Raw genomic sequence first — 144179 nt, 5'->3', positions numbered from 1 at the left:
TTTCTTGTCATTGAATATAAAAGTACTAAAAGATTCCTCTCAAAATAACTGCGTACATTCATGCTTCTCTCTATATGCTGCCTACACATGTCATGAGAAAATAAATCAAACATCATCTGATTAAAAAAAAACCAAGATAAATATCTTCAGGAACAATCTCATGAAATGGATATCACCTGAATGTGGTGAACAAAGCGAACACCATGAGCCTACCAAGCTCTGGATTGTAGTTAGAAGTTTGGCTTCTATAAGGATAAGGAGGACAAAAAGAAGTTATGGGAGAGTTTATTAAAATAAAAAGGAGGAGTAGGTTTTTGCATGAGTGAAAGGAGATTGAAACTGCTGCCAGATGCTATGTTTAAACAAAGCTTTGGAACTAGGGAAAAATTTGCCAGTGTAAGCCTATGAACTAAGCTATCCTTTTGTCAGTTGGAGGAAGCTTAAGACCTTGCAAAAACCATGCTTGCCTGTGATCACTGATTTACCAGATTCTGTGCAAGGATGGTGGCAGTTGATGGAGGAAACTACAAAACTACTAATAGGGAATGTTATTCAGAGGAGACAGAGAGAGACAAAAATACCCTCAAACCTCATATATATATATATATACATATATGTACATATGCATATATATGCATATACATATACACACATATATACATATATATTTCATACCAGAACTCCCAAATACATGCTGAAGAAGATATCCAATAAAATCAATGATTGGAATAAAAACTTGTTAAAATAAAATTAAGGATCCTGAAGAGACTCAAATTTCTCTCAGAATTACACACACATATATACATACATACAATCTGAAAGAAATGTGTTAAGAGTAGAAATTATGAAAGTGCTGGGTGCTGATCGATCATATCTATAATTATAGCTACTTGGCCTGAGATTAAGAGGATCCCAGTTCAAGATCAACTTGGGCATAAAAGTCCCTTCTTAAGAACGAGGTGGAGGGGTGGTATGTACCTGTTCTCTTAGTTAGTGGACATCATCAAAACACAAACAACAAGTGCTGGTAAGGATGCAGAAATAAAAGAACTCAATATACTGATGCAGGAATGTAAGGGAATGCAACTACTATATATACAAATCAGTATGGAGGTTCCTAAAAGGACTAAAAATAGAGCTTCCTATGATCCAGTGATACCACTCTTGGGCACTTACGCACCCATTTAAATTGTAGCACTATTCAAAATAATTAAGCTGTGTAAGTAGCTCAAATACCCTAAAACTGGCTAATTAATCTTTTAAAATGTGGCTTATATATACAATGTTGTATTATTCCACCTTAAAGAAGAATGCTGTTTGAAGGATAAATAAATAAATAAATCTGGAGCTTGTGATGGTCAGGGAAATAAACCAGGTTCAGAAGGAAAAAGAACACCTGATTTCTTTCCAATGTAGATGGTAGACAGAAAATATAGCCTATAATTAGACATATACAAAGCCATATAGACATATAGAGTGAAAACATGTTTGTAATGGTGGAACTGTTTTGTAGTAGGTGCAAAGAGAGAAGAAAAAAGACTATAAGGGAATGAACAATATTGAAATATATCTACGTATCAAGATGGGATAAGGCAACTCACTGAAAATGTGAATAATAGTAAGTATGGGGGAAGAGAAAAGAGTTAATCTGATTTAAAATAATATATGAATATGTGCAATACTATAAGAATGCCTTTTTGAATAATTAACATAAACCTGTAAAAATGAATGACAGAAAGGTCAAACAGATCTTGTGTGAGGGAGAAAGGGAAGGGAAACATAGTTCATGCTCTTTTCTAAACGTGTGAAAATGGGACAATTAAATCTGTTGAATATCGTTTGTTTGTTTTTTTAATTTGGTGGTACTAGGATTTGAACTCAGGACTTTGCATTTGCTAGGCCAGTGTTCTGCCGCAGAGCCATACCTCCAGTTCTTTTTACTAGTTATTTTTAAAATAGGGCTTTACTTCCTGCCCGAGATCATGCCAAAACCTCAATCCACCTACTTAGGCTTCCTGATGTTTCTGGAATCATAGGTGCACATGGCCGTGTTGTGAGGCCCTCTGTAAAGACAGAGTCTCATGAATTTTTCTGCCTGTGCTGGTCTAGAACCCCAATCATCCCAAAGGAATGGAAAAAAGACACATTAGGGATTTTTGGAAAGTAATACTTATGTGCTCCCATTTTAAAATTGCGTTTCTAATTGATGTAGCAATTGTACACATTTTGGAGTATAGTGTGACCATTTAATTTGTGTATATAACATGTAATTGTTATATAATTTCTATCTCTTTAAAATGTATTTGTTTGTGCTGGGTGCTGGTGGTTCATGCTTGTAATCCCAGCTACTCTGGAGGCTGAGGTCTGAGGATTAGGGTTCAAAGCTAGCTCAGTCAGGAAAGTCTGTGAGACTCTTATCTCTAATTAGCCACCAGAAAACTGGAAGTTGCACTGTGGCTCAAAGTGGTAGAGTGCTAGCCTTGAGTGAAAAAGCTCAGGGACAGTTCAAGACCCACAACTGTCCAAAAAATTATTTATTTGGGTTTAGGGCCCATAAATTCTTTTTTTATATTTTTATAGAACATACAAGTTGTAAACTATGGTAGCCCTATTGAACTGCAGAAGATTAAAACATTCCTATCATCTAATGGTGTATTTTATGTATTTTGTATTATTTTAAAAGTTAAATGTGATAATGAAAGTGTTCCTGCTGCCAGTGTAGTCCTGTTAGCAACCTAAGACTGAATGGCTTAAAAGCTATTTCAGGAGCAATAGGAAGAACATCTTCATTCTTTATATGTAAATGAACTAAAGAACATGTTATTCTATATATAAGACCATCATTGATGATCTAAGGAGAAGGGATTGTAGAGGTATTTTCATGATCACATTTAACTTCTTTCTTTTACCATCTAGTGTGTTTACTTGTAGATTTACAGGCACATTCTAGTTACCACAAATGAAGGAAACCATGCAACCTACTTTTCTTTGAGTCTGGTTTACTTTGCTTTATAACGGGTTTTTCCCCCCAAGTCTTTCCATTTCCTTACGAATGGGGCAATGTCATTCTTTCTGATGGAGGCATAGAATGCCATTGTGTTATCTATACCACATTTTCTTGATACATTCATCCACTGAGGGGCATCTGGGTTGATTCCATATCTTAGCTATGGTAAACAATGCAACAATGAACACGGTTGTGCACAATCACAGACATCTTGGGGATGGTTATAGACTTGTGCAGGTTGGGAAGTTTAGGGGTTCTAGTATCTTCCCACTCTTGGAAAGCTGATACTTTTGGATCCTTTTCTTTAGGTTACAAGAAGGAAGCAAAACACCCTGTCACTTAACTATGCCAATCGTTCTTCTTCTTTTATGATCACCATTTCAATCTCATTTGTTGATGACTTAGATTCCTGGCTCTCAGGTCACCTGTTTTATTGTCATCCTGTGATGCGTTAGAACCACAGAAACAACCGTCCAATGCTAAGGCTTCTCAATTCTACAACCGCTTCTTTCTTCCTCTTGACCAGTAAATTCCCAATCTTCCTTGGAAGATAACCACTAATAACTTTCTTTTTGATCTCCAAAAACAGATAATTAGCTCTCTGACTGCAGCCTGCTCCATTTTCAATGTATCTAATGACTCATACCATTACTACATATGAAAAACCCTATTGGAATCGTCAGTCCCAAATCCATGTGTCCACTTCCTTCCTTGTTCATCTGGGATTTCATGGTTCATCAATTGAAAACAAAACAATTATTGCCAATCCTCAAACTTATGTTCTTTTTTCTTCTTCATTCATCTGATGAAACCTTGATATACAAGCATCCTATTGAATGCCTTCCTCACTACTCATGAGAAATCAGCTCCTATCTGAGCTCTTCACATTCAAAGACCCGTGTAGTGTCAGCTTTAACTGCCAGAGTATTGAGAATAGAATCACATAATTGTATAATCTATAGATGTTTATCCCCAATCTACCTTAGCCCTCAAATACACCCAAGCCTACCTCTTCCTATACACTCATTTCTCATATTCTCCATGAATTTATTTTTACTACTTTCTCTCCTATATCTCCATGTAAAATTAGTTATCAAATTTTGATCTTATGTCTAAAATCACTCAACTCTGTGCTTTTCTTCACTGCCACTGCTTTGGTTCAGTTTCTTCCATGTCTGATATGGACTGTGGAAGCAGCCCACTCGCTGGTTTGATTGCTCTCACCTGGAGTCTTTCCACTCACTCTTCATTTGTACAAAACACCTATCAGATGATTTTTTTTTTTTTACCAGCAACCAAAGTCCCCAGTGAGTTGCCAGCATCCACAGACTTCTTAGCAAAACTTAAAAATGATTTTTACCATTAGTTTCCTTTCCAGATCTATTCTTACTCCTTTCATCACACTCCCCCCCTCCCCCGCCCCAATACTTGCCACAGTACTCACTGCTGTGTTCCTGGAGGGCATTTTGCTTTACTGCTTTCCTGTCATTGCTCTTGTTGTTTTCTTTCCTAATGAACTTCATCTATTCTTACCCAACTAAACCTCAAAACACTGAAATATACAGATACATAGGTATATGCATAGATACATATATAGACCCATGCATATACCTCAATACATACACACACACACACACACACACACACACACACACACACACAATTAGTGTGCTCAAATAAATATCTAATAATCAGCTATGTGTATAAAGACCTTTCATTAGCCTAGCCAACATCTAAATGTTGCTCACACCTAAATGGTTGCAAAAACTAAGGTTGGCTGTTTCTAGTGTGCTTTTCAATTTTGTGTACATATTTGAAGTTTCCTTTAAAAGAAGTGTGAAAAAATTGAGCACATACGCTATAATCCATGAATCAAACTGAAAGCAAAGGTCTGCAATTACCAGGTTTACTTTTTCTATTTCTTATTCTGGATGAATGGTGACTTCATTTAGCCTGTTAAGGCATGAACATGTTTTGATTTCCTAAGCCTTGCAAATACCATCAGGAAACTGGATATAAATAAATGATGCTTTTATGAATTCAAATATATTATTAAGCTAGACACCCTATAAACAATTAGTTTTGTAAATAGGGGATTAAACAAAAGTCCAGTGCATAATGACATCTTTTCCCTGTAGACATCTACTGCTTTGTAGAACGTTGACAGGTAACCCACCCGGAAGTTCTGGTGCTGGGACATCCTTGTTCCAAAAGCCTCCCTTGCCCCCATTGCTCAGAAGAGAGATTCTGTTTCATCTCCACGTGTCTAGGTATGCTCACATAAGGTTCCTCCAGCCTGTGGTCTCCAGTCAAAGGCCTCTGCATGGACAAAATGCTGTAGTGGGAAAGGAGAGACCTTCTGACAAGGCCCCAGGGTCTAAGCTCTACATGGTAATTGTTGCCTTTACAACCTTGTCCATGTCCTTCCCTCCTAGAGTGACCTCTGATGCTTCTCTCACACACAGTTCTTTTTAAATTCCTAGACGCCCCCCTCTCATCTCCTGGTACTCTTCCCTTTGTCCGCCATGTTTTTCCTCTTCCTGTTTCATCTACTGAGTAGGCCCTTTCCCTATTTGCACTACAGATCTTATGATCTTTAAACAAAAAAACAAAACCAAAGCTAATGCCACCTCCTCCACAAAGCCATCAGAGATTTCCCAGCCTGGAGCACTCTCTCTTTCCTGTGTTTCATTAGAAGATTGCTCATTACCTCCAAGGGTGACATTCTGCCTTGGGTAATAATAGTTACTTGTAGTTTTTTTTTCCTTTTGCTTAAGGCTGGCACTCTTTTGAGCTCAACTTCCATAGAACTTGTTTTTTTCTGTCTTCACTTGTAGACTGAAAATGGCTCTCGAACAGAAACCATTTCTTTTTCACATCTGTTTCTACCCCAGAGCTAGGGGAACTGAACATTCAGTCAATGCTTATTAACTAGATTGAATCTGCAAATACAAGAGGGAGAAGATTGACATGTTCATTGCACATCTACCATGTGCTGAGCATTGTGCGGCTCTTTGAATGGTATAATGCATGTAATATTCACAATATGAGTGAGATAATCTCATGTATGCTTAGGCCAGCCTGGACTGAACACCTCCTCTCTATATTTTCCACATAGCTAGAAAATACCCCACACCACCTCCTCCATACTGACTGGGATGAGGCCCCATGTTTAAGCCTAGGCTGGTCTTAAATCATAATCCTTCCAATATCTACCTCCTGAGTAGCTAGGATGGCAGGTATAAATTACTGGAGCCTGACAACTGTTTTGTTGTTTCTCAGTTTTTACTTCGTGGTTCTGTTTTAATTTCAGAGTTTGGCTTTCCTTTTGGTTTTGGGGTTTGAACTCAGAGCCTTGCATTTGCTAGGTAGGCTCACTACCACTTGAGCAATGCCTCTAACCCTTTTTGCTTGTGTTATTTTTTTGAGTAGAGTCTCACTCGCACATTATGCCTACATCAGCCTGGACCACAATTCTAGTTGTTTCCTGTGTAGCTGGGGTGATGGGTATGTACTACTATACCCAGTGTATTATTGGTTGAAATGGGATATTGTAACCTTTCTTTTTTTTTTTTTTAACTTAGGCTGTCCTCTTACCATGATCTGCATAATCTCTGACTCCTAAGTAGCTAGCATTACAGGCATGGGTCAACATACCTAGCCTGGACCTTTTACTATTTATTAACATATATATATATATATTAATTTTGATTTCTTGTTGTATTACCTATCTATTCTTCCTCAGTAAAATCTTGGCAAGAATGCCAATCACATACTTGAAAATTCACCATTCATTCCTCAACAGGGAACTCCCTCTCTCTAGAACCAGATCAAGGTGTTTAGGTACAGAAGAGATTGAACAAAGCTACTTTTCTCTTTGGGAAAATTTTTTTCTAGTAAAGCTTGAATGGAAAACCAGAACTAAATGACTATATATTCTTTTAACGTTACCCCTGCAAACATCTTTTTTTAATAGCATGATTTATTTTGTTATGTTTATATTTTACATTACTTCCTATTGAATACACTTTAGAAAACAATACTCATAATTTCAATAATTAGATGACATTTACATTAGTTTCTTTAAAAAAAAACCCGAACTCAACTCAAACTTCCATTGTTCAGTGTGCAGTGCTCAGTTGCTCTGACTGACCAAAAATTGTGCTGCTTTGGACAAGCATTTTGATGTTGATTTCCCCTTTATCTCTAAAACAAGGTAAAGAAGATGGATAGAGCATTGTTACCCCCTCCTTTGTTTTTCTCCTACTATCCCTTTCCTCCTTCACATCCCCCACTCACTCCACAAGAAATGTACTCATTACCTTACTCATATAACTGTAACCCCTCTGTACAGCATCCTTACAATAAAATAAAATTGAAAAAAAGTAGAAAAAAAAGAAGATGGACAGAGCATCCTTGACAATGAGCTGACATGTTCGATTTCCACACACTGGGAAGAAACAGCGAGTCAGTTTCTCCTCCCTGGGACTCTCAAGTCCTGTGGGCTTCAGAGCCTCACATATGGCCAAGAATATAAATTACCCGCCTTTGTGTTATGTCCTATAACTCACGTAGTGCTGTCAACCTCTATCTTCCTGTTAAGCTTTCGTGGGAACTGGTGGACTAGGTATTCTTATGGCAGCCTACATTTAAATATTAGACAGGTTGTTAGTGACTACTAACTTGGATAAGACAGTTCTAGAAACTTATTGATTAAAGTCCAATTTCAGCTTATGTTTTATATAATATTGGTGGAGAAGAGAGGGCTTATAAAAACAGCCGTTATTTCCCAAATATGTTTGAGAATAAAGTATCTTGTTCCTCAGGTGAGAAGTGTAACTCAGTGGTAGAGTTCTTGCCTAGCATGTTAAGCCTGGGGTTTGATTCCAGTACCACCAAATAAATAATGCATCAAGAAAAATCTCATTTCTCACTAGAGATATGACTTAGTGGTAGAAAACTTGTTTAGCAAACATCAGACCTAAACTTCAAACTCCAGTACTGCCAAAAACAAAAACCAAGTACAATTTAAAAATCAAATTTCTCAATTAGAATTGGACATTGAAAATCACAATGCATGTCTATTTAGACAGACTAAATAGAAAGACTAAAAAAGCTTGAATACTTTTCCTATTTTTCCAAGGTCTTAAAAGATTTAATTTAGAAATTAAGTACTATAGCTCACTGATGTAGCTGGCAAGAAACTTTAGGCTCATGTGAGTTCCAATCAATATAGTTACTTAGCAGATGAATACTCACCCCTTGGATTTCTGTAGTTCTGTTCATATAAATCATATATAGCGTATCAATAAGTCTGTTATACTTATTACATTCTTGTCTTAGCTCTGTACATCATTTGTATAATAACAATTTTTTTTTGTTTTAAGAATGGCTGTTTCAGGGGGTGAAATTTCTCCTACATAACGTAATGCATGTTTGCTGAGATAGTTATCTGAAGTGTGTGGGAAAACTGGTAGAACAAATGAATGATAACCAATTGTCTGTATACACAATTCCACAGTCTCTGATGAAAACATATTTGTGAGGTCCCCTGAAGAGATCCCATGACTGTGATAATTGTCACGTGCCTGTTTATTTTCCTCTTGAGGAACCGATGAGTTAAAAAAAAAAGATCACCACTAAACAAAAGCATATCAATAACAGGAAACGGTTGGTGAGAAATACCCTGATGTTCCTGTAAATTCACGTCACTGGATTCCCCAGGGACAAAGGTGCATGAACTGCAGGGGTAAATAATTATGATTTAATACGGAGACCTTGCAATGTTGTTTACAGTGAAACAACAAAAAAGAATTGTTTCTAGAGGCACAAATAAGCAAATAATAGAAACACATATCAATATAATCAGGAAGTAGTGATGTTATGTCTAGGTCAGCTACGGAAAACAATTTGTAATCTATCAAAGTATCTCCTTGGCCATTGCAAATGGTATGAGGTGGGTTTCCGGGAGAAAGAGAATCCCTTATCCCCAGGGAGATGAGAAGTGGGGGAGAAAATGAAATCTTCATCTTGTTGCATCACAACACCTGTCAGCCTATAAGGTTTTATTCCTGTCGATAAGAGAGAAAATGAGCTTTTCCTTCCTATTTTTAAAGGATTTAATGGGAAGGCTATGTCATCCTTGGAAATGCATGCCTCTGGGTATATATACTCTTCTTGCTAAGAACACAAACGAGTAGCTGGGTTCAACATAGTAAACCCCCCCCTCACTGTCTGTCTCTCATAATTGATGTTCTACTTGATAAAACCACATTCCCTATTTCCCTTCAAATGAACTTACCATAAGAAGCATTAAGGCCTTTGTCAGGTAGCCTGTAAAGAACCATCCTATTTTCATTGGGATGGGAAGCTTGGAGAAGTTCCACAGGATGTATCAGAGGAGATCAACATAGATTTCTTACTTGAAGTCCCTCTATCTCCCCCACCCCCCATCGGGGTAATAGGTTAAAACTTTCAAGGCTTCCTTCTTAGGGTCTAAGTAGTTTTGTAAAATTTTCCCATATATGCAGCTCAAAGTGATTTAATTTTGATTATCAGTACTATCACTTCTATTGTTCTTAAAAGATCCTGTGGTAGGAAGAATAATAGATCCTCCAAATGTCCAGATCCTAATCCCCAGAACCTGTCAACCTTTTACCTTTCATGACAAATGGGACTTGGCAAGTGTGTTCTGCCATTCATTTCAGTAGTAGTCCTCTCACTGTTCTAGGCATGGTTGGAGGCAATGTCACATACTGATGATTTTTCATGAGTCAAAACGCCTTACATAGATGCATTTTAGGCTTAGAGAAGTTAGGAAAATTAAGTTAGAGACACACAAATAGAAAGTGATCCTGTGAAGTTAGGTCTCTGTAATCTCATGGCTGTCCTCTCAGAAAATGGAAGTGGGTGGTGGAGTGCTATGTTGGTGCAATTCTGTACAATCTACTTTCCCCTTTGGAACCCCATTTCCCACCTAGGTAACTCTAGAAGCTTGTAAAATACACACAATGTTATCCTAACCTCTCTAGCTTGGACATTCCAGAAATCCTTATGGTCAGACCTGGCTATGCAGGCACTTTCCCTTCCTCCTCAGGATGGAGAGGGAAGCCCTTCTAGGGGCAGAATCTCAGGGTCCTGCCATGCATGGTAAGGTAAACGTCATGGTTTCTTTGTGTGAGTGTGCAGTCCTGAAGGAAAGTCTTTTGGGTACAAGCCCTCAGGAAGGCTGACTTAGGAGACTTATAACTCAACTACATGCTGTGACAACAAAGCTGGGGCGTTAGCTCCTGGACAGGTTACTCAGACAGACAAAGCCAGAGCCAGAGGCAAACATGGTGTTTATGCACATTGTAATCACATGAAACTGAGCTGTGAATGTGAGGACGCTGCTCACAAGCACAGGGGAAGGACATTAGATTCCTACCTCCAACCCCCAAAGTAGCAAGTGGAACAACATACAATAAAGTGGGGGTGGGTTTGTTTTTTGCATTTGGATGTAATTTGCATTTTTGGTAAAATCTCCATTTGCACTTCACCAACAATAAAAATGATTCCTTTAGGTATAGAATGTGTCTATAAATCTATACGTAAACACATGGTAGTATGCAACTGGTCACAAATGAACTAACTGAAATATAGCAGACTCTATGGAGAGTTCAAATAGTGTAATTTTTTTTTTTAGAAAGACAGTTAAAAACGCAACAAAATAAGCACCAGGAAATGCATACTTGCAAGGGGAGTGGGGCCAAGGAGAGAGGGGTCAAAAAATGAAGGAGGGGGGAAGAATGCAATCAGGAATCCATTGTATAAGTTGAGGGGGTGGGAGGGAAAGGATGGTAGGGGAAAGACAAAGGAGGGGTAACAATGCTGGATAAGAACCTTGCTCATGTAACTGTAACCCCTCTGTACAGTATTTTCACAATAAAAAACTTATTAAAAAAAGAATCCATTGTATATACCACAAAATTAAGGAAAGTAAGGTAAGAGGTAGGTTGAAGGGGGCTAAAGATGTTGAAGGGGGAGACGCTGATCTCATTGCATTCATAAACCACTTTGGCAAATGGTACCTCATTTGTACAACTACTTAAAGGTAACAGAAAAAAAAGTAGTAGCGGTAATAATTTAAGATCCATAATGACAAAGGAAGAGCTCAAATCTTTTGGGAAGCTCCATTCCCACGACAGAATGTTAACATTTAAAGGTCTTTTTGTGAGGTAATGTCTGACCACTCCTAGCAAGTACAACAAGAATGGAAGATTTCCCCGTGTGTCGGTCTTTTTAAATTTGTAACAAAGATTTTACAGACATATCAAAAATAAGTAAGTCCTCTTTTGAAACCCAGAACTCATTGTTCAGTATGAGGCTTGAAACATGTAGGAAGAAATAGTATAATTCCTATGATTCCTTGCAGTGATGGTTTTGATATCCATTCAGGTTGACTCCAAGAATATAGCTGATCATTTAAAAGCAAAAAAATATTTTTTTGACACGTTTTAGTGATGTTTTGTGATGTTTGTTTAATGTAACTGAAATGCCCAAGTTTTCCTCAAGAGATAACTGGCGCACAGTTGGTATTTCTGGGTAGGCCCTTGTGGCAGAGACTACAGGGGCTCATCTTTTTTTGCCTTCTGTGGTATTTTTAGGCCTGACTCCAGAGAGGCATGTATTAGACCACTTGCCCTAATACACCAAGATAAGGATAGAAGGAGTTGTAAAGAGTTCAAGCCAGGCCATGGGAAGAGGAAAAGCAAGAATTTCAGCCCATCTTTGCAGTACAGTCATGATCTTCAGGTTTAAATGGAGGGAGAATTGGAGCCTGGAGGAGAGAGAGGTATGCATAATTAAATAGCTTCGGTCAGAGTGTAGCCTGGTTGATCTCTATGTCTGGCTAGATACCAAAAAGACAGCACTATTGAGGTGACCTAAAGCTTTCAGTCTATGGTCAATGACAGTACCAGTTCCCAGGACAGGGAAGGTCACAGCAGAAAACTCTTCAGGAAAAGGAATGTGTGATGGTCTGACACATTGACCATTTTCTTAGTTTTCCTGTGCTTAAGTTATGGTTTTTTAGACTCCAGGCTTGATCTTGCTAGCTCTGGCTTGTACTGCTCTTCAGCTTCCCATCTGGCAACTGAAAGATAAGTCCAAAGATGCAGCATATTTTAGAAAGAGCTGAATGATAGAAAGAGCTGAATATTCTGTAAGCAGACAGTGATGGCTGCTACTGACGATCAGCAGAATTCCTAGGGTCCTCTGGCTAATGGCTGTTGTCAGTATCTCCTAGGCTAGGTAAGAAGACCGGGGATAAGGAGATGGGCCCCAACCTGTAGAGGAGTAGTTCTTCAATGAATCATGTCCTGAAAACATACGACCATGAGCTCAGGAGGAAATGAAAGGGCTGGCTAAGGCCCATCTTGTTTTCACAGGAACATCTAGTTCTGGGACTTCCTGCATACTTCTGGTGCATTCCTCTTCTCCCTCTGCCCTTCAGCCACCCACTGTCTGAAGGATCTGGATGGGATCTTATTTCCTAACTCTGTAAGTAGTTGTTTTGGCCTAAATTGTGTTTTCTCAACATTCAAATAAAAGCCCTAACACCTGGTAACTCAGAAATTGGCCATATTTGGAGACAGGGTATTTAGAGAGGTACTTAAAGTAAAGCCTGATAGTGGGTCTAACTCAGTCCGACCAGTTTACTCATTAAAAGGGGAAACTTGGGAGCACACACAGATACCAGGGATGTGCACATTGAAGAAAGACCTGTGAGGACACAAAGAGCAGGTGCCCATCCACAAGTTAAGAAGAAATCAGACTTGCCTATACCTTGGTCGTGGACATCCAATATCCAGAGCTGTGGAAATACGGTTTTATGCTTTAAGCCATTTCACTTGTGGTTCCTTGTTACAGAAACCTTAACATCCTAATGTAGCCCTCCCCTAATCCCTTAGAGTACACACAACCTAAGTGCAAACTACCCAGTGTAAACTACAGTAGCTTTCCCAGAGCAGGCAGTAAGTTGTTGATTATTAACAATCCAGAAAACTTCTGGGCAATAAGAGTCTCTTGGGCCCAATGTTGTCAGCAACTCCTTTAATTTTTTTTTAAACTTATTTTTTAATTATCTTTAAGTCATTGTACAAAGGGATTTCAATTCAACATGTCAGTTTAGCAGTATAATGCATCATTTCCCCTCATCACCCATCCCTTCAAATTACCTGGTTCTATTTTCACATATGTACATGGAATATTATAATTGCACTTGCCCACTTTTCTTCTCTCTGTCTGTCCCCTCCCCCATCACCCCCTATAATGTAAATAACTCTTTAAGTAGGTTATGATTAGATTTGACAGACTGAATTAAAGAAAGTGAGAAATCTGAATCCAATTTACCAAGGATTTCTCTCTGGAAGGGCAAGAGATGCACAGAGCAAAGCATGAACATGAATCATCTAATCACTTGTTACATGTCTAGTATAATCCATGGAATCATGAAGACTCAGATAGGTCAACCAAGCAAAGTAACCAATGCCTTTTCTTTGTGTAACATTTGATCCTTCCTGCTAAATAGGACCTGGGTTGAGTTTAGCGGACAAATTGAGACTCTGGTTGTTTTAATATTCACTTCCTGAGAACATTGTTCACAATTTCATGGCTCACTGCCCTCTCCCGTTAAAACAATTCAGGCTTTTCATCATCTCTATTTTTAGAAATCACTTTATGTTAAAATATGATTATTTGTCTACTAGATTTCTAAGAACTTGGAGTGGGAGGATAGAATTCACTTTTTTCCCTCTTATTTCCTATGGCTCATGGACTTTGCAAACACATCATTTTTCCCTCATCACTATCTATCAGTGCCATCATTTACATGTAACCAGTAAGGAAAACAATAGCAAAGTTAATAAGTTGAATGAAGTAATTATATAGTAAATGATAATACTAAGATTTGTATACAGACATTATTTTGGTCCAAAGTATGTTACAGTAGGTAAGTGGCCATCTCAATTTATGAATGGTGCATTTTGGTTCATAAAATTCTTTTCAATACTATTTGCTTTAAAAGTGATTTCTTAGCCAGGCACCAGTGGCTCACACCTATAATCCCAGCTATCAGGAGCCTGAGATCTGAGGATCGCGGTTCAAAGCCAGCCCAGGCAAGAAGATCCATGAGACAAGGGACATTGGAATATTATAGAAATGTATTATTAAAGCATTAAGAGTAACATCGGCCAGTATTTTTACAATAAAAACATATATATATATATATATATATAAAGAGCATATGTATATACATATATACATATATACATATATGTATATACATATAGTAACATATAGTAACATAGTAACATAGGCCCGGTGCTGGTGGCTCATGCCTGTAATCCTAGCTACTCAGGAGGCTGAGATCTGAGGATTGCGGTTCAAAGCCAGCCCGAGCAAGAAAGTCCGTGAGATTCTTATCTCCAATAAACCACTAGAAAATGAGAAATGGCACTGTGGCTCAAGTGGTAGAGCACTCATCTTGAGCTGAAGAGCTGAGGGACAATACCCAGGCCCAGGGTTCAAGCCCCAGGACCAACAACAACAATAACAACAAAAAAAGTAACATAGAAGAGGCAGATTTCATCAAAGTATCTTGAAGTATGTTGTATACATGTAAGTAAATATCACAGTGAAACCCCTGTATATACTTATTTTATGCTAATGAACATTTTAATAATGACATATATATAAATGATGAACTTGCCAATACTTTGGCCATTTCTGTACTACCACTCTTTTTAGTCTGGGTCTGATGTTTGTTAAGGATAAATGGGGGCTGTCTGAACAATAAATTTCATATCTTTCTTTAAGAACAAGGAAGAGCAAGTTTGTCCATTTACATTCAATCACAAGGCTCCTAGACTTAAATGATGTAACTATTTTGGTTCATAGCTAGTCATCAATCAATGGTTGTACCTAATGGGATCAATTTTGGCTTTCTGTGGCCTTCATCACATTCAGCACTGGCAGTTCCAATTGATCCCTATGGAGAAAAAGTAGTTTATATTTTTCCCTAATGAATAAATTGCATTTCCAGGCATGGAATCTTAGTTTACGTTTGTTCCATTGTGGTTATCAGTGTAAGTATGTCAGAACATATTGTCATTTTCAGACATTTTCAAACACTCGTTGTAGGCTTTGCGTAAAGGTTATTTATGGAGGTTATATGTCTGAAAATATTTCCTTTATTGGTCTATAATTATGTCCCAAATCATCTCTACTTTACACTAAAAGGCACCTCCCTCCCCTGCCCTGCAAGGGTATCTGTGAACACTCAAGTCCAACCCTTAGACGAGTACTTTGATGGTGGTTTATTTATTTATTTTTTTGGAAGTGATTTCAGGAAGGTGGGAAGAGGGAGAGGAGGAAAACAGTAAAGGAAAAAAATCCAACAACAATAACAACAATCCCCCCACCCTAGAATCATTGCTGTTGGCAACTGGGCCTTCCTCCTGCTGAAGACCCTCCAAAGAAATCAAAGAAAATGCACACATCAAGACAATTCCTTTGAAAACTTTTTATTTATCCTCTGCATCCATTCCCTTATTGTTTGATGTTTCTCCAGGAGGAGCAGGTTGCAAACCCTACACCATGCACAGAATGACATACACCTGGGCTGAGCAACTTCCTATGGTACATGAGAAAGTCCTCAGACAGAAGAGAGAAGGATGGAGTATCTGATGTGTTCATGGTATAGGACTAGCCACTGCAGCTCTGGTGAGCTTGAGGTGGGTTGAGAGAATACAGGTTGGAGAATGACCAGTGTCTGTGTCTGATCACTGTGATTTTTGAGCCAAAGTATGAAAAGAACAGGGTAGAGTTTGGGTACAAGTTGATTTAGAGAGAGAAGACTGGATGAAGGAGAAAAGAAACATAAGTAGGGATGATATTCCTGCAACGTAGTTGAAGGAAAGCTTCCGGGGTTGGATCTGATGACCCTGGATGATAGAAGGCTCCTGCAGAGAACATGCCTCTAGGCTGGACTCTGCCTTGACCTTTTTGGTCTTTCTGAAATCCAGAGATTTCATCAAGACAATGATGGGCCGGGGGACTGAAGACAACTCAGGCTTTTATGGAGATCCCTCCTCAGTCTTACCTCTTCCTTGGTTGCTCTTGGTTAGACCTGACTCACTCATCTCTCATCATTAGTGTGCTTGATTTTTTCCTATTTTGGGCCATCTGTGTATGTGGGGCCCACCTTTCCACACCACTAGGGACCATCCTGCACCCGTAGATGTGGGAAGAGATGCGTGAATAAGAAAGCCAAGGCTCTGCTTCCTTTGTGCTCAAGCACAAGAGCTTAGCTCAGGTAATAATAATCAAAAAGGCAATCTAATTCTGTCTCTGACACATCATTATCATCAAAGTATTTCCTGAGGAAAAATATGAGGCAAGGTCAACATTCATTGACTGTTCCGAATACCAAACAATTAATTTTTTTCTCCTCTATTTTCACATGAAATGGACCAAGATTGAATTTTTTTGCCAATATTCAGTGCTGACTCATTTCTTAGCAATTCATGCTATTTATTCCTTGTTATTCTTTGGCTGCAGCTTATCTACCTTCTCCTCTGACTTCCTGAAGTCTAGATTTTCCCTACCAGGTGACTGACTCAATGCAGAATGGCACAGTTACCTCCTACATGGCTTGTTTCAAGGGCTCAACTTTGAAATGTTGGCTCTATCAATAAAACTTTTGACTCCTATGAAAATGTGACTCACTCTGTCCACTCAGGGCTCGGGCTTCATCCCTTTCTTTCCTTCATTCCTTTAGCCTCATACATTGTGAACTGGCATCATGAAGAATTTCTATTGGGTGACAGATAGCACGGCTAATGATCATCTTGAGACACTTTTGAGAGTGAAAGAAAGCATAAAGCACCGCAAATAGGTAACAGGCACTAATTGAGCTGGAACAGAGGTAAACTAGGACTTCCCTGGGGATTGCAAGTGTAAGTTCAGATGATTATTGTGTGTCCTTTGGCATTCTGTGGCCACAGGCACCCTGACAAGGTCAGCCAAGGCTGTGTCAGGACCAGCAAGCAAGGCCAGTCCGACTGTCATCAGTCAGATCTATAGATGTTTGTTTGTATGTATGTATGTATCCATGTATCTATGTATCTATCTATGTATCTCTCTCTCGAAATAGAATCCATCCTGCTTTAAATATAATTTAAGCTTGAAAAAAAGAATCAAAAGTCGGCTTCTTTTTTTTTTTTTTTTTTTTGGTTGGTCATGGAGCTTGAACTCTGTCTGGGCCTGGGCCCTTTCCCTCAGCTCTTCAGCTTAAGGTTAGCGCTCTACCACTTGAGCAGCACTTTCGGTTTTCTGAGTAGCTTATTTGAGATAAGAGTCTCATGGATTTTCTTGCCTAGGCTGGCTTTGAACCATGATCCTTAGATCTCAGCCTCTGGAGTAGCAAGAATTACAGGTGTGAGCCACCAGCACCCAGCAAAATGCAGCTTCTTAGTACTAATAATTTACATGCAGAATAGAGAGTTCTTAGATCAGATCAGTGTAATTAAAAGTTAGAGGCAAGAACTTGGACTTTATTGTCTTACTCAGGTCTTTTCTGTGGTTTTGTTTCAACTTTTGTCTTTTGAGCACCAGATTGGTTTTCCATCAGGACTATGTTTGTCAGCTTTCCATGAATATCATAGAATGCATGAGACAATAAACTTATAAAGACAAAAAGTTTATTTTGGGGGGCTGGGAAGGTGGCTCAGTGGTAGAGAGCTTGCCTTGCATGCCTGAGGCCCTGAGTTGGACTCCTCAGCACCACATAAGCAAAAAGAAAAAAGCCGGAAGTGGCGCTTTGGCTCAAGTGGTAGAGTGCTAGCCTTGAGCTGAAGAGCTGAGGGACAGTGCCCAGGCCCAGAGTTCAGGCCCTATCACCAGACTCCCCCCCAAAAAATAAATAAAATAAAAGTTTATTTTGGCTCATAATTTTAGTGGTTTCAGTCCAGGGCTGGTCAGACTTATTGATTTGGACCTGCAGTAAGACAGTATATCATATCTGAAGCTGTTCATGGTAGAGAAAAAAAAAAGAGAGAACAAGGTCCCACAGTCTCCTCAGAGAGCACACAGTGACTGAATGTACTGTCTCTAGGCCTCACCTCTTAAAGCAACCTCCCAGTAATAATTGGGTGGGGATGGAGTCTTTAAAACATGGTTTTCAGTGGGTATTCTAGTCCAAATGATAGCAAGGCTATACAAAGGCAAGTGCAACAAAACACTTAGATTCAATCTTACGTTTAAGGAGAAGTAGAGAATACTTAGTTGTAGAGATTTTCTTATTGCTGCATGACAGTGTAGAGTGTGGTGGGCTATGCTGTAGTGTACATCTACAGCAACCATTGCTCCCTTCTTTCCTGAGTTCTCTATGATGTTTCATCCATCAGGAAAGCTTGATCCCCTTGACCTTGGGATTCCCTTGTAACTTACTTTGAATAGTAGAAGTGGTAGGAATTTACCAGTTGAAGGTCTGCTCTTAAGGAGCTTGGGCAGCATTGACTTTGCCTATTGCCCTTTATAGCCAGACTCCATGCTGTGAAAAAGCCAAGGCTGGACCATGGCTGGAGTAATCAGAGGAGTGGAAAGAAGGAGGACACATAAAAGGATGCTGAGGTGCCAGACACGTGAACAGTGCAGACCTTGGAGCTTCAACAGATTGCTGACAACTGAATCAATAACCCCAGCAATGCCTTGTGGAAGAGAATTGCTCAAGTCCTTTTTTTGAATTCTTTTTTTTTTTTTTTTTGGTCAATCATGGGGCTTGAACTCTGGGCCTGGGCACTGTTCCTCAGCTCTGCAGCTCAAGGCAAGTGCTCTACCACTTGAGCCACAGCGCCACTTCTAAGAATTGCTCAAGTCCTAAGTCAATAGTTGCCTCTACTAAATGATGAGACAGTATCTAATATTGTTTATTTTAGCCTCTCATTTTGAAGTGGTTTCCTACTGAGTAAGGAAGTTTCCTTATCCCTCAGTAGCCTCTGAAGAAAAGCCAGCCTGATTTATATTCTTGATATTAACTCCCACGCTTTTCCCCTCCACACCGTAATGAGGACAAAGTTTACCAAAGCCAAGCAAAGCTGCAAGGAAGTAGTTTTCAAAATGGAACCCTTGGCACTATAGACCTATTCCATTTTACTCTTTTCAACTAGAAGACTTTGATGACACCATTTGCTGAGTGCATTCGAGTGAATTCAATTGGAAAAAAATCCTTTCTGGGGCTGGGAATATGGCTTAGTGGTAAAGTGCTTGCCTAACATGCATGAAGCCCTGGGTTCGATTCTTCAGTACCACATAAACAGAAAAAGCCAGAAGTGACACTGTGGCTCAAGTGGTAGAGTGGCTAGCCTTGAGCAAAAGAAGCTCAAGGATAGTGCCCAGGCCCTGAGTTCAAGGCCCACGACTGGCAAAAACGTCCTTTCTTTGCACCAGGATCTCCAAAGCAGTCTCAGCCCTGAGCGCGGGAATGTGCGAATGGATCATAAACTCTAGTGAAAGCCAGAGAGGAAATTAAACTAGGATGAATGTTGTAAATGAGGATGTTCAGGGAGCAAATACTGGGAAAGTATCTCTGAAGAAGCAAACTTTAGGTTGAGACTAGATGAGGAATAGAACTCAGCCAGGATAAAGGAGGGTGGAGACAGCCAGGCAGAGATTGTATGTCTAAGAGAGTGAGCCCAGCTGTGCAGATCTGGGTCATCTGTTGTTACACTATCTTTCATAGTGCCACATACTCCTTGTTTTCACTCTCCTTCCAGAACCAAGGCCTATTCAATGGCTGTGGGGGTGTTTCCTTTCTTTCTAGTGCAGTTCTCTTTTCTTCCCAAATCTAGCATCTGTTTACTTGAGTTTACTGCGTTTCCTTTACTTCTTTACATATGAGAGTCGTTGCATGGCAGTGCTGTTGTAGATGGCGAGGGTTAAGCCTTTTTCTCTTATGGGAGGTCATCTTATGGGTAGATACACTGGTGAGAGGGCAATTATATCCCATCCATTTGATTCTACCACTACTGGCTTTCCAATTTGCAAAGCCAATGCATAGGCATTAGCAATGAAACCTGGCTGGCTACTTAGACACTGAGTCTGACAGCTGAATTTGGAGTGCCCTGGGCAGTTTACCACATAGCTCTCTTTCGATGAATAAGTTTTCCAGGGACTCAATGGTGGGCTAGCCGAAATAATCTTGTGGGTTTGGATAGAGGGCAATGAACCACATTTTAGATTCAAGACACATGGCCACCTTGACTATGTAGTCAAATTTCTAGGCAAATAACTAGAATGGTCTTAGGGGAAAGCCAGGTGAAACAAGAGAGTCACTGCTCCATCAAGTAACATGAACATGCAGTCTGCTGCTCAGCTCTGGGGCAGCTGGCACTCCTGGAGAAAGAACACTGAGCTTTTGATGGCACCAAGTTACAGTTTACTAATCTCTTAACATGGTCCAATGAATTAACTCATGTTCTGGTTACAGTTCATATCTGGAGAGCAATCTGATGCCTGCTTTATTTTATTGGAATCTGTTTCACCAGGTGGTGCAATCGGCTATTATTGTAAAACAGTAATCTCAGATTTTGCTTTCACAAGCAAAACTACCAGATCCTCAGCAATACCCATTGCCACAAGATTGAAAACTAAATGTCTAGTTTTTCCAGGGTATCTAGGAGTTACTCTCTCTCCATAATAGTTAATCAACTGTCCTTCAGCTCCATCACCATGGATGAGGCTTCCTATCACTGGGTTACAAGGCTGCTTGGTGTCTGAGTCAAAGATGGGTTGACAAGTCAGAAGATAAGTTTATTCTCCAGCTCAGCTGTGTGCTGCCAAACCTCTGTGTGCTCAAGATAGAATCATGGCCCTTTCTCTTCTCTGTGTTTGTAACCTGGGCAATCACACAGTTACTCTCCTGAATAGGGTTAGTAATTCAATATTTACTAGTTGATCCCTACACACACACACACACACACACACACACACACACACACACACACACACACACACACACACACACACACACACACACACCACACACACACACACCCCTGTCTTCACTGAGTTGATACGGCTGGTGTAGGCTATTCACAACTGAACCAAATGTTGAGGGCTAAAAAGAAAAGCTAAGGAGGGAGAAGTAGAGATAGACTACTATCATCTTAAAGAGAAGGGTTAGAGAAGATCTCTAGGGAAAAGGAGGTTGAGCAAAGTCCCTAAGAAAGGAAGGAAGTCTTGAATCTTAATTGAAGGCAGGAATGTTCCAGGCAGAGGATACAGTGAGGGTAAAGCCCTGCGTTGGGGTGAGCCCCGCAGCATTTTGGCCCAGCCAGGAAGCTGCTGTTTTTCTCCACTCTGTTCTATCTTCATTCAACACTAGGTTCAAGTCTTCAACTATTATCTTGTCTGCATGGTAAGTTACCACTGAAAAGCCTTGGTATAGCAAAGTGGGACATGAATGTGTTAGTAAATATTAACCCACACCTTTTCAAATCCTTGATAGCTGTTAAGCCTTTTCAAAAATACAATTAATTTTTTTTCTGAGCATAGTGATGCATGCTTGTAGTCCTAACACTTGGAAGGCTGAGACAGGATGATTTTGCATTCAAGGTCAGCCTGAGCTACATAATGAGACCTTATCTCAAAAAAAAAAAAAAAAAAAAAAAAAAGAAAGAAAGAAAGAAAAAGAAAAAGTAAAAAAGAGAAAAATCATCTACCCCCTCCTTTAAGGACAATCAAATAGGATTTATTTTTTTGCTTTTCTTATTCCTTTAAAAGAGACCAGTAAATTTCAAAGTATTTATTATATATACAACATATCTCTGGGCTGGAAAATTGGAGATACAGCTAAGATATAGCATTGATCTCTGTGTTAAGGGCCTTAGAATGGGGTGAGAGAGACTGAATTTGTATGTGAAACAATTAGAGCATTATAACTGCAAGAGAGAACCTAAGAAACACTCATTTTCCAAATGATCATTGGGAATAAGAAGAAGATCACAGAACTTGTGCTGAACACCCAAGACTGAACAGTGAGGCATGGGTGGGAAGCAGGACAGAAAGCTCCGGTCTCTTTCCTTTCTCTGTTACAGTCTTGTTTCTCACTGAGCATCTCATTTGTCAAGTGCTGTACTGTTTGTGATGGTTTCGTGTCATCAAATAATGGATTGAACATATCTCGAATCTTCTTTGGAAGCTGAGATCTGAAGACTGAGCTTTTAAGTCAAGTAGGGCAGGAAAGTCTGAGACTCAGTACTCTAATGAACCAGCAAAATCTGGAAGTGGAAGAGTGGCTCAAGTGGTAGAGCATGCCAGCCTTCAGGGGAAAAATTTAGGGACAGCACCTAGGCCCTGGGCTTAGGAGTGTGCGTGCATGCGCGTGCATGTGCATGCACGCGCACACACGCGCACACACTCACACACACAGACACACACATACACACTTCGTTTTAGAACCTCCTTAATCCCTCTACAGAAGCCCTCTGCAGTACTTGGGAGTCTCCCTCTCATTTTCTACTACCCCTTGTCAAAAGTAGGATCTGTGTGCACTATCAAAATCTAATCAATAAGTGAAGGTCATCTATCTTCTTTCCCCTCTGGGAGTTTCAAATGACCGACTAAAGCTAAAATTTCTCCCAAGTAAACCTAACAGCTCAGGTTTCCACTTTCAAGCCAGGAGATTCCGATTATGCAATTCATTCCCACTATTTTTCTCATCTCCCATTGGAATGTTCATCTTAAGCAATCCTCTCTTCTGCAAAAATATACAAGGCATTTTGAACACAATATCTCTTTTTATTTCATTTGGCTGGGTAAAGGGAGCTTTGTACAAGAGAACTGAGAGTTTATCAATTAAATCTTGGTTAATCCCACTTGAGCTTAAGGAGACTAGATTATTATTTCCCTTTCTTTCCCTAGAAGTGAGATCAAAATTCAGTTTTGGTCAGTAGAGCTTGCTTTTCATAGGATTAGGCCCAAAGACGCTTCTCAGTAGCAGAAAGCTATTTTCATAAAACCTAATAGTGCCCTCAAGTGGTCACCCCACTTCAACCTCCAAAATCTAATGGTAACTTTCTCTAGGTGGTTTCTTGGATGCTGGAGATATTTTGCAAAGATATGGTGATTAGGAAGTTTATTGTTATCATTGTTTCTTTTATTGTTATTATTGTTGTTGTTTTTGTTGTTGGGGATTGAACTCGTGACCTTGAGCATGGTGAATATGTGCTCTAACACTGGCAACACCTCTACCCTTTAAAGTTTATTATTCTTTTAAGTTTTCAGTTGGCTTGCAATTCCTGGATCACAGAAGATGGTTCCAGCTGTATGTTGCCATATGAGACTAAGATGTTATGAGCTGAATGAATGATTTTTCATTCATGAATGAATGTTATGAGCTGAATGGATGATTTCTCAGAGCCCTCATGAGACAGGGAGGCCACTTAGAATCAATGATTTCAGCTGAGTCGATGTTTGAACAAGGGAAGGGATTTGTAACAAGTAGATGCTTTGAAACTGTGTGTCCTGGCCTTCTCCCTCTTACACATGCATTTTTAAGAAGGCACAGTGATTTATATTTTACAAGATAATAAATGGTGCTGGATTTTTAAAGTTTGCTGTAAAGTGTCAGTGCTTGAATTACTAGTGGGATAAATGGACCACTTTGGGTATTATTTCTCAGGATTGACATTGAATATTAAATCTTTCAAACATCACAGGTAGATGGACTCATAGCTTCTCACAGGCTGGCAAACCATTTAGCAGACTTCACATTCCCTTACACAGTAGGAGAAAGGCAGCTGATGGCAGAAACAGGGTAGCCAAGGGCTGTGGCTGGATAGTCCAATATCTCTGTGTGTGTGTGTGTGTGGGGGTAATGTGCTTTCATGTGCACGTATTGGTCCTGGGGCCTGAACTCAAGGTCTGTCCCTGAGTTTTTTTTGCTCAAGGATAGCATTCTACCACTTGAGGCATAGCTGTACCTCTGGATTTTTGGTGGTTAACTGGAGATAACAGTCTCATAGACTTCCTGCCAGGATTGGCTTTGAACTAGGATCCTCAGATCTCAACCTCCTGAGTAGTTAGGATTCTAGGCATGAACCACTGGCACCTAGCAGGATAGTCCAATATCTTTTGCATGGTTGTTTTATTAATCATTGACTCAAAGAATCAGATCCCTTGGAGACCAGGAAGTGTTCATAGAACCAACTAGGCCCATGCACAGACATTTTGGGGTCTGGGAGATAAATTGTTCCACACAGTGTCAATCAGGAGAATCACCTGGAATGAATCTCATGCTTAGTATGGGAACAATGTACCTTCTCCTTTTTATTCTTCTCTTGTCACATAAATTGATTCTGTAAAGATAAAAACGGGCTAGAAGATTGGAGGAATCCTATCATGAAGGACAAAGTCTTCCATGGGGCTGCTATGAATATGTGCTGAGTAGGGGGTGAAGGGACAACTCTCAGGAAAGGCAGGACATGCCTGCTATCTTTCCAGACTGTGTGAAGACACCTGGGGACAGGATTTATTGAGACTCATGACTCATGCTGGCCACTGGAGGGCGCCCCTCTACAGTCATCACTGTCCAAAAGCCCAGAGCAAATTCTAACCTTGTAGGTAGATGGCAGCTTTGTATGTATAGTATGGCAAGGGTTCTCAACCACTACAAGGTTGGTACTTTGGGCTAGATAATCTTTGTGGCAAAGCTGCTGTCTTCAGTATTGCAGAGCGTTACAGTATATCTGGCAATGGTCATTGGATTCTAGTACTTGGTAACTCTGTGACTGTGACAACAAATATCTTGACATTGCTTAGTGACCTCTATGGAGGCAAAGTTGCCCTTGATTGACAACTGCTGGTATGTAGTATGTAGGCTTTAGCCTCAGTCATTCTAGTGTTAAAAGGTTCAAAGGCCTTTTCCCAAAAGATTCTTGTGTAAGATCAATGGACCAAAGCATTAAAAGACAACATTTCCCAGTCATTTCTCAGTTAAGTCTCAGATACAGGGTTCTCCCCAACACAGACTATCAGGGCCCAGTCAGGCCCTCTTCAGAGCATTCTGCAAGTGTGCAGACCACAGGAGGCAGGACATTTTTGTAATCTTATTTACACAGAGGTTTGAATTATCTGGGTGACTGAATACATCACCATGCTGAAGTCCATGCATATTTAAATGAAGGAACATGCAATAAGAGACAGTGCTTTATATTTAGCAACTGAGCCTCTAAGGGCAGAATAATAGGCATTATGGAGTTTGTTAATAGGGGTGTTAATTAACAGGGGTGTAATAGCATTTATTGACTGAGGAAACTGAGAGAAAACTTCTTATCACACTATCCTTGACATTAGCCTTTAACCTTCACACCTCTGTCCAGATCCCTGCAACAAAGCCTGAGCTCACTGCTAAAAAGCGAATCCATCTTACAATCTGCCTTCTTCAAATTCACCCTTAAATAGTCTACTGTGAGTCCAAAAGTCATTGAATAAACAATTGCATGGAGGAGTATAGGCGAAACAGAAATGAATATTTGTGAAGCATCTATACTTTGCAAGGTACCATGAGGTTGTCTAGATTATTAGACATAATTTTACAAGTAACAAAACAACTGTCCAGCAGGATATGAGGAGAGCTGAAGGGAGCGCAGGTGGATGGGAGGGAGTGGGGGCGGGGGAGAGATGACCTCCACAACACAGTTGGAGGACAGTCACTGGGGGACTAAGGAGAGGAAGGGCATTCCTGGCCAGTTTTTCTCCTGGGTCCTTACCAGGAAGCTGCTGTGGCTCGGCTACAGAGCCGAGACTGTGCGCCAGACTTTCATGTCTCTCTGGAGCATGCAAAACCTCCAGCTTGCCCTGAAACCACATTTCAGCTTCTGGTCACACTGCTTGCCTTCACATTCTCCGTGGTTTCTGAGAACTGCTTCGTGGAGTGCAAATGAACCAAGTTAGAGATGGGGGGAGGGGCTCCAGGAAGTACACAGATGTTGCCTAGTTTTCTTAATCTCTCCCAATAGTGTCTGTGGGTGTGTGTGTGCATGTATGAAAGAGAGAGAGACAGACAGAGACAGAGATAGTGACAGAGACAGAGAAACAGACAGAAACAGAAATAGAGAAAAGGGAAGAAGATGAGAACCCCCATTTGAACTGCAGAGATTTAGTGGTATATTATCTATGCATTAACTTACTTAAAGTATGATTTGCACACAGGCATAAATGTTAGCTATTCTGGTGGTGAAAACAAAAGGAAAGTGAGCATATAGGATAATGGGTATGTTATCTTGTTTGACTGTAGTCATCCTTTGCCTGAGAGTATGATTATCAAAATAAGTATAATCAAAGCTTCGTTTCGAATGCCTTAAATACATACATTAACACCTCTGCCCATAATTTGTGTAAACGGTGTGATTTTGTTGGGCAAATCAACTCTAATTTTCATCCTAGGGGGTGCTGAACAATCTTGGAAATTCATGGTGCTATTAACCAGCTATGCAGAATCTTAAACCATGACTTAAACCTCAAAATTTTTTGCTACTTGTCAATTTCTAGGCACTAATTGAAATAAGATCTAAGATAGATTTTGACAAATGCAAGAGATGGCTGGTATAATTTTAAGTGGTGAAATTCATGGAATGAGGGAGGGCTTCAGAGTTCAGTACTGTTCTTTAATGCATATGAATTGTGAACAAGGCATACATATTCCAGAAAGCCCAAGAGTATAGCAGCTTGAAATCCCCTGGGGCTGCTGTCACTGGCTCCATGGAAGTTTTTGTCCCCTAACTTGTCTACCATGATGGGAACTCACTTACCCTGGAATGGGTGTTTTGGTAGTTGTGAGGCCAAGGAGAGGGGGACCTCTTCTGTTAGCCAAGACCATGAGGCTGAATTGTGACTCTGGTAGAACTGATAATGCTTTGCATTTGGCAGTGAGATTGCAGTGAAAGAAATGTCTGGCCTCGGCCCCTTAGGACTGCTAGAGAATCAGACCCTGATATTACCTTGAGTCTGAAAGTCACTGAATTGTCAAATGGAAGCAAAGCCCTTTGCTGAAACAGTGTAAGAAACCCTTTGGTGGTAGCACTAGAGATGTGATAATGAAGAGAGTTTGTTCAAGAATCTCATTGGAGAATTCAGGCTTCCTGAAGGGGGAGGGGATTCCCCCACATTCTGGGAGACATCTAGGTGATAGAGTAACCTATGTTTAGGGAGGATCTCTTGAATCCTAAGAAAGAAAGGTTGGATGAGGAAGCCCAAACATTGGTTTTCCTAGACGTTGTAGATATGCCACAGCTGTACCTTGGCTACCGCTTCATCTAAGGACATTTTCCAAGCATCTGATATGGCAGATGCCTTGTGGATGGAGTAGGGCAGAATGGCCAAGGGCTGAAGTGTCAGACAGACCTGCCTTGATCCTGACTTGGAAAGGAAATCACTCACAGGTTCTTGAGTCAGAACCTATCCTTTCTATTTTGTAAAACTACCACCCAATTCTGAACTAAGAGAGAGAGATGACGATGAGAGAGAGAGGGTAATGATAATGATATAACAAATTAGACAATGGGACCTTTAATGGTGTCACCCAAAATGCCACATTCTATAGTTTAGGTAACTGTTTCTGTAATTGTGACCTATAGACTTCTGTGTGGACTGTGCTGATTGGCTAATCTTGACTGAGATGACCTTTAGAAGAAACAGAAGAATTCCCTCTGGCTCCTGAAAGTCCACTGATCTGTCTTAACTTTCTTCCTTTATCTTAAGGTCTTGCTGGCAAATGCTCAGGGGAATGACCATTGAAGATGCTATCATGGATTTATATTTCTGTGTGTGGAATTTCAGGTCTTTTTGTTAGAGGAGTTTTTATTAAGAGAAATTATATAAAAAACAAGGGATAAGATGGTCCAAGAAGCAAAGGTAGGACAGGCATTTTGGGGCACTAGGATGGACATTTTATTGACTTCTTTCCCTTGAGGTCTCTGCATTCTGTAAGAAGAGCTCTTAATATTCAATGACTGTTGAATGAAACCAATAACCTAATAACTTCAAACACAAAAAAGGGTCAGATCTATTTCTTTCTTTTCATTCTTTCTTCTTCTTCTTCTTTTTCTTTTCTTTTTTTTTTTTTTTTGTCGGTCATGGAGCTTGAACTCTGGGCCTGGGCGCTGTCCCTAAGTTCTTCAGCTCAAAGTGAGTACTCTACCACTTGAGTCACAGTACTGCTTCTGGTTTTCTGGTGGTTAATTGGAGATAAAACTCTCATGGACTTTCCTGCTTGGGTTGGCTTTGAACCACGATCCTCAGATCCTCAGCTCTCAGCCTCCTGATTACAGTGCTTAGCTCAGATCCATTTTTTGATCAAATATTTATTGCATACTTGTTATGTATTAGCTATTGTACCCTGCGTACACAAGCCAGTGATGACTATGATGATTTAGAAGAGTTGAAGAGAAGCAGATTGATTTGGGTTTATTTAGGTGTAGAGCTGACAGAATTCTGGGCATAGGGGAAATAGGATTGAGTGTCAATTCTCAACCTTTGAACCTGAACCACTGCATGGAGATGAAGTACTATTACAAAGATGAAGGAAATGAGAGAAAAACCAGGCTTCAATTTTTGTCGTGTTAATTTTGACATCCAAGAGAAGATAGCTTATCTTAGTCTGGCCTGCCATAAAATGATGGCATAGATTGGGTGACTTAAATAACAAACATTCATTTCTTATACATCTGAAAACTGGGAATCTAATATCTCGATATCTGCACATCCAATGTCAGGTGGGGACTTGCTTCCTGATAAACTACTGGTCCCCTGGCAAAACAAGCTTCCTGGTCTTTTTATCTTTTTTTTCTTCCCTTCTGTCTGTCGTGACTCTTGAACTCGGGGCTGGGGCTGTGTACCTGAACACTTTTTCTGTTTAAAGCTAGAGCTCTACCACTTTGAGCCAAAGCACCACTTCCGGTTTTTGTAGCTAATTGGAGATAAAAGTCTCACAGCCTTTCCTGCCCTGGCCGGCTTCAAACCACGATCCTCAGATTTCAGCCTTGTGAATAGTTAGGATTACAGGCACAAGCCACCAGCACCTGGTTCTTTCTGATCTTCTCAAAAGGCCATCGACCTTACTTGACTTATTTATCCTCCAAAGGGTCTCACACTTATGAATTAGGAAAAGGGGAACAAAATTTAATTTGTAACAAGTAAGGCTTAGACCAGGGAGAATGTCAGAACTAGAGGTATGAATTTAGGTGCACTTCATACTATGAGGTGCAAAAGCATTTTCAGATGGGGAGAAAAGAGCTGGCAGATCTGAGCTCTAGGACACAGAAACATGTGGAAGTCATTTAGAGGACTGGAACCAGCAAAGCAGAACAGACCAGTGCAATTCTGGGGGTGGTTGGCTCACCAGAAACTTGCACTTTGTGGAAGCCAAGACAGAAAAGGATTTCAAGGAAGAAGCTTGAATACTACTGAAGGTAGAGTAAAAGAGGAATAGACATGCCATGGAATCTGGTGACCTTAACAAAAACAGGTGCAGAGAAACGGGGGTAAGGAGACACAAGAAGGTTGGTGGATTGCAGTGTGAGAGACAGGGAGAAGATATAGGAGATGACTCCTTGCAAACATGTTCTGGTAGAAAAGGTGGTTAGTTGGGCTTGGGGGAAAGATGGGATTTGGAGCAAAGACTTGGGTTCTAGGATTAGTGTCAGTTGCAATGATTGAGCAACTAGAGTTCTCGATCTCATTTTTATTTTCTTCAGTTGCAAAAGGGGGTTGATGGACAGTCTACTCCACAAAATTCTTTGTTCTTATTTTGGTCTTCGTATATTTGTGTTTCTTTTCTGTTATTTATCTCAGAGAACCGAGTGTAGTTTGTCTTCCCAACAGATTGTCTTGAGGGGAAAAGAGGTAATTCACCTATTTATAAAGTAAGAGATGAGATAGTTATTTTCTTAGAGTATCTTCCCCATGTGTATGAAGACTGGTCAAAATTCGAAAACAGACACTGGATTGATATTCTTAGCATTCACATATTCATCTAGCAATGTCCTTCTACAAGACCCCTGCACTCCTCTTTATGTGAGAAGCAATTCTTAGGTGATCGTAAGAGGTGGTGTCTTGGGTTGCATCAGTACATGAAAGTCTGTAACTCTCATGTGTTAAGATTCTAGGATGTGGGGAGGAGGGAGGCTGGGAAGGGATGTGAAGGGTAAACCAAAGGAGGAGGCTGCAATGCTTGGTAAGAAATGTACGCATTATCCTGCCCATGTAATTGTAACCCCTCTGTATAGTATGTTCACAAATAAAATAAAATTAAATTAAAAAAAGATTCTAGGGTGTTGCTAGATATTGGTGGCTCCTGTCTATAATCCTAGCTACTCAGGAGGTGAGCTATGAGAACTGTGGTTTAAAGCCAGCCCTAGCAGGGAAGGTTGTGAGACTCTTAACTCCAGTTAATACCAAAAAGCTGCAAGTGGAGCTGTGGCTCAAATAATAGATCACTGTGGGTTTTTTTCCCCTCAAGGACAGTGTCCAGGCCTAGAACTGGCACCAAATAACAACCAACCAGAACGAATCCAGGGTGTTCATTGACATTGGAGGCATTTTTCATCTACCCCTTCCCAAGTGTAGTCTTTAGTGTAGGTTCTCAGCCATGTTTTTCTTTGCTGTGGAGGAATGAATGAGAAGGAAGTGATAGAAAGTCACAGGGAGCTGCAGGTCACACAAGGCCACCAAGGCCACTGTGAGGTCTTTGGCTTTTCCTCGGGGAAATGCCTAAAATCACAAGCTCGTCTGGTTTTCTTACTTGTGTGAACAAAAAGCAGCATGAAGCGATACCAGTTTATTATGTTATTTAGTTACCACTACTTTAAAAATACAAATTTCAACCAGTTGTGATGGTACATACTTTTAATCCCAGCACTCAGGAGGCTGAGGTAGGAAGATCACAAGCTCTGGGTCACCTTGGTCTACAAAGCAAGACCCTGTCCTCTCCCCCCCCCCAAAAAAATCTTGACTTTCTAGCCTTTTACTTCAGTTGCTTATAAAAGCACCTCTCTCTTTTTCCTCTCCCTATCTCTTCTACCTTTCTCTCTTTATTTTTTCTCAGCACTCAAACATGCTCTAATCCTAAATATACTTTTCCTGATCATTTGTTTTTTTCACTTGACGATCTAACTTTACTTGTCAAACCCCAAGGTTTTTTTGTTTTTGTGAGTCGTGGAAGCTGAGCTCTGGGCCTGGGCACTGTCCCTCAGCTCTTCTGCTCAAAGCTTGAGCCCTACCACTTTTGCCACAGCGCCACTTCCAGCTTTTTTTTTTTTAATCCCCGCGCCCCCTCCCCCGCCCCATCCCAACTTCCAGTTTGTTTTCTGCTTATGTGGTGATGAGGAATCCAACCCAGGGCCTCATGCATGTGAGGCAAGCACTCTACCACTGAGCCAACTTCCTAGCCCCAAACCCAAAGCACCTGTGGAGCTTGTGTGCTTGTGCTTCGCTTTTTTTTTTTAATAACTTATGGCTGTTACTCTATTATTGAGCCAGACCTCCATTTCCAGCTTTTTGCCAGTTAATTGGGGATAGTATTTCATATGCATCTGCCTGAGCTGACTTTGAACCTTGATTCTCAGATCTCGGTTTCCTGAGTAGCTAGGATATAGGCATGATGCACAGGTGCCCGGCTCTGTTGAGCAATCTTAATGGACACTCTTGTCTTTATCATCCTCCTTGTATCTGGACAACCCTATTTTCCTGTTGCTGAATGAGAAGTACAAGTTGTCATGTCGAAAACAAACTTTACAACTTTGGTGGGGAGGGGGGAGGATTGGGTGGGAGTCAGGGGGAGGCTGGGAAAGAATGGGAAGGGGAAACAAAGGAGGAGGCTACAATGCTTGATAAGAAATGTACTCACTATCTTGCACATGTAATTGTAACCCCTCTGTACAGTATGTTCACACACACAAAAAAAACACATGAGAATTTATGTGAACAACTCCCCCACAAAAATATACAATGTGTGGCTGTTTCTGCCTCCTGCAGATGGCACCAGAGGGACAAGTGATGATAAATAGGTGGGCTATGGAGGGAGCTAAGCCAAAGGACCCTTCCTATTTCTGAAGGGAACCCTACTGCATTGTTGGTGGAAGTGTACACTTGTTCAACCACTCTGGAAAGCAGTATGGAGGTTCCTCAAAAGACTACACATAGAGCTCCCTATGACCCAGCAATCCCACTTTGGGCATTTACCCAAACGATCACAAACAAGGTCATACCAAAGCTACCAGCACAACCATGTTTATCACAGCATTATTCACCATAGATATGGAGCCAACCCAGATGCCCCTCAATAGATGAATGGATCAAGAAAATGTGATATATATATATATATATATGTGTATACATATATATATATATATATATGTACACACACACACACACACACACACACACACACACACACACACTGGAATTCTATGCCTCATCAGAAAGAATGACATTGCTTCATTTGTTAGGAAATGGAAAGACTTAAAAAATTATATACTAAATGAAGTAAGCCAGGCCCAAAGCAACATAGATCCCATGGTTTCCTTTGTTTGCAATGACTAGTACATGTCTAGGACAAGCAGAGAAGGTCCAAGAATATGTACATATGACCACATGAGATAATGTCAAGAAAAATGTACCCCAAGACAGGGATATAAGTGGTTTTTTCCTTTCTTGCTAGTGTTTTTAATGTACTTACAATGCACTATGTGATTCTTTTGTTTCTTTTGTATGTTCTTCCCCCACAGTATAACTCCTGTTCTCACTGGATTTGATGCTGGTGTTCTGCACCTTGTATATACATTTTTGAAATTTGGGGAGGGGAAAGGATATTGGGGAATGCTTAAATGGGGATGTAGGCTGACCCATTGTGATGACGAGATGTACAGGACACTATGTTTAACATGAACTTTACAATGTCGGTGGTGGGGGTGGGAGAAGTTGGGGAGGTGGGGAGGGAAGTAATGGTAGGGGGAAAACAAAGGAGGTAACAATGCACACTATGAAATGTACTCATTACCCTACTCATGTAACTGTAACCTCTCTGTACAATATTATATATATATAATATATATAGATTATATATATAAGTATATATATATATATATATATATCTTGAGTGGCCACCTGTCTCAGGGGTCTTGGTAGTGTACATTTCTGCTGAAATCTCACTCATTTGTGGGGTGAGGGTAGGACTGTGTAAATTGCACAGGAGGAAAGCAAAACAGTAGTAAATGGTCCTTGGGAAAGCAGAATTCAATAATTTTGTAGTTCCAAGAGAGTCTCAAATAGTTTCCTGTGGCTTCTTGCATTTCTTTAACTAGAAGGCGGCTTTGTGTTAGACTTGCAAGTTCAGCAGAACTGTTTCTTCCCCTAATGAAGCCTGGTGCCTGCTGCTATTCTGTCTGAGCCCCGGGTTCAGTGGGGAAAATGGTGGAGGAGGTGCCCCTCCTGGGAAGTTCACATATTAAATGGTTCTAAACTCCCTTGGAGCACTGGGGCTGGGCACAGGGCTTCCATGTGGGGCCATATAAATAGTGTGGATGAATTTGTGGGGAGCAGTTTCCCACTCAGAGCTGCCTTTGTGGGTCCCCCTCATTGCTTGGTGGGTGGCTTCACACCACAGCCTGGTGGAGGGATGGGGTGGGATGGGTGGGGGATGGGTTAGTAAGAAGCTGAGGATTCGCCAATTGCCATTCTAAGAATTCCTATGGTGGCTAAGACTTACAAGCTATCCTTGTATGTTCTGTGTTATGGAGAGGGTTCTGTAACAGTTCAGTTGTGATAGCCAAAATGGGCAAGGCATCGTGAAATAATAGAGAGCAACTAACACCATTGTCTTTTGTTGAATCAAGTTTTTGAAATTCTGATGGTGGTGTGGCCCTCTGAATCTCACCAAGTCATATGATATCAAAATTGTTCACATTCCATCAGTGGCAGGCGATTCATCACTGACAGTAAAGCAAGAAGCCATAACCAGGTAAGACATGAAGGTTTTTGAAGTTGAATTCCTTACATGTGTAACATACCATCAACTGCCAGCAATCTTGCACTCCCTTATTCACCCTTTGTCAATTGACTTCTGTCCTTATCCTCTCAAGAAACACTTCTCAAGGCATGAGAGTGACCAGAGATCTCTCATCTCCTTAAAAGCCCCCGGTTCTTCTCATGTCTCTGGCTATATTCCAGCCTTTTGATGAGAGGAATCCCCTGATCTAGTTCCTGGGTGTTCTGAAGTCCAAGTTCAGCTTGCTTCTAAATAATAAATTGTTATTCTGAACTCTGGATTCTGGAAGTGGCTGAAGGGAAAATCTGTTAGCTGTCCCCACAACATTGTTCAGTAAGCAGAAAGGGCTGAATAATAGTTTGTGGTCTTTCTCTTTGTGATACTCCTTCACTTACCATTCACACAAGTAGTTATATTTATGCTTGGGAATCTCATTTCCACAAAGGTCTCCACCTTTTGGAACCCAAAAACTACAATATGCTGATAACACAGTGTATTTCTTCCCACTGCATCCTTTCCTGAGAAAAGGCAGGTAGAAAGCAGAGGGGAAAGAGTAGATTCTGCTCCAGATCAAAAGAGATTAGGAGTGTGTGTGTGTGTGTGTGTGTGTGTGTGTGTGTGTGTGTGTGTGTGTGTGTGTGTGTGTGTGTGTGTGTGTTTGGGTTACAGGGTGAAAGGAAGGAGGTTTTGAAACTCTTTAAGAGCTGTCCCTTAGGAGGTTGATAAACACCTTACTGCCAGGTGAGTAGACCTGGCCAAAGGTGTTGGGGTAATCTTTGGGGCTAACCCACAGTCACATCAGAGAGAACCTTCCCCTGCCTGTGATCTGGGACAAAACTCATGATTCCTTCTGGGTTGCCAATGAGGACTTGGCTCTTACTGAGCACTCACCAGTGAGGCGATGAAAGAAGATCCTAGGCTGATCCTCAGAGCATTTTATGTTTGTATAAATGTCTCTTACAGTGCTTAGTGGACTCAGAAGCTCAAGAATAGGCAGATAGCTGGACACATAATGAAGTGTTGCTAATGTTAGAGAACCCCCATGTGGTGTAGATGGGGGTGAACTCAATAAACTTGAGAAGTGACACATGGTTCTGATGTCCTGAGATGCTACCCTTCTTCTCAGAACTCACTGTTCTTGTTGTTCCTAGAAGGACAGCTAGCAGCACCAGACCTTCCAGGCCTCTTGACTCTGGACCCTCTTACACCTGCCCTGGTACACTCTTTACAGTCCAGCTAAATACACTAAATACAAACAATGTGCTTGTTTCCTTCCTGTTTGTCATTTATGCCTTTAGCTCTAGGTGAAGCCCTTTGAGTGAGATTCTGTTCCTGTCAAGCAAAGTGGAAGAATATTTTTTTTTAATTTTATTTTTTTATATTTTATTTGAGAACATACTGTACAGAGGGGTTACAATTACATGGGCAAGATAATGCATACATTTCTTACCAAGCATTGCAGCCTCCTCCTTTGTTTACCATTCACCTCCCTTCCCAGCCTCCCCCCTCCCCCCCACCCAATCATACCCCCCTCCCCCCCCCACTGACATTGTAAAGCTGGTTTTGACATGACATTTTGTACTTCTCATTGTTGCAACAGGTCCACCTGAATCCTTAAACGACTTGTTTGTCCCCATCTCCTCCACATGTTATACTGACATCAAATATAGTGAAAGCGGGGGTTACACTGTGGGGGAGGGACATACAAAGCAACAAAGAAACAATCTTATAAATGCGTTAGAAACACATGCATGAAAGAAATGAAAACATTAAAATACATATTTAAGGGTTCGTTTTCCTAACATCACATTATCTGACCTTTTCCGCTTGACTCATACCTATACTAGATATTGCAAATAAGGGAAACCATGGGACCTATGTTTCTTTGGGTCTGGCTTACTTCACTTAATATAATTTTTTCCAAGCCTTTCCATTTCCTAACAAATGGGGAAATGTCATTCTTTCTGATGGAGGCATAGAATTCCATTGTGTATATATACCACATTTTCTTGATCCATTCATCTACTGAGGGGCATCTGGGTTGGTTCCATATCTTAGCTATAGTAAATAATGCTGCAATAAACATAGTTGTGCTGGTAGCTTTAGTGTGATCTTTTTTGTAAACATTAGGGTAAATGCCCAAAAGTGGGATTGCTGGGTCATAGGGGAGTTCTATGTGAAGTCTTTTGAGGAACCTCCATACTGCTTTCCAAAGTGGTTGACCAAGTTTACATTCCCACCAACAATGAAGTAAGGTTCCTTTCTGTCCACATCCCCTCCAGCATCTGTTGTTGTTAGAGTTCTTGATTTTTGCTGTTCTAACTGGAGTGAGGTGATATCTCAATGTTGTTTTGATTTGCATTTCTTTTATGGCTAGGGATGTTGAACATTTCTTCATGTGTCTATTGGCCATCCTTCTTTTGGAAGAATATTTTTAAATGAAATAAATCTGTACATTTCCTCACACCCAGCTATTTCTTTTTCCAGTTGTTCTTTTTTGAATATATATTTTTTTATTGTAAAGATACTATACAGAGGGGTTACAATCACAGGAGCAAGGTAATGAGTCTATTTCCTATAGAGCATTGTTCCACCCACTTTTGTTTTTCCCTACTATGCCTTCCTTCTCCACCTCCCCAACTCCTCCCTCCCCTACCCACTCCGCCCCAAAGTTGTAGAGTTCAACATACTGTTTCAATATACTGTCTTGTACATCTCATTAATACAATGGGTCATCCTGTATCCTTCTTTCAGCATTTTGTTATTTCCCTTCCCCTCCCCAAATTAGAAAAATGCATATACAAGATGCAGAACACCAGAATTACAGTGACATCAGGGGTTGTACCATGGGGGAGGAACATACAAAAGAAACAAAAAAATCACATAGTACATTATCAGTACACTAAAAAGAACAGCAACAAATATAAAACCTCTGTGTCCCTATCTTGGGGTTCATTTCATTTTGCATCAGGTTATACGGTCATATATACATAGTTTTTGACCTCTTCTGCTTGTCCCAGACATATACTAGTTATTGCAGGTAAGAGAAACCATGGGACCTATGTTTCTTTGAGACTGGCTTGCTTCACTTTATATATATATATATATATTTCTAAGTCTTTCCATTTCCTAACAAATGAGGCATGTTCATTCTTTCTGACGGAGGCATAGAATTGCATTGAATATATATATCACATTTTCTTGATCCATTCATCTACTGAGGGGCATCTGGGTTAGTTCCATGTCTTAGCTATGGTGAATAATGCTGCGATAAACATAGTTGTGCTGGTAGCCTTAGTATGGCCTTGTTTGTGACTGTTTGCCTAAAAGTGAGATTTCTGGGTCATAGGGGAGCTCTATGTGGAGTCTTTTGAGGGACCTCCATACTACTTTCCAAAGTGGTTGAACAAGTTTACACTCCCACCAACAATGCAGTAGGGTTCCCTTTTGGCTTCCAGTTGTTTTTGCATGTCTTTGAACATTATTCTTCAAGGAAGGCACTGGGAGTAGCTGACCATCTAAATGTTGGTTGCTGTCATGGGTCAAGATAATGTGGATGATCTTGTTCAACAATACAACATCCCAATGCAGGGTGGTACTACATTGTGCCCATTTTGGAGTTGGTGAAATTGCTTCACAAATATGAGTGGTGAAGTTGAGATTTGAGCCTGATAAGACTCATACAATCAGAGCTAACAGAGCCCATGTGAAAAGCTGCCCACATTGAACTAATGAGGCTATTCCCCAAGCTGCTCTTCAGTTCCATTATCTGCTCCACCACGCAGACCCCGCCCCCCGCCCCCCCCCCCCGGGGGTCCCACACCTCTTTGTAGTTGGCCTTGGGTATCCCAGAGTTTGACCTTGGGTTCCTGAAGTGAGAAGGACTCCTTTGACCGTCCTGTGGTTTTCCAAGCTCCCTTCCCCTCCAGAGTGCCTCAGCTTCCACATTATTAGTCCTCCGCTCTTTTTGGGGGATCCAATCTCCCCAAAAGTGTTTATCTTAGTCCCTTAGTGTTCTATTTTGGGATTCAAATTCCTCAAAAGTGTGTATCTTTCCACGTGTCATGGAAGATCAGGAAATATTTATACTTTCCTATTTGGAGAACGTTTCTCTGTTTCAAACAGAAAAGCAGTCTCGAAATACTTCTTCTGGGACTGGGCAAAGCTCTCCTTCTAGCCCCTTCCTTCATGGTCTCTACGTTACCTCATTTATATTAGGTTAAGTGAGTGTTTTTTTTTTAAAGGAGGCAAAAGGTGTGTTTTGCAGTGCACCACAGAGCTTTCTGGTTGCTGGAGGTAGTTGGCAGAGCAGGCATTGTGTCTTTTCCTGAGGAGAGCGGAGTTCTCAGATCCTTGAGATAGATTCTCATGAAATCCTTGCTTTTCCTTTGAGCAGCTTTCTAGAACACTAAGAATTTAACTTTAGCAGAAAACTCTAAGAAGGCTTCCACAGCCCTTTCATCCTTCCTTCTATGGAGTTTGCAGGAGACTGAAAACACAGAAATTCTCTGCACTTGGTATTTCTGAACCAGCAGTGACTTCTGAGAAGCCACTTGATTTCTACACATTGGCTTTCACTGGGGTCACAGCCATTGCCTCAGAGATGTTGGCTCCAACTCAAATATTTGTTAGTCAGTCTGGGAGTAGGGTTGGCTCCATAAGAATGCCAAGCATTCCTGGACAGGCCTCTTCATGTGGCAAATACAACTCCCAATCTACAACTCAGAACTGCATGCAAGACCATGTTGATTTTCAATAATCAAACTCCCATCTTCATACTTTGTTTTGCTGACAGCCTATTCAATGTTAGCCCATGTCACTATTTAGCAGGTCTAACAAAAAAAAAACATTTCCAGGGTTGGGGGACAGGATAGTCAGAGGAAGCAACTAGAGTGCGGACATCAGTGAGTTCTAAAGAAGAGCATAAAAGCTACCCAATCCTCACATCTAGACTTTTGGGCATTAGGAAAACAATAAGATGCCAGGAAAGAAAATGCCTGTGTGGGAAGTTTTGGCAGCTACTATCATGGTGAGGCTTATAGAGAGCTCCCACACAGGGTGACATTCAAAGAGTTAAGGGAATATTCAAAATGGCTTGGGGAAAATGGAAAAGGTTAGTAATAGCTTGGAATGAAGCTGTTTGTGTGGACTCTGCCCAGACTAATACCCAAGACCCTATAGTGTGGACTCTGCCCAGACTAATATCCAAGACCCTATAGTGTGGTCTCTGTGTACACTTGCAGAAAAGTCTGGAAGCTGGAAACTGACACCTCTCTTTTCCAATTCCTCTATTCTAACACTGCCTAGAACAATGGGAACTTTAATATCACTTGGTTGTGGTGGAGCATGCAAAAGAGAAACTCTCAGGCAAGCAAGAAACTCCTGAGATGTAATTTTGTATACATAGCCCATTGGGAGATCAATAATTAGAGAAATAAAGTCATAATGCATACACACTTGAACCTATGGAGCTAGAGTCATATATCAGCTCTAGTAAAGCATGTATTTGAAAGCCCTCAGGAAAAATCTCATGGAAACAAAATTCAGGAAAGTACACTGAGTTTCTTGGGGATAACAAAGCCAGAGGTAACTATTGTCTATACTCTGTGCCTTATAATCACTATTTCTCTGGTGTTTGGTATGCATCTTCTCTTAGCAAAGAGAAGGTCTTTGATTGCCATCTTGATTACCATTTTGATTGGTTTGAGATAAGTCTAGGAGATTTAGATAAGTACACCCCTTGGTGTGTCTGTGTGGAATTTCCAGATATGATTAACTAAGGAGGGAAGGTCTGTAAATCTGGGCAGCACCATCCAATAGGCGGGGGCACATATGGAATAAAAGGAGAATGAGGAAATCTTAGTTTAGGCATATTAGGCTTCTCTGTTTCCCAGCTGCCTGGAGGAAATGAGCCTTTGGTATATTCTTCTGCCACTATGATATTCTGCCATGTCTCAGGCCCACAGCAGCAGATCCATCCAACCCTAGAATGAAACCACTGAGCAAAAATTAATTCTCCTTTTTAAAGTTGTTTTCTTGGGTATATGTCACAGTGATGAAATGTCTGACTGAAACAGGAAGCTCAAGACATTCTCTGCTGGTTGCTGGTTGATGTTCCTGCACAAGCTGGGTGGATGTGGGTCTCTGGTGCTGATAACGAACACATCTTCTCCACATAACTTACAAGTCCTTGGATTGCCACCAAGTCCTTGCATTGTTTTTGTTTCTAGGTCGAAAGTTTTGAAAAGAATTAGCTTTGACACATTCTCCATGATCATGGTGGGTTACTCTAGGAATCCACCCTGGTCCAGTCATATTGAGTCATGCAAATCTGACATGACTGAGCAAGGCAATCACATCATCATTGATCTGTGGCTTGGGCAGTTCTTTTTAAACCATTATTATATAGGTAAAGAGTACATTTCTTTTTGGACAATGTCACCACTTCCCTTGCTCTCTCCTGTTTTTTTTCCTCCCAGGCTCCACCCACAAGTTGTATAGATCATTTTCAACATAGTGTCCAGTGACTGCCATTGCTGTAGTTTTTTTCACCCTTTGTACCTCCATTACTGTACCTCCTTTTTCATTGGCTTGGACAGTTCTAAAGAAATCTTGGGATGTGGAGGCTTGATCTGATTTCGAATTCACCTTTATTGAAATGATTCCATTACATTTCTTATACCTCTCTCAATATTGCAGCTTTCTTGACGGCAGAGGATCTAACTGATCTTTGCATGTACCATGGCATGTTTTGCATACCTTTTGCATGTAGAAGAGTTTGCTGATTATTTGCTGAATAAATACACATCCCTAGATTATTCTCTGATCTCTCTACCTTCATTGAACAATAATCAGGACAATACCTGAATAGAGTAATTCCTGTAGTTGGTGCTACTCAAGAGAATCCCATTAGAATGTGACTCTGATGGGGGTAGATTTCCTGACTTAACACTAGAAAGAACAGTCTTAAATCTGCCACCATAGCCAATGGATTTCCCCTAAAAATGGAGCATGTTAATGTCTCATTATTTCACAGTTATCTTAACTTCCATGGCAATTGGCTGGAGACCACATTCAATCTTTGAGCATTTTAGTGATAAATTAGGAGTAATTTTTAGAAAAGGAGCAAGTAGCACTCTACAGGGGATATAATTCCTAGTTGTTTTATTTTTGGACACTTTGAATGATTTTTCTAAATTAAAAGCTCCAAATTTATTAGCAGTCATTGCCTTGGCTTGTGGAAAGAAATCTAAACATGTCAAGCTTCCTTGTGTGCTAATTAAAAGGGCTCATTTTAAATGGAGGAGCTGTCCCAGTACCAACGGTAACTAATTAGAATCCTGAAATGTTGAGCCAGAAGGGATTTTATAGATCATTTAATCAATTGTTTTCATTTTGTAGGGGAAGAAATGGACTGGTGAAGCAAATGAAACTTGTCACATACCTAGGCCCAGAGTTATGGTTCATACCTACCTGCTCCAGGGTTCTTCAACCCTAAGAAAGTCAGTACTACTGTGGGGAGTTGGAGGATGCTAGAGATTGTTAATATGGATAACACATAGGAAAGTGGGACCATCCTCTATCCTCCAGGAAAAATAAGAGATGGCTTATTCTTAGGAGAGTGTGCCCAGCCAGCAGTACTTGGAGGCTGGTAGGGGAGCATCATGGCATGGTTTGGTTCCCAGGAACAACTGCATGTGGTGAATCGTTATCATGAACCAGGTGTCATGCTCGATACTTAACCATCATGAATTTGTTAAGCCCTACAGCAGGCTTTATGGGATCAGTGTTATTCTCTTCATCTTACTGATGAGAAAATCGGTACCATCAAGTGATTTTAGCAAAGATCAAGACCAAAAACAACTTAAAATGACAATGTACTAATGTTGATACTAGTACCTGAGTAAGGATTTGCATTAGGTCTTTCAAAACACCACACACCTGTGTTCTTAGTCAGAGATGATATTTGAATAAAAGCCTCTTTGGCCTTTATTGTCTGTTGGCACAGAAAGGGTGGGACAAAGGGTGATACAGCAGCGATACTCACTAGATATTATGTTAAAAATGAACTGAACAACTTGTGGGTGGGGACAGGAGGGAGAAATTGGGAGAGAGCATAGGAAGGGGTGATACTATTCAAAAAGAAAGATATCCATTACCTGACATGTATCTGTAACTCCTCTGTATATCACCTTTACAAAACCAACATATATAGTATAATATATAATTATATATATTGCATAATATATTTAATGTATCTATATTGTATATTATATATATTAAAAAGAAAAAAAGATTCAGGGTGCTCTCCATATATTAAGAAGAAAGAAACAGGTCCAGTTTGTGTTTGGTTTCTGTCAAGGTGTTAAAGAGTAGAAAACCACAGAAGCTGAGAGTAAAAGTTTTGAATGATGCCTGAAATAAAACCTAATTCTTTTTGGCTAGTCCTCCATCCTTACCTCTATGACTATCCTGTGACCCAAAGAGGAAGAAGGAATTGCATAAAATGAGGAAGTTGAACCCATTTATATTAGGCACAAAACCAAGATCTCTGTCTCCTCCTGGATCTAGTTTTAGGACTTCAAACAATCTTAACTGACCTTAACACCTACTTTACGAACTCTGAACTATCACTATGTTCATTTTACAAGAAAGAAGCCATGGGATAGGCATGTTATTCAAGATACTGAGGGACATACATTTAGGCACTGAGGTAAGACTGGGATGCAACACGTGACTCGATTCTTAGTTCACAACACTGCTTCTTTGATCAGTTTAAAAAATTATTTTATTTTATTCTATGTTGTCAGTTGTAAAGCTTGAGTCCTGAGTGCTGTCCCTGAGCTCTTTTTCTCAATTATACCACTCTACTACTCTGAACCACAGTGCCACTTCTGGTTTTCTGGTGGTTAATTGGTGATGAGACTCATGGACTTACCTGCCCAGGCTGGCTTTGAAACATCATCAGATCCTCAGATCTCACACTCCTTGGTAGCTAGGATTACAGGCATGAGCCACCAGCACCTGGCTTTTATTGTTATTTTAAAGGTGTTAAACAGAGGTGTTACCATTTCATAAGTCAGGAAATGGGTCTATTTCTTTTTTTGCTTTCCCCCAGCTTCCCCTCCCATTCCTGCCCACAAGTTACTAATTCATTTTCCACAAAGTATATACTAAATAGTGTGATTTCTCTGTTCACCTTCCTCTCTTTCTGTGCTCTCTTTGCCCCTCCCCCATTAAAGATCTCTAAAGCAAAAACAAACACCAGTACCACCACTAACAATAACAACAACAACAATAACCACAACAAAACTCATGTTTCCATTTCCTAGAATTCATTTCAGAAGCTTTTTCTAAACTCCACATCTTTTGGGTTTTGTCACCGAGTGTGATGAAGACCTCATGGCTCACACAAACAGGTTATTGCTGTGAGCAGCTGGTGCTTAAGCATCTGAAGACCTATTAGATACCACTTTAGAGTTGTTCCATTCCATGCGAGGATGGACATTAATCCATCAGCTCCTTCCATCAGCAGTTGAGGACTGCTGATGCATCTATGCTGAGCATCTACTCTAGTCTGTCTTGGGCGCATGGGGCCAAGCATGTTCTGCACTCATGCAAAGAGCTACAGGTACTGGTAGGAAAAAGTCAACCATGTGTAAATGCTACAGGAATCCCAACTGAGGACAAGAATGTGCTTGACACTTCTGTTAGAGTTCCTTGTCAGCCAGCTGGATATCTGCTGCTGGTCTTCAGGCTTGCAAATGTGTAGCCTGCTGTTATGGTTTGCATATGTCCCTGCTTAGACTCATATGGTAAAGACTTCCATTGCTGCCATCCTCTGCTGGTGGTGCTACTGAGAGAAGATTGGATCATGAGGGTTCAGGCTTTATGAATCAATTTGTTCATGAATCCATATCTGAATAGAATCTTAGGGGGTGGGATCTAGTTGGAAGAAGTACTTCATTGGGAGGTGTACCTCCCAAAGGCAAATCTGTTCTGGGACCCTTCTTCTCAGATGCTGTTACCTGGCTGCCATGAGGAGATCGGCTTTCTTCTATCCTGTTCTTCAATCAGCCATAATTTTTTTTTGTCATGAAATGAAGAACCATGGACTTAAATCTTTTGCCATCAGCCAAATAAACCTTTCTTCCTTTAAGTTGTATTTCTTAGGTATTTTATCATGGTGACAGCAATCTGATGAACATACCTGCAGAATGCAAACCAAAGTCTGTTACATCATACTTAGACAAGAAGTTTAGAGAGTTCTTTTGCTTATTATAAGGCTGAAATTCAACTTGAGCTATCTTAGGTTAAAAGAAGACTCTAATAAGTCATGTGAAGAAATTTCAGAGGAAATTAAGGTAGAGGAGGTCTTGGGGATGAGTGAAGATGACAGATCGCAGGATGGTGCTACAAGCCTTCCTTATATCTACTGTCTGCTTTGAAAAGGTAGAGAGTCTGGCTTCCAAAATCTCCCCTACTTCCCTTCCACAGAGAAGATCCTCTTCCTTTGGAAGCTTTCTCTGGAATTCTTCACATTGGAACTGACTGGCTCTGCTTGGATCAGGTGTGGGATCCCTTCCCTCTTCCCTATCACACTCATCCAACACATATTTATAAACGTTTATGCAAGAAGTGCCCACTGGGGATTCAGAAAAGTATTCCCTCCACCCATGCTTCCTGAAAGACCAGAATGGTCGTAAAAGTAGATGGGCCACTCCCATTTCCCAGACATGGTAGGGACAGGGAGTAGAGAGAGAGATCCCCTAAGGAAGGAGGGGGGGGTTAGTAGGAGAATGGAGGGCTGCTGGATAGACAAAATATGCCTTCTCAGAAGTAAAACAGTAGCCTCACAAGAGTATCAGCTGAAGAAAAGCAAAATGGGACTTCACGCTTGACAAAGAGACTTTTTTATAAAACTAAATAGGAAGCCAAGGGGAGATGAAGTCATCATTAATTTTTATTAGGAACACAGTACCACTAGCCTCGATTATCCTTGGTAGTGCATGAATTGGCCTTGTGCCAAAGGAAGAAAGGAAGCCCAGGGAAGCTGGTTCTAGAACGTGCTGGGCTCTGCTCTGCTAAACCATCTCTTCAGGCCCTGCTTAAGTCTTTTTTTTTTTAACCAGAAGCAACTTCAGACCTGGGTGGTTTTTGCTCTCCAGGACTCACGATCACGTGTCGCCAGGCAGCAATGACAACCCCCCCCCCCCAACCCCCATTCACTCCTGGACTTGAATTGTTCTGACAAGTAGTGGCTCCAAAAAAGAAAAAAATAAGGTGCACTTTTGAGAGGGAATGATTAGGCCTCACGGATCCTCAAACCAAGGGCCAGGTACCTTCTGCCCCCACCTCCCTTCCCCCCCCCCCGCCCCCGGCCCCCCTCCTGCTTTTCCCAACCCCTTACACCAGTGCCGGGCGATGTCCCGGTGGGCGGAGGGAAAGGCCCGTCCCGCCCCGCGGATCCCCGAGAGGGGCCGGCGCTGATGGAGATCGACAGCTGCAGGTTGCCCAGGGCTCTCCCCGCCCCGTCTACCCGCCCCGGGTCCCCTGCCGGCGGGGGAGGGCGGCGCAGGCAGCTCGGCCTCGGCCCGGGAGTGAGCGCGGGGCGTGGGGCCGCCGCGGCGGGATGGGGCGGCTCCGGGCCCGCGGCCTGGTCCTGCTCGTCGCCTGCCTGGGGCTCTGCGGGGCGCGCGGGGCGCCCGAAGGTACGCGCCCCAACTTCTCCTCCCCGCGCCCTGCCCGGCTGGCCAGGCGCGAGGGCGTTCCCTTGGAGGGGTGGGCGGAGGGCAGGAGGAGGGCGCGGAGTGGAGACCCGGGGAGGCGCGGCGCTGGGCTCGCCCCGCCGCCCCGGACCCCGACCCGGGCATTGCGAAGCCCGGCGGCCCGGGGCCCGGAGCTCGGCCCTACCACCCAGGCTGGACGTCCCGCCCCGCGCCGCCCCTCCGCCCCGGCCCGTTCCTCCCCCGGCCTGTTCCTCTCCTGGGCGCCATCTGCCCCGGGACTCGCGGTGTAAAGTTGGCCTAGAGTCCCAGGATGACCGCCTGACCCGCTCTGTCCACCCTTCCTTGCCGTCCTCGGTTAGTTGTGTCCCCAACTCAGCGCTGGCAGGGCTTCCTCGGTGCACGTGGTCCCGAGGCTTTTGGGGGCCCACGTTCTTGGGTGATTGGCCTTGTCCCCAACTTAAGTCCCTCCATATAGGAGTGTAACATTTCTGGGTTCAATTAGGTACAAGCTTTCCATTTCTATGGTGGTTTTTTTTTTTTTTTTTTTTTTTTTTAAGATAACTAAGAATTGACTTGAAAAGTTCACGTGTTTTCATGACTGCATGCTATATGCGTGTATGTGTGCATGCATGTATGTGTGCATGCATGCATGTATGTTGATACTGGGGCTTGAACTCAGAGCCAGGGTAACTGCCTCTTAACTATGCCACTTCCAGCTTTTTGGTACTTAATTGGAGATAAGAGTCTTAGGGACTTTTCCTCCCCAGGCTGGATTCAAACTCCTATCCTCAGATCTCAGCCTCCTAAATAGCTAGGATTATAGGCGTCGAGGAGCCATGCATCTTTGAAATTGAATTCAGTTCAACACAGACTCCCTTTTAGACTGAGTGTTAGACAATGCAGTCTAAATCAGACATCATGGTCCCGCAGAGCCCCCCCTCCCCCATCTTCCTTACTTCTTGTGTCTTCCTCCTTCCCCTCACCTTCCTCTTCCTGTCTGGTTCCCAGACTGCAGACTGGGGCTGCTGTGACTGGGGCCTTCTGAGGAAGGTTTGAGCTGCAGGCCGGGGAGATCCAGGAGGACATCGGGTGGACTGATGGGATGATGATGGGTGGGAAGACAGTAATGGTTAGAGAAGGGTGAAGGAAGCCTAAGGCTTGGGAGACAGATGGATTCGTGCTCAGGTCTCTGTGCTCTGTCACATTGTCAGAGGGTCTTTGTGTAAATGACTTGCTGGGTCTTGACTTTGCTTCTGTAAAATCGACATGTAATAACTTCTTCAGAAAGACTTGGCAAAAATCCAATGTATGTTTGTCTTAGTAGCCGGGAACATTCAGTAAGCGCTTGTTTTCCATCCTTCTCTGCCCATGACCCACCATTTCTCACCTCCCTGGCAATGGGTTAGACATCCCTTTAAGGGTAAAGAATGAAGATTAAGGAGCTTTGTTGAATATAGAACACAACACACTTCAACATGTATGTTTGCCTTGGCAGTGATTGCATGATGATATTTTTTTGTTCTTCCTCCTTGGCTCTGGTTGTGTATGACCAATATTGTGTACTAAAGTCTTACCAAACATCTACTTGGGGGCAGTTAAAATAATGTTTTCTTGAGTAGCTTAGGGGATCTGTGCCATCAGTTCTTGAAAGAAACAGGCTACCATGGTAGGTACCATGGTAGAAAGCTATCTTTGTCTAGCAAAAGGTATTGCCTCTGTTAAAATATCATTAGCATATTTGTCTTGTATAATTCTGTTTGTAAATCAGTAGTACTGTCACTTACTACTTCCTCAAGGTAAGCACACATAGCACTGGGGCACATTACCAGTAACTCAGTATTACAGTATTTCTACTTAATATTGGTAAGTTTGACTACCTTCTTATTAGATCTCTTTAGTGTTTTATTGCTCTTGCTTTCTAACAATGGATTGACTGGAAGCTTGTCTAGAAAAGAAATGCCAACACTGGAAAGGGATTTCACAGATATAACTGTATTTGGACTTTTGATGTGCACCGATTATCCTGAACAACCTGAGTGGCAGGAAACTTTAATTGCAAAATATTTTATAGCAGGTAGACAGGAGGACCAGGGTTAGAGAAGGAGATGTGACCAGGGAAGCAGAGGTCAGAGTGATGTGATTGCTGGTTGAGGTGTTATGGGACAAGCTAAGAAATGGAGGTAGTCCCTAGGATCTGAAAAAGGCAAGGAAAGATCTCCCCCGGTCCTCTATAAGAAGGCAGGCCTGTAACAACTTGGGTTTAGTTCAATGAGACCTACTTCAGACTTCTGATCTCCAGAGCTTGGAATATCGCCCATTTATGTTGTTTTAACCTATTAAATGAGTGGTAAGTTGTTATAGCAGCAAGAGGAAACATACAATAAATGATAATATAGGTGCCATCAGAGAGGAATGAGGGGCTGGAAGCATTGGCAACTCTGAGCAGGAAGCTTTAGGGAAGGCTCGTTTCTGTCAGCCTGGCTATAGAACTGGCCAGCCTGGCTCCAACTGGAGCCTGAAAACTTTCTAACTGGTGGGGCAATTGCAAGAAAACACACAGAATGCTACATGTGGAGAACAGGTTCCACATCCACCCTCCACAAGCATCCTGGGCAGTACAAGCTTGGTGGCACTGAGGGAGCTTGTCAGCTCATTCAGGGCAGGCTGGGTAGAAGCCTTACAATTCCAGAGGATGTTTATTGCTTCAGAGACCCCAGGGATGGTGTCCCCCTCGAGTTGTGTCTGACACAAGAATCTTCCATTGGTAAGAGGTGAGGAAAGGAGCAGAAATTTTTTCTTTGTAACCTGACATCTTAGCCCAGAGCAATGGGCATCGGGGCTAATATTTGGGAGATGGATGGAGAGTTGAGAGCAAGAAGGCAGATGGTATAGATTCCCTGGCTTTACCTGGCTGTCCACAATCTGTATCTTCAGGGTAGGCTCAAGCCTACTACTCTCTTCTCTGTGCCCTCTTCCAACAGTGTAGCAGCTCAACATAAGGGTGTACTGTTAGTGCTATCTTTGCTTCTGTTCCCTGAGCATCTGGTCAACCACCATCCCTGCACAATAAAGCAAATATTTCTTAGTTCTTTGACTTTCTATTCTACTTCAGTTTAATAGACCTGAGTTTTGTGGCAGAGACTTTTACAATTGTCCCTGATGGGAAGAAATTCCCACAAATAAAGAGATTGGATCTCTGAGAGTCTATTGGATGTTTGTGCTGTTATTTCTTATTTATAAAGTGAACTATCTCATATAAATATTCAGCATCTGTTTGACAAGCATATGATGAGATTACAGGTGTATAGATTTGTAAAGCAAAATGTGGCTTGCTTTCATAAGTGATGTTATTAATCTTAAATTATACAGAATGAGTTAGGACTATTTTTTTTAATCAGGACCTCCTCTTAGAACTATATCTTTGGACTTTATACACAGCACAGAGCTTTGTTTTGTTTGTTTCTTATTTTGTGACATCTGTAGAACATATTCCATGCACTAAAAGGCACAATATAGAATTATCAGAAATTTTAAACAATAAGAAGTTAATTGAAATTTTCAGTGGAAGAAACATCTCTGAAATCTTTTCTAAAATACTTTCCTAATTTGTTTCCATCCTACTCACATTTTCCTTACACAGCCACCTGGCTGATCTTTCTGAAACACAAACTTATCATTCTCTCCAATTGAAGGACATTTAATACTTCTCTGTTAGCCAGGTGCTGGTTGCTCACACCTGTAATCCTAGCTACTCCGGAGGCTGAGATCTGAGGATTGCATTCAAAGCCAGCCTGGGCAGGAAAGTCCGTGAAACTCTTATCTCTAATAAACCACCAGAAAACCAGAAGTGGTGCTGTGGCTCAAGCGGTAGAGTGCTCGCCTTGCACTGAAGAGGTGAGGGACAGTGCTCAGGCCCAGAGTTCAAGCCCCACAACTGACAAAAAAACAAAACAAAGTCTCTGTTGTCTACAGAATAATGTTCAACTTCTTAACATAGTTCATAAGTCACTCCCTCCCCACCCCATGAGCCTCTGCCAGAGGAATCCAGTTGGTAAGTTATTCACCTGCTCCCCCAAATTTCATTGACATTTTTTTTGTTATATATGCATGAACACAAGACAAAAGACAATCAAAACATCCTTCTCAGGTTCTCTTTCTCCATAAAGTAGTATTGGAACAGGGCAGCAACATATCCTAGGCCATTGGTCCAACTGTGATGGGAGAGGAACCAACACACGTATAGCATGGAGGGTTGTGGTCAGGAGAGACCAAGCAAGTGCTGCCTTTGGTTCAGGTATTGGCATGATTCTACACATAGGTAACTATGCTTGGGTCCTCATTGTACAAGTGTCCTGGACTTTCAGCATGCTTGTCTTGAAGACAGCACTCCCCTCCTCTCCAATGTGCTCAGATGCATGTCACCAAGTAGGCTTAGTGCTAGAGTTCTAGCTGCTCTGCTCAGTCACATTAAGTCTGTGAGACTGGGAGCCCTACCTAATGTGGTAGAATGTGTAGTGGCTCCTAGAGAAAGATATGAAAGGGTTTCTTACTACTAAAGCAATATTCTTTCAAACAAAAGTTCCCCCTCACCCCCGACCAAGTGCTAGAGTTTGAACCTAGGGCCTCACACATGTAATCTACCGCTTGAGTAATGCCTCCGCTCAACTTTTTACTGGTTATTTCATAGATGGAGTATTGCAGACTTTTTTTGCTCAGGCTGGCTTTGAACCATGATCCTCTGGATCTCAGCCTCTTGACTGGCTAGGATTATAGATATAAGCCATTGATGACTGGCAACTCATCCTTTCTTAAGATAGTGCCCAGCCAGTACAACCTGGGCTCTGGGATTTTGTGAGGAGACAATGTCAATTCCTTTTTCAAAGCCAAGCTACTGTGTAGATTCTAAGTTGGTCCCCTAACTTGGCTGCAAGCTTAGTGAGACCTCCTCTTCCTCCTCTTCCCCTTACTCTTCCTCCTGCTCTTTTTTCTTCTCCTCTTCCTTCTTTTTGTCAGTCATGGGACTTGAACTCAGCTTGGGTGAGCTTCTATGCTCAAGTCTAGCACTGTCTATCACTTAGAGCCACAGTGCCACTTCTGGTTTTCTGGTGGTTAATTGAAGATAAGAGTCTGATAGACTTTTCTGCCCTGGCTGGCTTCAAACTGTGATCCTCAGGTTTCATCCTCCTGAGTAGCTAGGATTACAGGCATGTACCACCAGTGCCCAGTTCTGCGAAACTTTCTAATAACTAAAGTTGACAGCTATCAGTTCTGATGGAGTTGATAAACTCTACAATACATACATTCATCTGCAAAATGGAGTCTTCTTCTGCAACTAGAGAACCCGGATAGTGGTTGAGGGTTCTGAAGAAGAAATGACCCTTCAGAGATGTCCTAAGTTGAATGAGAGAGCACTGAGCCTTTACACATCCATGTTATATCTGTGAGTCATCTCAGAAGTCAGCACGGCCTTGGACAACATTGCCTTCTTCAGCAGCTCAGAGTAGAAGAGGGGGTGATGCTAATGTAAAGTGAAATAATTGTGCATAGTAAATTTACTAACTTGTGCTTTTTATTCCCCATAGCATCTTTTTATGGTGAGAGCTACGTGGAACTCCATATCGTAGAAGTTTCCTCTGAGCTATCTCTTCGATTAAAGTTTCAAACCAGCAAGCCACGGGGGTTACTTTTCCTTGCAGCTGGGAAAAATGATTATTGCATAATAGAAGTTGTATCAGGAACTGTACAGGTATGATTTTTTAAAAAAATCCTCAAGATAAACAGGCATTCATATATTAAGAGATGTAAGTGATAAATAGAAAAATCAGCTGTACAAAGTTATTACTATTTTCTCCACTGGTATACTGTGATATGCTATTTTTATTTTTTGGGGGGAGGGAGGGGGTTTGGTCGTGGGGCCTGAACTCTGGGCCTGGGCACTGTCCCTCAGCTCTTCAGCTAAAGACTAGCGCTCTACCACTTGAGCCACAGCACCACTTCCGGCTTTTTTTCTTTTTGTTTATGTGGTGCTGAGGAATCGAACCCAGGGCCTCATGCATGCAAGGCAAGCGCTTTACCACTGAGCCACCTTTCCAGCCCCCGATATGCTATTTTTAACAGATGGAATCTTTCTCCATTTTTGCCACCATGTCTTAAATAAATAAATAAATAAATAAATAAATTTTGTGTTGGCCTTGGGGCTTGAACTCAGGGCCTGGGCACTATTCTTGAGTTTCATTTTGCTCAAGATTAGTGCTTCCAGCTTGTTCTGAATAGTTTATTGGAGATACGAGTCTCATAAAATTTTCTGCCTGGGCTATCTTTGAATAGCAATCTTTAGAGCCTGAAGAGCTAGGCATGAGCCACCAGCACCTGACTACGTCTTAAATATTTTGACTTTAAAGTTTTCTTACTTCCATATGTAGTTTATAAGTGTAGGAAAAGTCTTTACGTCCAACCTCAACTATCCATCTCCTCTATTTTTCTGTTGCTGTAACAAAATAATTGAGGCCAGGTAATTAACAAAAGAAAGACATATGTTTTGACTCATGGTTCTGAGGTCTAAGCTGGAATCTGCTTGGCTTTTAGTGAGGGCTTTGTGGTAGAAGGAAGCAGACTTTGCTTTATAACATGATATGACTAATCGACTCCCACAAGAGAACTCAGCTGGTGCTGGGGACTCACACCTGTAATTCTAGCTATTCAGCAGGCTGAGATCTGAGAATCATGGTTCAGAGCCTTCCAGGGCAGGAAAGTCCATGAGACGCTTATTTTCAATTACTTACCCCAAAACCTGGAAATGGAGCTGAAGCTCAAGTGGTAGAGCTCTAGACGTGAGCAAAAATGCTTAGGGACAGCTCTAGGATCTGAGTTCAAGTCCCCACTCCCCATCTTCCCCCTCTTCCCCCAAAAAAGAGATAAGAAAAAAAGAGAACTCATTCTCATGAATGAAAAACACGAATCTCTTTAACAACCTAATCATTTCTTTGAGACCTCATCACTTCTCAACACTGCTGCAATGCAGAATAAGAGTGAACATTAGTTTTGGTGGCTACAAAGTGTAGTGGTTTCATTTTCTCACCTGCACACTATGAAATGAAGACCTTGAGGAGATTTATTAATTGTAATTCATTTCTCTTTCAGGTGAGAGTGAATTGGGACACAGGTGAACAAGCACTCCTTTCTGAGCAAAGACTTCGTGTGGACAACTTGGCTTGGCATTTGGTGGAATTGTACTGTGTTCAGGATAATATTTTCTTGGTTATTGACAAATATTATGAGACAACTGGCCAAATAGTTGGTGGGATACATAATTTCAACTTTCACCATGGAGTCTATGTTGGAGGCCGCCATGGGGGACTCCATGTCCCTTACCTAGATGGAAAGATCCCCAACTTCCGTGGATGTATGCAGGATGTGATGTTGAACCAGAGGGAGATCCTGATGTCCCTTAGATCGTACCCTGGTTTTAAGAAGATCCACGAGGTTTCCCTGGGATGCAGCGATGAGTTTTTTGCTGGGGAGGATGAGGCCATCAATTTCTTTAGCTCTAGATCCTATGTCGCCTTTCCAGAATGGAAGGTACATGGAGAAGGGCGATTAGGATTTGCTTTGCGAACTGGAATTCAGCAAGCCTTACTTTTATTTCAGTCAGGTAGAGAAGAAAGTTTCGTTGCTTTGGAAATACATGAAGGTCGGTTGAAAGCTCATGTAGGAAGGAGTAAAAATAAATCTCAACTTTTTTCTCATAGCTTAGTTAGTGACAACAAGTGGCATGTTATTCAACTCAAATTCACAGGAAGGTATGTGCACCTCATGGTAGATAAAGAAGGGGTGAGGGTGCTGCTGTCTTCACAAAGCATACCATTTGTATCTGATGGCCCTCTGTTTGTGGGAGGTCTCCATGACCAAATGTGGGAGCAGGTGAAGAGGTTAGAGCTGGCCTCTGTGAAGTCTGCTCGAAGAACAATCTCTTTGAAAGGGTGCTTACGAAGCCTGGAAGCCAATTCAGAAAAGAGAGCATTAATGGATGCTCTTGTTTCCAAAGACATTTCTACTGGATGCAAAGCGAAGGCTATCAACAATGCAAATCTTTCTTGGACTACAGCAACAAGCCTGCTTCCATCAGAATTATCCCATTCCACTTCAGTCCCCCGAGCCATCAAGCCTTTACTTCCACAGAAAAGTAGCTACGTTTTGGTTTTGAATAACTTGGAGGTCCAAGAAGGTGGACGAGCCTTACTAGAAGAAAAGCATATGATGGTGAATGTGAAACTTAACAATTTGAGTATCAATTATTCTCAAATACTATTTAAAATAGAGGACATGCCTACTCATGGGTTTCTTCAATTAGATGTTTCGCCTCAGCAAGAAATGGAAAAAGTTTTCACTATGTTAGATTTGTGGCAAGGGAAAGTGTGGTACGTACATGATGGTTCAGAAGGTCCTACAGATTATTTCACATTTTTTATCTATTCCAGCACCAAGCAGGAAATACCATTATATCAGCAGGACTGTGTTCCACATGTGTTTAACATTACTGTCATTCCAGTGAATGACCCCCCACATCTTAAACTCCCAGAAGGTAACTTGTTTCTCCTGTTTGAGAACTCTAAAAAGCAACTGACTCCAAATATCATCCAGGTGTCAGACCCGGACACTGATTCTTTGAGTCTTAGTTTCTCAGTTCTTGGCAACTTCAATGCAGAGGCTGGGTATTTAGAAAATGCCAATGATCCTGGGGAAATCATTCATGGATTTACCTATTTGGATTTAAAAAACGGCCGTGTGTTCTATGTGCACAGGGGTCATCAAAACGCTCGGATTGTTCTGAGAGCCAGTGATGGTGAGCTAGTTAGCAATATCGGAGTATTACGAGTCATGGCTGTTCCATGGGATTTTGAAGTGGCCCACAGAACTGGCGTGGCTGTTCTACAGGGTGGCACTGTTCTGATTACCCAGGGTAATTTGTCTGTGGAGGTGAATGGGGAGCAGCATGAGATGGAGACTCGTTATATTATTACTCGTCCACCTCAATTTGGCCAGATTGAGTATCAGGGGTCAAATGGAGAATGGAAACAAGTTAATACCTTTTCTCAGCGCTCCATTGACCAGAGTCAGGTCAGGTATCATAGTACATTCAAAGATCTGCAGCAAGAAAACATTACAGATCACTTTAAGTTTAAAGTTCATGTAGAAGGAAAAATGAGCAAAGAGCTCATGTTTCCTGTGACTATACAATGGTTGAAGTTCACACTTCTGAAGAATGTCCCTCTAGAGATCAGGAATACACACAAACAAGTATTAAATGCTGATCATTTGCAGGCTGCAACAGAAGGTGTGGAAGTAGCCGAGAGGGAATTACATTTTAAGTTGCTGATCCCACCTAAGAAAGGAAAATTGCTACTCGGCAGGGAAGTTCTTAAAAGAAACTCGATCTTCAGCCAGAAAAATATTACAGACTCTAAGATAAGTTATGAACCTCAGGAGAGGCTGAGAGAAGACTCACAGGACAGTTTCAGGTTTTTGATTCTTGCCGAACACATAGAATCAAAAGAGTATAATTTTGGGATAAATTTCAAGGCAAATAAGTCACACATTACTTTAACAAACAAAAAACTATTTGTAAAAGAGGGAGAAAGGAAACTAATTACAAAATCAGAATTGTTTGCTCAAACCTGGGACAATCAGAGTTTCCAATATCAAGTCACCCAGAATCCTCAACATGGAAAGCTGACATTGATGAACTTTCTTGAGTCTCTGGAAAGTCTGGACAATATTACTACATTCACTGATCAAGACATCTTGGGCGGACGACTCATGTATATTCATGATGACTGTGAGACACGGTGTGATGAATTCTTCTTGGTGGCCTCTGTCGAACGTCCAGGCCAAGAGGGCATGGCTGGGGATCTTGACCCAGAGCCCTTGTCTACAGAAATCAAAGTCAGAATTTCTGTGGAGTTGAAGAATGATGAGAGGCCAGTGCGTGTAGTGGATAAGGTATTTCATGTTGTGCGGGGCAGCCAGCGCTTACTGACCCTGGGCGATCTCTGTTACCATGACCCTGACGTAGATTTCGATGATGGACAGCTGCTGTACATTCGACGAGGCATCCCCAATGGGGACTTGGTCCGAGCCAGCCACCCCATGCAAAAGCTCTACCAGTTCCGGCAGGAGGACCTGCAGGAAGGGCGAGTGCTCTTCAGGCACCAAGGAGCTGACTCTGCCCGCTTTGTGCTGTTTGTGACAGATGGTGTCCATTACACACCATCCCTTCTTGAGGTCAGTGTGTCAGAGCCCTATGTCCGCATAGCCAGCAACACGGGGCTGCTGGTACAGAGGGGAAAAGTCAGTTATCTCACCACAGCAAACCTGAGTGTCACCACAAATCAAGATGTGCGAACAGATCTGGAGGTAGAGTTTCATGTTGTGGGGCCCCCAAAGCATGGCAGAGTCCTGGTCAACAATTCTGTATCCTACTTGTTTTCCCAACACGACCTGAAGCAGAGATGTGTGATGTATAAGCACGATGGTGGTGGCAACGTTGACATATTCAACCTGTCAGTGAGAGTTAAAGATATAGACTTAGAAGTGGGGGTCCACGTGTCTTTGGAAGATCATCAGCAGTCTGCTCAGATTCTGCACAGCAAGACTTTTGTAGTTGAAGAAGGAAAACCTATCAAATTGGGCTTTCAGGTAGGTGTTAAGCTAAGATTGAGCATTCTTATCTCTTAGAACCACAGGGGCCAATACTCCATTTATTTGCTTCTGAAATGTATTTTTGTGTCTATTGTATATGTGTATGTAGGAGTATTTATTTTTTAAAGTTCTCTTCTGGCGTTAGGAGCAAAGGTGCACCATTGAGAAGAAAAGTTGGAAGGCTTCATGAGTTTGGTGCTATCAATTTTCCTACAATTGAAAATGAGTTCATATACGCATTTGGGTGTTTGGTGTGCACGTGTGTGCATGTATGTATGTTTAATGTAAGGAACAGTACTATTATGGCAAATTAAGAGATTTTTATTTTGATTTATTATTAAGCAGCACTTCTAGTCAAATGTGTTATTTCTCACTAATTTCAGTTGATTTGATTTATATTCACGGTGAGAGGCAGCAATTTAACAAACATATAAAGATACTTATAATAGCAGAGGATACTATTATAGTTTGTTTCCTCAGTTTTGACAGTGGTTTTGTTTAGGTTCTTGAAGCTGATGGATGAAATTAGCCTAGAACAGTGGTATACCAGGGATGGGATCAGAGCTACCTAGCTTCTTCAGGTTCTTACCTGAAAACTTAGTGTAGACACAGCCTTGTGGGTCAGGGTGTTCTTTTTTGGGTAATTCTGTGTAGGGTCAAGGGTGAGTAAGTTGATTGATGATAGCTGGCCATGAAAAGCAAACTATTCTCAATCTACCTTCAGGACTGCAAACAAGATTACTACATTCAACAACTATTACCAAATAGAAAAGAATCCCAATCAGAATCTTAAGATAGTTCCTGTGTAAGTTTTGCCACAAGGGGGCATATGCATTCTAGTGACTGCAAAGCAGTTGTAATCACATTTTGAGATGGATTTTGCTGAATCCGTAAATTAAAACTGTATGGAAAGTGCTGATCTACCTAAAATGGGGAAGAAAAAATTTTCCTCTATGTCTTTAAAATGTTAGTGATTCAACTTCCATTTTCCCCTATATTCTGTTGTTTTTCTTAGAACATTTTATTTCCTTCACCAAAATTTTCTAAGAGCTGAGTTTTTGCTGCTCTGTGTCATTGCTTGTTATTGCATTTTGTAGCTACTAGAGTGGCCCATTGTTTTTCTTTCTTTGTGATCAGGGCTGATATTTAAAGTACTGACATAGACACCAGATCAGAACTAGGCTTCTAATTGTAATCTAAGGCATTGTGGACATTGATAGAAAACAATTTAGTTTATCATATTGTTGACTCATATTTTCTAATATGTTTTTCTTTGTGTGTATGAACTCAAGGCTGGGAACAAAGACAATCTTCCTTCAGAACTAGTGTTCATAGTCAGAACTCCACCTATGTATGGATATCTCCAGAAATCTACACAAGAAGGCAACGACATGGGTACAGATGCAAAGTTCCTTTTGAGTTTTACCCAACAGGACATGGATGATGGCATTATCCTTTATGTACAGACAGATCCTGGCCAACAACAAGATCACATTTTTCTGGATGTGACTGCTGGTCTCCATGTGTTAAGTGAAGTAGAAATCCTGTTGGACATCATCCCTAAGTGGCTTCCCCTGGAGGTACAGAACTTTACAGTTCTAGAAGGTGGATCCAGGGCACTTCTGAAAGACTACCTCAAAATTCCTGGCAAATACTTTGAGACAGTTGACTGTGAATTTGTTCTACTTGAACCACCAAGACATGGAAATGTCGAAAGTTCTAATTTTCCAAGAGAGAAGTTAATGAAATTTACCAGGAAACAGGTAATTAATCTCAGTGAATGCATTTGGCAATGTTATAACTGAGAAAACACATTGAGTATCATTTAGGCTTTAGACGTGATGGGATCTTGAAGGTTATTTGGTCCAATCCCATCAAATACTAGAAGCCTTTCTCTAGCATCCTTATCGAGAAGGTATCCAACCATTACTTAAACATCTTCAGTGATGATTATTCTTTAGGCTGAGATAGTATTTGGTATTGGAAATCTCCCCTAGACCCTGGCTGTAGTAGACCACAGAATAAATCATACTTCTCTTCATGAAAGCTTTTTCAATATTTGAAAGAAAACATCATCCAATTTCCCTGAATTTTGTTTTCTATAGATGACACTCTTCTAGTCTTCTAACTTTTGCAGATTTACCATGAGTTTACTGGACCACCCTGACTACTCAGTTCTTTATAAGTACCATATTACCACACCTAATATTTTGCTATTTGGGGAATTTTAACTCATTTGTTTCCTCATTCAGATGCTTATAAAGTACATAGTCTGTCAGGCCCTGTGTCTGGCATATCAGTGTTCAGTATCAGTGTTCAAAGTGGCTGAGTTCTTGCAATCAATGAACTGGATTCAACTTCTGATCTGAGGTCGTCAGCTTAAATTAACCAAGATTGATTCTAGCATGCTATCAGGTTTATTAATTGTGAGACAGACTAGTATTGTTGTTGGATTTTACTTTCTTGTTGTCAATAAAAGAAGAATTTCTGTTACTTCCTTTTAAAATTTTGATAAGTAGTTTGTAGTTCTCCATCATAAACCTCTAGTAATACATGCTGTGTTGGTACTGGGGCTTGAACTCAGGGTCTGGGAGCTGTCCTTTAGCTTTCTTTTTGCTAAATGCTAGCTTTCTATAACTTGAGACATACTGCTAGTTCCAGCTTTTTGCTGGTTACTTGGAGACAAGAATCTCATGAATTTTTCCTGTCCAGGCTAGCTTCAAACTGTGATAGTTAAGAATACAGGCATGGGCCACTGGTGCTCAGAAAGACCAAAACTTTATAACATGTCACAGTTTCCTACAAATTTGTTGTGTTCTTTAATTTCAGGTCAGCAGACCCATCTCCAATGCATTGGCCTTCAGATTAATATTAAATGATACGTAATTTTGGAACATGTCCTTTAATTGCTGAAATGATGTTTTTCTCCAGGAAATGTTAACCTAGAGATGATTGCTAATTAAACACTATTGCTTTTAAAGTGTTTTTCATTTAAATCTTTTCTCATATTTTGATCAGTGCCACTTTCCATGTTTGTTTTCAAATAGCTTCAGATAGTGTGCAGGCCTATACTGTGGAATTTCTCTGTCCATGAATTCCAAAGAATTTCTTGTAGCATCTGTGTTTGAATGGCCACAAACTTCCTTTGAGAACCTAACTGATTTTTCAATCTTTGTTAGAAACATCTCTGAGCTATCAAAAAACTACTCTATGAAAATGTGTCACTGGAATCATCAAAGTTGAGCTGCTAAAAATTTTGGCTGTATTTTATTAATACAAACACAATCCCAAGAGGCTTTTTTTTTGACACAAACACAGTAGGTTTTTTATTGTTAAATCACTAGGGTACCATATGCAGGGCTAAAAGTAAAAGGATCGATCTATTTGTGCATTCACATTTTCATGTCCAAGAGGCTTTTTCCTGAAGTTTAGCAACTCCTTTTGGGATTTGGGAGTTCTTTGCTATTATATGTTTGGATCACATATTCACCCAAACTAAGTTCCCCCTCTCACTTTAAAATTCTCTTGCTCTGATTTTGGTTCTGTTCTCTTTTGTATTTGTACCAGGGTCTTAGAGTCGTGAAAGGCATTCTGATCAACATTGTTGTTGTTACAGTGCAGGAGAAATAACTAAGTCATTGGATGATTATTTCAGAATCAAAACTAAAATGATGATATCTCACAGGGATAAAAGTATTTGCATTTGAATTGTTATAGTTCGGGAGATCTGCTTTGACAGAATGATTTGATCTCAAAGTATTTGAAGGTCAGTTTGTCCGTAGGAGAGTCATGGTAGCATCCCTTATGAGATGCATGAATCTCCCAACCACATATATGCCAAAGGAAAAGGAGCAGGATTAGGAGGCAGAAGATAATTACCGAATATATGACAAGTAAAAGACTAATATATTCTTATTTAGAAAAAATACTGAAGGGACCTTAATAGTTTCCCTGGTTATTATGTCTTAAAGGAGAGACGTTTCAAAACCTAGCTCTAACCACTGACAATTCAGATTGTCCAACAAAGCAATCAGCAACTTCAAAAATTATTCATTTGAAATAATCAAGGAGAGCACCATCTGCATTGTGGCGGTCCATTGATGAGAAGGCTTAATTCTGTTACTGCATCATGCTTTGGAGTTAGGAATGGCATTTGAACCCAACTCTTCAACATTCTCTTCACTGCACACAAAGTTCAATCATTCGTTAGCTCCTTACATTCACTTGCTAGATGTAGTGTTATTTCAGAATATGTATGCTATCCATCACAATTCACTCTCTGATTATCAGACTCAGACTGCACTGGATGAGGACATGCTTTCACATTTTCAAGAGATTTTTAAAGTGAGGATTTCTTTTATAGTAACTTATCAAAATGTAGACGCTCATTTTATCAAGTTGATGATTTTTGTTGTTGTTGGTTTTAGGTGGAAAAAGAGTTGATTTATTATGTTCATGATGATAGCGAGGAGCTTCTGGACAATTTCACCATCTTTGCAAATAGCTCAGCACTCAGGAAGCAGAGTATACCTCAAACTATCTTTGTGACTGTTGAATCTGTAAATGATGAAGCTCCAGTAATAACAGCCAATAAAGTCCTCCAGGTAAATAATACATGTTTTAGACTTCACAAGAGAACCTTGGGGTATCAAACTGATTATCATTTCTATTGTTTACAATACTAAATGTACATGTGTATGTAGTTGACATATTCCCATTGGCTTAAAAATACATTACTTTTTTACCAGTACCTGTTGGGTACCTGTTGGGAGATGGTGAAGAATCCCATTGGTTTTCTCCTTGTTGTATTTGTCAAGTGGGAAGCAATCAATTGTCCTCAATGAAGCATGGGATTTTCAAGGTGGATGAGTAAGGTGTCTATATGGGTCATTGATCACCAGGCAGATGGCATGATGGGTAAGAGAGCAGGTTTGTGGTAAACAGATCTGGGTGAGAGTCCCTGCTTCCTACTTTCAGATATGCAACCTTGACCAAGTTATTTACCTCCTAAATTTGCGTTTGTTCGGGTTGAAAGGAAGCAGGAGGAGGCAGAGTTGTGAGGAGTAAATGTTAAGATGATGTAAGGCTCTCACATATCCTTATATATAGGTAGTGCTCAATGAATTTAAAAAATAGGACACACCATTTGGGGGTAAAATAAGGCTATCTCGATACAATGGTATGATGGTAAATTGTTAGACTGGGAGCTTCAATCCCTCTTCACTCTGGGAATCTCTCAAAGTTAGTTTCAAGTGTCTATAGATGCAAGTCTCTGGATCTAGAGTTCACTTGAGGTAGTATCTGCTAAGTGGTTTCTGCTGTCAGCACTAAGAGGCGATTGAGCCCACCAGCCCTCCCAGCAGCGGTTCTGGTGAACACATGTGTTGTAGTTTACACTCAAGCAAGCCAAAGCTTTCATTCAATACATTTTCTTGGTTTTAACTTATACTTTCTTTATGTCCCATTTTGTAAAAAATTGGGCATGAACAAATCTAGCTTGGAGAACAATGATAACAATTATAATAGTAAATGTCCATCAAAAAGTACTAGCTATCAGTCCATGGCAGAAGCTACTGTTATTATGCTGTAAGGGCTTATTGGATGAGGTCACCATCATGGTTAAATGCCAGGCTCAGGATAGAAGAACAGCACAGACTGGTGACTTACTTATATATGCTTCTTTTATCAGTGCCTATGCAGAGGTAAAGGAAATATTTGTTGAAGGAAGGAATAAATGAAAGTATAAACTGTCCATTTCCCCAACACTGTTCATGTTTTTCTAAACAAGGCTTTTGCCTTGGTTCTTTCTTCCTTTGTTGTGGCTGTGTTTCTGGGAGAATCTCTAGCCTTCATGCAGAGCCTCTAGTAGATTTATTTACCCATCCGGCATCTAGACATGGGAATCTGAATGTGTTTACCTTGCAATCTGATTAAGAGAAATAGTCCTACATATGTTTTTAGCCTTGTTTATACCACTTAGAAGGGAAAAGAGTAAACAAAAGATTCTGTGGAAGTTGAAACAGAGCTGGGGGGTCAGAGCAGAAAATGCAGGGCTGAGGTTCCATCTGGTGATGGCGCTTGTCCTTGGGTGGGAAGAACTTGAAAATATAGAGAGGAATGTTTTTTTGTTGTCACATTGACTGGGACTGGAAGATGCTACTGGATTTAATGCCAAAGGACCAAGAGTGCTTTAATATCTTATACTATGTTGTTAAGTTCTATAAAAAATGCTCCACTCAGATTGGCAATAACATCCTGTTAAGAAACACTCCAGGTCAAGAACATGCAATTATGATCCATGGGTCTAACCAGGCTAACTTTCTGCTTATGTATATATGGTCTACCAGTTCAGAATAATTTTTTAGTGCTGGTCTTGGGGCTTGAACTCAGGGTCTGGATGCTGTCTCTGAGTTTTTTTGCTCAAGGTTAGCACTCTACCACTTGAGCCACAGCTTCACACACATACACACAGACACACACACACACACACACATACACACACACACACACACACACACAAACTGAACTAGGCTAAAAGTTTATGTAAGGGACATATGAAAACAAATAATTGTAGAAATGTGATCTTCCTGTGCCATCAGGAAGATGAGTACTGGGAGACTCAGATGAGGGCTGAGCTGATCCCTGGCAAACTTTTCTGCATAGCTGATGGGGGGTGGCATGTGTCTGCTGCCCGCTCTAGGTTTGTTCTAAGAACAACATGCAGCAATCTGGTATTATTCACATAACCCTGAGACTCAGTTCTGTCTCAGGCTGAGTTGTAGGCAGAGACTAGGCACTACAGTAGAGTCCTTCCTGATCCCTGGTTAATGAACTTGATAGGTTCTTTGTGCTTCCTTTTTAGCTGCTTCTCAGTCCATATTCCCCCTACCCCACCCCCACCACAGGCACTTACTGCAGTCATTCCAACTGAGCTTACTCTGAAAAGACATCCAAGTAGGCTGTTGGCTGGAATGATGAATCTTAGCTGTTACAGCTACCTTATATACAGTTATACAAGTTCACATTTATTGTGTGTTTACAGAGCATGGCCTCTTCCATAACTAATACTATTTTCACAGACCTTCCAAGGAGCTGCTATGATTCAAAACTTTATTAATCAGAAAGGAAAGACACTGAGGCACAGAGTGGTTATAAGGGGAGAAGCAGGCTTGAAGCCAAGTCTCACCACCGTGCTCTGACATCTTTCCCATTACTCCTGACTGGCTGAGCTCTTCTGCACGTGCATATCATCACAGGATGTTTTTATTAGTAAGAAAAAAACCAAACCTTTCCAAAGCTTCTGTGCTGCTCTTACTCCTGTACCAGTGGCTTTTAAGGACCAGGTGTATGGCAGTTGAACCCATACATGAGGCTTTCCAGGTATTTCAGGAGAAGGTTTGAGGCTTTGCTGCATGGTGAAGAACTACAGGATAAGAATTGTTTAGGGAATGAAAAGGTCAAAATCTAAGAAGATAGACATGAAAGACTGGAGTTGGCTGAGGAAAGAGAACTAAGAAGAAAAGCTATGTTGGGCTCAGCTTTCATTTGCAAGGTTCCCCTGGTTGTAAATGAGCTATCAATGTATTCACAGCTTTATTATGTTCGATATACCTGTCCATTTAAGATGCCCACATTCAAATGTAAGGCAGAAATGCACGCACTAGACTTTTCTCTTCATTCCTTTAGAATTAGGGAAATGTATTTTCCAATATGGCTGTGAGGCTGCTCTATAGGTCTTTGCAGACTGCCTCCCTACAACATTAATACAAGAGTATGTTGTGTCAAGACAAAAAATAAAGGAGTATCTATAGGTAAGGTATCTATAGGTAAGGACCATGTTCTTTTTCTTCCCTTGTTCCCAGGGCAGTGAGCATCCAGCCAGTAAGTATACAACTTCCTAGTTTTGATATATGTGTGACTTGATGTTGGTGCTTTCTGAATTTATTCTCTTATTTATCTTATAAAAGAAAACATGTTTTCATCTTTGAAGAGTTTGGATTAAAATTAGGAGATTGGAGTTCTAGAAACTGTATTTGTGGACTTGAGTAACATCTCACTGGATTTCATTTTCTTTAGTTGCAAAGCCCCAGGAAGGGTTGGTTTTGCTTGGTGATCCCCCACTTCTCTCCCTTGGAATCCTCTGTGATGGTATGGCCCTGAAGCCTTATTGCTTCATATTCTGTGGTCTGGTACAATTGGCCTTGGATAGATAGAGAAGTTGCATCACCACCTGTCCATGAAAATCTGTCCATAGAGAGTTGTTTTGGTTCATTTGACAGACAAAATTATTTCCTCTTTGTTTACATTATTACTGACAAGAATAGATCCTTTTGGAGTTTATTGATTTCTAGTCATATGGTATAAAACTTAGTTGGGGGGCTTCTCTGTAAGTGTGTGCTACTGTTGCTCTCAAATCTGATTGGACTATGGCTCTCCAGGCCACATTCTCAGAGACCTTCCCTGACCCCAGAGGAAATAGCACTGTGCTGTTTTCTGTCTCTGGAACCTAATTTCATTTTCTTTTTAGTGCTCAGCATCCCATAATATTAAACAAAATCTATTTTCTGTCTCCTCCCATAAGTGAAAGCTTCATTTGGAATGGACTTTGCCTAATTCCCTTTGGCATCCTTAGCACCTGGTATATTATCTGACACAGTCTAGAGGTTCAATAACTACTGGATGATCCTCATATAACTTACAGTCCACAAGGATGACAATAAGAGTGTGTTTTGAATGGAGTGGTTATCACCCCACATCTCTGTAAAGCACTTGAGAAGGTGGAAGTCATTGATATTTCAGGGCCATTTCAAAGGAGGGCTGTGTATAAGAGATACCAAGACCACTCTCCTGACTTGTTGATATGCGAGGACGCACAGAATCAGCATACTCATAGTTTATATGTATTTCACCATCGAGTAAGAAGCAAACTCAGTAAATAAAAAAGGCTTCAGAGTAAAGTCTTGAGGACAGTATGTCAATCTCTGAGAATGCTTTACCAGTGAAGTCACACAGGGAGCGTGTTAATATCCAGAAAGTTGTGACAACACCTGCAAAGTATTTTTTTTTTAACCAATGAAGCTATTTGATGCTGAGCCCAGGTGGTTTTTTTGTGTGTGTGTGTGTGACAGGGGTGAGGGGCAGGGGGAAGTTTAGACAGGTGTGTACCCTCTATAGGATGTTTCAAAATCTCAGACTTCTAAGAGGAAAGGAAGTGTCTCACATAACCATATTGATTGTACAAACACTTTTAGATCCAGTGAGCCAATCTGATCTTATAAGAACAGTTTAGAAAATTGTTCAACGGTCAAGTTCCCAAATGTCAGGCAATGTCACCAATGTCACAGCAGATCTGTGTAAGGAAAAGCAGTCTGTTATCTCCTATTAACTCTTTCCTGAATGAAGATGAAGAAGGATAAAGCAATTAGAGGATTCACTCATATGAATATTAGAGGGAAGGGCACTCCTGATGGAGGAACACTCCAGAACAAAGGGGTGAGCCTGGCATGTCTGAAGGTATGAAGTGGCTGGAGCAGATGGTGGGAGGAGAACAGTGATAGATTATTAGGCTCCATGGTGAGAGCTGGTTTCTAGGCGTAACGACCCCGAGCGCCACGCAATTTTATCTCATCAAGCTTTCAGAGATAATGATGGGGAAGCAGCAAGCACTCACTGGGCCCCTGCCATGAGTCAGGCGCCCTGCTATAAGTGTCACCTACATGATGAAAAGATTTCTCATTTAATTCACGGAATGACTCTTGAAATCTAATAAGGCTTGACCAAGTTCAGAAGCGAGTGGGAGTTGAGCCTGGGTAGTCTGAACACAATCCATGCTCTGGATGCGTGCTCTGTATCTGTGTTTTCAAATAAGTCTGGATTAATATTTTTAAAACAAATGAAATAGAATGGAATAAGAGGCAGTATCACAATGCCCCGTATTTAATGAGACCAAGTATTGTTTTGTGAAACTGTGACTTCAGCTGTATGTGTATATGTGCTATGTGGCTGCATAAAACACATTCCTTATTTTAGATATAAATAAAAAGACGTTGTAAGTCATGGATGTAGTAAAGCTAGATGTTTGTTTATCCATATGGATCATTTTTTCTTTTTTTTTTTGTCATCCTTCTTCCTGTTTCTGGGAAAACCTGACCTTTTATGGGTCAAGTTAAGTCCTAAGAGTTCATCTGTCAAAATTTCTAAGCATCAGGACATCTAAAAAGTGAGGCCCCAGGGCAATTAGAGAATTGATACATACAATAACAATATGTATAGACTGCTCTTCACACATTCTTTTATCAGGGTACTTTGCAACATGTAAGAGGTTGGTCCTTGTGTTCCAGGCAGGGGAGTCAGATTGTTGCCCTCGACTTTGAACTTTCCCTTCAATCACTCATCACTGCCTGCCAGGTTAATCCTTTCTGCTTATAACCCTGCCCAGCTTTGTTCTGTTCAGTGGGAAAGGAGATTGGGATAGGAGGATTATATCCCTAGTATAAATACCTGATGCAGTCACTTCATGGACTGTTATTGTGGTCCAATGTCATGGTAATGAAGGAAGGAAAAAGAATAAATTATAAAATTCCAAGAAAGGGGTGGGAAGGTGGCTCAGTGGTAGAGCGCTTGCCTTGCATGCATGAGGCCCTGGGTTCGATTCCTCAGCACCACATAAGCAAAAAGAAAAAAAGCCGAAAGTGGCGCTGTGGCTCAAGTGGTAGAGTGCTAGCCTTGAGCTGAAGAGCTGAGGGACAGTGCCCAGGCCCAGAGTTCAGGCCCCAAGACCAGACCCCCCCAAAAAAATAAAATAAAATTCCAAGAAAAAAGAAATAGAGATGAGCTATAATCACAGCATTGCTTGGCTATTATGTACAATACAGAGTGAATTCAATCGCTTCAAGGATTTTAAAGCAATGCAGTTTTGTGCCTTGAAACTTTAAAACATAATCACAATATCTATTATTAATGTCAACATTATTTCAACTTGGTGAAAAGAGTGTAGGCCAGGAACTGGTGTTGCTAATTTTGAAAACCTGAGTCACCAGTTAATGACCTCTAAATGACATGTAAGACATCCTTTTACTCTCTGTGTTTTTGTGTTTCATTTTAATTGGGGTGTGAGATCCCAATTAAAAATAATTGATATCCTTTATTACTAGACTATATAACAATCTTGGCAAATGAGCAGAGAAAACCTCCTGGAAAGATTGTGGTTTGGGCCATATTGCTGGTAGTTTTTATGAATGGATCATCTTTAATACTATTAAAGAATTGTCAGTCTCAATATTTTTCTGAAAGCAAATGTATAAAACATATGCATTTTATCAAAACAATGCCTGTGAAAGCACATTTTCCAGTAATACATGAAAAGTTATGTTAATGAATTCTTTCCAGGCAACATTTAAAGGATTATTTCTGACAGTGATTTCTAAGACCTTCATAGTGACAATCATAACCATTTACACAAGCATTCTGGTAACTAATACATAATGTTTACTGCCTGACATTATAAGCTCTTTATGTGACTCCTCAACAACTATATGTAGGAAGTGTATCATTTTTACTTTTAAGATGAGAAGTCTTTAGCACAGGGGAGGTTAGGTACTTGCTCAAGGTTGAAGGAGGGAGAGCTGTGGTAGGTAGCAGGTTAAGAGGGAAAGATCATTTGAACTCATAGCCACAGTGCCCTACTGCATCTTCCTATGGTTATCATGACAGTGTCCAAGAACCTGGTGAAATAGAGTTTATTTTTATTTCCATTTTAAGAAGATGGAACTTAAACGAGAAATAAGTGACAGCCAGAGGATGTAGCTCAGAGGTAGAGCTCTGCCTAGCATTTACAAGACCCTCAGTTCCATCCCCAGCACTGACACACACACACACACACACACACACACACACACACACACACACACACACACACACACACACACACACACAGAGGAAAGATTAACAAAATCAGGCAGTGATAAGAAGATTGGGACAATGACTGGTTTGCAGATATGACTGTCATAGACCTCCAGATTTTGTGCTGTTTATGACTTTCAGCCAGAATTTTCTCAGTAACAATAGATGATCTTGCATAAGCACTCATTCTTACCTACCATCCGGGCATAGAGGAGGTAAAAGGAGATTAATTTCTAGTCTACTTGGGGAAAGGAGATGGAATGGGAGGTGGGAAGGGGATCCTGACAGCTTCTAGGATGCTGGATGGAAGTTCTAGATCAGAATTCTAAATGTGAATCTCTGTTCCAGCATTTTAAGTACACTTCTTTCACCTGTGATTAGAAAATTCCATTTTCTTAAGCAGATCTCTAAGGCCATTCAATAGAATGAGGGTAAGTTGTGTCTTGACAAATTGCAAATATTAATTGGAGTTTGAATGTTAGGGGGTAAGTCTCTTGCACCTTACTCTGAAATTTATTCTTACTGTGTGTACTTTGGTGTTAGGAATGACCAATGATTTTTATGCTTATCTGATAAAAATATTTGTATACACAAGGGGGCGCCATTATCCTGTTTTTCAAGTTTCTCTTTATACTACTGCACGTTTTGTCTTTTTTTTTTTTTTTTTTTTTTTTTTTTTTTTTTTTAACACTCAAATGGAACAATTAACTTGTATTTTGGTTCTTTCTCTTTGTTTTTCTTTTTCAATACTGGGATCAAACACAGCGCCTTCTATATGTAGCCAAGTAAGTATAATCCATCTTGAGCTACATCCTACTTGTTTCTCTTAGGCACTTAACATCACTATAAAAACTTTTGAGAGTTAAACATAGTGGAAGAATTAGTACTGAAATGAGAGCTAAGGTCCTGGATGGGTCAAACTTGGGGACAAAGAACTCATGAGCATTTCACAGACCTCATATGGAATTCAAAATAAAGGCTGGGTGTTGGTGGCTCATGCCTATAACCCTAGCTACTTAGGATGCTAAGATCTGAGGGCTGTGGTCCAAAGCCAGCCCAGGTAGGAAAGTCTGTGAAACTCTCATCTCTCATCAATTAACCACTAAAAAGCTGGAAGTGGCACTGTGGTTCAAATGGTAGATCACTTGCCTTGAGCACCAAAGCTCAGGGACAGTGCCAAGGCTCCGAGCTCAAGCCTCAGGACACTTTCTCTCTCTCTCTCTCTCTCTCTCTCTCTCTCTCTCTCTCTCTCTCTCTCTCTTTCTCTCTCTTTCTCTACACACACACACACACACACACACACAAAGAAATCAAAAATAAAAGCAACCCCCCCAAAAAGAAGAGCCACCACCACCAAAAACCCCAAAAAGCAAAAGTCGGGGTCTTTAATACTAGGTTCATAATTTGACTTAAATTCAATAATAATTAGGTTTCTAAACTCCATTAACATCCTCTTAAAGCTAAAGATGAATTTTAAAAATGTATCATATGTATCATTTTAGCTTCTAGTGTTGATTTTTTCCTCTGGATATTCATTCTGTGAACTAGATTTCTTGGGCTTTTAATCACCTGGATTAGAAAAGTACAAGGTCACCGTACTCCCCACCTATGTGAAATCTCCGTCGCCACGCACTGGGCCTCCCCTGAAGTACTGGGAGCTGCTAATTAAACTACATTTTATTTGAGTAGAAATGAGAACCACAGGGCACTAGCATTTACTTTGTGCAGCAAGTTTCCTATTTGTTTTGGAGGCTGGTGTATTCAGAGGCTGGAGGGGGAAATGCGAGGCTCACTGCGAGGTACAACTGCAGTGGGAAATGTGCTTTGTCCAGCTCTTTTGTGCTCTGTGGTGGGAAAAAAAAAGAGTCTAGAAGTTACAGGAAGAGAAATGACTGCACATGTCTAAGTTAGCTAGAGTCTCTGAAGAAATGAGAATTAGACATACGGACAAAACTGGAACAGATAAGTTTGACATTTTTGTTTTTAGACAAGCCAACTTGTTTTTTTTAACATTTTCATTTTTTTAAATAAAAATTAATTTGACAACTTGAATGAAATGGAAAAACACCTTGAAAGGTACAAACTATTAATCCTCACTGGAGAAAATAAAGATAACCTGTTTAAGCCTATTCTTATTGGAGAAATTAACTCTGTTCTTAAAGCCATAGGACAAAGAAGATTCTAGGTACAAATGGATTCATTGGTGAACTCTGTTAGCATCTATGTAAGATGTAATACCAATTTTCACAAACTCTTGCATAAAATTAAGGAGAAAGAAGCCTGGAACAAGTGGCTCTTGCCTTCAAAGCTAGCAATTCAGGAAGTGAGCTCCAGAGAACTGTAGGTCAAAGCCAGCCCAGAACTGCACCAACTTGTTTATTTTATGGAAGTCTTTCACTGGGTTAAGTGAAGGCTAACACCTTATAATCTGAATATTAAGTTGAAGTTGAATAATGTTTCTAGTGGTTACTATAAAGTCAGTGTCTTTAGAGCATGGTACTGGGGCTTCAGTGAGTAGAACCCAAATGGCCAGGAATAGAATCATCCGCTGACAATATCAACATTGAGCAGATAAACTCTGCCTCTCATTGTGGGAGATATAGAGTTAGACATAATCTGCATTGTGTTCTAGAGCACAGCCACTGTAGTGACAGTCATCACAACCAGAATGACATTTAAGTAACATGAAAAAAATCGTATCTGGGCTTGGAGCTGTGGTTCAGGGGTGGAACACTCACTGGACAAAAACAAAATCAAATGTTTGTGAACAACCTGAAAATGAGTTCTATGGAAGAATTCTGAACAGTGCTATTGTTATTGGGATGTATTGTTCTTCAGCATAGTCGCCTGAAGACTTAACCATGAAGTTGGGTGGATACATCTAATGTGTGTGTGTGTGTGTGTGTGTGTGTGTGTGTGTGTGTGTGTGTGTGTGTGTGTGTGTGTGTGTGTGTGTGCCTACACACATATACACATGTACACCTGGGGTGTATGGCAGTATTTATTTATTTGTTGGTTGTAGGGCTTGAACACGGGGCCTGGGTGCTGTCCTTGAGCTTTATTGCTTAGGGCTAATGTTCTACTACTTTGAGCCACAGCACCACTTCTAGCTTTCTGGAGGTTAATTGGAGATGAAAGTCTCACAGACTTTCCTACCTGGGCTGGCTTTGAGCTGTGATCCTCAGATCTCAGCCTTCTGAGTAGCTAGGATTATAGGCCTGAGCCACCAGCGCCTGGTTTGGGAGTATTTATTTAAGTGCAATTACTTTGTGGTTTCATCCACAAAGCTAATGATGACTCACAAACAAGTTTTTCCTATGCTATCAATGGTTAGATCATTAGAAGGCATTAGAGTAGACTTTTAATCTTCTAGTGCTGGTGTGCTTTGTATGAAAACACCAGAAATGTATATGTCTTTTGACCTTCAGTCTCAAATTCTGCTTAGGCAGTTAGTAGATGATCAGGCATGGGTTAAGTTACTTCATAAATTGCCCATTTTACTGAGCGAAGAGTTCCTTTTAACCGGGCAACTTATCTATTAGATGGTTTAGGAGTGACATTTTAAACATGTTGGTAAAATGCGTAGATCAGAATAAGACTAGTCAGAGAGCAAAGGATGATACATAAGCTTAGGAATGTGCACATAGTGTTTTTGTGGTTAAGAAAATAAATAAATACAGACAGAAATATGAAAACTGAGTTTGTGATAAAACCACTTGTTTTTAGCGCTCGTGAAATATCATGTGATTGCATGATTCTAAACTCTCAAATAGGCATTTAAAACTCAACATATTCATTACAGAACTGATCTTCCTCTCAGTCTTCTACCCCACAGCATCCCTCATTTCAATGGATGAGGACTTTTCTCTACTATTCCCCCACTCCCAACCAGGATGTCCTTCCCTCCTCCTTTCCTTCTTTCATGCCTCCTCACATTCAGTTCATCAGACATTGAGTTACCTTCAAAAACCACCCAGAGCTGGATGTGGCCTACTACCTCTGCAACTTCCCGTCCCTGTCTTCTTTCATTCTTCCCTGAGGTTACTATAGTCAGCCACTAACTGGTCTCCCTGCTTCTACCCTGGTCCAGCCAGTGGGCTCTTCTCAACATAGAAACCAGAAGAACTGTGTGTTTTGTATACTGGATCACTTCTCACCAGAGTGCCTACTGGGATTTCTGTCTGCACTCATGGTCAAGGCGAGGTTCTGAAGGCAGTGCTTGACTATGTAGGATTTGACCATCAATTATGTTTCTGATTTATCCTTAAAAAAAAATTCTTCATCTTGCTTATTTTCCTCCTGCTTATTTCCTCTTTACTGCTCTTCATGTCAATGACGCCATTCCCACATTTATGTTAATTCCTTCTGTCGGATTAGTCCTCTAGATAGTCACATGCCTCCCCCTTACCTCTTCCCAGCCTGTCTTCCACAGAGCCTCCTCCTTAATATTCATTCCATACTGAGCCTGGCTGATATTGCTTCAGTTTTATCATGATGTTGTAACTTTCAACACACTATGTAATTTACTCCCTTATTATGCTCCTCGATCCTTCTCTGTGTCCTCGCCCTCTTGGCCCTGGAACAGAGGCTCCATGGCAGGAATCTTTTGTTTGTTTATCATTATACTGTAAGCGCCAAAAACATTTCCTGGGACATGATAGGAACTCAGTTAAATAGCTGGTGAATTGTTGAATTTAGATGTTCAGGCCAGGTAAATAGACTTTAAATGTAAGTGGAAGACAACATGTTACTCAGATGCAGTCATACATGGGAGCTATCAATATGACAAACATGGTCAAGAGGAAAGAAGCAGGTATCTGTTTTCTTCACAGACAGGAAGAATTAGGGAATAAAAAAAGGGGGGCAGGTATGTTTTTACCTCAACTATTTAAAAGCTGATGGAATCATGTGAATCTTAGATCAATACATAGAACCTAGTGAGGTAGGTCCAGTGTAATCTGAGAGCCCATGGGTTATTGCATTGCCAGGCACACAAAAAAAGTGTTTAGTATCCATTAGCTCTGCTTTGTATAAATGTGAATTACCTTTAGTTCATTTTGAGTAAAATGAATACTATTTTTATGGAACCCTTATACATGTCTTGCATTTCATCTGGCTTTATTTATATGTCTCTTTGGAACAAGAAATCTCATGCTTTCAAAACCTCTGATGAATTGATTTGGTTTATGTCCTAGATATCTGTTTAATAATGTGTTAGGATTGGTATGGATTCTCAAGAGGTATGTGGGTCTCTTCTTTTTAAGGTGTGGGTGAATTCAGTCACAGAGATGACCAGAGGTGACCTGTGTGCAGAAGATGAGGACTCCTCCCCGCAGGACCTGGTCTACTGGGTTACTCCACCCAGTAATGGGCATCTGGCTCTCAAGTTCCTTCCCAGTCAAAGCATCCAGAACTTCACCCAGGCTCAAATCAATGAGGGCCAACTAGTGTTTGTACATGCCGGTATGTCCCAGAGCCAAGCAGCATGGAACTAAAATGTGTTTTGATCCGTTGTTAGTGTGATATGTATCGATAAGAGATGCTCACTGAAAAAACCATATAGAAACTTTCCAAGGCTGTAATGTTTCTTGGTAAAGCCAATAACTGCAAACATTAGAGAGTCCCTGTGACTCCCACATATTATTTGCGTTAGCACGGAAGGCTGGTTATAAACTTTGAGCCTTTTCCTGCCATGTTCGGCCATAGCATCTGTTTTCTTGTCATTCTCCATCTCTTCCCCTCACCTATCATTGGAGATTGACTTGGATATTCATTTTTATTTCTTGCCTGTTTTCCCTATTGCAATGTAAACACACTAAGGACACAGCCTCTTGTATTCTCAGCTCCTGGAACAGTGACTAATAAAGAGTAGTTGTTTAATAAGTAAAAATTGTCAAACAAATGACATAAAAAACTAGATGCCTAATGGTACCCACCAGACACTATGTTGAAAATGAACTATACAACTTGTGGGTGGGGATGGGCGGGAAAAACAGAGAGAGAGCCAGAGAAGGGGTGGCATTGTCCAAAAAGAAATATATTCTTTATCTAACTTATATAACTGTAATCCCTCTGTACATCACCTTTATAGTAAATTAAAAACAAATTTTAAAAAAGCTAGGTGCCATAGACTCATGACTATAATCCTAGCTACTTAGGAGGCTGAGATCTCAGAATCATGGTTTGGTGTTAGCCTGGGAAGACAAAGCCATGAGATTCTTATCTCCAACTAACCAGCAGAAAGCTGAAAGTGGAGGTATGGCTCAACTGGTAGAGCACCAGCAGTGAGGAAAAAGCTCAAGGCCCTGAGTTCACGTTGGGTGCCAGAAACAAAAAAAAACCCCAACCCCCCCAACCCAAATCCACAAAAACAAACAAACAAACAAGAAAACAAAGAAATAATGTGTGAGGTAGTAATGTTCTAGGTGCTGGAAATAACACCAGTGAACAAAGCAAGTATTTGACCAAGGAATGAATACGTGACCAAATGAATGTAACTGTATTTTTGAGAGACTTAGATATTGAAGGCCTTTTCTGCTTTCTTTTGTTCATCAATAAATCAGTCAAATGGCTGCCAGGAATCAGCAGAAGGGGTGACCCAGACACACTGCAAAGGTAGCCTGGCTTTGTTTCCAGCTGCTCTTGGTAGCAGCTGGAAGGATTGGGAAGGAGAGCATGAGCTTTTCCGATTATCACTATGACTTGTGTGGCACTGGTGTTGAACTCAGGGTCACAGGCCTACGAGGCAAGTACTCTAGTACTCGGGCCATGTCCCCTGCTCCTTCCAATTACTTTCTTTAAAACTATAGTAAAGAAAATAAAAATAAGATTACATCTAAATCTAAATACGCTAATGTCTTGATTATTTTTGGACTTACCACACAGAATCCCCAAAGAATCCCAAAATAATTTTCTATGTGAATGACCCCCTCCACTAGTTCCAAACCAATAGATCATCATGTGTGACAGTCAGACCTGTAACGCAATCTTAAATCTACTTACATATATATTGTTTCTAGGCTAGATGACACATGGATACATGTGCATGTTTCCATTCTTAAAGTGTGTACACATGTGCTCAGTAATAAAATACAATTCATTAAAGGGACACTGAATTGAGGTTTCTTCTAATTTTGTATGTTTTTCAGTATTAGGTACCAAAAGGCTAGGTAGTAGTAGGTAAGGGCCTACGACTACGACTTTCTCTTTAAAGAAAGTTTATCATGGTTCTGGGGGTAGCTGCTGTGGAGGTGTGTGTGTGTGTGTGTGTGTGTGTGTGTGTGTGTGTGTGTGTGTGTGTGTGTGTGTGTGTGTGTGTGTGTGTGTGTGTGTGTGTGTGTGTGTGTGTGTGTGTGTGTGTGTAGAGGAGGAGGCACTGATTCTTTCCTGTCACACCACTTACTTCACATCACCTCCAGAAGTCCCCTGAACACTTGTAATGAGCCCATTTTTGAAATAAAGAGGCAGAATCTTAGAAAGATTAAATTGGCCCAACTCTAAAACTGGGCATTCTTCAGGAGTTCTCACTCACGGAAGGACAGAGCATGCTGAAAAACCTGGAGTTACTATTTGCCATGAAGGATTTAAATAAGCATGAACTCTCTGGGTTGATTGATTTGTCAATTGCCAGGTCAATATTTGCTTTTGGCAAGTAGAGATGATAATGTCTCCTAGAAAAGCAGGAAGGCAAGTTAAAGGCAAGGTTCACAGGAGGGCTGATCCATTCCATTTTCTAAATGGATGGTGAGGCCAGCTAATCACTTTCAGAGTTGGAAGCCCAGCTGCAGAGGAGTCCTGCTGAAGCCAGCTGGTTCTCCATTGGTGTCTATGTCTGTCCTCAGTCTCAAACAAAGACTGAGGTTTAGTCTCTCTTAGCATTTTGTCTTTGTGAAGTCCTCTGCCATTAAGGTAATTCACTGTGCCATTTAACCTAAGTGGGTTGAGAAAACCAAGATATGAGAGGCTAAGTGATTACCTGAAGCTTGTCTTTCTCAAAGTACTATTGGGGAAAATCAGAGACTGTATAATAGGAAATCTGCAGGGCAACCCTATTTTTAAAAAAATATAATTTTATTTTTATTATTAAGGTGTTGTACAGAGGGGTTAGCATTTTATAAGTCAGGTAAGGAGTACACTTGTTTTTCTGGACAATGTGATCCCTTCCTTTACTTTCCTCCAGTTTCTTTCTCCTATCCCTGCCCACAAGTTACACAGATCATTTTCCATATAGTGTATACTGAATAGCACGATTGCATTTGTTTACCCAAGCAACCTTCTTTTTGTGTTTACGTTTTTATCTTTCTTTGGTCCTGATTAATCTGTTAGGTCACAATATAATATTCTCTCTCTCTCTCTCTTCCCCTCCTCTCTCTTGTGCGTGCTGTGTGTACGTGTGTGTGTGTGTGTGTGTGTGTGTGTGTGTGTGTGTGTCTTTTGACAGTACTGGGATTTGAACTCAGGGCCTTGTATTTGCTAGGCACCTGACATACTTCCAGCCCACTTTTGCACTGGTTACTTTTGAGATAGTCTTGTTTCCTTCCTGGTTGTGTACTCCGGGTATGCACCTGAACTGCTATCTGCCCATTTTAACTTCGTGCTGTAGTTAGGATGATAAGTAATGGACTACCACATCCAGCCTCTGTATTGGCTTTGATAGAATTCTTTTGCTTCCATTTCCATTTTGTTTCTGGGCTTATGAAATATTTAAAGTGCTCATAGTAGGAAATACTCTGTCCTTGATTTTGTGTTTCATTAAGAGCTATTTCTAGAAAAAAATTCTCTAGAAATTGTTCTAGAGCTATTTCTTTTATTTAAAGAGCTATTTCTAGGATAACAAAATTGCAAAATAACATTTGGTTCTGAATTAGGAAGATTCTAAATTTTCTCTCTGTCTTTATTTTTCTCTCATTGTCAGTATATTGGGAAAAAATTAACAATCTGTAACCTTTTTGTGTGAGAAATCAGAATTCTCGGGGTTTATGTAAATGACAGACTTGAGAGTTCTCAAGCCTTCGATTTACAAAGCTTTTATTAAACTGTGATATTAAGGGATGCTCATACCTAACTGCAGAGTCAGGTTGGGCCTGCTTTCTTTCCCCTTTTGCCACATGTCCCAGAGGGCAGCCATTTCTTACCCAGCACAGGCCTCTAAATGGACTGCTGGATGGACATTTTCCTAGGATGATGGGATGTCTGCATAGTGATCATGCGTGGTGCCGTGTGAGTCAGATTGGTAAAGTCCTCTCAGGAACTGGATCAATGTGGGTCCATCTTGATTTATGTCTTGCACATATTAATTTTTAACTTTACTGCTATTCATAATCCCTTGGCAGAAGTGTGGAGGTGGAATTCTCTCCTTGTAGAAATTTTACAAAAGCAAGCCTGATTCTTTCCCTTACCTTTCTTTCCTCAAAATAGAGTCAGCTTAAGATAATTAGGTAATTCAAAGTGTAACTATTTGACTTTCAGCATTATCAAAATTTCAGAAATTATTAGGGAATATGTATATTGGTGTATATATATTATAGTTATGCATTACTTTACTACACTATAATTTGATTTCAGAATAACAAATGCAGTGATGAATATGTTAGAAAAATTTTCAGAAATGATATCTCCTTTTTATTTTATTATGTCACAGATTGGATGAATTTGTGTTTTAGTTATTTTAAATTTTATTTTATATTTTGTTTTGTTATACTAGAGATTGAAGTCAGGACCTTCTGCTTGCTAGGAAAGTACTTTACTGCTTGAGCTACAAGAAGTAGCTTGTAGCTACTTTTTGTTTGTTTTTCAGATGGGGTATCATCCCTAACTTTCCCTAGGCTGGCATCAAACCCTTATCCGTTTGTCTCTACTGCTGAGTAGCTGAGTAGCTGGGATTACAAGTATGCCACCATTCCCAGACTGCATCTGCATTTTTAGGTCTTCATTGATATGTTTGAACTTTGTGTCTTTGGCAGAATAGTTACATGTTAGTTAAAGTTAATGATACATCCTAGAATGAGTTGGCAGGTGATTTCTGTCATTGTGTGAACATCATAGAGGGTTCATACATACACAAAGATGGCTGAGAGATATCTGAGTGACATGATCTCATGAGACCACATGTGGTCTGTTATTGATTGAAACATCATTGTGTAGTACATACCTATATTTGATTCAGTGAATTCTGAAGTTGTATTAACACATTCTTAAATTGATAAGAACTATTTTTCAAAGAAGGTGGTGGTGGGGGCAAGGGTGAAGGTGGATGGATTTGGCAGAACTACCAAACTGACAAGAGTGTATTTTCTTTCTTTTCTTTTTTTTTTAAGGAGCAATGTCAGGAGGTTTTAGTTTTCAGGTTACTGATGGATTGAACCTTGCACCTCGACAAATCTTTAGCATCACGGCTCGAGCTCTTATCATTAGCTTAGAAATAAATAGAGGTTTAAGCATCTTTCCAGGTAAGAGTTTTAACAAGATTTTTTGGGGAAGGGGGTGGGAAGAAGCCCCAAAGTGTATTTCTGTTTGTTCAGACAGCTGCATTGTACAAAGTGTTGTTTTATTGTAGCATGGCGCCAACCACATTGAGAAAGCCCCAGAAAGAATTCCATCTCTGCAGGAATTAAACGGAAGCAGGACTGGGCTCTCTGACACCCTTCTGTCTTTCTCTTTTCCTCATGCTGGAGGACATGCCAGTGCAGAGTCATCAAAGCGACCATCTTCACAGTCCAACATGCACTGTTCTACTCTCTATGCAGAATTCATACAGAGCAGAGAACCAGGCTGTATGTGCCCATCACTTTCTTGGGATTTTTGTATTTGGAATATAAAAACCCTGTGCAGTACTGGGAGGTGTCCATGGTTTCAGTGAGTGAAGTTCTAGATGGTTCTTTGCCAAGAATCTCAGCCTGGCTGACATGGAAGGAGCTAAATGAGCTGTTCTGGCCAATACTCACATTGCACAGAAGGGGAAAGATTTATCCGATGGCAGAGGCAAATTAAAAAGGAGAGAAAAACTTGAATTTGTTATTTCAAAAAAAAAGCACTGAGGTGGAAACATGGGAAATCATAAAATTTTATCATACCCTGAATATTGGTGGAGGAGAGGAGGAAGCCAAAAGCAACTCTGCACATCATGAGACTTGCTCAGGTGATATGCTTTACCAGTAAAGCATAGATGGAGAAAGATATTATTTTTAAAAAATTAATTATGGTTGTACTAGCTTGTGTTTCCAACTGCTGGAAATAGCCATGTCAATCAGGCATTGGTGATTCACACTTATAATCCTACCTACTCAGGAGACTGAGGTTTGAGGATCATGGTTCAAAGTCAGCCTAGGCAGGAAAGTTCTTGAGACTATTATCTCCAATTAATCACCAAGAGAAAAAAGCTGGAAGTGGAGCTGTAACTCAAGTGGTTAAATACTAGTCTTGAGTACAAAATCTTAGGGACAGTGCCCAGGCACTGAGTTCAAACCCCAGGTACAGCACCCTCCCCCTCATCTCTGCCCCCACCTCAAAAAAAGAGAGCAATGTCTGGTTATCTTAGACTAGTTAAGTGAAGTCTCTGAAATGGACTGGGCATCACTTTTAAAAATCTTAGTTGGTCATAAAATGGAATAGGGATTGGAATCCATGGGTCTGGCCCCTCTGCCAATCCTTCAGTCTCTGCAATTGACACAAGGTAGGCCATATAATCAGGAATCTGGCAGGCTTTGTGGCTTCAAGAAGGAATGTTACTTGGCCAGGAAACAGTGAAGGGTGGAGGGCTCTCACACTTACGTAGTGGACTTCGGTGAAAATGACTTTCTGCTTATTACTAATTTTTAAAAAACTGCTTTTAAGGGAGATTTTGAAATTTTTAGTTATCCTCAGCCTTTGAGTTTATAAAAAGAAAGATTTTTTTTAAAATACAGCATAAGCTATGTTAACCAAGATCCTTCTATTTTTAAAGCTTCTTTTTCTATTCTAAATTTCTTTTCCTGAGAATAGTGTAATGCTTCTCTCAGTTTTTTTTCCCAAGGCAATTAGTGTTTAAAGACATAAACAAGCAAACAATTATACCCTGGTAATATGAACAATTGGATACACTATTAAAATATTCTATAATCAGGGTTTATTGCAACAAACTAAATACTTTTAATCTATTCTGGCTACAGAGATCTTGTTTAATAACCGACGACAATTAGTTATATGAAAGGAAGGGCAGAATGACTACACCTTACAGACTTTCAAATTTCTGGGTCTTGTTTTACTTACTGTTATTTTGAAATGGAAAATTTATTAAAGTGGCCAAAATTCCTTTGTCACCTTTCTAGAATGATATAAAACATACTTTTCATAGGTGTCTGCCTAGCATTGGACACAGCCTTGAGTAACTGTCTTTTTCCTTTTCCAAGAAGCCTCACATCTGCCTCCATATGTTCCAAAACTCACTAGTGGAACTTGCATATTTTTCTCAGATCCCAAAGAGAGCCACTGTCTTTCCCAAGCTCCCTCTGACTTGTTAGTTCTGTTAGTATTCTTGGTTTCTCTGACACTGTCTGTCTCTACAATGTGACTTGTTTCCTGAACTAGCTCCTGGCCAGGAGGAAAGAAAACAGATTTTTTTCACATGCATTTCCATTGAGTGGCTTTTGCAGTTGACAAAAATCTCAATTTGAGAGGGAATGAAAATGAGAACTGTGCAATTACAGACTGTACAGTCAGCGTAGACATTTTACAGATCATTCAAGTTGTTGATGGTGCTTTTTTTCAGCCCAAATATTCTCAGGTAGCAATGACCCAACAGTTGACTTTTCATATATGAGCATGATTTTGGTTAACATGTCATCTCTTCTTTCCAGGTACCCAACTGAGTTTTGCTTTGCTTGGCTTCTGTAGCAGGGATTGTTGGTCCCTGCTTCTGTGTGATAGTGTTGCATGTCCCATTTTACATTTTCCCTTAGACTTCCAGCCTTGGGTGGGAGACTTAAGATGTCAGGTGTATGCTACTGCTGACCTATATACCTTGATGACCTCTATGTTCTAAAATAGCATGGAAATCTGTTGCTTTCTATAGGACTACATACAAAAATCTGTTCCTATTACAGATTATATATTCAAATGCTGATACTCTGTGCTTTTATGATGTTTTCTATTTTTCATCTTCCACAATGGGATCCTATAAGGCTTTAAATTCAATAAAGTATGTATATGGAAGTTTTGACAATCCTCTTTTGGAAAATAAAAGGGAAGGGTCAAGATTGTGTAACTGATAATAGTTTTAGGATGCAAGATGGAATCTCAAATCCTGTGCTCACATCAGGCACTGGGTTTCATAGGCCCCCTTTCCTTTCTATGGAGGGTTTCGTTGCAGGGTTGTCTCTGTTTTAGAAGCCAGTTTCCTGACCATAGGGTTTTGTTTTGGGCAGTACTGGGTATTGAACTCAGGGCTTCAAGCTTGCTAGGCAGCTGCTCTGCTGCATGAGCCATAACTCTAGTCCCTGATAGAAGTTCTTCTCAGGATTCTTGTATTCTTCTCAGTGTTATTGATATATTAACATGAACCACCAGAGGGGGAAAAATCTATCTATCTATCTATCTATCTATCTATCTATCTATCTATCTATCTATCTATCTATCTATCTATCTATCTATCTATCTTTAATGAGCAAACAATGGTCATATAGAAATGTTGTGCATCTTACTGTGTTTGATTAAAGATCTATTTCAACCTGGCATTAGTTAATATTAAAATTCATATTGGTCCCATACCATTTGGATTTTCTCTGCCAGCTCTCCAGACTTTGGCTGTTTCTGTTCTGGCTCCTGTATGTACTCACACTTGGTCATAAAAAGTGGACCTGGCCTGAGACTTGTAAGAATTGTATAACAAGCCAAAATAACTATTGGCATACATAGTGAGGTGAATGTTTTAGTCTAATCATAGCTTCTGTGCTTCGCCAAATTTGAAAATTGGTTTTTAACTTAAAGTAGGAAAGGAGTTTGCTTCTAAGTGAAATGCCTACATAATATTTTAATTTTCAGTCTTATTTTTCATATATATTGTAGCTATGTGTATAATATTTACATATGTAAAATGTATGTATACAATATATATGTATATATATACTTATATATTTAATTGAAACATATTTTATTCTTTTCTGCAAGATTTATTCCTCAGAGAAAGGAACATTTTGTAACAATGTTTTCACATTGACTGCTATAATTGGTTTTGTTTATCTTTAGGGTGGCAGGTTAGAATATATGTTGCCTTAGGATCTAGATTTTCAATTTACCCAAATAGTACTTGGATCTATTTCAAGAAAATTGGCTCTAAACATTGAGCAAATTGACTTTGAGAATTTTGCTATAATGCTCTAGTTAGACCCAAAATGAAGTAGCCCACCGCCTAGCCTATAACTTTAGTTTCTTTGGTCCTAGTATGGCATGTCATCAAGAGACCATCTGTCTTCCTGGAAGAAATTTAAGGAGAGAAGGGAAAGGGATTAAACGCATGATGCTGAAGGGTTTAGAACAGAGATTCATAAAACTTTTTAGTCAATGAATCTTGACACACTGAATTGAATATTTTAAATCTTAGTAGGAGATAACCAAGAACTATAAGGAAAGATAGCTAGTTCTCAAGGAAACAATTAAAGGCTTATTACTAGGTGGAATAAGGGACATATAATCAAGAGTAGAATAATCATGCAGAATACACAACAGTAAGTGACCAGCAAGTGATAGACTGAGTGCTACATGGGTACAGAGGGGGATCTTCCCATAGACTAGAATAGCCAGGGACACTGGTCACTAAGACAGCCTTGAGTTGCTCCTAGAATGAGTAGCATTGTGATAGGTAGCACAAAGGAGGGGTGAGCATGCCAAGGAGGGTAGCACTACTTGGAAGTGAGAACAAAGGAAGAGGAGGGTCTCTTGGAAGGGGGGAGGGGGAGAAAATCTCTCAGAATGATTAATCACATAATTTCCTAACTCAGATATCATTGTACCCATTGAGCTCAGTATAGAATGACATAAGCAATATAGTATTAAGATTAAAGCTGTTCACTTCCGAGTGAAATGTAAGTCTACTTAGCCTTGACCATTGGGTGAGGTGCCTAACTTCTGATACCTGTAAAAATTATTATACTTTCTTAGTGAAGGGATAACAACTACAAGCTTCTTAGGGTTACTGTGATACCTTGAAAGGACAGATCTTGAAAAGCTAAAGGTAACCTTCTATATGATCCTGTTATACCACTCCTAAGCATATATATGAAAGAATACAAGTCAACTTACAGTCAAGATACTTGCACACTTGTGTTTATAGCAGCACTATCCACAATAACCAAAACACAGAATCAGTCTAGGTGTCTACTGACTGACAAATAAGGAATATATATATATATATATATATATATATATATATATATATATATATGTATACACACACACACACACACACACACACACACACACACACACCATGGACTATTATTAGGCCAAAAGGAAGAGTGAAATTACATCATTTGCAGGAAAATGGGTGGAAGTGGAGATCATCATGTTAAGTAAAATACATCACTGAGGAAGTCAAATATCTCTTATATACAAAATCTAGCCTTTAGTAATGAAGTATAGGATTGTAAAAACAATTTCTGTTTCTGGCGAGATACTACAGGAGGGGGAGGGAGAAAGGAGAGAGAGTATGAGGGGGTGAATATGATTCAACTACTTTATACACATGTATAAAATGAAACCCATTGAAATTGTTAGAAGTTATGGGGAAAGGTAGTGGAGTTGGATTTAATGGAGGTACATTGTATATGTATATGGAAGCATCACAGTGAAACTCCTTTCTATGAATAATATATGCTAATAAGAATATAAAAAACACAGGGAGCTAGAATAATTTTTCCTGGGTTTCAATCCTGATTCACAATTACAGAACTTTGTTGCTTTGGGTAAGTGACTCAGTGTCTTATTGCCTCTGTTTGGTCATCTAGGATAATGCTGACCCCAGTTTCAGGGTAGTAAAAGGGTGATGTGCATCAAGAACATGGGAAATGACCAGCACACACTTGTGCATATAGAATAGTTAATATTGATACTTTCTTTTTTTGGGTCCGGTCGTGGGGCCTGAACTCTGGGCCTGGGCACTGTCCCTCAGCTCTTCAGCTCAAGGCTAGCTCTCTACCACTTGAGCCATAGCGCCACTTCCGGCTTTTTTTTTCTTTTTGCTTATGTGGTGCTGAGGCATCGAACCCAGGGCCTCTTGCATGCAAGGCAAGCGCTCTACCACTGAGTCACCTTCCCAGCCCACTATTGATAGTTTCTTGTGTACTGCAGTGAGGCTTGTTTCACTAAGTAACTGCTGAAAAGAGAAGAGAAAGAACCATGTTTAAATTCCAGATATCAAGTTAACAGGATAGATTTGATACTTAATAATATTGTTTATACTTATAGGGCACATTTCTTCTTGCTCATAGGACTGAATTCACAGATCAGTAGTCCTGCCTTTTTAAGAGATAGCCAATAAATACGTGATTTGTTGCCTAACGAGAAAACAAGGGAATGGGAAAAAGGAAGAGGAAGAGGAAAGGGAAGGGGGAAGGAAAAAGAAAAAGAAAAGGACAGGAGCAAGGGAGGGGCAGGGCAGGGAGGGCAGGGCAGGGCAAACATGTTCATGATATTTCTAAGTTCAAGTTGAGTATACTTTATCTGAAATGGTTTTGACTGTTTGCATATACATGACGAATTATCTTGGGTATCGAAATTAAGTATGAACTATTTATGCTTTCCATATACTTTATTAATATAGTCCCCCTTCTGTGTAATTGTACAGCAGAAGTTGTTTTTGGTGTACTTGAGGTTTGGCTACAATCCATCTCATCCATTGATTAGGTCACGTTGGGGTTTGATAGGTTTCAAATTTTGGAGCATTTTAGATGCTGGCTTTTTGGGTTGGGGTGCTTGGCCTCTGGATCTCCTCTGCTCCTTATTGTAGGGATTTTCACATATTAACTCCTCAATATTTGTGGAAGAAGTACAAAAAGCCTCAATGTCCGGTGATCATGAAACTCTTGCTATTATGGTAGCAGTATGTTTCATGAGCAACTGGGATTCAAGGATGTTTGAGAAATGCTTTGTTTAGAAGGAGGATCAAACCAATGAGCAGCTTTCCTTTGTTCTGAGACTTTGCAGTGGCTTTTCAAACCTCCCAGGAGTGCTGGTGGAGTGAGGGCTTGCCAAGCAATTACAGTCCTCAGCACTAAGGACCCGGCCTTTTATAGGACAAACATTTTGCTGATAAAGACATAGCTGGGACTTTACAGAAGTCATTCCCAAAACAAGTGTTGGGAGCTCCCTAATGCCAACAACTTGGATGACATAAGGTGGGAGGGGAGAAGAGGACATGTGGCTTTTGTTGAGTTGGGCTGGGCTTTAGAGGTGCCTTTAGGAATTTGCAGCATGGTTGAGCTGCTCTTGCTGATTGAGCAATTCAGAGTGCTTGCTGAGTAGAAAGGAAACTTCGATGCCATTCTGGCTTAGGTGGTGGATGAAAGAAGGAGAGATGAATAGATCCTTCCATTTGGTGCTGGAATAGCTCTGGTGGGTTCTCAGCCCCAGAGGCTAAGAGAAATGAAATGATATTTTCACAATTTATTTTCTAATTAACAGATGGCTCTGTTAGTAATCTCTGTGGGGTACACTGTGATATTTCAGTGCATTTATGCATTGCATGGTGATTAGCTTGGGTTATCTATAACCTCTAATATGTTTTATTTCTTAATGATAAAATATTCAAAGTCCTTTTCTCCAAGTAATTTTAGATTATACAATACAATAGTGTGGGCTTTAGTCATCCTTCTGCATAACTGTACAGCAGAATTTATTTCTTCTATTTGCATGTGACTTTTTACCCATTGGCTAGTCTCCTCCATCACCTTTTTCCTCTACCCTCCTTGTTCTTTGCTATGCACTATTCTGCTCTCTACTTCTCAGCTTCTTAGGTTCTCTACATCCAAGTGAACTATACGACATCTGTCTTTCTGTGCCTAATTTATTTCACTTAACATTATGACCTCCAGGTCCCATTTGCATTGTCACAAATGACAAGATCTCATCCCTTTTATAGCTAAATAATATTCCATTGTGTTTAATTACCCTGTTTTATTTACCCACTTACCTAGTGATGGACACTTAGGTTGATTCTATGTCTGAGAGTCCAGATACTTTTTTTTTTTTTTTTTAAAAACCTCTGTATTTCAAAATATATTTCATATAATTTGGGTTGGAAGAAGTAACATTTCTTTAAAAAAGGAAAAGAAGCCCTTTGACTTTCTACTCCCTTAGAGGTAAAATTTAGGTGGTGAAAGAAGAAGTATATAACTATAAATTAAGGTCCTTTATAAGAAGGAAGTAATTAAGAAAGTACAGTGGGAAAATGTTCCAGAGAAAAAATGAAGATGGAACTGCTGGATGCTGGGATGCTTAGGGACCGACCAAACACACACGAGACATAGGAAATTTATATTATAGGAAGTGCTTGCCTTGAAGGAAACAGAATGAGCCCCAGTGAGAACTTTGTAACAGCAACTAAGGACACAGAAGCATTGCTCTTCGCCTCTCTATTGTGACTTCCATCTTGGTTCCCAGCTTCAAAGCCAGAAAGAAGCCACAACTGCAAAAAAATTCAGCAGCAAGAAGTGAGAGGAACGAGGAAGGCAGTTACAAACATCACCTGAGCATTGTGTAACAACCCAAACTTGTTCCTGAAGCTGACATTCACAAGTTCACCAGCCTTACTACAAGGAAGTGGTGCTCATCTCAGAAAAGCTGAGATATTCTAAATGAAGTCTCCAACTGAGAGCTCAGAACAATCCTTAAAAATCTGGAGAGCATCCACACTCGAAGCTGGTTTTTCCTCCAAATTAGCAAATGCCTAATGTGTTTTAAACACTACATCTGGTGGCTTTTGCTCTAAGACTACAAAGCACTAGTAGAGAAAGCAAACCCAGATGTCATCCAGGGTGCTTAGTTATCATTGGGTGGTTGATTCAACCTCATAAATAATGCATAATGTGCCTACTCAACAGGGCTACCCTTTCCCAAGGGCTAGAACTGAAGCAATGAAGACTGGAAAGAGGAAGTGAGTCTTTTCAGACTTCCCTTCCATGTCCCCTAAATCATGACAGAATAAAGGGATGATCTCTGACCCTGTACTCCTCCAAGTGTGGTCCATGGACCTTCCATTCTAGGAACTGATAAGAATGGAAAGCAAGAGAAAGTGTTTAGAAATTTTTATAGGAGTTTGGCATTGCCATGACATTTTTATTGTATTGTGCACATTATTGGTCCACAGTGGAGGAAGGAAACACTGATCCTTCTCCACAGAGCATCTAAAAAGCACGAGGCTAACCTTAGTGTCCCCAAGTTCTCTGGCCTCTTGATACCAATGAGATTGTATTAACATCAAAACTTATGTGTTGCTAGTTCTTTCTGCCTCAGTGTTCATGCTGACCTTTGCTCCCCAGAAAATAGCTCATGTTTGTTCAAAAGCCAATTCCCACTCTCCAAAGGGGTGCACAGTCTCTTGTGTTCTAAGTACCACACGATCTGTTTCTCTGCTCTTAACCCTGGGCCCAGCTAGATGCCATGCAAGCCTCGACCTTGCCTTCCTTCCCTAGAGATCAGTTAGATATCTTGCCTGTGTAGAGGGAGGGAAAGGGAAGTTGATTTCCTGGGGTCACAAGAACAAATGGTACCCACAAAGAGACACCTCAGGGACTACTAGCCTCTCCTAGCTCCATTTCTAGTTAGGGCTGGCCAGTCAATCTCTGCATTCATAACCATGCAGTTTCCAGGAGTTGTCAGGGATCTATCAAGATGATTGCATTAGCTGGCCATTTTCTTTTGCGTTATATTGACACACATGTCTTGATCTTTACTCAGGATCTACAAAGCCTCTTTCATCTCGTGACCTGAAAGCTGTGACCAATGACGAAAGTGCAGGAAACAGAACTGTAACTTTCACAGTTGTAAGTTCCCCTCGTCTTGGGAGGTTGCTGAGAATGAACGCTGACAATAGCACTGAAGATGTTTCCATTTTTACCCAATATCTGGTGAGTCTTGACGTGTGTAGCCTCCGGGCAGGGCTGCATGTTAGGGCAGGGCAGCCTTCTCATTTATCTTTGTCCTGCTAAGACAAATGGGCCCCACTGCCCAGTCAATTACTCACTTCAGCTGGGCTGGCTTAAAATAGGACACATAGGAAGCACAAGATGAGACACAATTACCAGAGAAACATTACACTAGTTTCAACTCTGTGACTCATAAATACAAAGGGATCTTTGTATCAATAAAGTTGGGCATATAAGGAAATCCATAGCACAGTTGCTGGAGTGAATCCTGCATTATGTATGTATCTGTTTGTGTTTATATATGATACTTTATACACTCTTTAAATATGAATGTGTGTTTATATATGTGTGATGCATATCCAAAGCCAAGTGTTTTAAACTTAACTGGCACTTTCTTATAGAACTATCATCCACAACCTCCTTTTTAGATGTGTGTTTGTCAGTACTAGTGTCCTTGTTTAGCTTATTTTGCCCAAGGCTGGCACTACCCCTGGAGCCATAGCTCTACTTCCAGCTTTTGGCTGGTTAATTGAAGGTTAGACTCTGAATTGTTCACCCAGGCTAGCGTTGAACCTCAATTCTCAGATCTCAGCCTTCTGAGCAGCTAGGATTACTGGCATTATCATATCCAGGAAACATGAGCAGTGGGTAGTACTCACCACAGCAAATGAAGTGTCATGTTGAGTCTCAGGGATACACAATGGTGTCTGAGAGCCTTTGGTTCCTATGGAACAGGAGTTGGCTCCCATCTGGAACCTGGGCAGTTGCACAAGACAGGAGAGAGGGAAGTTTCATTGTCCCAAATAGGCCAAGGTGTTTGGCTCTTTTCCCCATGTAGCCTTTTCCTCTCCAGAGCAGAAACCTGCCATACCAATGGCCTTGTTTAGTGCTCTGACTCAAAAGACAAAAGAGAGATTGTTTCATTATCCACAGGCCTTTTAAACAAGGTATTGCCATGACTTGACAATTCCGTTCTCTTTAAAATAAGATCTTGGATATAGTTGCAGTCTACTGAATTCAATGCAGCTCCCTATGATTCCTCCACTTTTGAGTGTGGTGTGGAGAGAATTGATTATTTAAAACCTTGTTTCTTGTTCTTCATCTCCTGCTAACTACTAGTGACTGAGCACAAGTTCCTTGACTTCTAAAGCAGATGATCTGGATTAATTCTGTGGTTTAAGGCAAATTACAAATCCTTTAGTCCTTAGCTTTTCTTCTTCTTGTAAATGGGAAAAACAATAGCAATGATCAAGCATTCACCATGCACCAAACACTGTTCCTGATGTACTGTTGGAATTGTATTGTATTCCTCATCCCCCATAGACTTAGATCCTAAAATGTGAGAGTTCATACAACTTCTCCACAGGTGCATGACTTAGAAGCAGCAGAGGTAGGACTTGAACACAGAACCCATGATTATTGGTCATGTTCCTTTCAACTAAGCCATGCCTTCCTTCTAGTGTTTAAATATGAAATGGGACAATAATAGTAACAGATGTAAAGTGCTTAGCATTCCCCCATTGCTTAACTTAAGGCTCCTTTTCCCCCCATCAATTAGAAAATATTTTATTGTTTTTGTAGAGGTGATGTACAGAGGGGTTATGGTTACATAAGTTGGGCAATGAGTCCATTTCTTTGTGAATCATGCCACCCCTTCCCTTGCTCCCTCCCAGCTCCAATCACGAGTTGTATAGTTCATTTTCCACAGTGGCTAGTGAACACCTCTGGTATATTTGTTCACCCTCTGTCACACTTTTACTGTGCCCTCTTTATCCTCCCAAAGACCAATAAACTACCAAACAAGACAAAAGGAAAAGACAACAAAAACAGTGGCAGCAACTATACATCTTTCGTTTCCATTTCTTGGACTTCATTTTGTGAAATGTTATTTTATATGATCATGTACACATTAACTTAGGGACTTTAATGTGGAGACCACACCTTGAATGAATAGGAGAGACACAGATGATATAAAGATTTTATATCACACAGCACACCCAGAAGCTACAGTTGTACAACATTCAAGATGCTTGCGGATATAGAATGGAACACAAGGAACCAGTTCCTCTATTGGGCCCAGAACATGTTTCTGAACATGTTTCCCGAGGGGACTTTGACTTGGTAGGATTTAGACAGTTAGGCACAAGTTCCAAAGGGGCCACAGAGTGATGGAGAGATGATCACTGTGGCTTATCTGTACTGCCCCTCTGGGGCATCAGTGGGGTCAGTTACAGAGGCTGAATTTACTGTCTCTTTAGGAAGTGGTTGCCAGGAAGCCGTTGTTTAAGGTGAATATCAGGGGTGATGCTGGTCAAGAAGCATTGGATGTACAGTTTGACTTGTTGAATTGACACCCCTTGGTACAACTACTTAAAGATAACAACAATAATAATAATTAACAATAAAAGGTGACTATCTGGATTATGCATGTTGAAGAATTGGGGTGAAGGTTAGACCTGGAAATGGATGTCAAGTGTTGGTGCGCCCTGCTTTTGGGTCTGACAAAGACCAACTGATACTCAACATGGATACTGAGGTAAAAGGAAATGCCAAGAATAGCAAACATGAATTGGATGACAGCAAATGTTGATGTTATTATTCTTTTGTTCCTGAAAAGGCAAAAGACCCTTTCATCTTTTAGTAGGTGAAGGATGAGTTCCCCAAAGGAAAGCAATTTTCTGGAACATCGGTGTGTTTACCCTAATGTGTTATCTAATTGAATGAGTGGTAATGGGGTCATCAGAGGGGGGGTGACATCTGCTTCACCTTATAACCCATCCTTGTCCGTCTCCCTGCGGGGAGCTTCTCTGGTGTTCCCAAATGCATTTCCCTGGGCGTAATGAGAAGAGAGGGCTGAGGAAGGTTAAGGGGGCCTGCATCAAGTACTCCATCCTTTGCCAACGTACAGGCTGGAGAAGGAATGAAGCCTAGAGATGGAGATACTGAAGAATCCCACCCCAGCACTCAGAGCAAAGCAGACATGGTGGAAAGACTAATAATTATGAAAGCAGTTGAGCACTGCTGCAGCCCAAGGGAGGCATTTCCTAGTGTATGTCTGGATACGTTTGTAAGCTTGTCACTGGAATTCCCTGCCGACCCATGTCACCTCAATCACTATCAATAACATTTTACATCCAAACTGTAGCCCCAAAATAAGATCCGAAAACATAAAGATTTTACGTTTATATCAAGTAAGAGCAGAGCCTTGCCTTCTAAGTACAGCACAATGGGTATTAATCAGAAGGTTAGCTCTTATGTGCAAAAATGCACATTTTAATTTGTGATTTGGGAAGAGGAAGACATTTGTTACTTCCTTTTCCTGGCTTTTCCCTTCCCAGATTCTGTCTCCTTTTTTTTTTAACCTTCATATGAATATGAATCTCTGCCTAAAACCAGCAGTTTTATAGCCTGAGTTAAATAATTCCCTGGTCAGCTGTCAGCCATTTTTTCATGGCTCAGATTTACTGCCCAGCCACTTTAGAATATTTTGGAAAGTAAAAGAAGTGGGGAAGAGCTGGGCAGCGGTGGCTTACATTTACAATCTTTGCTACTTGCGAGGCTGAGATCTGAGGATCTTGACTCAAAGCCAGCTGGGGCAGACAAATTCTTAAGACATATATCTCCACTTAACCAGTAAAAATGCCCACAGAGAGTGTGGCTCCAGTAGATGAGCACCAACTATGAGTAAAAAAGCCAAATGAAATGCCATGAGTTCAATCCAAGTACTGACACAAAAAAGTTTGAAAAGAAATCATGGACAATCAGAAAAAAACATGAGAAAGTAAAAAGCTGTGTAACTGGTATAGAACATCAAATCTCAGTAGTAAAGCAATGCTTCAGGTCCTGGGTTCAATCTTTAGTGTGCCTAAAGGAATGTTTTTCTTTGAAATATTCAATGAAGACACTAACACATACCATAGGCTCTGCTCAGTTCTCTTCCATCTGGTTGGTGACAAAAACAAGGAATATTCAAAACAATTTTAATTTTTTGGCAGATTCTGGGCTTTGACCTCATGACCTTGAGTTTACTAGACAGATGCTTCATTATTTGAGCCACACCTCTAGCCCTTTGTGCCTTAGTTTATTTTTTCAGAGAGCCTCATGTTTTTGCCTAGCATAGCATCATGCCTATTTTTTTGTTGCTGTTGTTATTTGAACTTGCTAAGAAGGTGTTATATTGCTGAATCAGACCTACATCCTCCCCAGCTTTGTTTGGTGAGTTCAGGTCTTATTAACTTATTTCTTTTTCTTTTCTTTTCTTTTCTTTTTTCTTTCTTTCTTTCTTTTGTTTGTTTTTTGCCTGAGGTTGCCTAGAACAGTGGTCTTTCCAGCCGAGTACCTGTGTTTAAAGGAAACAATTTCCTACCTTCCTTCCTGCCTCCCTCCCTCCTTCCCTTCCTTTACTTTCCTTTCCTTCTTTCCTCTTTCCTTTCCTTTCCCCTCCCTCCTTCCTTCCTTCCCTCCCTCTCCTTTCTTCCCTCCCTCTCCTTCCTTCCTTCCTTCCTTCCTTCCTTCCTTCCTTCCTTCCTTCCTTCCTTCCATCTTTGGTGTTAGACCCTGAAAGCAACTTTGTCAAGCAGGTTCTCTACCCTTTGAGCCACCTTTTCAGTCCCTTTTTACATTGGTTTATGCCCACAGTAGCTGGTGTTACAATCCTTGTACTTGTGTTTCCTCTTGTCACTAGGGTGATAAGCATGAACTCGCCACTGCACTTAGCCACTGTGCTTCCCCTCTAGCTGGAATCACAGGCATGGATGACTATGCCCAGCCATTGGTTCAAATGGAGTGCTCAGGCTGGCCTCAAACTATGATACCCCAACCTTTGCCTTTAAGCCAGCTAGACTTAGAGAGGCTTGAGCCACTCTGCCCAGCAACAGAAAACAATTTATTTTAAAAAGAGCTCAAAATTGTTCAGGCATATGTAATGTATCAAATGGTTTTGATTACTGTTTGGCTTCCTAGACTACTTTTTCTAATCTCGAGTTAGTTCCAGCCAGTAACTTGCCAAGTATCCAACCGAGAGAGCCTTTAGGCAGTAAATGGTTTTGTCCTCTTTCACCCTTTTCCCAGTTCCTAGCTTTTTACCATCCTCAATGAGGGCAGGGTGGTGAAGGGGGAGACGGAGATGGAGATGTGAAAGGAGGGAGTTAAAGATGGGGTTAAAGAGTTAAAGATTAAGGTGGGGTATTGTTAAAAACAAAGGCATCATTTGCACATATAACCTACTTTCCTCTTGTTTGTGATGGATAAATGAAAATGACCATTTTTATCTATGGCTCTGGATGGAAATAGCTTAGGAAAGAAACAATCTATTATTATTTTTAATATCATACTTTGGCAGAATAATTGTGAGGAAAAAAGTTGTAGCGCCATTGCTCAAAAGATTTTCTTATCCTAGAATAAATTTGCTGTATTTTCAAACCATACCTCATCCATCAGCCTGCCAAGATAGGCAAGATAGGCAAAGTACCCGCCCCCATTTTTAAAACCACAATACTCTGTCTAAGCAAGCAAAGCCAGACTACTGAAGAGTTGGCTGAAAATCTTGTAACTTGAAGAATTAAGCATGTAAATATAAGGAGAAGGTAAATCACCAGTCCTCAAAATTAAACAAAAGCTTTTTTTTTTTTTTTTTTTTTTTACAAATTTAGGGAAATGACTGTTCCTTTCAAAGAATGCATGAACCAAAGAACTGAATTCTATAAAACATTGATCTCTTCCAAGTAGAACTCGAAGCTAATTGTGTGGTTTTCATTCCACTGCTTGTTGAGATAATTTAGATTCATTAAAAAGCAAAGTGTTCTGGTTTTGAGGTTTTATGATGCTCAGTCTCTTTTCTTTTCCTCAAAGCCAGTAATTGCATTTTAGCTGTTGTGCTGTTGTGGATAGGAGATCATCTGTTTTAGTGTCTGCCTGCTGCAGTGCGCACATACATACAAGTTTCCAAGGACATGTTTAGAAAATTATACAATCAATTCTGAGTTATGCATTTTATCTAATTACTCCTCCCAGAATCTGGGTTTATTGCTCCAGATAACATTTGTGTTTTAAGGAATTGTGAGCACGTTTCCCATAGGATAGAAATTAATTTATTACAACTTAATGGAAAGTACAATCAGCTTAATGGCTCATTAAGCTCGTGTCCTTAAATTTGCAGATGGAGAGTCAGTGTCTTCCTGTTACTGATTACTCTTTCCCACCCTGCTTTCTTGGGGTCTCTGCTTCAGTGGTTCTTACACTCAGTAGTCATTGTGACATTTTCCACCAATTTTGTTTTGACCATCACAATTGATTGAATTATGTGGAAAATATATTTAGATGTGTAGCAATTATTATATTGTGTCATTACTTAGTCATTTATTCACTGTTCAAATTGGAATTTAGCTGATGAGCCCTGATCAAATGACTGAAGAGCCAGATTTTTTTTTTTTATTAAAAGGGTTGGCTGGTTTTTTTTTTTTTTCATTCATTTCCCATGGCTGCCATAAGAAAGACCAACAAAGTTGATGACTAACAATAACAGAAATTTGCTCTCTCACAGCCTGGAGGCCAGACTCTACACTCCATTTCCTGGGCCTAAACCACGTGCTAGCAGGCTAAGTGCCCTCTGCAGAGACTCTGTAGGAGATTTCTTCCTTCCCTCTTCCCAAGTTCAGTGACTACTACAGCCATTTTCAGTGTGTCACTGCTCCAACTCATAACTCCACAGTCATGTGGCCATTCCTCCTCTCTCTTTGTAAATCTCCCCCTTTCTCCTTCTTGTATGGAGGCATGTGACTGCAGTGGGACCCACTTAATCTTTCAATCTCAGGATCATTAATCTAATTAAATCTGTAGAGTCTTTGCCATATAAGAGAACATCAACAAGTCCTAAGAATTAGGAACATACCTTTGTGAAACATTTTTTTTGCTTTTAGCCTATCACACTCATGTGTACTAACAAAGACAAGGTGTTTCATACTCCCTTCTGCTCTTTCCTAAGTATCACCTTTTGGTATGGTTTTGTTTGGTAGCTTTATTAAAAGATCTACACAATTATAATGGCATGAGGTCTGTCAGAATCCATTGTATAAATTTGGGTTGGAGCTGGATGACAATGAGTCAGGCCTGGAATCCTAGCTACTCAGTTGGTGGAGATCTGAGGATTGTGGTTTGAAGCCACAACAGGAAAGTCAGTGAAACTCTTATCTTCAATTCACCACCACCACCACCAAATTAAAAAAAAATGGCTGGAAGTGGAGCTATGGTTCAAGTGGTAGAGAGTTCTAGCCTTGAGTGAAGAAGCTCAGGAACAGGGTCCCAACCCTGAGTTCAAGCCTCAGGACTGGCACAAAACAAACAAACAAATAGGTTTGAACTTCTCTTTCATGAAGCACATTACGAGGATATGTTGCTGGATCCCTACATAGGTTTATGCAGAGATTGACTACAACTCGTGGATAATTATTTGGACCAGATATTCAGTTGCTAGAGATTCAATAGCTATCCATTACCAAATATCACCACTGAGGAAATTAAGTTTCCTGAAATGCTTCTTCTCCTTATTCTACCAAGAGGAACTTAACCTAGCCTTGGCTTTATTTTGCCTGAGTCCTAGGTGCTCTTTAACTGGTCTGGTCTGCCCTGGATCTCTTTTGTAAATGTTGATTCCACTGAGCCTAACTATTTTCTGCAGCCATGGTGGTGTGTGTCCTGGTAGAAAGGAGGAAGAACTCCCAGAGAAGAATCATTTCTCTGATCTTATCTTTAAGGAACAGGGGATCTTGATGTCTTCAGAGCATTAGCATGTAGGGCTTTTTGGTTAATCCTCATGGAACCTTAGTGACTTTGTCTTCTTAATTTGGCTGTCTGTACTCTTCTTTACTAATGAATATCTGTCCAAGATAGTTTTTTTTGGTGGTGTTGTTAGTTCTCTTTCTTTTGCTGTCTTGTTCAGACCTGTGAATTTGAACAAAGCATTCATATTGTGGAGAACCAAGTGAGTAGATTCTCTGTCTTGGTCTCTCCTTTCCTTGAGATATTTTGGTGTTCTCTTCAAAGAGAAGAGAATTCCATGGAAATTCCAATGCTCTGTTTGACATTGAAGCCACAGTGGGAAAGCGCAAGTGAAAGACTGGTCATAGGGAACTGTATATGGAAAGACTGCAGAATGAAGATGCTCTCCTAAGTGTCCGAGCCCTGCCTATGGGCTAAGTTTGCCCACTTCATTTTTATTGCCCTCAGTTCTGTCCACGTGTATTTTTATGGATGTTTGGAACATTTTTAGTAAAAAGTCATCAGATTCCATGTAGTCATTGATTCCATTAAGAATGATCTATTTAAGTTTCTGCTTCATCTCTGGATTCATTCAAGAGCACTCAAGATGGTGATTCTCAGCTCTATAAATCTATGTTTAAAAGCTTTTCTTTTAAACAGATGTAGGCAGACATCTGTCAGTTACCTTGGATCCCTCAAAAGGTGAAATTCATTTTCCTTTAATCCCACCCTCTTTTCCCTAGGGTCTTATGGGTCACTACTTGAATAAAAATATCACTAATGTAGAAGAACTGGAATACTTGCTTAATTGGCCATTTGTTAAAAAAAATAGTCTATCTATAGACTATCTATAGGTGACTTACACATATAATTCTAGCTACTCAGGAGGCTGAGATTTGAGGATTTTGAGGTATGACTCAAGTGGTAGAGTGCCATCTTTAAGCAGAAAAAGCTGCATAACAAAAGCTTGAGGCCCTCAGTTAAATTCCCAGTACTGCTGCATATGTGTATATGTGTATACACACAAACACACACATGCACATACACACAGTGGGTAGCATGAGCTGTCTGAGTTATTCCAAGTTTGGACAAGCTCTTTCCAACCAATTGTCCTGGTCTAGCCAGGCTACCAAGTGGCACTGGTCTGCCCTAATTATACTTGCCAATTGCCTTTTCCCATTACTAGGCTCCTTCAGTGTGTAGAATCTCGCTTTTCACACTGTCGACAGAGCTCTTGATAGTGGAAAAAGCAAGAACTGCAAAGGAGTTTGAAATGAAATTCTCATGCTATTTACATTTTCTGTGCCTTGTTTTTCTCAGTCTGTTAAGTAGGCATAAAAAGACCCCATTACATCAAAATAAAATAAATTACATACAAAGCCATATGGTTTGTCTTGCCATTTGTATTCAGGGCTCTAGTAAAACTTAGGTATTTACATTATGCTTCTGTTAAATAGATATGTAAGAAATATCTTGGATTGCCTTATTCATATTGTTTCATGATAAACTTCGTAAAACATTTTTAAGCAGTCTGTTTGTTCAAGAAACAAATATTTATTAAATTGCCTAGTAGAGAATGGTGAACAAGTATTTATTTACAAAACAACTAGAAGTCAGCTTCCAAAATATGTGCCAAGATTCCAGTCTACAAATCCCCTCATTTTTATGAGAAAACATTAACTTCATTACATATGCTTTAGAACTTTCTGATTGCTTAGTTTTTCCTGCTATGATTTACTATAAAAGATTGGTATTGTCTCCCATCTTAACTACAATCTCCTGATGTCCATTAGTGAGGACTTCAGTGTTTTCCTGAGAGGCCCAGACATGCCCCCAGAGCCTGCCATTTTGAATGTTGGTATGGAAATAAAGAGGCCAGGTAAAATGAATATCTATAAATGAGATAGTATTCTGTATTTAAATGCACAAATATTCTATATCTTAAGGCACAGAGAGATTAAATGATTTGTACCAAGACCAAAGAATTGAAAACGAGTAGCATTTAGTTTTGAATTGGGGACTGATTAATCTTCTGCTTCCATTTTCATGTCAGTAAATGTTCCTTTCTTTCTTGGAGGAATAAAAGCCGTATTTCTGGCAGTTGGTGCCAAAAAGGCCCCGGTGAAGTTTTATGGGACAAATTTTTATGGGACAAATTTTTATAAGACAAAAGGTTTTCATTACAGGGCTGGAGCCTTGGCTTCTGTATCTAACTCAGCACCTCTGATTGGTTCTTCTCTAAGCTTCTCGGCACAATTTTGTCTATAAATTATTACACCGATCACAGAAAAGTCAGTGGGGCTCCAGGCTTTCTGTAAGACAAATCTCCACCTTTAGCATCTGACAGATGTTCCTGGTGATTCTATAGAAATCAGAATAGGGACATAGAAAGTTTCAAGTTCAGAAATCCCAGAGTTATTATGGTATTATCCCTTCAAAAAAAAGTAGCACTATGAGAAGTTTTAAGACTGAGACTATGCATAGGCACTCATTAATGGGCATTAGAGGCTCAGTCTACATTTGCTGGGTTATCAGAGAAAAGGGAGTATTTGTCCTTTCTTAAAGCTGATATACAGAAGAATACCACAAGAATTATCTTAATTAAAAAAATAACCTTGTAGTCTGAGGTGTTATAAAAATGACACATTGCCAGAAGTATGAATAGTTCTTTATAACCACATTTACTTTATCATTCTCGACAGACAGACAGACAGACACACACACACACACACACATACACACACACACATACACACACACACTTTTCTGAAATTTTGAGTCCATTGAGCTGCGAGTCCACTTCTGGATTTTTGGTAGTTAATTGAAGGCAAGAGTTTCTTGATTTTCTTGTGCAGACTGGCTTTGAACCACATTCCTCAGATTTCAGCCTCCCGAGTAGCTAGGATTTCAGATGTGAGCCACTGGCACCTGGCTGTAGCCACTGTTTTAGGATTCTTGCCTGAATTTGTCTGAACTGTGATGACTGTACTAGTTGCCAAATGATAATTGTTCTCATTTTGTATTTCTTGCTAAAGTTTTTAGTTGGAGTTTTATACCACTGGTTTTTTAATGGAACTCCAGAAAGACTCCTTCTGTGACAGAAAATATATGAAGTAATCTAAGTTCATAGGAAATAAAAATCTCCACTTTCTCTCTCTATCAAATCTTAGAGCACAGGTTTTTGGCTAAGTAACATATTTACTCATATTTAATACTGTGGAAATATGCCATTTTATTGGAAGGCTATTTTCATTTTGGGGTGACGAAATGCCTACCTTTCTTGAGATGCTTGTCTCTTCAGGTTTACTCTACAGTCTCATGAAGTCCTGGTCTCATTCTTTTTTTTTTCCTGGGCCTTCCCTATCCATCCTTCTTTAGAACTTGGTCTAATGCTGGAGAGGTTAAAACTCCCTTGTCAACAAGGAAGCCCACTCACTTGCCAACTTCTTTGTAGACAGGATTGGTAAGTGATATCCCTTAGGCCATCTTATTCTCTTCTACTTCTTTTTTTTGTGAACATACTGTACAGAGGGGTTACAATTACATGGGCAGGATAATGCATACATTTCTTACCAAGCATTGCAGCCTCCTCCTTTGTCTCTTCTACTTCTAACTCAGCAGTTCAGTAGCTTTCTATCCAGTCTTAAAATCTAGACAATAAAGATCCACTTAATTCTATTATTTCTATTACTTTCCAATGCAAAATAAGTCAAGTTATTATTCACATTTCATTTCTCACTCTTGAAATGCCTTAAAAAATAGAACCTGTAAGAGACATGTGTTTTACTAGGCTCTCGATGTACAAAGGTACATTTAAGACTTACCCAGGTCTTTCCTCTGGAAGATTTCAGATCTTCAACTGTACCCACCCGTGAGCACTGTTCTGTTCCTGGAGCAATCACTCTCCTTAGTACAGCTCTCAAAACATTATTCCAATCCAAAATATTATCCCAATAACTTCTTACGTATTTTGCAGAGGTGATAATTTTCACTTATACCAAAGAACCAGTGGACAAGAGTGGCTAGTTTCCAATAGAAAACCATTCGATTGGCTTAATAAACTATGTAACTGTCAAGTATTAAGAAACAATGTCAACATGATGGCTCACATCTGTAACCTTAGCTACTCAAGAAGTAGAGATCAGGAGGATTGCAGTTTGAGGTCAGCCTGGTAAAAAGTTTGTGAGATTCTCATCCTAGCCAGTAGATGGGCCTGGTGTGTATGCCTTTCATCTGGAGTGGGAAACATAAATAGGAGGACTGTGGTCTAGTCCAGCCTGTAAAAAAGTGAGATCCTATCTCAAAAATAACTTAAGCAGGGGCTGGGAAGGTGGCTCAGTGGTAGAGCACTTGCCTTGCATGCTCGAGGCCCTGGGTTTGATTCCTCAGCACCACATAAGAAAAAAGCCGGAAGTGGCACTGTGGCTCAAGTGGTAGAGTGCTAGCCTTGAGCTGAAGAGCTGAGGGACAGCGCCCAGGCCCAGAGTTCAGGACCCATGACCGGACCCAAAAAAACAAAATAACTTAAGCAGGGGCTGGGAAGGTGGCTCAATGGTAGAGTGCTTGCCTTGTATGCATGAGGCTCTGGGTTCGATTCCTCAGCACCACATAAGCAGAAAAAGCTGGAAGTGGCACTGTGGCTCAAGTGGTAGAGTGCTAACCTTAAGCTGAAGAACAGAGGGACAGCGCCCAGGCCCAGAGTTCAGACCCTATGACCCACAAGGAAAATAAAATAAGCAAAAATGACTGGAGGTGTGACTTAAATGGTACAGTGCCTGCCTACAAAAAAGAAAAAAAGAAAAAAAGAAAAAGAAATCTAGTTTCTTCTAGTTTCTTTTTCTTTCTTTCTTTCTTTGGGGGGGGGGGTCCAGTCATGGGGCCTGAACTCTGGGCCTGTATGTGCTGTCCCTCAGCTCTTCAGCTCAAGGCTAGCGCTCTACCACTTGAACCACAGCACCACTTCTGTCTTTTTTCTTTTTTCTTATGTGGTGCTGAGGAATCAAACCCAGGGCTTCAAGCATGCAAGGCAAGCACTCTACCACTGAGCCAACTTCCCAGCCCTGATTTCTTTTTCTTTATAGTATTATAACTTAAACAGAACAGTTTAAGCAGCTAGGAATCATTCTCTGGCACCAATTCCAGAGCACAGTCACCTGGTTCTCGGAGGAGGGATACATAATACATTTATAACTAATCAAATCTGTCATGAATCTGATATTATGAATAGAGATGGTAGGATTGCTAAATAAAACCAATTTATTTCCCAGGAACTGTTGGAGAATTCAGATTCTAGTTTTCATCAGAAATTACTGTTTTTGGAAAAGACAATCCAATTTCTGATTTCCAACACAAATTGGATTATTTTTAATTTAAGTAATTCAATTTTTCATGCATAATCTTATTTCTTTCTGACACAGTTTTTAGAGATGACATATTTTTTCCTTTTCACTTAAAAATTGTAAATGAGGATGGTAGGGGAAAAACAAAGGAGAGGGTAACAATGCTTGATAGGAAATGTACTCATTACTTTACTCATACAACTGTAATTCCTCTTAGAGTATCTTTACAATAAACTGTACATAAAAATTGTAAATGACAGAATTCCCTTGCCCTATCCTTGAGTGGTCTAAGGAACAAAGTTCTCAATGAATGGTTTTTGACCTTCTGGGACAGAAACCTCATTTATATAGCAATATATTAGTCAAAAGACTTGATAGAACTCTGGTTCTTAGCCAGTATTGAGCCAAAGCAATATATACCTAAAGATCAAAACATCTGTTAAGTAGTCCAGTATTTCCAATATTAATTTAACAGTTCTGTGAATGGTATGATAGCTTATGGTATAATAGCACTTTTGACCTAGACACTTGAATACTTTGACAGAATCACACAAATTCAGACATGGTTATCACTGACAGGTATGAAAAGGTGTGACCGAAAGAAGTTAAGAGTTAAATGTGTTGTCTGCTATGCTTTTTCTAGGGTCAGTTTTACACTTTCAGTCACTAATGTTTGAGAAAAGACTACCCACAGTGGGGTTGGTCAATAAAACACTGGAGTTAGGATGAACACTGACAAGCAACAGGTATTAAAGGCTTCTTTGAAAAAAATACATTGCAAGGTGAGGAAATTTGAATGTCAATGAGAAGAATAAGAAGAATAATTGAAATATATCATACATTAGAATTAATAAATTTGTCATGATTCCAAAACAAGGCCAATGGTCATACCTGGATGTCAGAGTAAGAAGATGAACTCGTTATTCTAAAACCAGGAACAGAAGGAAAAAGAATCAACATTTTTCTTACTTCTCTAACAAACAGCTAATGGGAGAAAGCTCTTCATAGTAGTAAATTAAGACATAAGGAATAAAAGAGTACTAATGTTTTGTCTCAATAATGGATTGAGGCATTGGTGTCAATGACTGTTAAACTGGTAGGTGATAGGGTGACAAGGTAGATCAACCTACCAATCTTTGAACCAATCTTTGAATCAATCAATTTTAACATATTCAGTGGTGAGGCAACCAAATATTACTGTACTTTGCAATGAAGTACAATGGGAAATATTTATAGTGTATTGATATTAAAAATGTAATGATCCTTATTTAAGCCTGTAGATTTAACTACAGTATTTAGGAGATACAAGGGAGAAGGGAATATATTAAAAGCATCCTAGAGATGTACCCAGCATAATACAAACAATCCAATTGTCTCAGCAAACAGATTACAAGGAAAAAATTAAAGAATGGAACCCATAGATGAAAAGAAAGCTGTGTAAAGTATTAAATGTGACTTATAGATGTCTACGGATCTTGAATCAGAAACAATAAATGTGTTTTAATTTAAAAAGACACATACTAGATCAATTGAGAAATTTGAACACATTAGATATTTGATGGTATTAAGGAATTACAATATTTAGGTATAATAGTAGTTTTGTGGTTATGTTTTAAGAGTTATATATTTTATTGGTACTTACTAAATTGTAGCACACTATTAGTACTTACAAATTATTTACAGATGAAATAATTTGATTCAAAACAATTTATTGGGTAAAAATGTAGATAGGAAAACACCTGAAACAAGATTGGCTGTCATTGATAATTATTGGAAATGTCTGACAGGTAAGTAGAGGTTTATTGTGCACTTCAACACAAATACTTTAATGTGTCAGTCATCTCATAATCAATGCATTTTTCTTTCATAGATGAATCAATTTTAAAAGGAGAACTCTAGATTCTCTGAAATACAAGTTACCACAGTTTTAATTACATGGATGTGTGCAATAATTCAAACATGAATAATAAGTCCTGTTAGAAAATGAATTAGAGTTCTGGGAAGGTGGCTCAGTGGTAGAGCGCTTGCCTTGCATGCCTGAGGCCCTGGGTTCGATTCCTCAGCACCACATAAGCAAAAAGAAAAAAGCCGGAAGTGGTGCTGTGGCTCAAGTGGTAGAGCGCTAGCCTTGAGCTGAAGAGCTGAGGGACAGCGCCCAGGTCCAGAGTTAGGCTCCACGACTGGACCAAAAAAAAAAAAAAAAAGAAAATGAATTAGAATATATGATAATCTTGTGTCATTCTGGATGCCAGGGACTAGTTTTTCTTGTTGTCTGGCAGGTCAATGAAGGGCTAATATTATATCAGCACATGGCGCGTGAGAACACAGGTTGGACTGTGGAAGATTCATTCACATTCACAATGTCCTCCCCACCAGCAGTTCTGGGTCCTGAAGAGTTCCATATTACCATTTCATATGAAATTAATGAGCCTGGTTCGCAGAGCCATCTGTTTGCAAATACAGGTAATGATAATAACATCTAGTCAGTGCCTTATCTAAATCCAAATAGGGACAATAAATCTTCCCACCCACCTTTTTTGCCAATGCCATGATATCAACTTTTGATATAAATATGCTATGTTTGTTATATTGACCCCTTTCTCTGAGCCTCTTCTATTTTCTTTCATATGTTTATTAGTTGTCTTGGGGGAAACCACCAACCTAACTTTAGGGAATTCTATTTGTACATCCAAATGGGGATTTCACTGTTCCTTTGAAAACTGTTGATAGAAAATGAAAATGACAAATAGGGTAAGTTCTTAGAGGGAAAAGAGGTTTTGAAAACTCAATGTGTTTCCATTGCAATACAAAGTGTAGTAGACAAAGTTAGAAAACTAGCATAAATGAATCTAAGGACTTTTTTCTTGAGAGCTTGTTTGGAGGTTCTAGCAGGGGAGCGCAGCTACTCGTATACCCTTGACCGAAGACCCGTCCTCCTCTATCGGGGATGGTCGTCCTCTTCGACCGAGCGCGCAGCTTCGGGAGGGACGCACATGGAGCGGTGAGGGAGGAAGGGGACACCGGCCTAGCCAGCCAGATCAGCCGAATCAACCCTGGCGATCAATGGGGTGACAGATGTCGCAGCCAGATCGCCCTCACATCCAGGACTTTTTTCTTAAAGTTCACTTACATTGTTTTCATTATGTGTGTATCTGTGTGTGTGTGTGTATCTGTGTGTGTGTGTGTGTGTGTGTGCGCGTGTGCATGCGCGCGTGCGTGCGTATTTGTATTTAAACTGTACTAGTTTTTGCCTTTGGTAATTCCAGTACCTGAACAATCTAAGTGTTTAGAATAACCCATTAAGAGGCAAGTTTGAAAGAAAAAGCTTTATAATAGCATCTGAAAGTTCTAATAAAATGCTGTGCTGTCCCTTTGTTTATGTTTGTTTTACTTAATAGGAGCTACTGTCAAGGAGGGAGACAAAGTTCTCATTGACCAGTCTAAGTTAGATGCTTCCAACCTCTTACTCCAATTACCTGAACTTCAGCGCTCTTCCTATGAAATCTGGTACCAAGTTACATCCCTTCCTTACCATGGGACCATTATGGTTGGAGAAAGAAACATCACCAAAGGAAAACCCAATTTCTCCCAGTATATAATTAATAAATTTGGGATCCTATACCTTCATGATGACTCTGAATCACTGACTGATAACTTTACCTTTGCCGTTTGGCCAAACCAAAAAAGCAAGTCCATCACCAAGCCAGAAGGCGACTGTCTTGAAGAGATGTTTAAGATCACCATTTTTCCTGTCAATGACCAGGCACCAGAATTAAAGACAAAAGGGCTTCGGTTGGAAGTTCTGCAGGGCAGTAGGTTGGTTGTGGGACCTGAAATCCTGAAAGTGGAAGATGTAGACAGTCCCTCAAATGAAATCAGGTATATGATCATCCGTAATCCCAACAATGGCTTTTTGGCGATGGCTGACCATCTAGATGTGCCTGTTCACCATTTTACACAAGCTGATATTGATAACTCTCAGGTGTGGTTCATACAAGATGGAAGACCATGTTCTGGAGTGTTCTACTTTAGTGTGACTGATGGAAAACACCGCCCTCTCTACAAGCTGTTCCATCTGGATGTCATTCCCATCTCCATCACCCTTGTGAACCTCACAGATCTACTTCTCCCACAAGGTCAGACAACGGTTCCCATCACCAATGCTCACATATCAGCAGTGACCAATGGGAACAGCCCCCATATAATCTACAGAATGACATGGCCACTCCAACATGGGCAACTGCTGATTGAAAACCAGGTGGTCACTAATTTTGGACAGGAGGATTTAGATTTGGGAAGACTCTTTTACCATATGACAAATCTCACAGCTTCAGAGGACCAGCTACACCTCTCATTGTTTACATCAGAAAGCAACCTGACAGGACAAACACTGGGCATTAGAGTGCAGCCTCTACTGTGGGTTACATCAAACCTGAAAATTGTCAACAGAATAGCCCATCAGCTGAGGAGACAAGACCTCAGTGCAACTGAGCTTGCTAATCTGACTAACAGTGATCCTACATTTGAAGTGACAAAACCCCCTGTGCATGGAAGACTTATGCGAATAGTGGTTCACAGCAATATGGCAGAAGATGCCACTCTGTTTACTCAGAAAGACATTGACCAGGGGCTGTTGGTGCTGGAATCATGTGCTAATCTAACAGGCACTGATATGCTAAATGACTCTTTTATTTTCGTGCTCAGGGCTGACTCTGTACAACCAGCAATAGGTTATCTCCCCTTCACCATTGTGCCACCTGATCCCTCACTTTTGCAAAGCATGACGACAGATGTTCCTTTATTGCTCACTGGAGATAACCTTGTAACCTCAGTTTTCTCTGAGAAACAGCCTGTGGTTTCTTCAGAAGCCATGACACAGATAGAACCTCTGGGGAATCTGACCCAGACCAGATGGCAGGGAGCAGAACCCTGGGGGCAGCACAATGGCAAAGAGCCAAGAGTGAATGACAAGGTCTCTCCCACCAGGATCATTTGGTTACCAGCTGCCACCAAAATCAACCCTGGGGCATCCACTCAGCCCAGGGAGAGCAGTTACCCCCCAATGGTCTTCATACCCCTGACTGCTGCGTTCCTCCTGCTAATAGTGACTGTAGTGGCCTTGTGTGTCTGGTTGCTGGGCCGGGAGGAAGAGACGGCAAAACCCCGACTTGAACCCCAGCTCAACCTAGAGCCCACAACCCCTAGCTGCAGACCAGAAAGGAGTGTAAGCATTCCCACTGTCATAGTGACACCCCTTCTAAGAAGCCCCAGCAGTCCCCCAGCCAGTCTGTTCAGTGTCCCACAATGTGAGCAAATGGCTTACCCAGCAGCTGAGCCAATGGAAAAATGTGCTACTTGGGAGTCATGGGTAAACCTGGATCCCGATATGGCCAAACTCTGCCGACAAACCAACCCGACACTGAAACACAACCAGTACTGGGTGTAGACGGAGGCTCTTCTTTCTTATTGACTACCTATTGTGTTTCAGGCAGTAGGACAGGCAGAACAATACAGAAATGCTGGTTGAAGCAAAGAAAGCCAGGCCCTACTACTCCCACTCAGTGCTCAGACATAGCCTTGTGGATAGGTAGTCATTTGACTCTCTACAATGCTGGTCAGCTTTGCATAGTGGGCATTGCATACCCTTCTCTAGATCAGACTTGTATACTTAAGTTTTTGTAAGTATTTCAACCATTTACCAAGGTGGTACTGAACATGGTGGCCCACTGAGAACAGCAATATTAACTTGGAATACAGAGTTTAAAAAGTGAGGCTTTGGGTATTTTCCATAGAGTATTTTCTGCATTAGTCAACAGGAAGTGTAAGAATTGTCTCAGCAGCAGATGTGATTTATAACATCAATGTGTTTGCCAATGTAATGTTTATCTTCAATGTCTTTTCCTCCTTGGACCCCCCTTCCCATCCCCGGGTTTGGTTTCCCTAATGCAGGAAATGACTTGCTGCTCCAGAAAGTGAGACAGTCTGACCTTCTTTGAAGCTCTTCACTGAATCTATTGTGTTTCCTCAAGAGAATTGTCTATTCAGATGGTTAAAACCAAGCTGAGTTTAGTAGAAATATTATTTGATGCCCTAAAGGACAGAAAAGTTTGCCTTTGCTTTACAATGAATTGAAGTGACAAGTTTGTGTTTGTATTTGGGTTGCCTAATTGAGCCTGACATTTGTTGACTAAGCATTAATTTGTGTAACTGTAAAATGAAGATATTAGTACTTGTATTAGGAATGCTATAGGCTGAAAATCACAAGACATCCACTATAAGTGTTTTAGATTGGGGGTTGGCAACGTTTTTTCTGAAACATAGTCAAGATTTTAGGCTCAATGGGTCACATATGGACTCTGTCATCAATTATTTTTTATTTCATTTTATTGTAAAGATGCTGGTTATAGTTACATGAGTAAGGTAATGAGTACTTTTCTTGTTGTGCATTGTTACTCCTCTTTTGTTTTTCTCCTACCATCCCTTCCCTTCCCTTCCTCCCCTCTCTCCCCCGCAAAGTTGTAAAGTTCATTTCCAACATAGTGTCTTGTGTATCATTGTTGCAATGGGTCATCCTGTGTCCTTGTTTCAGCGCTTTGTTATTCCCCTTCCCCTCCCCAAATTATATATATATATATATGTATATATAATATAATATATAATATATATAGATATATATAGTACCAAAATCAAGTACAGTGACAACAGGGGATATACCATAGTTGGGAAGAACAAACAAAAGAAAACTTTTAAAGTGTAAAACTTCTTAATTCTTAGATTTGACTTATAGACCATAGTCTATATTGCCAGTTTAGGCAATAAAAACATTAAATGATCAATTATCTTAACTAATGGGCATACTGGATGCAGACACCCAAGACAGATAAAAAATTGAAGGGATGAAGTTCTTGTTTTCTTTCTTCCACTTTCCTTAAACCACTAGCCCTTAATTCTTTTGTCCAATGGCAAGATAGCTTCCATAGCTCCAAGCCATACAACCACATTCAAGGCAGAAATTGCAATGAGGTAAACAAAATATGGCAAAATGTCTTTTTCCTATAGAGTTTCTTGTTTATTACTACCATCATCACCATTGTTACTACTACTACTACTACTATATTAATCTCAGAAAGGGAGTTACTTCCAAACATTTTTTCCCTTCTATGAGCATTTCCTTGAACTAGTCAACACAATTCTCATCCTTCCGCAGCCACCAGCAAGGGAAATGGGATTCTCCTGAGTGATTATCCCTTCCACCAGAGAGGCTACCACATTTGAGATCAGTGGTTCACCACTGTGTAATGAGAGAATGAAGGGATAACAATCAGGCAGTATAGGATTTTATTAAAATACTTTTCAAGTATTTAGATACTTGGCAAAGAAAGATTTTTGGGTTTTCAAATTGGTGTCTATTTCAGTGTTTTCTTTTTATGTTTTGATGATTTTCTTTTCTTTTTTTTGGGGGGGGGGTCCGGTCATGGGGCCTGAACTCTGGGCCTGGGCGCTGTCCCTCAGCTCTTCAGCTCAAGGCTAGCGCTCTACCACTTGAGCCACAGCGCCACTTCCGGCTTTTTTCTTTTTGCTTATGTGGTGCTGAGGAATCGAACCCAGGGCCTCAGGCATGCAAGGCAAGCGCTCTACCACTGAGCCATCTTCCCAGCCCTTTGATGATCTTCTTAAAGCCTGAAATGGATGGATGTTCTTGCAGTGGAGATGGGGAAGGGTGGGCTGAGATGGGGTGACTATGAAGGGGGAATATACACAACTCCAAGGCAGTTAGTGGTGATTGGAGTTATTTTTGGTTTCCAAAAATGCTGGGAGAAGGTGCTTCTTGCATCTAGTACACAGAGACTAAGTAGGCTGCCAAATATCCAACAACACACAGGACAGAGCCCATCAATTATCTAGTTAGTCCCAGTTATCAGGATTGTGGAGATTAAGAAGCCCTGGTTTAAGTATTAAAAAAAGAGTTTTATTATATAACTGATAAAGGCTTAGTAAACTCATTACTAGCCCTAGGCAAAAATTGTTTTCTAAAAATAGAATGGACTGGTGGAGATTCCACAGTATGTTTGAAACTCTGGCTAATAATATATGCCTGGATACTCTTTTAAAGAAGATGTATTAAAAACAAAACACAACTTGACAACAGATTTATGTCTATGTATTCTTGGTTCTAGGGAAAAGATTATAGGAGAACACATCAGGAAAAAAAATGAGCCAGAATATTTAGTGAAGTGAAAGTGAGGGCAAGATTCTTTGAAGTTTCATGCCTCTGATAGGCTTCTTACAGAAAATGCTTATTTTCCTCACACTGTCTCTTTTCTGCTTCTCTAGGTGACACATTCTCTCTCAGCCCAACTTTAACTGTTCTTTGTGACACCAGATATCACCATCCACAGATTAAATGGCAACATAACATATACGTAGAGACAGCCACAGATGCCTTAGCTCCTTACTTGGCATCTCTGTCTGTGACAGCTGTTGCTGAAGAAAACTTATCTATCCTTCAAAATGCTTCTCTCCTGTGTTTATGGGTTTCTGAATTACTGATTTATGAGTTGCCCATTTCCAGTATTTTTGTTTTAGGAAAGATGATGGACGAGAGTCTTAACTCAAGGTTGGTTTGATCCATATGCAATTACCAATTGTTCTGAGTTTTGTTATAATCTAGGAACCCCTTAGGGAGCAGTGAGCAGTGTGATATAGGGACCACACACCCAGAGGAAGGCTGAGGAGCATCTTTCCCTCTCACAAGAGAATTTTTCTCCCCCTTAACTAGGCCATGCCTACTCTTTGTGTAAGAGCCAGACATCCTTGGCTCAGTGAGCATGCTGGCTTCCTCCTTGCCTCTGCTCTAAAGTCTGTGGAGCTGGTATTACCAGCCTGGCCAAACAAAAAGTCTGCCTTTTTGTCCTCCTTTTTTGTTTGTTAAATTTGCAACAAATAAAATTGATACCCATCATAAAAGAACACACACACAAGACACTTAAAGATCAGAATTTCTATTTTTGTTTGCAAGTATGCAAAGAACTGCCTGAGATTCAAATGTCAAACTTCATCCATCAAAAAAAGTAATTAATAGAGTTTGGAAAGTTTTCTTCCACAGACCCTGGAATATACTACTGATTAACAGATGGGTTCCATTAAAAGGAAACAATGTCAACCATTTGGTGCTGGCTCAAAGAAAGCACAAATAAAAGTTTTTGGAAAAGGCTTTTCAGAAATTGAGGTTCTAGAAATTGAAATCAGTATGAGGTGGTTTCTCCCATAGGCAGACATGAATTTCAACTTTTGTCTTAATGAATTCACCACATTATAAAAAATGATCAGCCGGGTGCTTGTAATCCTAGCTACTCAGGAGGCTCAGATCTGAGGATGATGGTTCAAAGCCAGCCTGGGCAGGAAAATCCATGAGACTCTTATCTCCAATAAACCACTCAGAAAACTGGAAGTGGCACTGTGGCTCAAGTGGTAGAGTGCTAGCCTTGAGCTGAAGAGCTAAGGAACAGTGCCCAGGCCCAGACTCAGCTCTTCAGATCTCTGAAGCTGAAATGGACACATTTGATGATAATATGTGATGATTGTATATCAGATGATGTTCCCTAAAATTAAGGATGAGACAAAGCTACCCATCTCAATACTTCAGAGGAATCATAGTAATGAAATTCAGCCTGCATAAGGAGAGCTATGGGTTTGAAAGTAGATACAGAACCACTGTTTTGCTAGACACTCCCCTCTTAAAGAGTGTTCTATCTGATCTTCAAGAATTGCACACATGTGCCAGACCGATGAGGATACAAGGGAAGGAGGACAAGGAGAAATGGGGCTTAGGAAAGGATTTTATGATTGCACTTGAAGTGCTCAGAGGCACATGCTGCCCATGCAGGGGCGCAGCATTATGTGTTTTGTTTTTGATTTTTGCCAGTCCTGCGGCTTGAACTCTGGGCCTTGGCACTCTCCCTGAGCCTCTTTTGCTTAAGGCTAGCACTCTACTACTTGATCCACAGTGCTACTTCCAGCTATTTCTGAGTACGTTTTTGGAGATAAGAGTCTCACAGATTGGCCCAGCTGGCTTTGAACTACAATCCTTAGATCTCAGCCTCCTGAGTAGCTAGGATTATAGGCGTGTGCCATTGGCACCCAGCTCAGCATCATGTTTAAGTTCACCCATGTTTAGCATCTATGTTCTTTTTATGACCAAATAGTATGCTATTATATGCATATACTTTATTTTACCCATCTACTCATCAGTTAATGGAAATTTAGGTTATTTTCACTGTTTTGGATGTTATAAATAATGCTTTTACGAATGTATATGGTATAGGTCTAGGAGCAGAATTTCTGATTTGTGTCGCATCTCCAAGAAATTTGTGTCTTAACTATCCAAGAAAATTTTTGCAAAGTGATTGCTACATTCTGCATTCCCACCTGCAGTATGTGAAGGGGCTCATTTCTCCACATCTTCATTCAGACTTGGAATTCTTTATCTTAATTTTAGCCATCCTCCTGAGTGAAAATGGAGTCTCGCTGTGGTTTGGGTACATTTTTCTCTGACAGCTAATGATCAGAATCAACTTCTAGGTAATTATTGACTGTGTGGGCCTCTTTTTTTGGAGAATTGTCTGTTTCTGATCTTTCAATCATTTAAACAATTTAGTTGTTTATCCTTTTGTTTTTGAATTATAGGAGTTATCTATATGTTCTGGATACTAGCCCTGAATCAAATCTATAATATACAAAAATCTTTTATTGAGTGTACTGACTTCCCTTTCTTGATAGTGTCCTTTGAAGCCTAGAAGTTTTACATTTTGACTATATCTAGTTTGTTTATTATTGTCCTTTGTTATTTGTACTTCTGGTATTTTATCTGAAAAATCATTTCCTAAACCATTTCCATTTTCTAAAATAATGGGAACTTATGTCCATGTTTTCTTCTAAAAGTTTTCTAATTTTAGCCTTTTCAATTAGGTCTTGGACCCATTTTGAATTACTTTTTATATGTAATATTGGTTAGAGGTACAGTCTCATTCTATTATAGGTAGAGTCTACTTAGCCCAGCACCATTTATTGAACAAATTATTCTTTCTAATATTTAATTGCCTTTATAACCTCGTCAAAATGATCTCAAGCCTATAATCCTAGCTACTTGGGAGAGATTGGATGATCATGCTTCAAGGTTAGCCAAAACATTAAAGTTTGAAAGACTCCATCTCAACTAATGGACTGTATAGAGATAATCTGTTGATTCTAGTTATGGAGGAAAAACACAATGGCTGGGTACAGTGGTAGATACCCTATGACACAAAGAAGCATACATAGAAGCATCATAGATCAGGCTGGACTCAGGCATAAGTAAGACCCTACCATCAAAATAACCAACAGAAAAGAGAGAGATAAAAACTGAGGACAGCCAGGGCTACCTAGGTAGACAATTAAAAATACAAATTCATAAATGTGAAGGATTATTTCTGTACTCCTCCCTTATGCCAGTGCTATGCTGGCTAGCATTTCCCATACACTGCAGTCTGTGCAAAGGCCTTCTCTGTAGCCTTTTTCTCCTGCTCTTTTTTTGGGGTTCTCCTGGTTTGGGAAGCCCAAAGTCTATCTTGCAACCCCTCAATCCTGATTCCTGGTTGGCTCCGCTTCTAGATAGAAAGCTTTAGTGAGTAACTGTCCTCCTGAAGATCTTCAGTAGTGTGTGTGTGTGTGTGTGTGTGTGTGTGTGTGTGTGTGTGTGTGTGTGTGTGTGTGTGTGTGTGTGGTGTTTGTGTGAGGTATATGTGAGTGTGTGTATGTGTGTGTGTGTATACATTTGTATGTGAGCACATGTGCACAATGGGAAAAAGAAGCCTGAAATTGCTTTCAGAGTGAGTTGATTCTTTCCTGGAAAGAGTTTTCTTCTCAGAGGCTGCTGTTGCCACAGTCAATTGAAAACAAGGAAGCTGCTTTCAAAAATTCTCTCCTATGCATTGGAATGTAATTGAAAACAACTGTTCTGCTTCTACTAAAACATGTAGGGAACCAGCACTGGTCACTAATCTCAGAGGGGGTGGGTGAAGAGTGCTTTTGGCAAGGGGAGAGGAAGATAGCAGTTGGACTGGAGCAGGGGAAAAACATGGTTTTTAGGTTACAAGAAAGGAAAATAATTTGAGGTTTTCATGTAAAATAGATTTCCATCTAACCTGCTTTGATGGCAAAATAGACCAGGACTGGAAAGGCTTTGCATGACTTTTTAGAGTTATATAGTATTATAAGATCTCTACAGTAGTAAGTCTACTCCAGAGCAGGATTGAACCCTCTTTTAAAAGCAAGTCAAGGACAGGCTTAGCTATCCTTGTTTTATAAAAAAAAAAAAAAGGGATCAGGCCGAGACACTGGTTGCATGCTCTAAAAATTTAGAAGGAAAGCTATCTAGTCATGGTCTTGACTTCAATAGGAAGATTAGAATCTTCATTTCAGCATACCCTGCCTTTGGTTTCCTGCAGGCTCCATATTCTATACCTTTTACTTTCTTCATGGTCCTAGTTTTGTTTCTGGGCATATAGCCCATCCCAATTCCCCACAAGGCCCACACTTGGACTACATCCCTTTCTGAACTATGAACTTTCTTGCCCTGTAGGTAGATGGGCTGCAGGTTCTTCTCCAGAGCCTGGAAGAACACAGAGAATTGGAGGGCTAATTTCAGAAGTTGGGGGCGCATAAATGCATTTCCTTACATAGGGAAGAATATTTCTCCCATTGTATTAATGAGATCACATTGAGAAGTATTTCAAAGGACATTTTAAGTAAAATTATACATGGTTCTTCCTAAGGCTTTTTGGTTGTTACTCTAAGAATGAATGTGCACCAATGCAAAGCCCTTCAGGTTGGGCATTTTAGCTGGACATCTGGATCTCTGGGAAACTAACATCAGGCTGGGTGTAAGATGGTATCTGAAGGGCATCTCCTCCTTTTTTGGTCTCCCACAAATCTCCACAGTCTCAATTCATCCCCAAACAGAAGCATTTCTGTTCCTGTGGAGTCTTTAAGAGTCACATAATAATTAACACTTAGAACAGTTAAGGCATTTATTAAGCACCCAATAAATGTTTTACAATGTTAACTCAGTGATCACCTACATTCTATGAACTAGATACTGTTTTATAGCTTACATCTTAGTTATCTCCTTTGTAAAATGTGATAGAGAGAAAGTAACTTGTTCAAGGCCATATATGTAGTAAGCTCTCAGGGATGTTACGATGAGCAGCTCAAAGTCTCTTTCTGGAAGGAAGAACTTAGGGCTCAGATTATGAGTGTGGGTGACAAATAGGCCACACATATCAGGCTTCCTTGAGAATGTCCTCGATTGACGAGAAAGCCTTAATCCCAATGACATAGTTCCCCTGGCTCCTGCCCCCATTCCCCCCAGGGAACCCCAGTGGAATGACTTATTGCCCAGGTGTAGAAAGGTCCAATTCTGTTTGAATCTCAGGGTAATTTTAAAGGTCTGTCAGGGTCCCTAAGGGGGTTTTCTCAGGCTTTGTTAAGACTACATTGCTACTTCTTTTTGCCCAGTCTTGTTTTCCCTTTCCTTTCCATAGTAGCTAATCTCAGGAGCATTTCCTTGTAAATCTTCTGGTCTCAACCTAGACTCAGTCTGCTTTCTGTGGACCGACACCTTGACAATGCTGTGGCTGTGTGTTGAGTGTAGCCATCTGGCACTCTGGACCAGGCTCTTAAGCAATGCATTCTGCAGACTCTCAAGTGAGGTGTCACTGTTCAATTGGGAAATGAAAACTGTAACCATCAGGTTAGGCAACCCCATGTCAATGCCTAAAATGCTTTATTCCTTTTGAAATGACAATACTTTCCCATATCAGATACTCTGGACATAATGAGCAAGTGTGGCAAAGGCAGTCTACCATTTGGAAAAGTGAACAGGAATATGAAACTCATTTGTTGGACACTTAGAGGAGCTAAGACAAGGCAGGCACTCTAAGGCTGAGACAAGGTGGTGGTCCATTGAGCGTCCGTTCTTGCTCCTCTTCAAATAGTCAGGTCAACATGGAAGCACAGAAGCCTGGGTCAGGCTATGTTCACATGTTCTATTTCAGTTCTCTGTACCTAGGGATGGGTTTTGGCCATGTTGTCTTTTTCAGCCAGAGCCCAGCTGTGCCCCTTTTCATAAGTGCATCAGGAACTGATAGGAGGAACTAACCCCATGTCACTTCTCTATGAAACCTCTGCTCCAGACCCCACTTCATGTCCCCACCTACACTGGGACTGTCAGGCCCTGGTTCTAAACAAGAACTCACACCCTTTCTACTATGGGGCACAGCTGTGGCTCCAAACAGGATCCTGAAATAAGATAGAAAAGAAAGGTAAAATATCCTCTCGGCTGGTCTGTTCACTTTGTGTCTTTGGAACCTCAATGTGATATGTAGACTACTTGCCCCAAAGTTGAATTCTGGCTAGTTGGCCTTGATAATTACCCCCCATGCCCCCACCCAGTGTCAGGTCCACATCTCATGCTTAGTGTTTAAAGTCATGATAAATAGTTCCATTGCATGCAGATTCTTCAGAAGACAGGGTGTGAGACAGCAGAAGGTGGTTTTGTGGCTGTTGATAAAGATACCATGAGGAGTTTCCATAATGAACCTGACTGCTTTCATTTTCATGAATGACAACAAAGCCTTACTGGTTTCTCACAGATGTCACAAGATAAGATTAAGAAATTTTGTAAAGGTTCAACTTTTTTTTATGGAATAAAACAAAGGCAATATTATGGACAAATACTTTCTTTCTTGATATTTCTCTTTTAAAAATTCTAATGACCCACTGCAACAATGAGATGTACAAGACGCTATGTCAAAAAATGAACTTTACAATTTTAGGCGGGGCTGGGGTGGGGAGTAGGGGGTTGGGGGGGTGTAGCTAAGGAGGTGGGAAGGAAGGGATGGTAGGAAAAACAAAGGAGGAGGCAACAATGCTGGATAAGAAATGTACTTGCTCATGTAACTGTAACCCCTTTGTACAGTATTTTCACAATAAAAAAATTAAAAAATCTAATTTATTGAATTGTAAAAACTATAGCAATAAGATAGAGAGATTGCATCATTTTTAACCCTAAATCTTCCTAACAGATAAAATAATGATTTGACATATATTCTTTAATATTTTTATTTCACGTGTAAGTGTTGTGGTATTTTCTGTGCCAAAGGATCTACTTCAAAAAAAGGAAATGTGCAAATGTCACTAAGTTAACATTTTTCTTCACTGTGGTTTATGGCATGCCTGGAAAAGCATTTTTCACCTCAACTATGAAACTCTTCTGGATTTTCTTCTAGTATTTTTAATGAGCCTAGGAATACCACGTCATTCATCCTTCATAAAAATAAATCCCCTCAATATATTTAGCTTATTTCTGTACATTTAGATACCCAAATGATTATTTCAATGCTACATTCATGTAACTGAATTGTTATATGTTGAAATATTCTAGTACCTTAAAATTCTATTTTTTATGCTAAAAGCAAATCATACTACAGGAATGTATTATAATCTACATCTTATATTCTGTTTTGTGGTTTTTTTCTATACTTATTTCAAATCTAAACGTTGTTCTTTTGCCATTGTAGCTTTCAAGATCTGGATATGTGGTAGGCCACTTTTCTTCTTACCATCAATCTTCGCATGTGGTAATTGTTTCAAAAAAAAGCTTGCTTCCACCAAACAAAACAGAATAGCAAAGAAGTGACATGAAAGAAAGGAAGGGATGGAGAAAGGGAGGATAGACAAAAAGAGAGAGAAAGAAAGAGAGAAAAAGGAAAGAGAAAGTTATTAGGACTTCTAATTTTTTTTTTTGGTCGGTCATGGGGCTTGAACTCTGGGCCTGGGCGCTGTCCCTCAGCTCTTCAGCTCAAGGTTAGCACTCTACCACTTGTGCCACAGTGCCACTTCCAGCTCTTTTGCTTATATGGTGCTGAGGAATCGAACCCAGGGCCTCATGCATGAAAGGCAAGCACTCTACCACTGAGCCACTTTCCCAGCCCTCTAAAAATAATTTTTATTTTTATCTTTAAGTAATTGTACAGAGGAGTTGGCATTCAAGGAAGTAGTTTATGAATATAATTAGTCTTGATCAAGTTACCCCTTTCATCATTTTTCCCATCCCTCCAATCCTACCCCTTTATTTTTGTTAATTCTGTATAATTTGAATTTTTTGATTGATTCTCCCTTTCTTCATTTGTCTACCCACCCCCACTGTGATCCCATCCCTATTTTTACTTGAGACTCTAAAGAGAAACAGAACCAAAAGATGTATATACATTTGTGTGTGTGTATGTTATCATAAATGAATGTTGGAAATGTCACTGACTACCTTTTACATTTACCAAAAAACCCAACATAACCATGGTCTCTTGTGTTTTATAAAAATAATATAATACATTCTATTAATTAATTTTCCAGAATGTAACAGATGAACAAATAGGCAAATTAAAACATCATGGCATTCTTGGAGCAAACTTTAATTGATTATGGTTTTTATACATTATTACATCCTGTTTTCTCATATGATTTTTTTTTGCCAAACTTGAGTATAAGGATTATAGAAAACTTCCCAAATATTTTTTATTGGAAATATTATGCCTGATTAACTCCCTCACGTATAAGATCCTTCCTAAGTGGCCTTCTGGATTGCAATATAACAAATCATTCCAAATATTGATAGCTTAAAACAACCAGCATTTATCATCTCTGTTTCTGTGAGTTAAGAATTTAGGAGCTGCTTACCTAACTGTTGTGACTCAAGATCTGTGATGGGATTCTACCAAGGTATTGTCCTGGGATGTAGTCATCTGAAGACTGGGCCTCAGTCCTCCTCTAAGCTCACTTGTGTGGTTGTAAGTTGAAGGCCTTTCCATGTTATATCTCTTCATAGCCCTCCTGGAGCATGGCAGTTGGCTTCTTTTGGGTAAGAGAACCAAGAGAGAGAGAAACCACAATGTTTACTTATGGCCTATGCTCTGAGGTCATATGATAACACTTCTAAACTATTCTGTGGGTCACGGAGACAAACTGATACACGGGGAGAGGCAACCACACCATGATGGGGCTACTAACAGGAATGGATTATTGATGGCGTCATCTTGAGGTTAGCTGCCATTACCCCCATCTCTCTGCTCTACATTTTTGGCCCATTCTTTGAAATACTGCTCCTGATACTCAGAAAAATACTATGTGTGAGGCTGTTCTTGCTAAACTTTTATGTATCAGCTAAGTTTCAGTCTTTGTCCTAAATGTTGCCCCTGGAGGTTGCATGTGTATCAATACCTGTATGCAGCCCTGGGACCCCAAGCAGCTTCCTACCTGGTATGTATGGAGTGCTGCGTGTGAACTCGTCAATGCAAATGCTGCAATGGCCCCTACCTTCTGTTCTGGAGTAATTTGGAAATATTGTTTGGAAAGGGTTTTGCTTCTGATGAGTGAGGATTCCTCCCTCCCCGACTGATTCCTCTCTCTTTAAGGGGGGGGGGGAGTGTGGAATTAAGCATCAAACGAGGAACTCCTTCGGGGTTAGTACTAATTCAGGTCAGGTATGTATAATGCTGGCCTACTTTTTGAGAAATTTCCCTGTGGACATTCTCATTCAGAACACAGATGGTAAGAAGAAAGCATTGACTTTGGGGGAGGTAGGGATGGGAGGAGAAGTGTTTTTTTTATATGAACTCTTTTCTACTCTCCACTGAAAGTATCACAGCATCACACATCTTTAATATAGAGGTAGGCATAGTGGCTTATTCCTATTATCCCAGCACCTGGGAGGTAGAGGTAGAATAATCACAGTCTGGGTTCAGGCTGGGTTACAGAGTTGAATTTGATGCCCACCTGGGCTACATAGTAAGACCCTGTCTCATGAAACAAAACAAAAAACAACAATGACAACCCCCTCCCCCCACCAAGTTTTACCTTCTGTAATCACAGAGGTTGAGATAGTGCCTCCCCCCATTTCCTGTTTGTTTGCCTTATATCTATTTTTACCTAAAAACACTGTCTATATAAGTTCTTGTATTGGCTTATATACTTGAACTGACTTAATTTTTTTAAACCAAGCCAACAAGTTTTAATTTATCTTTAACAGTGCAGAGCAATTTCTTCAAATGCTTTTCATTATTCTATCCATTTCTAATAACTCTTTCTGGATTTCCCATTTTGCCCACATTCTGAAAAACTTGATTCCTGTCTACTATGGCTAGAGTTTTATTTTATCTTCTTTATCAGTTTATTTCTCCTTCTTGATGTCTCTTTCTTTTATTTTCCCAACTTTATTTACATGGCCACTTTCCAACCTTTTTAATACTGTGGATGAGCATTAATCAGAAAGAGAAGCATAGAGAAAATTGATGAAAGGGGAATGGAAAGAAGAGTGATGGGATAAGATTTGGGATGTAAGTGAAACGTTCTGATTTCACTGACCTGTCTCTAGCCTTTAACTCCTTCCATATGATTCCATAACCTGGATCTGTTTGTCTTTGGCTTAAAACCAGGTCTTCGCCAGGAGCTGGTGTCTCAAGCCTGTAATCCTAGCTACTCAGGAGGCTGAGTTCTGAGGATCAAAGCCAGCCCAGTCAAGAAACTCTGTGAGACTCTTATCTCCAATAAACCACTCAGAAAACCGGAAGTGGCGCTGTGGCTCAAGTGATAGAGCTCTAGCCTTGAGCTGAAGAGCTGAGGGACAGTGCCCAGGCCCAGAGTTCAGGCCCCACAATCAACAAAAAACAAACAAAAAAGCCATGTTTTCATATGAACTCTTGTAAGTAAAGCAGATTAAAAAAATAAGTCATTTTTATAGATAAGAAATGGAGCCTACATTCTCTTCCACTCTCTGTACTGCTAATACTTCATCTCTTTCACTATGATCCTGAAGTTGGGAGAGTGTGCCCTCTAGAATTGCCAGTGTGTTGCAGAAGATGAATTAAAACCCATTAGATGGGATGAGCTCTCTCCCTGATCAAACTTTATATAACCATAATTACTTTCCCCCCTTCCTCTTCACCTTTCTAAATCATAGGCATTTGATATGGATCACATATTAATTGGTGCTGTGCTCTTAAAATCATGTCTTGAACCCCTTTCCCCATAGGAAGATACTTAGAGATAGGGCCTTTGGGCTGTAATTAAGGTTAGATGAAGTGTAGAGCATAGGGCCCCTGTGATAAGATTAGTGTCTTTATAGCAAGAGACATGAGAGAGTTCTCTGGCATACTCTCACTACCAAATGAAGACTTAACCAAAGATTGACATTTGCAAGGCAGGGAAAGAGCCCTCTCTAAAACCCAAGCATGAGGCAACCGGATTTCAGATTACCACACTCGCAAATGGAGAAAAATAAATTTCTATTTTTGAAGCCATCCAGTTTATACTATTTTGTCATGGTAACCTGAAAAGCCCCACTCCTCCAACCCCTGACTTTACATGAATATATTTGTGTCATTCATTTGGGACCTTTCCATGGTCCTAGATATTAAAAAAAAATGAAGCGATAGGCTATATTTCATTTTGACTGGAGCAATAAACTAGTGAAGGGAAAAACAGTAATGAAAAGTAATGAAAGGCAGTAGTGATCTAGGCTAGCTGCTCATGTCTGAATGAAAGTAGGGATACATTCCAAAAGCAGCATTATCCTCCTGAGGTGGGTGGCTCAGATCTGTAATCCTAGCTAAGAACAGGAGGCTAAGATCTAAGGATCACAGTTTGAGGCCAGCCAGGGCAAAAAGTCAGTGAGACTCTTGTCACCAGTTAACCAGAAAAAAAAAGGTGCAAGTGGAGTTAACTGTGGCTTTAGTGAAAAGAGTACCAGCTTTGAGCAGAAAAATCCAAGTGAGAACTTGAAGCCCCAAGTTCAAGCCCTAGTCTAGCACACACAAAAACGCATATTGTCTATGAGATGATTTCACAGGTCCGTTCTGTTTCTAGCATTGCTGATGTTTTAGAATCAGGCCATTTTTGGTCTGATACAGAGAAGAGTAGGTTAAAGTAAGAGAGAACCACAGACAAGGACAGAGTGTTATATTCTTCAGCTTGAGAGCTTCCATAAAATCAAAGTCATTTTTTCAAAAAAGTGATGTCCATAATAACCTTCTTTTGCCCTACCGTGGTGTGTCTGATTGCGTCTTCCATTCCTCCACAGGATTGGGGAGACCAAATCATCTGTATTAAGCATGTATTTAGCAGAAGATACTTTTTAAACTCTTGGAGTTTTCCTCACAGTCTCTATCCCTGAACACTTAAATATATTGTTCTAGCATGCTTCAACTTTTTCAAAGCACTACTATATTTACGATATCATCTTACATTTATAATAACATGGTGATGGAACAGAAATTGTCACCTTTATTTTTTTCATCAATGCAACTCAGCACCTAATAGGTTAAGTGCAGTAGTGAATACTAGTGACAGCCTCGTACCAGAGAAGAGATAAACTGGGAGCTAAGGGACCACAATCATAAATATCTGCTCAGATTGCTAAAAAGATTCTTTCCTCTCAGTGAAACTACTGTCAAAATTAGAATTACTATAGTGAACCAAGTGTCCCACTCACTGTAAAATACCTCCATTGATTAAAGATGTTTCTGGCCTTAATCATCTTTGCTTCTGAAGATGTAGACTTTGGGGAAAGCTGGACATTTTGGGTGGCTTACAAGTTGGCACAATTAAAACAAAGTTTTGTTTTGTTTTTTTAAAAAGTTGGCTGGAATTAACTAGGCCACATCTAAAATGCATTCCTATTTAAAAAGGAAATGTCGTAAATCATCTTGGAGCAAAGATGGAAACTAAAGCTGTATGCCAAAACTCTAGCCACTACAGTCTGTTGGCTTCCTCAAAGATGGCAGTCAGAAATTTACTGGAGTTTATCTCATCCTGGCCCCCATGAGATATTCTACCTTTCACGTAGGCCGAACTCTGGCACCTTCCAGAAGGCTCCATGTCTAGAAGCTGTGGAAGCAAGAAGCCAAGGATGGGAGGAGGCTCTGTGAATCGGGGGAGAGGGTGTGGGACTTGCCTCCATGCGCAGAGGTGTGGCTGACATCAGCCTTTGCCTGTTCCCTCTCAGATTGGAGCCAGCACACACAAAACTCCCTTTTGCAGCTGTGTAAACCATTCTTACGGAACTGAAACATGCCCACCTCCCTTTACAGCTAAATCTAAATCTACAGCTTCATTGGTCATAATCAGGGGAAAAATTGAAGAAAAAAAAGATTTCCCAGTTGGATCTTTTTCAGTCCCACAAAATTAGAAGAAGGAAGCCTGAAATTTAAATGAAACACTCCACCAGCGTGTGTTCTCAAGTTTCCAAGCCTCTTCTGGGTAGAGCAGAGCTGGCAGTTGAGGGCTTTTCTTCCCATTTCCTAAGGAACAATCTTGGAAAGTTGGCTTTGACTGTTGCCGCTCAGTATGTATGTATGGCTTCAGATCTACTGACTTTACTTACTGGAATGTAGAACATCAGGAATCCATTCTAAAGGCTCACCCTGTGGAGGGAAGGGTAAAGGAGAAAGTGAATCAGATTTTAGGAGAGCGCATTGCCCTCACCGGCATCATCTCCAAAAGACTGCAGTTGTGTTTGGGGAGAGACAAAGTCCATTGTCCATGGTGGGGATGAATGATGGATCCTGTACCTGTCACTGCAGACTCAGGAAAGAAAAGGATAAAAGATGTCTTCTACGCTCTTCTAAACTACACTCCTGAGAATCTGACATGAGTAGAAAGATGGCAGGCTCCAGCATTAGTTTTAATCCCAAATACCTAGTAAATCCCTTGGTTCTTGTGCATGTATTGAAATAATTATAGAACTTTCTACTAGTACATATGCCAAAGACTTTAATTCCAAAGGAAGAACTACCAGAGCCTTCATTTTTGTGTTATTTAAAAAAGATTTTCAGCGAGCTTCATTTAGGTTGCGCATATTTGCCCCTTAGTTGGGATGAATACCAGCACCATCCTTATGAAAAGAGCTCTAAAACCACTGAAAGAAATTCTTTTAAGTGAAATCTAAAGTGTGGAAGAAAAGAGATGGTCATTTAAAAAAGATAGGAGAGGCTGGGAATATGGTTTAGTTGTAGAGTACTTGTCTAGCATGCATAAAGCCCTAGCTATGATTCCTTAGTACCACATCAAGAGGGGTGAGAAGGAGGGGAGGAGCCAGAAGTAGCACTGTGGCTCAAGTGGTAGAGTGCTAGCCTTGAGCAAAAGAAGCTCAGGGACAGTACCCAGGCCCTGAGTTCAAGCCCCAGGACTGACAAAAAAAAAAATAGAAAAGATAGAAGAATGTAAAAGCAAGAATTTCAATGGACAGGAATAGAAGCCTCATTTGTAGAAAAATAGAGTAGGATTAGCCAGGCTTTGAGCCTATAAACCTAGCTACTCAGGGGGCTGAGATCTGAGGATCATGATTCTAAACTAGCCTAGGCAGGAAAGTCTGTGAGATTTTTTTTTTAATTTAATTTAATTTTATTTGTGAACATACTGTACAGAGGAGTTACAATTACATGGGCAGGATAATGCGTACATTTCTTACCAAGCATTGCAGCCTCCTCCTTTGTTTACCCTTCACATCCCTTCCCAGTCTGTGAGATTTTTAATCTCCAAGTAATCACAGAAAAAGCCGGGAGTGGCGCTGTGGCTCAAGTGGTAGAATGACAGCCTTCAGCAAAAGGAGCTCAGGGAGAGTGCCTAGGCCCAGAGTTCAAGCCCCAGGTCTGGCAAAAATAAAATAAAAAGAAAATAGTGTTGTTGAAGTTACTTTGGTCTGCAGCAGTAATGAATAAAATTAGTTGTGTTACAGAGTACTCAAATGAAGTGGGGGAAAACAAAACCCAAGAAGACACACCTCAAAGTAGACGGGTACTATGAAATCCAAGGAGAAAGCAGAACAAGGCCCCAAGGAAGGAACATCGGTTGAAGAGGCATCAGTAATGCTTTGAGTTCTCACTTTAAATGGTATTGCCCACATTGGATTGTGTTCTGACTGTGAAGACGTCCATGTATGTATTCAGCAGGCATTCCTGGGCACTTACTAGTCCCTATCACTATGCCAGATGTCAGAGGGACAGAGATAATGACACCAGACATCCTTGGTCACTTTTTGTCTGAGTTTCTTTGTACTTGATTCTTAAGAGACTTGCCATATGATAGAAAAATTGCCCTTGGTGTCCCTTCACCTTAGAAATTCAGAACAGGAAGCTGATCTTGAGTTGGGATGGAGTTTTGTCTCTGCTTTTACCAGTCTCCACAAAGTGGGCATAAGGGGGCTCCCAGCCTGAGTTAGCTCAGGGCCTTCTAAGATTGAGGGAAGAGCGAGATGTGGAGCTGTTTGGTCTGCTTTCTGTCACACTCTAAAGCATTGTCATTGCTACCCCAGCCCTGCTTTTAAGAAATGATTCTAAGGTCTATTTCTCCACTTTGGTCCATATATTCACAAGAGTGCGTGCCCCCCCACATATTTCACATGGTCTGCATTTTTATGAATCCGAGAATAAATGCATTTTTGGCTAACACTAGGAAATATTTTTAGACTCTACGGCTGTGTATTTGTCTTCTGGAAAACATAATTTGAAGCAGATGCAGCTGCGCACAGCTCTCTTTAATTCTACACCCAGTTTCAGATGTCCCGCCGGCACACTGCATCCCTTGCAAAACCTGCTAACACTTCAGTGAAAACCGAAGCCCAATGGAGTGGCTCAGTCTAAAAGGATGAGCCACCCCAAGGATGGTGAACTGGGGTCTTGTCTATTATTCTCAGCTTTAGGTTGGGTGTCTGGGGATAAGGGCTTTTGTAGTGGAGTTATTTAGTGATCAAATGAAGAAGATGGAGAGTAGTCAAAGTAGCAGACAAGGTTCAAAGCTCAGCAGGACCATTGAGCGTGGAGGAGAGCTTCCTGGAACCAATCACTTGTGTTTTACTGTGATTCCCGATTCCATGAAGGAGCATGATCAGGTCCCAGGGACACACACTTGGTAGAGAAAGAATTCCACTAGTCCTATCTCTTTATAGGAGCTTCTACTTATTAGTAGTTAGATTTGGAAGTGACTCCTGCCATTATAGATTTCGCTGCCTTTTTCTACATCTTAACTTAATCCCAATGTTTGGATCTAATTTTTCTTTGGCCTTTCCTCCCCTTTTTTTCCAGCAAGGTTTCACGTGTAACCCAGGTTGATCTTAAACCCGGGATCTTCCTGCCTCAGCTTCCTAGGTGCTGGGATTACAAATCAGCATTATTACTTGGAACAAAAAAGTAAGAAAAATAGAAAGTTTATGCTAGCAGAAGCACATACTAAGCTCATGTTTCACCCTTCTTGAGCTGATACATCTTTTGCTGCTGATTTTGCCTGTGAATGTGAGGATCCAGATCTGTCACCTTGGCAGACTTATAGAGGTGAAGACTTATAGGGATGAAGGGGGTCTTCAAGGCCCTCAGCCTTAGACTAGGGCTCTCTCTCTCTCTCTCTCTCTCTCTCTCTCTCTCTCTCTCTCTCTCTCTCTCTCTCTCTCTCTCTCTCTCACACACACACACACACACACACACACACACAGGGGCATATATGGCTTCCATTCCTTTGGAGAACACTGACTAATACTAATACAGTGTCATCTTATGACAGAAGATAAAAGGGCAAGAGTGTAAACTTAAGAAGGGATAAGAAATGTACTCGTTATCTTGCCCATGTAATTGTAACTCCTCTGTATGGTATTCTCACAATAAAAAAAAGAAGGGACTGAACTTGTGTTTTCATAAGGAACCTACTCCTGTGGTGACAGCATTAGTCAGTTCTGCTTTCATGGCCTAAATATTTCTTCAAAGTTCCAGCTGACAACATTGGTGTGTGGGGACCAAGCTTCGACATCTGCACTTTGATGGACAGATTCAAGCCACAGCAGATGAGGGTAGCCTCTGTGATGAGCCACAAGGCTACATAGTCACTTTAGGGACTCCCTATACTCTGCCTGTACTTTGGGAAATCCTCCATTTAGTATACTGTTCTTGAACTGCTCCAAATAAGTGTGCCATGTGTTTATGCTGCGACTTCAATGACACAGGAGGCTGTTGGTGCTCCCATAAGTCTAAGGTCCTGGGGGAGGAGTTGGCATTCTCAAACCAGAATAACTCCCTCAGAGCTGCCTCCTCCTTTGCTGTCATCCATCATCAGTGGGTTCACTTCTTGATTCAATGCCACCTGCAGCTCTGAGTTCATTGTCCTTACAGCACCAACCGGTGTCTTTATCCCCGCTGATGCCAGTGCCCATATGGGCACTACATCTTGCACTTTATTTCCCAGTACTTGGACCTATTCAAGTACAGTGGCTACCATCACTTCTCCATGTAATCCACCTGACTTCATCTCCACTCCCCGGCTCTCATCCTTATGCAGAACTCCCCACATCTGGAGCTCATTGCTCTCCTTCAGAAAGAATGTCTTGCCTTGTCAGACCTCTCTTCATTACCCACCCCTTGCTCTAAACCTCATTAAGATGATTTAGACATTCTATGACTTCAGTTTTCTTCCCTCTTTAAAAAAATTTAAAGTTGTTATTATAAACGTGAGGCATAGAGCCATTACAGATACATAAGCCAGAAAAAGAGTACATTTCTTTTTGGCCAATGTCACTCTTTCCCTCATTCTCTCCCAGTTTTTCCCTCCCGTCCCCAACCACAAAGCTAGTCTTGCTTCTATCCTAGCTTTACCCAACTTACTCCTACCCATATTCTGAAGCCTTTGAGTTGTTGATTTGACAACTGACAACTACCTCTGGCTAAAATATATAAATGGAGTCTCAGTCTTTCCCATGTGAAATGAGATGGGGAGGAGAGGTGGAATGTAGATGGGAAAATAAGCTAACATTAGAAGCAGAAAGACCAGTTGATAAATTATGACATTTGTTCCTCTGAAGTAGACTCTACTGGGGAACACAGGAATGGAATGAATACAAAAGAAGAATCCAAAGAAGACGGAAAGAAGCCTTGCTAACCAATGGGAGGAATGGGTGTAGAAAATGGTTATGAATAATTAGTGACTGATAGATGGGTTTAGTGGTTCACACTGTACTATCAGTTACTCAGGAGTCAGAGATCAGAAGCATCAATTTAAGAAAGGTTGGCATCATATCCCCCAGATCTGCCTACACCTGCAGGGTGATGGCCATGAATCCAAGAGAGGCCCAGTGCTGCCCACAAGTTCACAGGCCAGGGATTTGTCAGAGATGGTGTATGACATCAATGGAGGGGGCAGCTCTGAGGGAGTTATCCTGGTTTGAGAATACCAACTCCTTCCCTAGGACCTAAGACTTATGGGAACACAAACAGCCTCCTGTGTCACTTAAGTCCACAGCCCAGGGTCCTTCTTGAAACCTGGGTCTAATTTACACAAGCTTATGAATCCAAATTGTCTTGTAGGACAACCTAAATGACAACAACTCTGTGCTCAAAACAGCTCTTGTCCTACCCTTGACCCTGACATAGTGTCCTTAAACCAAATGACATAGGTCATTCCCAAGTGTCCTGTCCCTTGTACAAAAAGGGAGAAAGTAGACCAAATATTCCTAGTAGATCATATGTTCTCTCTCAGCTATGATAGAGCAGAGCTGCCAAGAAAAACAAATCAGAAACTGGGAGGAGAATCATGCCCCACTTCTCCTTAGGATGAATTGGATAAACATTTAAAAATGACACCTAAAGACTAGAGACTGCCATCCCCTTCTGCCCCCTCAACATGACTATTTCATCTTGAAGGCCATGCTCATTTTGAGTTTTAAAGAGCTGATGAAACACAATGGCTCTGTCTGTAATCTCTACAGGAAGAGCTGTATGGCAGAGGAGCAGGTGACTTACCATCCATTTGTCTTGGCATTGTACAGAGAATGGGTAGGATCTTCATCTCCATAAGCACCTCTTGGCCTAGAAGCCCTAATTTGAAGTCTTGGACCAAAGTCCCCACTAAGAACTTTGGTGCAACTCCACTGCTGCCTTTTGCATGCTGCTCTCATACTATGAAGGGTCTGGAAGGGTCCAACAGTTAGCTTGCTTTGGATCTAGGCTCCTCTGTCAGAAAACAATGCCCAAGCAAGGTTAAGTGAAGCAAGCTAGGACATAACTCAGCAGAAGGTATCACAGGGAAGGGAACTAATGAAAGCTTTAGTAATTCTGTGAGGAAAGTAATGAAGATCTTAGGGAAGGATATTGCTTGGTCTTTATTTTTTTCCTCATTAAGAAAAGGAAGAGTATGGGGTATACACACATGTTATACAGTAAGCTATATCATCATTTTACCTGGTGTTCTATGAACTACTCACCAGCTCTCCTGTCCCTACTCCCAAAGTCACTCACTGAGTACCTTCACTCTGTAGCATCCTGCTGTTATGGCAGAAAGACTACGAGTTTATAAGGATGTGTGACTGTGAATTCAAGTCTAGACTGGAAGGATTGAGTAATATGGTAGGTGAGGAAGGCCAGCCATGAACACAGGCAATTCTGGAAGAAACAGAGAGCTGAGCATAAGGAGGGAGCAGCCAGATTCCAGTTGTGCCCTCCATGTCTCCTCATTCCAATCAGAACATCAACCAGTTGGGCAGAGGTTTGGGAGTGAGTGTGTGTGGAGGATTCCTTCAGCATTCCTTCATGTTAGAAAACAAAAGTAGTCAAAACAGATGCTATATACTGGACATTTATTCACTCACTCAACACACAGTGGCAGAGTACCTAACTGCATCTTTGGAGTAAATGATAGTGATGGTAGTACTTACTGGTACCAGACCTATTTTAAGCACCTTCTAAGGACCTTCAGCAGCTTTCAGGTGTCAAGAGTCTCCTTGACCAGAGAGAGCTGTCTTTTGAGCCTGGCTTCAATCTTGACTCATAACAATTTAAATGAACACTAATGTAGTTCTTCATAGCTCAGGGTGCCACTCTCACTGCCAGTCTGTGGGAGATACATCAGTCACCTTCTCTCAGCCGTGATGATGGAGCAGAGGGGATGCCACTTGCCAGAGAAATGGCGCAGCCAGAATTTAAGCCAGCATCTGTGTTCTCAACAGTGAAGCATAGGGACCTGAGAGGAGGCAGCCCAGGACAGGTACGACCTTTTCCTAGCACTTACTAAGTTCCTACTGCTGCTAAGCACTGGAGAGATCAGGGATGAAGTGATTTCGGTCTCTATCCTCTGTTATAATATGATGGGGGAAATGGATACTTAAAACCAGTGGGATGAGCAGTGGAGGAATCAAGAGTATAGTTTGGGAAGCAAACTCAGTCCTTGGAGGTCAGGGAAGACTTTTCCCAGGACAAAATGGAGAATAAACAGGGAGGTACAAAATTGGCTTACAGGAGACTACCAAGTTAAAGGAAGAAAAGCCATGTCTTGGCTGATAGAATGGCAGATGAGATGCTCTTTATGGAGTCTTGAGGCACTTGAAGTTTCACTAAAGGCCACTAGGGACGACAAGTGTAACAGCACCCAAGTAGGTTAAGTGCACAAGAAGGACCTTGCCCTTGGCCAGCTTCCAGGTGACAAGACTCTCTTTTTGGCCAGGGAGAGATGATGTCTGAACCAGGTTTCCATCTTGCCTCATAACAATTTAAAGAAACACTAATGTATGCTGGGCGCCAGTGGCTCACGCCTGTAATCCTAGCTACTCAGAAGGCTGAGATCTGAGGACTGTGGTTCAAAGCCAGCCTGGGAAGGAAAGACTGTGACTCTTATCTCCAATATGCCACCATAAAACCAGAAGTGGCACTGTGGCTCAAGTGGTAGAGCAGTCTCCTTGAGCTGAAGAGCTGAGGGACAACGCCCAGGCTCAGAGTTCAAGCCCCAGGACCAAAAAAAGAAAAAAAAAAAGAAACACTAATGTAGTTTCTCCCAGCTCAAGGTACACCACTGGCATGGCCCTGCCTCTCCCCCATCCATCACCTCAGTGCCTACTGGAGATCAACGGAATTATCAGGGAGAATGCACTTCTTATTTGAATCCATACCTGAGAAGCCTTGTCTACTGTTTCTTATAGTTTTGATTAGAAATGGCTTGCTCTCTTCAGTACCTACCAGCCATTGATTTTAATGTATTATAGGGAAAGACACGGCCCCTATCTATCACTATGGAAGGAAAGGTTGCTAACTTCCTTGATTTCTGACTAGCAGACAGAGTTGGCCCAGTCACATTTCCAGTGCCCAGTCCTTCATAATATCTCACTCCCCTGGTCCTGGCTTGCCCTCCAGCCTTTTTTCACACGCTCCCTGGAATATATCTGGTTATCTCTGTCTCTGCACAAACCACTTTTCCCTATTGCAATAGTTACTTACTAATGAAATCTATCTTTGCCACTTTAACCAGTGTTGGATTTTATTCATGTTTGACAACAGTTCAGTTTAACTGGGTGAGAAATTGCTAATTGCCCTGGCTGGATTGTTTTAGCTCTGTGTGGTCAGTCAGTGTGAGCTCCCATTCATTATAACCAGGAGGCCCAGCATCTCCCCCCACCCTGGCCCCCGCCTCCGGCCACTCACAAAGCCAGCTGGACCTGACACGACATGACAGGGCCATGGTACCTCTGTGTTCAACCAGAAATGCTGACTCACTGAAAACAGAGCACATTTATAAGCAGGAAGCTGAGTGTGGGACCACAGGCATTCTGCATCTGATAGCAATTGCTGAATGTGGATGGGCGGGGGCGGGAACGCAAATCTGCCAGTAAGAACTCTCTAGCTCATGGAAATACAATCCTCCTATTGATCATTTATTAAATAGTTAAATAAGGGGAGATTTTACTGGGTCAAACCAAGCTGGTGAGTCAGAAAGGCTGTAAGTATTTATTGCACCCCTCTGGCTGTGTGGTTTACTGTCTTTTTTCTTTCTCTTCCCTCCCCAAGCAGAGCAACAGAGCTCTTTAGTGAGAGCTTCATGGCCAGCACAGAAGAGGTTTGTTTTCCCTTTGAGTTCAAACGATCTGCATTCCCCATGCCACAGCTCTGTGCCAGCACAAGGCAAGTACAGTCTCCATCAGGGGCTCTGGAGAAATGCACAAACCCTCTCAGACGCATCCTAAACACTGGTTGCTTGGAGATTTGGTTTGGTCAAGCACTGTACAAGCATAGAAGAGGTTGTGGATCTCCCAAATTTCAGTGACCACAGAAAAAAAGGCTGGATGTTTCTTTGCTGTAGTGGGCTTGGTATCTACCAAACTGATCTAAGGAAGTTGAAATCAACAGCCAAGGAAAAATGATTATCCTCTGGAAATTGGCACCGCACCCATATTCATCTTCCGAGTACAGGTGACTGATGTTTGGAGTCGATGCCCTTCTCCTCCGTGGACTCGGATGAAGGACAGTGTGAGCACAATGCCTGGTGTATAATATGTTCTTAGTAAGCAAGGAGTGGCAATGCTTTACATATACAGTGTTCACTTTTCACAATTCTGCCTGTGCCAAGCAAGGGAGCTAGGACACAAGGTCTTCCATACACAGACAGCCCAGAGGTTGAGCCATTTATCAGGTACACCATCTTTCCACTCTGAAGCTCACCTTAAGCTTCCTTAAGCTCTAGTGACCCTCAAAGGTAGTTCCAAGTATGAGGCATGGGAGCATACACAGAATCAGAGGTGCATCCAGAGCAGGGGCAGAACTGGTGCTGGTTCTATGTGCGTGGAACATCCCTGAGGCGGTACCTACTCACTTGAAGTCAGGACTTAGAGTCTTCTGAGTCCTCATGAGCTTCGTTGAGCATAAACAACATAGAAGGCTTCTCTCCTTTACACAGATACATCAGCCTAAAGAAAAACATCTGGGTCTGAATGGCATAGGGTAGCAACCCCACGTGATACCATAGCAATTCAGTCTGCAGCCTGTTTTTGTACAACCTTCCAGCTAAGAATTGTATTTACATTTTTAAATGGTTAAAAATAAATCAAAAGAAGTATATTTTGCAATGTGAGGCGATAAAGTCATAATGGAACACACATTGGAACTGGAATTTATTAATGATATACTTTCTGCTTTCTAACAGTAGCATTGACTAGTTATAATAGGACTTGTACAGGCCACAAACCTGAAAATATTTCTTTTCTGGACTTTTGCTGAAAAAGTTTTCTATCTCATTCTTTAATAGTAGATAACTAGGATTTAAAAAAAATATATTGCTATTTTGTTTTCCTCAACATATGCTTCACCTCATAGCCCAAGATGGCTCCTTAAAGTCTTTTGTGTCTGTATGTAAACCATTGCAAAATAGAAGATGAAAACTTCTGAGAGGAGTGACATTGATCAAGATACACTGTACTCATAAACGGTCATGTTGAATTAAAACCCCTTTGTACAACTACTTAAAGACAATATCCTCTGAGCATCACAGAAGAAGTGAGTCTAATTTCATTGGCCAGAAGTGAGTCTCATTTCCATACCTGTAAATCCTTATTTCAAAATCCACAAATCCAGAACAAAATAACATAAAGTAAAAAATTAGTTAAAGGAAACAGTGAAATATATGTCAGGAGACAATTAGTAGTTTTACTTCCACCTAGTGAAGAGTATAGGATCAAGAGAATAGTGTGTAATAATGGAAGACAGAAGAAAAGCCAAATTGTCAGGTTAGATGGGGCTGGCTCTCCCAAGAGTGCATTTGCTGAGGGTTTGGTGGGAATGATGCTCTGAGGAGGAAGTTGTATGTAGGAATGCCTGCAAAGCAAAGTAGGCAAGGAAGGACAGTGAAAAATGACAGTATGGTCGTAATCTGTTTTTATGGAGAGAAGGTCTGGGATTGTCCAGAAAGGCTGAATTTGAGAGAGTTTGTCATACCTTGTGCTTAGTACTTAGCTTCAAATTATACCATCATCTAGCAAATAAGGGTGACTGAGACATTCCATTATCTAGGAGTCAAATAGCTGAGTCCAGGCAGCTTTCTGTTGTTAGCTGAGAAGACTTAACAACAGAAGGGGAAGCCAAAGGTTTGAGCTGATTGACATATTTAAGAGGGACATCATCTGGTTGTACACCGCAGGTAGAAAATTAATTTAAATGAACAGAAAGAAGTTGATTTAGACAAAACACAAAACATCTGAAATATAATTCATAGTAAGTAAAAGTGATATCGTTTAAGACTTATTTTGCTCTTTTTGGCACTGCTCTTCCTGTATTCCTTACTGCCCTTTCTTCTGAGGTTATGCTAATCCACATTCTAATTTCTACCATCCCAGACTTCTTTTTTTATGTTATCAGCTTGTAAGTTATTTGGGGGAGGATGTCATTTAATGCCTCTGCAAGTGTAACTATAAACAGAAAGAGAAAAGAAGGCTTCCGTAAAGAAATTTGTATATTCTTTGTGTGTGTGTGTGTGTGTGTGTGTGTGTGTGTGTGTGTGTGTGTGTGTGTGTTGTCTAATTGTCTTCTTTCTTGCTTCTTGTTTACAAGAGAGTACCTTTTACTTGTGTTTAGAGTCAGAATTATTTCCAGAATCTAGTTTTATTCCTTACAGTGCTTGAATTATTAGCCTGAGCAACAAGGCAAGAAAGAGATAGAAGGGACACAAATAGAAGTAAAAAAAAAAAAGCTATCTTTGTTTGCAGATCATCTGATCTTTAAAATACTCCCAAAGACTATACCAAAAAAAGATATCCTATATCTGGTAAACAATTTTGGAAGTGTTTACTAATTTGAAAAAGTCAGTAGCTTTTTTATATCCCAAATAATGAAATGCTGAGAAAGAAATCAAGGAAACAATTACACTTGCAATAACCTCAAGAAAAATTATATAGCTAGGAATAAACTTAACCAACAAAGAAAAAGATTTCCACAATGAAAACTATAAAGCACCAAGAAATTGAATATCATAGAAGCACATACATAGAAGCACAAAGCACAAAGGACAAAGAATAACCAAAGCAATCCTGAGCAAAAGGAACAATGCTGTAGAAATCACAGTACTTAACCTAAAATTATACCACAGAGCCATGATAAGGAAAAAAACATGGTATTGTCACAAAACAGAGATATAGACCAATGGAACAGAATAGAAAACACAGTAGTAAGCCCACATGGCTATAGTTATCTGATTCTTGACAAAGGAAAACAAAAAACATGGGGAAAAGATCCTGGTTTGAAAAGACCTTTCAAGAAATGGTCAGTCATAGGCTGAATGTTTTCCCTCATTTGTAATAACTACACTTTGTCTATGATATTCTTAACAAAGGATCCAATAGCTCAATAGCTAGGTACATAGGACCATATAAAATGAAGCTTATCAAAATAAAGTCCAAGAAATGGAAACAAGAGGTTTTTATAATGTACTGTTTGCAGTTATTTCTTCTTTCTTTTTTCCCCTCTAGTTTATGCCCTGTTGTCACTGATTTTGATTTCTGTATCCTTTGTATTGTATGTAAGTTTATCTGATTTGTGGAAGGGAAGGGAATCACAGAAATAACAGGACAAAGGGCGAAACAATGCAACAGTGATAGTAGACACTATGTTGAAAATGAACTTTGTAAGTTGAGTGGGAGGGAGTTGGAGAAGAGTTGGGCCTTGGGCCGGAGTATGTGTTGGGGCGGGGGATTGGGAGAAAATGATGGTAGGAGTAACTCTGTTCAAAAAGAAATGTACGCAGTACCATACTTATGTAACTCTAACCCCTTTCTACATCACCTTTACCACAACAACAAAAAGGTTGGTCTTGAGAAGTTGGATATTGACTTTAGAAGACTGAAACTTGATTCCTATAGCTGACCTTATACAAACATTAATTCACAATGGATCAAGCATCTTAATGTAAGACTAGAAATATGAATCTACTAGAGAAAAAAAAAAGGTAAGACATTTGACTTTCTTGAATAGAACTTCCTTGTAGTAGCTCCGGAAATAAGAGCAAGGATTGACAAATGGAATTGCATCAAATTAAAAAGTTCCATGTACCAAATGAAAAATGATCAAAGTGAGCACATAGCCTATAAGATGGGAAAATATCTTTATCACATATTCATCTGAAAGGGGATTGGAATCCAAAGTATATAAAGAATTCAAAACACCCGAAGAACAAATAATCTAATTAATAAATGGGAAATAAATTGAACAACATTCAAAAGAAGTACAAATAACCAATAAATACCCGAAGAAAATGCTCAACATCTTTAGTCACAAAGAAAACTACATAGAGATTTCATGCACCTCAATCAGATTGGTTATTATCTAGTAAATAATTACAAATTCTGATAAAGGTGTAAGTGAAAGGAACTCTATACATTGTTTATGGGAATGTAAGTTAGTGACACCAGTATGAAGATCACTATGAAAGTCTTCTTAAAACTAAAAACAGAACTATTATCTTATCTTCTTATATAACTCTTGGCTGTATAAGTAAAGAATCAGTCAGCATATATTAGAGGCACCTGAACTCTCAGGTTTATTGCAGCGCTGTTCTCAATAGCCAAGTTATGGAAGCAGTTTTACTACATACTAAAATTACATATGGGTATATGGATACATATGTACAAAGAGTATTTTTCAGCCATGACAGATAATAAAATCATGTCATTTGCACAAAAATGAGAAGAACTAGAGATTATGTTAGTGCAATAAGCCAGACACAGAAAGACAAATCTTATATGTTTTCTCTCATATGTGGAATCTAGAACTTAAACTACAAACAACCCAAAAGATGTGATTGTGAAAAGGGGGAATATTGGAGAGAGAACCTGTGGGAAGAAGGGTGACAAAAGTATGTGACAGGAGCACAAATAAGATCAAAGCACATTGCACACGTGCATGGAAATATCTTAACAAAGTCCATTATTTTGTATCACTAAAAAGGCAGCAAAAAATACCTGAAGTAAAAAAAAATTACTTTGTCTTATATTAAAAAAAAAAAACGAGTTACAGCTCACGCTTGTAATCCTAGCTACTCAGGAGACTGAGATCTGAGGATCACAGTTCAAAGCCAGCTGGGCAGGAAAGTCCATGAAACTCTTATCTCCAATAAACCACTAGAAAACCGGAAGTGGCACTGTGGCTCAAGTGGTAGAGCGCTGGCCTTGAGCTGAAGAGCTCAGGGACAGTGCCCAGGCCCAGAGTTCAAGCCCCATGACCAAAACAAACAAACAACAACAACTAAAAACAAGTTGCAAAATCATCTGTGCCATAAATATTTAAAGCACATAAACCCAAAGTATCTTTTATTTATAGACACACCCATAATACAAGTTTAAAAATACATTAAAAACATACTAACTTCAGGGTAGTGTTTATCTCTGTCTGTGCAGTGAGGTAAGCAATGGGATACGAAATGTTTTCTGTTTTTAAAAGTGGAAAAAACATAAAGTCAAAATTTTAGCATCTGTTCATCTGACTTGTTGGTATCTGCTAATGTTTTGGGTGCTTGGCTGTATATTTTAAATGTCATCACTAAATATTCAAAACTTTAAAAACAGACAAATCTCACTGCACATAAAACACATCAAAGAAGATTGTCATTATATTGTTTCATGTTTATTATATATTATTATATATTATATTTTATACGTTATATTTTATATAATGTATAAAATATTTATTATTTAAAATATTTATATAACATCTAAAATATAAATATAATATAGAATAAAATATTTTAGATGTTATATAAAATATAATATAGGTTATATATTATATTTATTATATATAATATATATAAATATGTAAATAATCTAATATGGTATTATGTTATACTACAAATTGTAACACCAAGTTATTGTAGTATAGTATATTGTATATCTGTTTCTGTATTTCTATTATAACATTCTCCCCAAATTATTTTCTGTAGGCAGCTATAGATGTCTTTTTCTTCATTATAGACTTGGTATTTTCATTAAGTACGATCATTGGGCCTCTAGTCTTCTAAGGTACAATGACAGTGACTGACAAGACTGCTGAACTGGGAGTCCCAGGCATAATTCTGAAAAGCCACAAGAATCTTGGCCTTTAGGCAGACAAGCACAGGCAGCAGTGTTCCGTGGAGGGCTCCTTAACCTTTCTATGAGTTTTGAACAAGGAATTGAGGCTGGGAACAGTCAATGCTGTTGATATTCCTAAAGCTATCTCCAAGTTTTGGAAGGACTTTTCTTTCTTGTTTGATTTAAAGTTGAATAGGTTATGGAAATACCCTGCAAGTAGCAAGAGATGAACATCCTTTTCCAAATTGGCAAATGTATTTAAATAACCTCAGTCGCAGCATAATTATGTGCCACCTTGACATCTAAATGAGAAAGTCTCTAATGGCCTATTGTCTCAACCCTTTTTGCACCATAGAATAAGGCTCCTCAGTGAAACAACCTTTGTTATCATGGCACTAAGCACAGTGCCTACTTATCCTGAACAGCAGACTCCAGTGCCCTCCCAGCCCACAAAATATTTCAAAGAGGCCTATTATATCTTTCTCCACAGCCCCTGCTAGTCACTCTGTTCCTGAGCACAACCCCACCCAGCCTACGTGGTGCAGTTCCCTTCCTTCCCAAACAGAAGCTTGCTATCAGTCCAATCTCTGCAGTGTTTAGGTGCTTTGTGTTGGTCCATTCCCCTAAACTCAGGGTGCAGTCCCTCCTCACTAGCAGGGTGAAGGAAAGATGATCAAAGGTTTTCATACACTTCCACTTTAGACCAACCATTACATCTCCATGAGGTTTTTCATGTGTTCTTTATTTCCAACCAATTTACTGTGGTTCTAGAAAGTGGAAAAATGTACACAACACAGATTGTGCTTCATGACCTGTTACTACTTGCAAATTTAGAGGTTTCTGCTTTGAAATCTTATCTGAGTCATAACTAAAGTGATGGAAAAGTGAGGGGTAGAAAACCTCAGTGTTCCTGAGGATCATTCACCAAGAATGTTCAGTAATGATATATGGATGACAAAAATATTTCATTGCATGATATGTAGTCAAATAGTAGCAATTCAGTATGTATAGTCAACCTACCATATAAGCGATGAGGTGATACTATGATATCACAGCTTTTGATACATAGATAATCATAATGACTTCACTAAGTATCCTACCACTGGCCACGCAACGTGAAATGTCAGCTCTAAATTACTAGATTCTTAAATCCAATATTCTTTCTGTTACTCAGACTCTCTCTTACCTCTTTATATTTCAGTCCTTGCCAAGTTGATTACACTAGAGCACATATGAAGAAAATACAGTGTTGAAGCTGGAAGGGTTTTAGAGATGATCTCAAATGTCAACAGATACACGAGAAATTAGGAATTAGTCCCAAAGGCCAGGCCTGCAAATTGAGGAATGTTCATAAAAGCTCATTATGGACCACAGTGTTCTGCCTAATCCATTCCTATATGATTTGTAGCATTCCTAAACTGTGCTTGTCCTACCAAATGTATTAAAATATTTTCACATTGATACTCTAATTTTCCAAGTACAAATGCAACAAGAATAACAACTTGGAATGCTTTTATGGTTAAGAAACTTGGTAAACACTGTCCCTGTCCTAGGGATAGCAAAATTAAAATTGAGTGGAGTTTTAGAATCTTCTTAGTCTAATTCATCTGGCCAATAAGACTCTGTCCCTGTCTAGTCAATGCTAGAGACAGTACTTATGAAGCAGAGGCTCAGCTAGGACTTATTTCTATATCTTCCTGTCTTAGTGCTTTCAGGTTGCCATAACAAAATACCACGGACTGGACAGCGCATGAAGAGCATAAATTTATGCCTTCAGATACTAGAGGTGGGGAAGTCCACACTTGAGAGTCTAGCAGACTCAGCCTGTAGTGAAGCCTTGTTCTCAGGCTCATGGATGTTGCAATGTTGTGGCATTCTTCACATGATAGATCGTGGTTCCCATTCATGATAGTTCTACCCCAAGCAACTAATCATCTCAATACTATCTCATATACTATCTCATTGGGGATTAGATTTTGATGTGAATTTTAGTCCCTGAATCTCTCTTCCCTGCCCTATCCAGAGCTGAAATGATAATCCTCAACAATACTGAGCCCACTTTAGTTCACAATTCTTAGCAAATCCTAATACTAGCTGACCATTTAAATGGGTTCATGCCACTTAGGACCAACTTAGATAAGGAAGAGAACTAGCTTCTCCTGCTGTGTTCTTTGGTCAGTATAATAAAGTTACATTTGTATTTTCTAATTCCATAACAAAGCTTGACATTCTTTTGGTTGAGTTGATTGCAATCTGTGGGACAAAGACATATGCTTTTGAGAAAAGCAAAGTAACAAGATCCATTATTATTTTCCTGTCTGAGATAGCTAAATATCTGAACAAAATAAGTAAAACAGTGACACTCAGGATACTATGTGTCAAGTCACAAATGATGATAATTATTAAGAATAGAAAACCAATGAGAAGAGCCTAATGATTTAAGAATAGAAAACCAATGAGAAAAGCGTAATGATTTCCCAAGAAACCATAAACCGCTTCTGTGGCATGTAAAAAGTATCTGATATCTTCCACAGCATTCTGTATATACTTTCATTAGAACATTTATTATATTGTACCATAGTTGTTCAGAGTTGTTTATGGATTTGTCTTTTCTATTATGACTTCCTTAAAGGCAGAACTCCATAACTTACTTAACTGTGTATTTCTTAGTATAACAGAGTACCATGAACAGGGAGCCCAGTGGTGTTTACAATACTAGTGATGTAAGACCATTCTCTTATTTATGCAGGCCTTTTCAAATAAAATACCTCATTTAAATTGCATGTTAATTTTCCAAGATTGATATGAAAAATATATATTCTGTCTGTTTTACAGATGAGAAAATGTGAAGGAATAAATAGTGCACAGATTTTATTTAAATACTGGGCTGCTGATTTATTCATTCTATTATCTATATTCAGTTTGAGTCATGATTTGGAGATGATTCTATTTCCAAGTACGTTAGGCTACTTGATGAGCCAGCTGGTGCTTTAAAATATAACTTTCATTTTTAGGCATTTGAATTCTGAATAAACTTGTAGGTAAATTTCTGGAAGTGTTAATTTAAAAGTTACAAAGTAAGTAGGCATACACTGGAGTATATGCTTTGTTCTAAAGATTATTATTTTTCACTTTTCCACCCGACCAAATCCTGACCTCAGATTGCTCCAAAATGTCATATTTGGAGCTATTAGTGATTGTACTCCCCTATTATTTAACATAATGTAGAGAAATATCATAGCACCTAGAAAATTAATTCACCATATTAGTACAATAAACAATATATAACTTCTTTCCCTCTGAATAACCATGTATGTGTTTTTCAAAAATTCCAATCTGAAAGATAATAATAATTCTTCTACACTCGAATCCTAGTGTGGGATCGAACTATTAGTTGGCTGAGAGTTAGGGAAACTCTGTTCTTAATCTTTGATCCTATAATCTGCTTTGGAATCAGGAATAATACCAATGTGCCTTATTCTTTTCAACTTGTGACCGTGTGTTCCTTAGATTTACTCGACACTTGATCATTATTTCCTGCTAATTTGTCTTGAAATTTTTTCTGCTGATGAAAAACTTGCTCCCAGGAAGTTGGTCTGCCCTAATGAGCAGAAGCTGAAGAAGGAGCAGGAGAAAGGCTATATGTGTGCTCATCTGAGTTTTATTATTATTATTTTAATCTTAATTTTTATTGTTATTATAAATTCAATGTACAGAAGGGTTATAGTTACATAAGTTAGGTAATAAGTACATTTCTTTTTGAACAATGTCACCCCTTCCCTTGCTCTCTCCCAGTTTTTCCCTCTGTTCCCATCCACAAGTTGTATAGTTCATTTTCAAGATAGGGTCTAAAGAGCACCAATGATGCATTTCTCATCTGAATTTCAATTTCTGAAGTCTCTTTGGGTCAAAAGGTGTTGAACTGATGGACAGAAAAGATTCTCCTCACTCATTAGGAGCCAAGTACTATAACTTAAAAAAATTAAAACATATTTCAGAGGGAAGATAGTATCTCTTCCTTTAACTTGTTGATAAGGTGCTCATACTATACAGAGATGGCAAGTATTGGGGCTGTAGATACTTTGCTTCTTGGTTCTCAACAAGGAAACTAATAATGGGAACAAAGACAGGAGACAGAAAATAGGCTAACTTTAAAAAGAACTGAGCCAGCTCTCCTCATCTCCTCTCCTTTGCAGTGCCCTTTCTTGCTTCTAAACAGTCTTCCTGCTCTCCCCCCAGAGCCCCAGTACCAAATGGGGATCTATGACTAGTAACCTCTGGTCCTAATTACCTTTTCCACTCAAAACCAAATAAGTTGGAGTTATAACTCACTATAAAGGCAAACTCTTACTATCACAACTACTTAATTGACCTCATAGTAAGCACATTAGCCAGGGATCATGAAGTGAGAGATATGTTTGAAACCAACTCATGTGTTTGAGTTAACAGTTGCATTATGATTAAACCATCTCACATTCTCTTTTTAAATATCTTAGTGCCTATTGCCCTGCACTTAGCCTACATTTGGCATTAACTACCAGACTTCTCTCAGAAATGGGAATCTTGATAGCTGAAATTAATCTCAGCTAATGTGTAAAATAATAATAAATTATTCACAAGTATTTAAACCTTTAACTAAGAGCCTTTCAGAAGCAATGTTAGTAGAATGATGCTGAGGAATCTCAGCAAGAGAATGGAATGTGATAGAAATGACTGGTCAGATAAAGCTCAAGGTCTCTTTGTGTTTGGTGGTACTGAGGGTTGAACTCAGAGACTCATTTTGCAAAGAAAGGACTTTACCACTTAAGCCACACCTCCAGTGCCTCTTTGGACCAGTTATAATCAAGGAATGGTATCACTTTATGCCCAGGAGCTGCCTGGGCTGCAATCCTTCTACTTGTGCTTTTCTCAGGCTAAGAAGGACAGGCATGTGACATTGCATCTAGCCATTGGATGAAACGGAGTCTTGCAAACTTTTATGCCCAAGCTGACTTCAAACTGGGATTCCCCATCCTCTGCTCTTCAAGTAGCTAGGATGATAGGTTTGAATCGCTCTACCTGCCTTAAAGCTCAGGTTACTAATACACATTCACAGATAGCTAGTTGATTGTAAGTGGTGTTATGCCCAAAATTCAATTGAGTTTCACAAAATGTGAACAGAAGTAGATGTTAAATTTTAAAAGAATAAGAAAGTATAATTACTAGTTATAGCACACCCACAGCAGAGGGACTAAAAGATGTTTTGTCTAAGAAAAGTAGTAGAAGGAATTCAGTAAGAGGGTAGAAATAGAACATGGACTGCCATGGCTCAGGAAAAGAAAAATGGGACCAGGGGATGCCAGGCTAAGTGTTGAAAAAGTCTTTCATTCCTACAACAGTCTTCAGGGTATGTAAAGAAGGAAATGTGTCTTTGTTTCCTTCTTCCTACTGCTCTTCTTATTCTCTTTTAAACGTAAGTTGTGGGCTTCGACATTTAAATTTGTAAAGCAAAACAGCATAACTGTTACAAGCTACTTTGTACAAACAAAAGAAACAGAACCCAGACAAACTGGTTAAAATATAAAAGCATTTTTTGTGATATTTGCTTGCTCCTTTATTATTCCTTGTTTGGCAAGCCTCTGGAGCTCAGTGGGAAGACAAGCTCTTCATGTAACATATTCTGTTTTCTCACAGACAAAGACCCTGGAAAGCCAAGCTGTAGCAGGTGTCTGTTCTGCACACAAATGAGGCAGGTGACCCAGTTGGAGTTTGTGTCGAATACCTCCTCACAATGCCCAGCATTAAGCAAGCACTCTAATAATAATAATAATAATAATAATAATAATAATAATAATAATAATAATAATAATATATTTATATATTATTTATATTTATAATTATTGCCGGGCACTGGTAGCTCCTGCCTGCAATCCTAGCTATTCAGGAGGCTGATATCTGAGGATCGCGGTTCAAAGCCAGCCTGGGCAAGAAAGTCTGGGAGACTCTTATCTCCAATAAAACACTCAGAAAACTGGAAGTGGCACTGTGGCTCAAGTGGTAGAGCACTAGCCTTGAGCTGAAGAGCTGAGGGACAGCGCCCAGAGTTCAAGTCCCACGACCAACAAAAAAAAAATGAATAATAACTCTAATTCAATTTTTCCATTAAGCAGAAACTCTGATTATCACAAAGCAGATAGCTTAAAGAATAGGACTGTTTTATAAGTGATTTAAATGATCAATAAGCCAATTTCTAAGTAATAGATGTCTGGAGAGCATCATTATTTGTTTTTGGGGTTTTTTTTGGCTCTGGTCAATTAATAGGCCAATGATGTCTTAAGGGGGAAAAATTAAAACAATGAAACAACACTGGCTAATGGAAACCAGGAGGAGTAATATTTAGCTATGAGGACTGATGATCAGTGTGGTGAAAGAGTCAGAAGACTTGAGCCCAAGTTGACTTTATTTTCTACTTGCTTACTGCTTGTGCACCTTGATTAAGCCATTTAATTTCTCCAAGGCTTAGTTTCTCTGACCACAAAAAGAAATAACAATTTTGAACTTCATTGAGTTATTGTGTTGATTCTACAGCAGTATATATTTCAGGTTTTTAAAAAAGCAAAGCTCCTTTGGCATTGGAA

General features: G+C 40.2%; 1 protein-coding gene and 1 non-coding gene across 2 annotated transcripts; both read left to right on the top strand.

Moving 5' to 3' along the window:
* Positions 1–11274: 11274 nt before the first annotated feature.
* LOC138840824 (small nucleolar RNA SNORA40) lies at positions 11275–11397 on the top strand. The gene has a single exon (XR_011376231.1). It is a non-coding gene; the product is annotated as a small nucleolar RNA SNORA40 (small nucleolar RNA).
* Positions 11398–48388: 36991 nt separating this feature from the next.
* Positions 48389–109036, top strand: LOC138840692 (chondroitin sulfate proteoglycan 4-like). The gene is made up of 10 exons (XM_070040956.1): positions 48389–48584; positions 51403–51566; positions 52961–56515; positions 57811–58281; positions 60946–61122; positions 73684–73882; positions 78736–78867; positions 88346–88515; positions 103907–104090; positions 105026–109036. Exons 1-10 carry the CDS (start codon positions 48389–48391, stop codon positions 107071–107073), a joined length of 7296 nt encoding a protein of 2431 aa, XP_069897057.1. The 3' UTR covers positions 107074–109036.
* The last annotated feature ends 35143 nt before the right edge of the window (positions 109037–144179 follow it).

Source organism: Dipodomys merriami, unplaced genomic scaffold (genome assembly GCF_024711535.1).
Source record: "Dipodomys merriami isolate MVZ:Mamm:240054 unplaced genomic scaffold, mDipMer1.0.p SCAF_30, whole genome shotgun sequence".
Lineage (NCBI taxonomy): Eukaryota > Metazoa > Chordata > Mammalia > Rodentia > Heteromyidae > Dipodomys > Dipodomys merriami.
The sequence above is the reverse complement of the archived record's forward strand: the minus strand, read 5'-3'. Positions and strand labels throughout refer to the sequence as shown.

Bases quoted from the DNA above. Each gene is read 5' to 3' on its own strand.
- LOC138840692 (XM_070040956.1), top strand. From the start codon at position 48,389: ATGTGGAGAACAGGTTCCACATCCACCCTCCACAAGCATCCTGGGCAG. The intron at 61,123-73,683 runs GTAAATAATACA...CTTCTTTTTAAG, and splicing joins CAGCCAATAAAGTCCTCCAG to GTGTGGGTGAATTCAGTCAC. The intron at 78,868-88,345 runs GTAAGAGTTTTA...ATCTTTACTCAG, and splicing joins AGGTTTAAGCATCTTTCCAG to GATCTACAAAGCCTCTTTCA.